Genomic DNA, 144,179 nt, shown 5'->3' with positions numbered 1-144,179 from the left:
CCAACCCCTAGTTACGCTACTGTGCTGTATAGCATGATTTAGAAAAAAAAAAAATTCAATGAAAGCATGCCTATGATCGGATCTTTAAACGCGTTTTACTCCAAACTTAAAATAGTCCACTTGCATCCCTTTGCTTCTCACTGTCTCAATCGTATGTGGTATTTTATCAGATGTTAAAATAAATTCTGACGTAGAATAAAATATTTTTAGTTAAAATGCTATTTGATGATAAGTTAGATAAGACTCAAACAACTTAAATGTATTTGAATGAGCAAAATTCATTTATATCGCTAGAAAACTATTTCTGTAGTTATTGCATGCGTGAAAATTCTCGCCTTAGCTAATCAAAAGAGAAGTAATTTCGAATTTGTACCCTTCCGCGCAAACACCGAAATTTTGTCCCACAGGTTATACCCTAAAAACTCTATTTCTTTTTGAAAGAATTTACTTTTTCTTTGTTAATTTTCAACCCATGAGCGCGGCATCTTCCCCATCACTCACTGATGCAAAAATATCTTCCATTCTAGGACGTGGGTGTTGTTGCACTTTTAAATTCTTAATTAATGTTACGGAGTAATCTGCACACAACCCAACTTTACAATTTGATTTCATCACCGGTACGATCGGTGTTGCCAATTCGAAATATATTTACATTTTCTATTATATTTTCGCATTCTAAGCGATCTATTTTCTCGCCAACCCTATTTTTCAGCGCAAAGGGCATAGGTCTAGGTCTGCAGAATACCGGACTAGCGTCAGGTTTTACCTCTAATTTGCACTCGTAATTTTTAATTTCTCCCAAATCATCACTAAATAACTCTTTATATTCGTCTAACAATTTCGAAAGACTACTTTTTGTTTCAGTTTTGCGATTTTTTATTAAATTCCAATCTAACTTAATTTTATACAACCATTCGCGACCAAAAATTGTATCTAAATTTTCCTTAACGATATACAAATTTAATGCGTATGTAACCTCATTATAGATAACATTAACTGTTACGTAACCCAATGGAATAATTTTATTATCTTTTGTACGTTTTAAAAATCTATTTCGTAGGCTGAATTTTCTTATTGGAAATTTTTCGGAAATTCCTTAGCGACATTATTGAAACTGCTCCACCTGTATCGGCTTCAAAGTTTACCCAATGGCCTTCTATTTGAACTTTTACCATTATAGGTTTCCTTGCGGTTCTTGTTCAGGCAGTGTACACTTTTGAGACTGAATTGTGTAAATAGGCACGGAATCAGTACCTTAATCTTCAGAAAAAGCTTCTGCATCCACCTGTTTTTGCTTAACAGGTTTATTAACTTTATTTGCTTTGGCAGAAAAGCATGCTTTTCCTAAATGGCCAATTTTGCCGCATAATTTGCATTTGTTAGTCTTGAACCTACATTCATCTTTAGAATGATTTGTTCCATTACATCGCGAGCATTTTCTTTTATTTTCATCTTGAGAGTACTGTTTCTTCCGATATTGGCTCTTTTCCCTTTCAGCATTATAGTTATGAATTTCCGTTTGCCTACCAATTAATTCTGCAGTGGATTTATGAGATTTTTCCATCGCTAAAACAATCTGTAAGGTTTGATTTAATTCAAGGTCATTTTCCTCAAACAATCTATCTAGTATTGCACGATCTCTTAATCAGGGCTGTGGAGTCGGAGTCGGAGTCGGAGTCGAAGAGTCGGAGTCGGACTGATTTTGGAATAAAGGAGTCGGAGTCGGAGTCGTTGGAAAACATGCCGACTCCGACTCCGACTCCGGGCTTCTTTTTTTCTTTCCTTTTCACTGACTCTCCTTGCATTTTTTAAAAATTGATTACCAATTGGTTCGATTACATGTATAAAAAGATACTAATGAGAAAATAACTGCCATTATGGCAATCAGCTAGCTTGAATGCTTACCGAACTTTCTGTAGCCGTCCCCTAGTTTGCTTGCTTTTTAACTTAACTAATAGCAACTGTCAGCAAACGGTTTTGTTGAATAACATTTTCAAGTAATCACTTTCAAATAAAAATAGAAATATAGTGTTTTGTTCTATCTCAGTTTAAAATAGTAAAAGAAACGTAACAAATTAGTAAGTCGACGCCTGTAGCTAAGGTTGAAACGTTTAAGTGTGATCGGCAAATTCAAAGAAGTTCTGGCTCGAAAGCACGAACCCAAAAGATTCGATGAAATAATCTAATGTTTTTTTCTTTATTAAGACTATTTCTGTAAGCTTGGTTCTCACTAAAAAGTATGTAACAAAATAAGTGTAAAAAATTTCTTGATTACAACACTCAAGAAATGCAGTTAATCTTAAAATCTTCATATTTAGGTTAATTCTAAAGCAGCCAATAAAATTTAAATTAAAAATTTAGCGAAGAAGAAATATAGGTATAGTAAAAGCTATTCGTACAAATTTGTATACCGCCGCGTTTTGTGTAAAATTAGCTCCTGACGCATATGTGCCCTATTTTCGTTGGAATTTTATTGATGAAATATAATTTAAAATATATTCGTGAAAATTTTCAGAATTAAAGTATTTATATTTTTTGTAAACTCTGAAATTAACTTTGGGTGTCATCTACTAGATGGATGTCACCAGGGGCAAACCACTCCCTCTCAAGAACTTGGATTTAGAAAAAAAGTTTTTTTTCTCTCAAGTTACAGCTTTCAAAAATTGAAAGCACACGATTTGATCAATACATATTTGTTAAACATTAAAGGGGGGCAAATTACAGATAATCATTTTCAAAATTTTTAAAAGGGATTTTTAAGTCATCTCACTTTTTAACTCGTAACTATTGGAAAATTTGATTTTTAAATTGAATTTCTAACGTTGTATGACGTCTTGGGTTTACAATAAAAAACAAAATGCTAAATTTTCATAAAAAGGAATTAATATTTCAATCTCTGTTAAGAGGTTTTCCCCCTTCCCTTGAATGGAGAGAGGGAGTTTAAAAAATACAATTAAAAAAATAAAAAAAAATCCGGAGTCGGAGTCGGAGTTGGAGTCGGAGTCGGGCGTTTCAAAATCCAGGAGTCGGAGTCGGGGTCGGAGTCGGCCATTTTCCTTCCGACTCCGCAGCCCTGCTCTTAATCCGCTAACAAAAACATCTCGAAGCATCATATTTAAGCAGTGGCGTAGCTAGACCCGACTTTCGGGGGGGGTTACTTCTTTTATATATATATATATATATATATATATATATATATATATATATATATATATATATATATATATATATATATATATATGTATGTATATATATATATGTGTATATATATATGTATAATCGCTTGGAATTTTTTCCTTTTCTTCTTTTTTTTTTCTTTCTCTTCTCTCTTCTTTTTCTCTTTTTTTTTTTGAGACTAACTTTTCGGGGGGGGTTTTGTCCCCAAAACCCCCCCCTTAGCTACGCCCCTGTATTTAAGACATCTGGTTTATACATAGCAGGGAATTGCTAATGAGCGAAGTTCTGCGATGTAGGCGTTGATCGGCTCATTCTCGTTCTGCTTGCGGTTTAAAAATATGTGACTGCTAGGAATAATTAATGGCTTTGGATTGAGATGATCTCGTAGTATGTCCTTGAGCGTTTCGAAATCCTTTTCCCCAGGGTTGTCGGGTGACAAAAGATTCTTCAGTAAATTGTATAATTTTGCTAGCAAACTTGATATAAGCGTTTTCGCCCTTTTTTCTTTCGGGACATTTTAAATATCTAAGAATGCCTCAAAACTTCTATGAAGGAATCAAAATTTTCGGACATTTCATCATATTTTTCAAAATTGAGCCCTGTCACTTTTGACTCACTTAGGGTGTTCGTTTTAAGCTTGAGAGCTTGTACAAGGGCTTCGTTTTGTTTTATGAGTTCCTGAACCAGGGCCTCCATTATTTTTCAATCCAAAATACTAAAATATATAAATTTCCTACCTTGAGCCGTCTTCGGGTAATTACCCTATCCTTTTTGAAACGAGAACTTTTATAGCACTACATTAGTGGTTTCGTAACACACACTCGTCGCCAATGTTATGGTTCCTTTTATGGAGCCTATGCTCGCTGGGACATGTAATGGGTTATTGATCATTCAGACATTATAACACTAGACTTTACTATTCTAATTATGTACTACATTAGCTATATACATAATAAATAGAGTTGACCCAATTAAGGAGCCGGCTCAATGATAGCAACCTTACCCTACAAATGAAATTAGTAAACGTCCAATAGCGAGTTTTTAAACTAAATTTTTATTTAAACGAAGACATATCTATTGAGTATAGCATGTAAAATAAAATAAACTGCATGATGATTGTAGAAAAATAATCTTAATCGCTTGATTTCTTCCTGTAATCAAGTTATTACAAACTGATACGCGATTAATTCAAATCGATACAATAAATTATCTTGCACGAATGAGCAAAATGTAACATTCGTCTGAATCTATAAGTGTGTCTGAATTAGATAGCAACACGTCACGTCCGTTGTAGAACTAATAAAACCACCCTTTTTCCATTCCTCAATTCACTCACGTTCTTCATCCCTTTGGGAGGAGAAGAGAGGGGGGAGGGGGGGTCTTAAAAGGAGCTGTTTTTAATACAATAAGAAAAAAAATGCCCATTATTATTGTGTTTGTTTAATACAGACGCTCAGTGTTGCTAAATTTTCGGCACTTAGTGCGACTATTAAACATTAGTATTCCGTTCCATTACCATCAAGAGCGAAATATAAAGTTGGGGGACACTCGCTTGTAATAGGGGATTTGCGTGCAGTGGTTGAACTAATGGAACTGCAGAAAAAGATTTTTTTTTTCTTTTTCAAAAATTATAATGATAACACATGACTGAAAACCCTTATTAAAATGTAGTGTAGAAACAACTTAAGGGAGAGTGTATAATCTGTTTTATCTATGCTATTGATTAGATCGTTAGAAGGAGTGAGAGAACTAATGATTTTACTTTCTTTTTAAAGAGATTAGATTTTCCTTTTATTATTTCTTTTCTTATTTTTTTTTCCTGCAAGTTTTCAGATTTCATGAAGTGCTCCGAAGATTTTTGTTATTGCTGTTAATCAGGGGCGCATCGAAGGGGCGGAGGGGGGGGGTGAAAACACCACCCATATCCATTGGTTTTAACATAAATGCAAATTCTAATACAGTAGTTTATGCATATGAAAGGGCTGTTTTGATCAAGAAACACTTTTCAGAATATATTTTTGATCTGAAAATCCCCTTCAGAAGGTACTTTTGATCAAAGAAAACCCTCCTGGAGGTATTTTTGGATCAAAAAATCCCTCCTGGAGGTATTTCTGGCGGTGCCAGTGCAATAAAGCAGTCGTTTGGGACACTTAAGGTACAATATATGATTAAATGGTTAGTTTACATTACATCTTTGGGTCAGCATAAAATGAATACTTTTAGGGTATATTGAAATCCAGTACCTAAACACCTTACTAATAATATTTGTTCAAAATCGAAACGCACAATCGTATGCAGGACAACAATCTTCAACAAGGAAACGTATTCCAAGATATAAAGAAAATTAGCATAAAGTGAATTCTCTGGGTAAATTGCATAGAGAGGTAAGAGCGAGCAGTATAAGGAATCATTTGGATTTACGAAAAACTTCAGGACAGATTACGAAAAGCTACAGATCCGAGTGTGGAAACATTGCATTTAAAAGAATTAAGAGGGTTGATGAGACTATCAATATTTTCAGGGACAAGTATACATTCTGGACTCTGGGAAAGCTGAAAAACTATTATTTCTATCTAGATCTATTTTTTCTTTATTTAGTTGTAAAATAAAAATCTATTCAATGACAATAGTTGTCCCAAACTATCATCTATTGCTGCACATATATAAAAAAAATCAAAATGTTAAGTGTCCCAAGTTAGGGAGGAGGAACTTGGAACAGTGAATATTTTTTTGTTTTATTTTTAAATGGGAATATTTGCACAACTATACCTTGTCCTGACCTGAAGTACTAAGGCTCTTCCTAAAACTACAATACTTCGTTGAAATGGAAAACATATGATTAATTTGCTACTTAAGGTAAAAGTTCAAACCTGTCACAATGGGGTTGTTTCCTTCAGTTAAAAGTTCTACTTTTAGTCACTGAAATCGATAGAACAAGCAAAAAAAAAAAAAAAATGAATAGATAAATAAATAAATATAAATAAAAAATAACATGGAGTGAGAAAAAACTTTCATTTTGGCCAACGCTTAATTTTTAATTAATTTTTTTAAATGTCTTGTTTTGAAAATAAGGCGTGGTCTTTATGACGTCACAAATGATGTACTTTGGCGCATCTGTCTACCGCGTTTTCACGTTATGATAATCATGAAGCGAATTAAATATTGCGCTCTACGTTTGCTATCAACCATATCATTGCCAGTACATGTGAGTAAAGATGCGAATTAAATATTGCGTATGTGAATGCCAACAGTAAATGGCATTTCATCCTTTGTGATGTCATCAGCAGGAGCGTAAACAATGAACGCACACTGATTAAAATATTTTTTGAAAATATTAAATTTTGTCAAATTATTTTAAGAAATGGTCAGATCCTATGTTTTTAAGCATGCTCTTTCAGAAAAAAATACTTTTAAAATTTCGGAAACGACCCCATATGGGGATTTGAATGTAAGTAAAATTTTATTTACACATTCTAACGTCTCATGACTAAACATTAAAAAAAAAAAAAACTTTTTCCTCCTGCTCCTTCCTTTCAGAAAATTCAAACTAACTGGATCTGACTTTATTGAAACCTGAAATTACCTAGTTGTTTAGACAAACTATCAAACTAAAAAAAGCTAATTTGCATCACTGAGTTCTTTATTCTAAGTACCATGAGATAATGATTTAGTTGACAGAATGTTGAACCCTACTGAGGACGTTTATTTTACTAACAGTGGCAAAGTTGCTGTCGAAATAATAGTTTTTCAGAAAAAAATCGTTAAAGCCACGATTTCTAGGAATTGTTATACAAAGACTTAAAAAGGAATTCGTTCTGTGCTATTATTATTTCATTGGAAGACTTTTATTCGAAAATAATGATAGGTATTGGAACTTTCGGAGACTAATAACTCGGTATCATAACAGGATGCCTATGTTTATTTGGTACTTTATGACAAAAGAGTGAGCATAATAATTACGTTTTCATTTTGAATTCGGCGAAATTGTTTAGTTTAAAGAAAAGAAAAACTTTTTGCTGTAAAAAAACATTTATATTTTCGGTCGATTCATTGCGTTGGATTTTTTTTCTTTTTTTTCAGATTTTACAATGTTGACCAGTATAACTGCATCAAAAAAAAAAAAAAAAATGTTTGTAAGTGTTATGAATTAATATTTCAGAAAAGGCAACAACGAAGATGAACGACAGAGTTGACTGCAAAGAATGAAATTTTTCAGTCAGATGACTGAACTGCAATTGCCCCGTTCAAATGTTTTCGGGGAGAGCATTTGTTTCAATGAAATGATAGATTTAATTTATTATTTTAGCAATTCTTTCATAAAAAGAAAAAGAATTTTTTTTATCTATTTATTTGTATATTCATGGTGTTTGGTGTTTCATACTGAATAGGACAAAAAAAAAAAAAAAAAAAAGCCCCTGCGAACGCTGTAATGATTTTACTTAAATGCATCAAACTTACAGTGAGTTATAATAAAAGTTTCTGTAGATGCTAGCCGCCAAGGCGGCTCGCACTACCCGCCTGCTGTGGATTGGTGTACACCGCCTTCAACGGTTTACTTTAGAGGCTTTACATTTTCTCGCCAAATGCGGCGGTACATTAATTAGTGAGCAGTATATTAATTTTCAATGCGGGTGAACCTCTAGATTTCCATTCCCAATCTGTAGCGCTCCCCCACTTCACCATTAACTCGAATCATTCAATCGTTTCCGCTTTAAACAGAAAAGAGAGAGAAAATATAAGCCACACAAAAAGCGGCTCTTGTAGGTATTGGCAAAGTGCGAGGTTTCATGCCAGTGTGCTTTCTTTTCTGCGGTAGAAACGTCTTTGAGAATTTACGTTTCAATAAATTTCTTCGCCAAATATAGTCGTAGAAAAACGAAAACTGCCTGAACATGATGCCTGAAAAATTACAAACCTATCGATGCCTGGTTCGATTGTTAATTCTCTGGCGTTCGGAAGAAGTTAGAGTGACATAGATAGATAAATGCATACAAAGATTTATACACTAGCTTTTTAATATATACAGGGTGTGTATTTTAAGTAATGAGAATAAATCCACAAAAAATAATTTATTAGAGATATCGCTACAAAACTCTAATAGTCTTCAAAATATGCTTCTTGAACATCAACACACTTCTGTATGCGACGCTCCGACGTTCTGTGCGCTCCCTGGAAGTCACCAACCGAAACATCCAGAAAAGGGAAAAGTCTGCTGGGGCAAGGTCGGGGCTGTAGAGAGGCTGTGGAATTGTTACAATGCCATTTTTTGAAAAATTCTCGGCAACCACGAAGCACGAGTTAGGCGCAAATCTTCCTCATTCCAAGATGCTCACTGATGCTTTTGTGTGCACAACCATTTTATCCACTCATAGCTCTTCTGCGATCAAGCGAACACTTAAACGCCGGTTCGTGTTCAGCAAATGTCGCACACGTTGTTCGTTTTCTGCGGAACTTGATGTTGACGGGCGATTTGCACGGGGCTCTTCCTCTTCGCTTCCCCGGCCTCTAAGTACTTGCGCTTGCGATAAGCTTTCCCTGCTGTACGCTTGCTGAATCATTTCCAGCGTTGATGCACAGCCGATTTTCCAAGGCGAACTCAATTTGATTGCGTAACGCTGTTCAATGCTTTGTTGCATTTTGAACTTGCACACACTTTTTTGAAGATGTCTACGCCACGCGTGATCCTGCCTCAAACAAAGCCAACAGGCGACTGCCGAGTGGAGCGTTATCAAGGTCGAAGGCCCCACGCCCCACTACCGACTCCAACCGGTCGGAGCGCCATCTGGCGTACAGCCACGTCAGAACAAAAATATTCTCATTACTTAAAATACACACCCTGTAAGACTTACTGCCAGGGTGGCTAGATTAGCTGCCTTCGGCCGCCAGCTATACCTCGCCGTTTATGGCGGCTCGTGCAACCCGCCTGCAGCAAATCAGTTTACACCGCCCTGGGCGGTGCACTAAGGTGTACTGCAGTGGTCTTTTTAGCCTCGCTGGTCACGGCGGCTTGTCCAGCCCACCTGCTGTATACTGGTGTATACCGCCCTCGGCGGTGTGCTTTAGGGACTTCATCCTTTCCTGTCAAATACGGCGGTACATTAATTTTTTGAGCAGTACACTAATTATCGGCACGTCGCACTTCTTAATCCATTCCATTCCCAATTTGCAGCCCTCTTCCACTTTACCATTAACTCGAATCATTCAATCACTTCCACTTTGAATAGAAATAGAGTGAAAATAGTACACACACACACACACACACACAAAGTACCGTACAAAAAGAGGCCCTTGTTTTGCAGAGGCGAGAAAAACATAACCTTGAAAAAAGAAGAACCAAGGGTTTTAGTTAAAGTGCCAGCTTTCGTGCTAGTGTGCTTTCCTTCGGGTGTTAAAAACCTCCTTGAGAATTTACGTTTGAATTAATATCATCGCCAATTATAGTAGTAGAAAAACGAGAATTGCCTAAACATGATGTCTGAATAATTAAGCGTCTATCGATACCTCGTTCGATGCACAGTTTTCTAGCGTTCACCAAGAGTAGCGATGACATAGATAGATACATATATAATATATTACCACAACTTTCAGTAAAATCGGATTTTATTTGTAGCCCTCCGGTCACATGACAAATATTTATGAGGTAGTTCAAGCCATACTCGAAATAAAGTATGCGTTGTTTATGATTCAGGAACTTATACTTTGCAGGAACAATTAATTGATTTTGAGCTTCAAACTAGGGATCCGGACCTGAACACCATCTCCTTTCTTACGCCACTGATAAAATGTAATAAAAGCATTTTTCAATTTCACCGAATAGCCTCAAAAACTTACAATATTTAATAATTGAATTTTGTTACGTTAATATATCAACACTCAATCAGTAAAAAAATAAAAAATAAAAAAATGGGGAAAAATATCCCAAACTGTTCTAGTATTTATAACCAAATATTAATAAATATCCAAATCACTGAGCAATGTTAAACTACAGTTCACTCGCGTTACAACGCGATTCGATTTACGTGAAATGCCTATATACTACGAGTTTTTCTCGCGTAACGAATTTTGAAGGTAACGCGAATTCCTTACCACGCAACACGACAATTTTCGGAAGGGTATCGCGGTTGTTAAGTATCACTTTCATTGCAAGCCCTTCCCCTAAAATCAAGGGCGCAGCCCCCTAAATATCATGAAGACTCCACCCCCCCCCCAAAGCAAGAGTCCCCCCTAAAAATGAGAAAAATACCCCTCAAAACACCCTTCCCCTAAAACTTTCAGTGGCACAGTCCGTGCCATGACCCCCCCCCCCAGGTGGGCATCCCTGTTTATTGGGTACTAAATATTAATTTCGTGAATAATCTTTCCCTTTAGCATCACTGAAGGTGGAAGTTCCCCACATCGTACTAGTCGAAACATCGCTTTGTTAATGCCCAAATCGCCACTCCACGTTTTTTTTTTTCATTCTAAATATGAAGTTCTCTTTCAACATCATTCTCTTCCATAACATTTGCAGTAGCTTCTATATTAGGTAGATATAGCACAGTAATCTCATTGAAATCTAAAATGTTCATTCACGGGACATTCTCTGTTGCCTGAAAACACAAATGTGGTACTACATTGGCAGTTATCGCTTATTTTTTTTTTTTAAAGCCATGCCCTATTCAAGGCAAATATTGGGGAAATGTGAAAATTTCGATGCCAAACAAACTAATGGCGTCAAACAGATAGAACGTATGGCGTCAATTTGAAGTCAGCTCGTATTTTTCAGAGTCTTCCGAAAAGTCTAAATTTCTGAAGTTTATTTTCGGGTTAAATTTAAAACAGTTAGTAATATCAAAAAAATAACATTTATCTGAAGATATTAATGAAAAAAAATTGTATTTTCAGGATTTTTATCAGAAGTTAGTCCAAAGATGTCAAAAGTTGTATGGGAATTAAATAAATCATTTGATCATTCTAATGAATAACGATAAAATATACTCACATACTGCACTAAATAACTTAAAATTGAAGAAAAACAGATTTTCTTGAAGAAATTCCTCAACTAACCTGAAATATTTTCGACTTGAAAACATCGGCAACCATCTTATAAAGAAAGATCATTCCATCTGATGCAACGAAGAGTAGTGTGTGAGCTTATATTTGATTTCGACAGCTTGTTGCCTTTTGTGGTCTTATTGGATTCATTCCCACGCGTCTCCTTTTCGGAGCGATTTACTAAATGAAAGTAAAAGCTATTTGAAGAAGAAAATATAGGAATGCTATTTATCTTTAAGATTACTTTCTTAACGATTTTTTTCCAGTCCATTTGGCTGTAGCCATCTGACAACAGCTTGTTATTGAAACATGAATCAACTGATGATTCCAGCGTTAAATATATTGGAATTTCGGTTCAAGATCAAGATCAATAATAGTGTAAATGTACTCGTATTCTTGACTGAATCTTTGATATTTTCATTTGTTTTCTTAAAAAGTATGTAAACATGAATGAATGAATTGTGCTATTAACAATTACTGCAGAACAGAAATTTAAATGCGAGATGTTCATTTTCATTTATTTTTTAAAGAGAAAAATGGCTTTGAAAGTTTTTGTAGTTATGCTGTGAATTTGTAAATGGTTTTTTTTTTAACTTGAGAATAAGAAACTGCTTCGATTTGAAGAAACAAGGGTTTGTTGGAAGAAAAAAAATCTGGATGGCAATTTAAAGGAAATGATATTCCGTAAGTGTAGTGTTGTAATTGTAGCTTTATGTGAGAATATAAAACACCCAATTATTTTAATCTGAGTTTATAAATGAAATTTAACTTTTCTGGTACTTTAAAGCTTCAGTGGCATATCCAATTTTCAAGGGAGGAAGGGGTGGAGTGAGATAAACCATCCTTATACAGTAAAACCCCTCCTAACGGACACCCCTCTTATGCGAACAAGGTTTAATTCCCCAGTTCCAATACAAATAACATTATTAAACTCCTGTCCTGCGGACACCACTCTATTGCGGACAAAAAAATTTGTCCCGTTAGTGTCTGTATTAGAGGGATTTTACTGTATGTGCATATAAGGATTGTAATATTATCCTACATATACTTAGCTTACGCAGCCTGTTCCCGTTTAACCTGCAAAAAAACCTCTATTTTCGCAACCGTTGATCCTAGATGCGTACTTTCCATTGCAAAAATGATTACAATAAGGGGCATAGTTAAAGCAATGAAAGTTTGAAGCGAAAGAGAAAAATCAGTGAAAAAATACGAAATCTGACTTTTTATACGGACTTTAGGTCTCTTAACTTAAAACATAAAAAAAGTCCAACGCAAAAAAATTTGAAACATTTGCGACAAAAACTCAAGGAGATATTCGAGTTCAAAGTTCAAAGGGACTATGCAAAAGATGGCGTTGGAGATTATCGCTCTTCCAGAGGAATAACAGGTTGTCGAAGGGGAAAAAAAAATGTTTATATTTTTCATTGCTGTTGAAAAATAAATACAAATGCTATGCTACGATGCGTAGAAAACGCCACAAAAGCTTGTACACAATTTGAAAAAAGAAATATTATATGCACACATATAATTTTAAACCTTTGTTAGCGGCTATGTTATCCCCCAAAATGTGTTGTTGACTGCGAGTGTAAACTTAACACTATAAAGTGATGTAAGACAAACAAACAAACAAGAAAAAAAAAAAAAAAAACCGCTGCGTTTCATACCTCGATAAATATTTGTCGTACTAATGTCAAACTTTTTGTGTTGAATTATTTTTCAGTAGAGATTATTTCCCTAAATATTAGTTGGGGACCTTGGGTCCATATAAAAAGTTAGATTTCGCACTTTTTTCCAAAGTTACTTTTTCGCTTCAAACTTTCAGTATCTGAAAGCTCTGCTCGTTATTTTGATCATTTTTGCAATTAGAAGTATGAATTTATTATCAATGATTGCTAAAATAAAGGTCTTGCAGATTAATTGGTAACACACTGTTATACAAAGATTTGGTAATAAAACCTCGAGGCTTCTTTTTCATAATTACGCATCCCAGAATGAAAAACCTTTTTAACTCATATGGTTATCACAATGACTATTAATCCCCCCCCCCCCCAGTAACTTTGACGGACTATCCATATTACTCATCTATCTTTTTTCAAGAACTTACAAGTTAGATGCAAAATAATATAGTATGTATGAGGAAACTAGTGTGCTGCAGCCATATTTTTAAGCTCAATAACATTTACACTTCAGTTTTTAGAACATAATTCTGGTTGATTGAATACATTTGAAAAAAAAAATGAATCTTAAAATATTATCAGTTGAGAACCTATGGTAGACCGGAGGATTGCCGCCACCTGGGGAAATGCCGCCCCCCCTGATATTTGAGTCAAGGAAACCGGATAACTGGCCTGACTGCTCCTGACCTGTAGCGAACGATACTACAACCAATGCCCCAAGTCGATTGCAGCCATTGCGCGCGTTGTTTTGTTCTTATAGTGACGACCGTTGTGTTGAAGAAGTTTGATCTTATTTTTCCACTTTGAATAAGCTGAGGTACGTACCTTTAGATACTACAGTGGCTGCATTTGCTATAAACAACCTTTAACTACGTATTTTGGCATGCATTTTAATCATTAATATTGATCACTTCCGTTTGTTTTGATGTCTTAAAATCTACATTTCTTCCATCTTGTCGGATCGGGGTTAAGACGCCACCTCTCCGGAGGCAATGCCGCCATGGGAGCGGCATTACCCCCGGAAGCAAACGTTTTCACCAATTCCAAAACTGGCAGCAGAAAGAGTCGAGGAAAGTTCTAAAAGAAAAGGCCACTCGTCAATTCTAACGGGAACCCCAATGAAGGCAGTTTTGGAAGAAACAGTAGCTAAAAGAAAGGAAAAGACATTGAAAAAGAAGTAAGCCGAAAGAAAATCCGCAGGAAAGTTTTGGGAATGTCCATCAAAACTGAATCCAAGGGAAAGAAAGAGAAAGCAGTGACAACACAGCAAAGAAAATGAATAAATCTAATAAGAAAAGAGGCAAGCGACTTTTTAGTGTAGAAATCTCTTCAGATGAGGAGGACATCGACGTCAAAAAGTTTTGTGACGACGACGAAAATAATGACCTTTTTGATCCAAGCGATCCAAACGGTTAACTTTGCTCTATGCAATAAATATGGAACGAACGAACTGTGATACAGATGCACTTGCTATGGTAAGTGGGTGCATTCAGAATGTAGCGATGCTGAAACAGCTAAAAACTACAGTTGTGATTTTTGTAAATTTTAAGAAAAGCAGATGAATTCAAAATACTGTTTTTTCACTTAACAATAACTATTGTTGATTAAATTTGTTGCATAAAAAGCGATCGGGCGTCAGGCACTTCTTTGTTAATTTTCATTGTACTGGCTTTCATTATACTGAACCCAGCGCCGCAGACTAACTGTCTCAAGAAAAGCTATTTTACTGTCTACATATTTTAAATACATATGCTATAAATAGAAAAGTGACAGTTAATACTCCCACCCCATCAAAAAAAAAAGAATTCGAGAACTATTTACTGTTTTTTATTATGGTTTCGGTCTGACTTTTCATTCTTTTTTTTTCAAGCAATTATTTCCACTACGCAAATGCAATGAACCTTAAAACTGATTATAAAGTATTGTCGCAGATTTTGATGGGGGGGGGGTCATGATCCCCATGACCCCCCTCCTTGTATCCACTTCTTATGGTTTCGACCATGTTTTTTATTTTTTTTTGAACAAACATTCAAATACTGTTACGGGGGGGGGGGGGTCATGACCCACATGACCCCCCCCCCCTTGTATCCGCCACTGTTGCAGCAATGTAATATTTTTCTTAAGACAAGATTACTAAAATTGGACAGCATGCTACACTGAACAAGAACTCGATTTATGAACAGAATGAGTGAGATAGACAGACCAATGAGTGAACACCTTACCCTCGTGAATGAAAAGCTTGTTTTTTTTTTTTTTTTTAAAGTTTCAAAAGATGTTTTTTTAGAGGATTTGGCAGTAGTAACTTTTTTCAATACATAGAAAACGCTGAGTCTGTCGGTTGGTTCGGAGTGCTCATTCACTGAGTTCACTGCCAGTGGTACAAAGAGAAATTTTCCATGGGGGAGGGGGTCCTATGAAATTTTTCGAAAAAAAAAATCTGAAAAGCGCAATAATGGGCCCTTGCATGTGTGTTCTTGCACATAGTTTTGAGTTCCATGAGCTGGGTATGGCCCTCCTATCTCCTAGGGTGGTTAAAAAATGCATGTAAAAAAAGTTTCTTCTTGATACCAGGACAGCCCTCAATATTTTTACCCTTGTGGATAGTAATATACTGGAAGAATTTTAGATTCCAATTTCAACTGAAAGAGGGTTCTCAACCAACTCCCCTAAACTTCAAACGTATGGGGAGGGGGGTTAAAATACATTGAACTAAAAAACAATGCTACATAATATAATGTAAAATAATAATATACATATATATTGCAATAAAACAATTATTTACACAAAAAAAAAAAAAAACAGCTCAGGAAATTAAATGTTTCTAGATTTTTGGCATTTTTTATGCTACGGCTAATGTTAAATGAAGGGGTCATTGAGCACCCTCTTAAAATTTGAGTAAAAAGCTAAAACTTTTACAGCATAATACTCTTAGTGAGTGTAAAAAAAGGGGGGGGGGATGTTCTGGACTCTAGCTGAAAAAACGTTTTTTTCAACCACATTACTCCTCTTGACTACGTTGGTGCACTTTTTTTCATTTAAAATCCCCCAGAAAAAATCTGATGCAGAACCGGAAAATGTCTCCCAATTTTTTAAAAATAATAACATATGTTTAATATCTTGAGCGAAATGCTGTCTCTACCGATGTTGCGAATTTTTAAAAATGAAAGTGCGCTCAAGGTCTTCATTCACTGGTGGGTCTGACCTAACTTATAATATGCTTTCCAAATTTATTCTTATTTTTGTAACTCTCGTTCAAATGCACCTTAAAATTAAATATGAAATCTTCAGGCGAAAGTTAAAATAAAACATTTTCTCTTTAACTTAGCATTGAAAATTCCGCAATTCAAATTTGCATGCAACTATATAGTTACCGCAACTCTCATCTAACGGTCTCCAAACAAACTTAAACATAAAATTCGTGTCATTTCAGCAACTAAAACGCGGCATGAAACATAATTTTCGAGCGAGTCAGTTAATAAGCAGGCTCGAACACTTTTCTGACTTCATTTGCATCTAAATGCAAACCAAATGACCAACGCATTAAGCATTCCAAAAGTCCTTAGGAAAATTTGCATCCGTACTTACCCCCCCCCCCCCCCCCCCCCAGCCTCCACATTTCGCCTTTTGTAATTACATTCCCCGCTTTCAACTTGGGCTTTCAGTTTCCTCTTATTAGCCACAAAGCAAGCATCCGTTAATGTTGTAGCTGAAGTTTTTTCCCCCTTTAATTTTTGAAACTTTCGGGATCGTTCATTTTCTGTTCGACTGTTGTAGTTGCTTGGACTTTTAATTACCGTTCTTAAATTCTCTTATGTGTTTTTCGGATTGGCTGAGCAAGGTCGTTGAAGTTGTTTCTTGACATTTTCGTTTTACATGTGAAATGCTATTTCCCTTTTTTACTTGTAAAATATGATTTCACTTTTTTACATGTAAAATACGCTTTCACTTTTTTTACATAAAAATATAATTTCACTTTATTGCATATAGAATATGATTTCTCTTTAATCAGTCGATACATAAACTATAAATTATAATATTTCTTATTATCTTTATTTTTATTTATTTATTTATTCATTTATTTATTGTAGTACAGCAAAAATGCTAGAGCAAAACATTTTTGAAGTAAGGTAAGAGCCAGGAGGAATGGGACAGCTCCGTATATGCAAACAAAATGAAATGTTTAAAAAATATTTCTCGCTTGTCCAGTAGATGTAGCAGCTTTCGAGTCTAGCTTGATTCGAATCTGCTACCGCTACCAGGAATGCCCCAATGGGAGGTCACTGTGACTTCCCAAAACCTTCCTTATTCGGCAAATAGTGTCTGACGATTTGACAGACTTTGATTCGGTATTGCAATATTACTTAGTTTAGTGATTATAAATCTCTTTAAAATTATATGTATGCATGTATGGATACTCTATGTTATCATTCTATAATATTTGGAGTATCAGTAGGTAAATCGAGAATTTTCTCCTCCCAAACATATAAGTTCGGAACGCCCCTGTCTGCTTCACCTACTGAACAAGCTAAAAATTATTTTTCACAATATATTTTGGTATGAATGCAGATGTCCTATTACTTCTGGTTTTCCCCAATACTAACTTCTTTTAGCGCAAAGAGAGAAGTTCGTCGCGCCAAAGCAACATGCTATGGAAGTGATGCAGATGAAGTGGGTCATTCTTCAAAAAGTGTAACTTTTCTGTCATATGCCTTTTACAGTAAAAACTTTAAGGAACAATTCATTTAACAATAATTTTTAATTTCATCAAAAATATATCTATTTAAACCTGCCAAAAATTTTTTAATAATAATTTTTATTTTGGTATATTTTTAGTTCACAACATATGAATTATCACTTCCGTGGCATGTCACACACCTTGTGTGATTGTTTATGTTGCTTAATAACTTGTTTAATTAAAAGTATATACTTATTTATTGATTATTCTTTCCACAAGTGTCTCAAATACTAATTGTTTAAGTAAATTTATTTTTTTAATATTGTGTTTTATTTCGTTTTAGTAGGACAGGAAGTCATGTCACACAATAAATTCTCACCTCCGTTACTTAAACACAAAATGACATTAATGACATCAAATTTTATTTTCCATGATACAAGCGAGTCCCCATGTTTATTTTCAGCCATTGCTGAATTTGTGAGATTTTTGTAAAAAAAAAAAAAAAAGAGATTTTGCTTCAAAAACTTAGTATGGTTATTCTGACTTCTCACCTTCGTGAACTTCAATTTCAAGGATATAAATTAATATAAAGAAAATGTGAACATGTTTTCATATGCTTAACATGTGCAGATTGTAGCAATTAAGAAAAACAAATTCCCTGAAAAATGTATCTATTAGGCCTATATTAATGGAAAATTCCTCACCTCCGTGACAGAGCTTATCAATGTCATTATTTCTGAGGCGAAAATAAATGATGGAGGAGAAATACATCAATAATAGGATTTCTACCAAAATTATAAATTGCCAGTATATCCTCAAATTTACTAAATACTATTTTTTAACATGCATTTGAAACTATTAACTAAGACGTACTTTAATTCAGAGAGCGTAATATTATATTCCCACTAATAATTAAAATAGCTGATTGTTTACACAATTAACAAAATTACTACATTAATATTAAATTGGCCTCAATTTAAAAAAAAAATAAAAGTTTTTTTTTTCTTTTTTTATTTCTATGAACAAGGCATTTTTTTATTTCTTTTATTTATGAGTAAAATAATTGTTACTAAGCTGGGCCATTGTTTATGGTTACTTCTATTAGGTAACACTTTCATGTAAGAACGAAAAAAAAAGAAAACAAAAGGTTTCAAAATTGAAAATTATTTGCGTTCAAAAGTTACGTTTTCTGAGGAATGACCCAAGTGTTGGTTGGAGTAACGTTATAAATATAACGAGTTGTCGGAGCGGTTCTTTAATCCGTTTAACCAAAAACTATTAGAGCTTGATCGCTGAAATATAGGCCCTGGTTAATCTCCGAGTGGGATTTTGTTACATAGTCGCTTCAGCGTGCTGCGTTCATTGTGCGTACATGAAATATCGGGCTCTAATCAAAGACAAATTACAATACTTTTAGACAACTTTGACTTTTAAATAATTAATTGACTAGATGAAAACAGTTATTTTAATCCCTGTTAATAAACTGAATTTTATTTTAAAATTATAGAATAACATTTTCTAGAATGTCCCTCAAATTAAAATAAACTCGGTGCAAGGAGGCAGTACCATTTGAAAACTTTCAAGAATCCCTAAAAAGGAAAAAAAAGAAAAAAAAAGACAGAACCTTTTAAAAATTCATTTTTATACATTATATTACGCGAAATACACCGCCAACTCAGTCAATTCCTGCCGAGGACTGCAGTTTCGTGCTTATTAGCACTCATCGACCCGGCATAGGAGTGACTGAGCTGGAAGTGGAAAACCTCTTAAGGACGCCAAGAGTGCCAAACAAACTGGTAGCAATACAGAATTAGCACTGACCAGACGAGTGACCGAAACAATGGTTCGGTTCAACTCGAATTTTGAAGGCAAAGGCAGGAGCTACCAGTTTGTTTGGCACTCTTGGCTTTCCTTAAGAGGTTTTCCACTTTCAGCTCAGTCACTCCTATGCCGGGCTGATGAGTGCTAATAAGCACGAAACTGCAGTCCTCGGCTGGAATTGACTGAGCTGGCGGTGTATTTCATGTATTTCTGCCTTAGCCCTGGCTATAGGGCGTGTAATTTACTGAATTATGATACGCGTTTAACACAGTTAATTCGCGATAACTCGAAGTCCGATAACTCAAATGGTACTATAACTCGAAGTTTCTATCAAGTCCCGACCCTTCTGTCTTTAATTCCATGCTAATTATTCTTAATATCTCGAAGTTAACTTCCTTTAACTCGAAGTTTTTTTAAAGACGACTCGAGATTTATTTCGAAAGAACGAAAAGGAAAAAAAGAAAGAAATTTGTTGTACTGTACTGTTTATATTTTGACATGTTACTGGAATACGAATTTGCTTTTAAGCTGTCGAGTTGTCAAGTCAACTGATTGTACTTTTATTCAAAGACGGATCTAAGTTAAGATACGTTCCCCTTCATTCTTTAGTTCGATCTTTTGCTGTTAAGTTCCTGAGAAACAGAGTGAGTTTTCTTTGCTATTAAAGATGTCTAAGCAAATACCCTCTGTCAATGATATTAAAAGAAAAAGAGAAAACTCAAAAGCGGTAGAATCCAAAATCCATGAATCCGAATTTGAACAGAATGAAGATGTGCACCTTTTCTGAAGTAGAATCAGCTCTATTCAAATGGTTCCAGCAGTATCGAAATCAAAACCATGCTTTTGATTTTTTTTTCTCTCAATATTTTTTATTAAACAGTGCAGATTTTGCTTAAAAACTTTTAAGTTCTGTAATTTTGTCTGTTATATGTACATATTAATTAAAATATTCGATGGTTTTTAATATTAAAATGTCGAAAACCGAAAATAGCAGTAAGTTTAACTTCGAATAAGTCGGTTTTCGTCGCTCCCTTTTGATTCAAGCTATCGCGAATTGACTGTATTTTCTTAGAATAGGTCTCTATGAAATCATTATCAATGGCATTTCATTTCAAAAAAATACAATGTTATTTATGTATAATCAATTATTATGTATTGGAGCTCTCCCGTCGACAAATCGTGGAGCTGTCCCTTTCTTGTACCGAAATCTTCAATTATTATTTTTCTATTTAGGAATTAAGATTTCTCCTTAGTCAGCACGGGTTTGCTGTCGAGATTTATTCCTTTTCAGATAAAGGGCAATTCCACTGGTACCTGACTGACATTTTAAAAGAAAAACAGTAAGTATATTGCAATATTCAACTTAAAATATACATTACGCAGAAGATCTTTTCTCCTGACTTGCTGTATTTTCAAGCTGAATTTAATGGTATAATTGAATTCCCAAGCTGCATTTTGGATGATTTAAAACATATTGTCCAAGCATGGTAACTGACTGACCTGCTACTCTCATCATCATCAGTCGGTTACCATGTTTTTAAAAAATCGTCCGATTAAAATGTTAAAGATTTTTTTTAATGATAAAAACATGGTAACTGACTGATGATAATTAGAATAGTATGTCAGTCAGTTACCATTTTTTGACAATATTTTTTAAATCATTCAAAATGGACTTTGGAAATTCAGTTATACTATCAAATTTATCATAATAAATACAATTATTTAAAGAAAACGATCTTTTGTACAGTGCATATTTTTCGCTGAATATTACAAAATACTTTTTGTTTTACTTTTACAATATCAGTCACAGTTACCCCTTGAATTGTCCCAAAATAAATTCAATCCATTTCCTTACACGCTAAAATCATATTGCTACTCGGTTGTTCTACATTTTAAATGTAACCCAATATAAAAATTAACAGCATTAAAATATATTATTTTAAAGAGATTTAAATGTGACATACTTAAGTAAATACAAATTAATTTTGACGGAGAATCCATATGTCAAGACAAGGCAGCAAGAATGCAACGCAGTGGAGCACGAATCGTCCATTACAAGGATTTATTTTCTTTCTCTAACATTTCCGAGAAGAAAATAAAAGTAAACGATTATGATCACTCGTAGAATTAAGTATGTTTACGCATGTATCTAGAAAAACTCACAGAATGGATACTGATAAATCTAGATTAAGAGTTAATCCTTACATAATAATGTTCGTATTACTTCATATTACAAAAATAATTCATTACATCACGAACTTGGAAAAATTTCTTTTTCTTTTCTTCTTTTTTAGCAGACGAGCAAACAGAAGAAAAAAGGCCAAACATATTTTTTCTGCTATTTTTTTAGTCGTGAAAGAGTTTAGAACTGTTGAGGCGTGAAACTGGGAGACGAAGCGTATACTAAATTTTACTTTTGCTGTGATGTATTGATTTATGTCGGAAACCGCGAAGATTTTGTAAACAGAGGATGAGAAAAAATTACTCGCTGGAGCAGGACAAAAAATGTTCAGCTCAAGTTCTCAGAAAAAATGTTTCGCCACTTGACTCAATAAGAACTTAGCAACGAAGAAATTATTGTTCTTCATGTACTTTTTATTTCCATCAAGTTATTATTTTTCAAAAAGTTAACTCAAAAAAGTTAAAGTAAAAAAAAGTTAATTTTTCTACAGAAGATATGGTTTTTAAACGGACGATAATATAATGCGTGTTTTCTCCGATAAAGTAGTGTAATATGTAGCTCTAAAACAACTGCTAAACCAGAATAAGTACCAATGATAACATAAATAAGAGTAAAAATAGTATTAACGAATAAAAAGAGAGAAAGAAAGAGAAAGAGCGAGTAGAAAAGAGAAAGAAAACGAAATGGAAAGGGAGAAATGTTAAAACTTGTATTAAGAGAAGTTGCTGTTAGCTACTTAGTTTTAAACAAGTTTTAAACTGTGGAATAGAAAGGAAGAAAAAATTTCGATTTATTCTGCCACACTTGACTGACACATTACTTAGAAATGTAAAATTGTTTCAGTTAAATTAAATTATTAAAATGTGCTTTTTTTATTAGTAGATTTCAGTTTCGCTACAGCTATGGAAATGAGAGGTTATAAAATGATGAAAGTTCTATGCATTATTAGTTCTGGAGATATGCTTAAAGAAATCCATCACTAGAATATTTCATGACAGGTTTAAACAAATTCAGATGTTTACCTTCCATTGTCCTGTCATATACATACACTGCAAAAGTTCAGTATTAGCGTTCATTCTGTCACATCATTTTTCTTTCTTTCTTCTTTTTTTCTTCCTTGTTTTTGCATTTTTTTTTCTTTCTTCTATTACAAACGATTTTTATCCTTTTCTTCTCTTTCTTTTTTCTTTCCTTTCTTTTTTTCTTTCTTTCTTTCTTTTTTTCTTTCTTTCTTTCTTTTTTCATGAATTATTCTCCTGCTAAATATAGAAACTGGAGTTTTTACCACATAAATTTGAATTTGACTCAAAATAAGAGAAAATGAAAACAACATGATATTTTCAGGAGTATGTTTCAGAAATTGATGATGATTAAAATTGTTATTTAAAAAAATGTAATTGAAATTACTTTAAATACTTAGTAATAGTAATTTTTCACTGCTGTTCTCAAAATGTGAAGAAAAAATTCATTTGGAACAGTTATTCCTTTCAATGTTTTCAATAGAAGTGCAATAAAATCCTATTGAAATAGAGCACATGAAAAAAAAAAAAACAATCTGTGGGAAAAGGTTAGCTAGCAGTAGCGCTAAATTAACTTTTAAAACGAAAATTCCGTTGTTATAAACAGTGGCGGATCCAGCCGATTGTTTTGGGAGGGGCCATCCGAAATTTTTGAACTAACTCCCCAGGGTCGAATTGAGTTTCATGCCGCCCCTAGGCAAATTTGAAATCTGCCGCCCCCTCCTCCCTAAAAGAAGCAAAATATCCTTGACTCAAAAAAACGTAAAAAAGTGTTCCCCAGGTTTCAACTGTCAAACTTATGAAGAAATGATCGCGTTTCACATTCTGAGGTGCCCCGATGAAATGATCACAGTGATCTCCCAAAAAAATTTTTATTCGACAAATTTTGTTGACGATTCGGCAAATACCATGATTGAAAAACATTTGACTTTCATAAGATGTGTGAAAGTAATCACTATTAAATGACAAGAAAAGATTGTCTCTGTGGAAAATGAAAGAATGCTAATATTTTACTTTCAAGAATAACAATTTAATTCAAATGTGTATTATAATAGCAAATTTGCCGCCCCTGAGAAGTTTGCCGCCCTAGGTAACTGTCTACTCTGCCTATTGGGAAATTGGACACTGATAACTCCCCAGAAATTTTATTAATATGAAGTTTTAAAAACTCAATTTTCGGGGTAACGAGCATTAGGTGAGGGGGTGGATTTATTAATCTCCCTCGTAACTGTTTCAAAATTTAAATTTCCGAGTAATTTTTGAAAATTAGGAAACTAAAAACGCATTTTGTCTATTTTTGATGATGTACGGAGAAAGGTCAGGTTTCGAGCGCTGGTCCCAAAATACTTTTTGAAAATAAAGCTTAGAAACCAAAATATTCTGTTATTATACATTGAGAAGTTAGAAGAGGAGGGGTGCCCTTCTAACTCTTCAGCTGTCCAGCCTAAAAATGTACCTTTAGGTAATGTTTGCTTACGTTTAAGGAAGTGTGAAGGTGCTTAGAATCCTTCCTTCCTGGAAATATTTTGTCTTTGAGGCTCTAAAAATTCGATTTTTAACTATATTTATACATATTTTAGAAAGGGACAGAATATTCATACAAGAAAATTCCTACAATCACAAGGCTTTGGGAGGGGCCATGGCCCCCATGGCCCCCCTCTAGATCCGCCCCTGGTTATAAATGAAATCTAAACTGTAAACGGCATCTCCATTTTTTTTTTTTTTTTTTGCTGCACTTCTCCCCATTTCTCCCAGAAGCCGATCTTTAATGGTGAGCGAGCGCCCTCTCGTGACAAAAAAGAAAACCTCGCCTTAGGCGAGGATTAAAAAAAGTGTCAGTATAATATTAAGCTTTTCATGTTTCCAGATTACGTTCCATCAGCGTTCTGGAAAGCTTTGGGGGGGGGGGGGGGGGGGGTAGTTAGTCTATGTTTCCGGCCATACATCTGGCCTATCAAATAAGCAGCTGCCACGACGCAATTATGAAAAAGCAAGAACTAAACGTAAAAAGACATTTCTGCCTTAATAATTACTCAAACGCGATTTACTAATTACGAGAATTACTTGCAATCAAAAGAGAGATTTGAAAAAGGGATTGCTCGTGTGGCTTTAATTTTTTTTTTAGCCTTTACTTTCGCTCATTTATTTACTTATTTATTTATTTTTTTTCTTCTCCTTACGTTTTTATTACGAGGTGATTTTCGTGAGTAGCCGTTACATATGCTGATTAGAGATTCCCAACTAGAAATATTTTGATTACTATTATAGTTTTCGACAAAGTGACGAATGCTTTGATTCTTGCGTGTTTAGTGTGGAAGGATAAAAAAAAAATAGGAAAATGATATTCAAAGTCTATATAGCGTGTATAGTGTTGAATGAAGAAATAATGTATTTCTATTTTAAGCAGCTTCCAAATTAGCATTCCGAAATGTTCAATTAGAGGATGGTTTAAGAGAAGTAGAGCAACCCAGAGAGACAGGCATTTTGACCCGGGAGTCTTTCAGGGTCTCCTATGGAGTGTAAAATGTATTTAATTTTCTGTTTCTTAAAAAGTTATTTCTCTCTCTCTCTCTCTACCTCTCTTTTCGAAAGAGATTTTGCCTCAGTCCCCAAACACATGTGGTTGATGCTAGGGAAAATACTACTGATTTTTTTTTACATATATACAAGTTACCCCCCCCCCCCTTTTTTTTTTTCAAAAAAAATTTTTTTTTCGAAAATAGTAGGATTAAAAGTAATTAATGGATTGCTTTCTGCTTATAATTTAAAACAGATTCTTAAAAATAAAATTCAGTTTGCATTGCCGTTATTTTAAATTTCAAAAATAAATAAATAAATAAATACAAGTTTTAAACATTTTTATGAAATATGTAATTTATTTATTTTTTTTTTCTTTCAAATTTCAAAAGATTTATTTTTTGAGCGTTCGGAATCAAAAAGTTTGAATGGAATTAAAACTCTGACTTAAATTTTTAAAATTATTCTCGTACAAATTGTAAGGAAATTCTACAACTTTTGATTTTTTTTTCAAAAAACCGTATACAATTAAACCTCCTAAGTTCATACTAAATTTCGTCGTACACAGATGTGGAAACAGCTACGAAAAATTTCAAGACAGTCTTGAGGAGAAAAAAAGCCTGTGGAATTAAAAGACACTTGGATCGACAAAAACCGAAGTTTGACGAAAACGTATTTAAAGATTCTGATGGTATGAAAATAAACTAATAATGCTTTTACGCTTTTAAAAATGGGAACTTAAAAATAAGGCATGAGCATTTCCTAAACTCAGAATACCTGGAGTGAAAAAGTCTCAGTTTCGAAAAACACAAGTGCTCATTATTTTCAGTACATTCTTGGTATCAAATGCTAGTATGTACTGATCTGAAATTTAAGCAGCACGTTCATCGTTTAAAAATAAGTATTTTTTTAAATTTCAGTTTTTTTTTTCTATATTATGGTATTATTTGCATATAATTCTGCTTATGATTATCAATGTAAATTATGAGTAAAAGATATAAGTATATCAAAACTTTCTGCTTACAAGTACAGTAGGACCTCCCTTAAAGGACACCTCCGAATAAGGGACATCTCTATTTAAGGGACATTTTTTCTGGCCCCAGTCCCTTTGAATAGGGACTTGTATTTGCCTCTAAATAAGGGACACTCTATTTAAGGGACAGTCATAGAGAAAACAAAATTACAAAAAATGACGTACAAGTGCATAAGAAAGAGTGAATTTACTGGAATTCAAGTTTCACTTTTTCTTTAAAAATTAATTGAAGCACGTTTTACATTAACATATGTTGAAGAAACAAGTATTATACATTGTAAAAATCTCGCTGAAAGTAACATGCATGATTTGCCCACCCAGATATTTATTCAAGTAGGCTCAGGGTCAAAGGAGAGGGCACAGAAACCGACTAGAAGTTCCGTCTAGAACTAAACGAGCCTACTTTCCCGTATACCCATATTACTTTCTAGTACCTGATCAATATTCTCAAAAATAGCTAAAATTAAAAAAAAAAAAAAAAAAACGAACAAATAAAAATAGCAACACTTTTTAAACAAAGCAGCTAATACACTTTTTTCCATTAAATTTTTTTTTATCAGCTTTCAAAACGGAAGAATAATAATTAAAGTTAATAAGCTCATTAAAAAATATACATCATATAAAAAAAAATCGTTTTTTTCCCCTGCTGCCAAAAATATTTTTTAAAGGAATTAATGCACTTAATAAAATAAATAAATAAATAAATAAAAAGAAAATTAATTTGAATTCTGAAATTTTGAATTCAAATTATGTTTTTCGCAATCACGAACTGAGACAGGACCCTACTCACTGGAGTTATTGTTTCTAGAAACGGCTCCTGTCCCCCCCCCCAAGTCTGCCTCTCCTCCTGGGCGGTTACTTGTGCATAGTTTTGTGTGTGCGTAGACCTGTGTGTATGCACGTAGGCATGTGTGAGTGTATGTGTGTGAAGTCGTGTGTGTGTATGTGTGTAAAAATGCGTGTGTGTAGGACATGGACGCCTCCGACCAGGAGAAGCGGATAGCTCAAAACCGGAGCAGCCGCGACGCGCCGCCGCCAGCAGAGGACGGTGGGCGGTGGTGCTGCAGATTCTTCTGGTTCAAGTTGAGAAAGGCACGGACACCAAAAACGGATCAAATGAGAACAATAAGCAATCGTGATTGCTCAATAATAAAACGTCAACTTAAAGAAATAATTTTCATTGTCAAAAAAAAAAAAAAAAAAAATCGTCTGCGCATATCTTTATGTAGAAACATAAATGACTTCGAGTTTATCCGCCAAAAACTGAATACCTGAATTAAAACTTTAGCGTGAAAATAAAAAGAAGTCACATCAACAATAATTATTTCACAGTTAAAACCATAGCTGTGGAGTCGGAGTCGGAGTCAATCTCATTTTGGGATAAAGGAGTTGGAGTCGAATATCCAAGAATCGGAGTCAATCATTTGTCCTCCGTGTATAAATTTTTTCCAAAACTACGAAAGCAGAGTCGAAGTCGGGGAGTCGGAGTCCGATTAATTATCGGGCACAGGAGTCAGAGTCGGAGTCAGGTGTCCCTAAAGTCTAGGAGTCGATGTCTGGAATTTGGTGTCAAGAGTTATTTCCAACAAAATTTGTTTGACGTAAATCGCGCCTTCAAGTATGGAATCTACATTAACTTTCAGTTTCCCCGTAGGCGCTAATGTTAAGGGATTTGAACTGTTCAAAATTGAACGGAAAATTGTTCAAATCAAAAAGATATTTATATACAAGTTTTTCATCAAAAGCTTTTCCCTACAAAGTTTGTTTGATGCAAATTTGCTCACAGTTCGGAATTGCCTTCAATTTCCCCGTAGGCGCTAATGTTAAGTTTTTTGAACTGTTTAAAATTGAACAAAAACTAGTTCAAATCAAAAAATGAAATATAGGAATGCGGTGTCTTCGCCGAGATCTTTCGAACAAAAAATTTTTTTTCGAATCGGACTATTCGCTCAAAAGTTATTGGGGGGGGGGGGGGCGGGGATAGACCGACAGACATTTTTCCCCATCTCAATACCCTACTTTCCATTTTTTAATTTTTCGATATTATTTTAATTATTTTAATCATTTTTGACTTTTGTTTTTTGTTTTTTGTTTTTCGCGATATTTTTAAGATGCATTAAGACTTCTTTCATGCTCTTTTCTTCTTTTTCTGAATTTTACTCGGAAAGTAGGCTAATAAAAATTGAAACATGAACGCTAATTGTAATTCACAATGTCTTGCATTGTAAATTACATACTAACATGAAGCAAAGTCATGCAATCAATTATTTCAAAATAACTGCTTTATGGGGAAAAAACTTTGGACTTACCAAAGTTTTAACTCAATTATAATTAATAAAAATAATAAAAAAAAAAATCATTAAGTATGAATTTCATTTAGTTGTGTTTGAAAAATGAAAAGTATTTAATCTTAAGTGTTAATAGGGTTTGTAAGTTCATAAAAAAAATTATACTGAATAAAGTTCATTGCATGTATAAACTAAAATACCTCCGAAGAAGGGACACCTCTAATTAAGGGACATAATGACGGGTCCCATTAGTGTCCCCTTACTGAGAGGTTCTACTGTACTACAAAGGTAATATTCATTCTCACGTAACGTTTTTCATCCAGGGTTTTCTTAAAATTTTTATAAATAAAAGTATTTTTCCTGTTTATGCTCATATTACACTCTAAAAAACAACAAGTTCAAAAATGACGAAAAAGTACTCAAATTTGAACATATCGCAGAGTCAAAATGGCTCCGACTATGTGGTATTCAAATTTGAAACAGTCAAATACTCATTAAATACTCAAATCAACATGTGCTCATTTTTAAGTTATTTGTGCTTCTTTTTTGAACATGTAATAATTTCAATATTGAATATTAACCGAAGTTATGTACTCTTTTTTGAGTATGAAATAATTCAGCACCCTATTTGAAAACATGGGTACTCATATTTGAAACAAAAGGTTTCAAGAAAATTTGAAAGCATGAATGTACTCATTTTTGAAAACTTCATTTTTCTCATTTCACCAGAAAAATCATTCTTATGACAGAATAAAATCTGTCTATAAAAATAACTTTTCTAGTTTAGAAATTCAGTTTTCAAAGCTCTCCTTACATAATATATTTTCATTTGAAAGAAAGAAAAAAAAAAGTTATGAGTCAGAAAAAAAGGCAAGGATATAATTTCAGCCTATGTTTTCAGCATGCATTACGGATCCAAGTATGTATCACTATTCTGATCAACCACTCAAGATCCACGACTTTGTCAAATCTCAAACATTTTAGCTATATATCGATCTAGAAATAGCAAACGTCTTCTCCAACAATGATGATAGGCAAACCTAATAAAATATTAAAACCAAATTACAATATATACCAAAAGAAAAAATACTAATACACTCTGTTCGAACGAAGGAAGTTTTCTGTTACTACGAATTGAAGATGTAACTGAGTTAAATGTCTTTGGTGATGCTTTTGTAAACCGTGCTTCTGTTTCTTTTTGTTAGATAGTCTCTTTGAAGAAAAATATAAATAACTCTAAAGTTTTTTTTAAACACAAAAATGACAATATTTTTTTTCTGAAAAGTACTGCCAAAGCCCTGTAGTTTTTTGTTAAGGTTTTCTTTAAATATTACATCTGAAACTGTTTATCCGTGTGAATAAATTCCTAAAAAGATTTTATTAAAATGAAAAAACTATAGGCACTTTCGCTTCTTATAAAAATAGTGGAATTGTTTCATGATTTGACAAGTAAAATAAGAAAATATCTTGAAAATTATTTTTTAAATTTGTATTTCTTAACTACTAAAGTAAGTGTTACATGGATTGGTACTCTAAATTTTCAATATCTGATTTAGATAATGGACTGAAAAATTAAATAGAAGGTAAAACAACATTAATAAAATAAAAAAAGCCTATGAGCTCTGGAGCAAAAAAAAATCGTTGCGCTAAAGAGGTTCCCCTGTCTCGCACAGAACTTGAGATCACATTTGAAAAACAATGCTTTTAAAGAGGATTGCTTAAAATCATGTAATTCTCCTCCTTTTCCCTATCAAAATTTTGAATTCAGAAAAAAAAAATAATGAGCGAAAGAACTGAGTAGGACAACTTAATAGTTTGCTGAAAAAAGAGTCCCCGTTGCTCATCTTTAATGATAAATCTGCTTGATGAGTAAAATGTAATGTTAAGTGTAGTGAGGAAGATTTCTATCATATAAGCAGAGAGAACCAATTGCTATAGAAGAAATTTGTATCAATTCATCAAATGGCGTACAAAGCGAACAATCATTAGAAATACAAAAATTGATGCTATCGCTTGACTATTATTTAGTACTTACTGAACCAGGAGAAATATTTATAGTCAAATGATTGATAGTTAATTATCTTTATTTTTCAGTTATTTAATTTTTAAGCATAACCCTTCACAACGCTCTTTTTCAAATTTATTTATTTTTTGTTCAATCCCCCCCCCCTTTATGTTTTATTTAGTTTTCGGTTTAATTTTGAGTTTTATTTTTAGCATTGATTAATGTAATTATTAAAATATAAAATTGAAATATGCCTGTAAGGGACAAAGGGCTGGTGGCGAAAATTTGCTTTTTCGTCCCAAGTCCATCAGCAAAAAAGACCGAGAAAGAATTAACAGAAAATTGTTTAATTGTTGCTGTATAGCTGTTTGATACTAACTTAATGTTCCAGTTCAGGGTCAACAACTTCAAGGCTTGCTACACATTTAAGTATTTTTGTATTACATGCATTACAAAAAATCAGATCAAAATTCATCAGATTTCTTAACTGAAAACAAATGCTTATCCATATTTGAAGCACCAACTACTGATAATATAGTTGAAAAAGTGGTTCATTCAGTACTACATCTTAAAATATTTTTTTTTTCGAAATATAAATTTTATCATTGACATAATATATTGTCTAATAAAGTATTTTTAGGGGAATTTATTGAACCGTTTTAAATGTATCAACAGTTACTCGGATGTAGCATCTTAGGCTTAAGAATTTCCAGAGCCATTGCGACATCCGAAAAGATATTATTTTTTAAATATTCAGATGCATATCAGCTTAATACGCGTGATTTTTATTTTTTTTTTTTTACATTTTTCTTCTTGAAAGCTTTTGCTTGAAATTACGTCAAAAGTCAAAAAGAGCAAATACAATTTTAATAAAGAAAAGCTAAGAAATTACTATTACCATTACCAACAACATTTTCCTATAGTTTTAACTTTCTGGATCATTATCGTAAAGTTTTTTGATGACTAATTGTAAGTGTAGAATTATTGGTGTTTTTTATTTGGTCCAGTCTCTAAATATTGTTATTCGTTATATTGAAATCAATAGGAGTTCGAATTGCCTGTAAATTGAACTCTTACAGAACAAGTGGTCAAAAATGCCTTTTAGAGATGTTGGAAAAACCTAACACCTAATTCCGAAACGTAATGGCTTATTCCCAACATCATTCCGGGTTTTTACAAAATGGTATGAGTTTCCTGTACAAAAAAAAATGTCTTTACGAAAATTTTCCTGAATTAGGTGATAAAGGTTTTTTTTTCTTTTCTTTTCTTTCTTTCTTTCTTTTTTTTTCAGATCTGCGTTTTGCTTTGGCTCGCACCTTTTCAACTTCTTAGAAGTTGAGTCGAATACTATTTGGTGATAACAAACCAGAATTTTCGGGGTGAGAATTTCGGTCAAAACTCCCCTTGAATGTATACATATATTATTGTACTAGGTTTGGCATAATAAATTTTTTATACAAGTTTAAAATTGATCAAAATATTAAATTAAAAAATTATGTTAAAATTATAAAATAGTGAATAAAAAATTACGTTAAAAATTATAAAATATTAAATAAAAAAAATTATGATAAAAAATATAAAATTAAGTAAACAAATTATGTTAAAAATTATAAAAAATTATTTAATTAATGAAACATTGCTACTGAAGTACATGAAATATTCAAAAGTAACTTTGCCAAACTTTTAAGCTAATTACGTTTCGAATTATGTCATCAAAAATCATATTGATGCTACAACAACCCTAGACAAGCATTCCGCTCTTGTTTTGCCCAAATAGTCTGTTTTTATCTCTAATTACACTGAAAGAGTGCATGCAAATTTGCGAACGACCTCTTACGATCCATCGTCTAGCCGAAAATGATTGAAATTCGGCTCATTTGGGCCGACATCTTGTTTTTATGATATTCAACTGATTTTTTTTTTTTTTTTACAAGTAACCAAATCTATTTGGCTACGAAATTTTGAAAGCTGTAAATTGCTATTTTTCGCATCTGCAGAAGTTAACTGCTTTAAACGTTCATATTTCAGCAATTTTTTCGATATTTTAGTTAAAAATTTAAGTATAATGATCCTCTTGTATGCTGTCAAATATTCTAAAAGTTTTAAGGTTAGGTCAAAAACTCTGCGTGGTATGAACCGAAAAACATACGGAAACAATTGATATTTTTGAAAGAAATGCTTATATCCTCATGAATATTAGTGATACTTTCATGAAAATCCTTATAGTTATTGTACATAATAAGTAAAACTGATTTCTGAAATATACAGCCTTAAAAGACTTTTTCGGTTTCTTCAATTTGTTGCTGGTCCCCTAAATGCATGAGTATTTAATTTTCATTTAAAATGTAAGCAAAAACATACCTTTTATGTGGCAAAAATTATGTATCCATTTAGAAAATAATATAATGTCTTCTGCCCCCCCCCCCCCCCCCATTTTTTTTTTGGCATTGCTAGTTATCAGCAGTGAGTTTTTTTTTTTTTTTTTTTTGAATTGCGGATCAAAAAGGTCGACAGTTTTTTTGAAGAAGCCAAGCAGTATGACACTGTATTTATGACATGGTAGAAGATTCAAAAATATGTTAAGAGTGGGAATGTGTACTCCCAAATCCTCTCATGGATGTGTACCTGATACGAATTTTGCTATTATAATAATATGAAATTCACAAAAAACATTTAAATGTATTTTATGATTACAACTTTCGTTGTGTGGTAAAAAGTAACTTTTGTAGATACGTTGAGGTATTAAAATTGAGTAAATGCATTGTGTGACCTTTTTCCATAACTCAAGCAATGTAAAAGTATTTTTTTTTATAAATAAATTACAAAAATCTTTTTTATTTTTCAAATAAGTTCCTTTTTATTATTATTATTATTATTATTATTATTATTATTATTATCACTTACGTTTCAAAAAATTTGGATATGAGTTCATAATCTCAATTTACAAATTTACCACTCCTAAAGAAATAAAAAGTCCACATTTTTGAGCAAGAAAGTTTATTTTAAAAAATTTCCGTACAGACATACATTCAAGTATTCAGCTATTATGCATATCACGTCTCTCCAACTGCTGTATCTTTGCTTCCAGTTTTTTTACAGCTCAATACAATTCATATTCCTGAAAAAGAAAAGTAATTTAAACTTCAATCATTAAAAAAAAGGAAGAAGAAAAAAAGTGGTTTATACATAAAAGCTAATACATATGAGGCAGTGAGAAGCAAAGGAATGCAAGCGGACTATTTCAAGTTTTGAGTAAAACGCGTTTAAAGATAAGCTCCTAGGTAGGCTTATATTCAATTTTTTTTCTAAATCATGCTGTATAGCAGCAACTACCAGGGCTACTAGTACCATCTCTTGCCCCAAGACAGAGGAGAGGTTCACCTATCATGTGTACTGGTTATCTCCAAATTTTTAATTTTGCCACTTACACCCCTTTGCTTCTCACTGCCTCATATGAGACATTGAGAAGCAATAGGGATGTAAATGGACATTTTCAAGTTTTGAGTAAAACGCGTTTAAATATAACGTCATAGGTAGGCTTTCATTGATTTTTTTTTTCTAAATCATGCTCTACAGCAGCACCTACCAGGGCTGCTAATTACTATCTCTTGCCCCAAGGCAGAGGAGAGGAGAGGTTCCCCTGCTATTTGTACTGGTTACCTCCAAATTTTTAATTTTGCCACTTACATCCCTTTGCTTCTCACTGCCTCATATATGTATCGTTTAAAAGCCTTTTACGTAATTAATGTAAATTGCTATTGCAAGCTATTAATTACACTGCGCAAGAAAATACGGGAGCACATAGTGTCATTGAAATAACGTTATTACTTACAATGAAAGTTAATGTCAAATGAAACATCCATAATTTAACTTTAAACAGTGGCAGAAAAAAAAAAAATGTGTGTTGTACATACACATAATAGAAATGACACTTCTGTATTACAGGGGAGAACCAAATTGGGGGAAGGGTTGCATTGCCAATAAATTTGACGAGGCCGACCTATTCTCCATTTTGGTTCCAGTCTTCTTTCGGAAAAAATAACTGATGAAAAGTAACGCGCTTGGGTAAAACGCACTTTCAGCAAATCTTACAAGGTAACGAATTTCTCAATATAAATAATAGCTCCTCGGGAAATATTTCCCTTTAAGCACCCCGTTTTCATACCTAAGTCATTTTAAATGTGAGCGAATGAAATCTTCTTTTATTAACAGAAATAATCAAACATCAATCAAACTACGCGTCTGAAGTTTAGACACCAGTTTTCTTCGACGTGGTTTGCGTACTTTGAGGGTGAGACTGAACTTTTGAACAAAACTTTAAGGTGTGTTAGAAGAGACGATAAGAAACAAAAATTATATAGAAACATGAGTAGCCTACCCAATGCTGACGCGCTACGTACACACAAAGCCAGAAGTTGGTAGATGCAAAACAAGTCACCAATTTATTACAAAAAGACGATTTTACACAACATTTTAGTTTTAAAGGAATGTGTGGAGCAGGTTTTAAATGTTATGCCTTGTAGTATATCTAGTACAAGCGTCAGAACAAAGACGCAGCGATCGATGAAAGTATGGCTCGTTATTGCGACAGTGAGGGCTTTGTCATTACGACGCATTACAGATGCAGGCCGAAATTTTCAACAGCCGCTTGAAACCTTTCTTAAAAACTAAAATAATGTGTAAAATTGTCTTTGTGTAATAAATTTGTGCCATGTTTTGCATTCAACAGTTTCTGACTTCGCGTGCATGTATCGTGTCAGCATTGCATTTGCGACTATGTTTTCCAAAATCATTCTTGCTTCTTATCCTCCCCTCTAACACCCCTTACAGTTTTTCCCAAGAGTTTAGACCCCTGTATACTTATTTTATCCTGTATATTAATTTGTTACACTGTCATGTGATGGTGCTGTGAATCAATATTAGGGGTGACCATGTTTCTATACTATAGCACATCAACATAACATCACCCCAGCTTATCTAGCGTTTCGCCTCTGAAAAGAAAAGGCTTTAGAGCATTCACACTGTTGCCCCCCTCCCCTGGAGTAGTATACAGTTCAATGGGATTAGACTGCAACCGTATGGATCCAGATGGTCTTTAGCGATGACTCCAGATCAAATTAGGGCAATGATGAAAGTTTTGTATGCTTATGGAGAACCCGTTGGGAACTTCCAAATAATGTCTTTGCTTTTCAGCGGCACACCGTGATGTTATGGGATGCTATCATATGCGAAACATTGTCCCCCCAAATATTGATCCACAGCACCATGCGCATAACGGTATGTTAACGTCATGATTCAGTCACATGTGTTGGCACTCGTGAGCCGGGAGCCATATGATAAGACAACGCTCGGTCACACACAGCAAAGGAATCAAAGGACTTCCTCTTAAACATTACCACCTTCTCTGACCTGTAGGATGTCCTGATTTATCACAAATTGAGAACAATCTGGGATCACTTGAGACGGTAAGTTAGACAGCCAATGAGTTTGATCGAGTTATTGGCGCGTTTACAATAATTGTGGTCCAAGATGACACAGGACATCATGTGAGGCTGCTATGCCTCAATGCTTTACTGTATCGCCTCATACATTCACGCTCGTGACTCAACAGGGTACTAAAACCTCCATTCATTTGGAATTTTTCCAGTGATAACTAATCATTTTGTTTTCATTTGTAATCACTTTCTTAAATCAATGTGCCCTCACTTATGTAAAATGTTGTTTCATTCTGACAACTCCTTCCTCGAGCGGTATTTTTTAAAAAAAATATTATATAGATTATTATTATATAGATTATTAAATGTAATTTTAAGTAAAACACGTGCGAAGGCCAAGCGTTGAATGGGTTTCATTGAAAAGTGTTTCTGAATTATGCTGTACAACAGCAGCTGCCAGGACTACTAGTACCATCTCTTGCCCCAAAACAGAGGAGAGTTTCTTCTATCATTTGTACTAGTTACCTCCAGGTTTTTAAGTTGGCTCTTATTCCCTCCAATTCGATTTGAAAACAGAATTAATCCCAACGGCACCGCACGCTAAACAGTTCTTATTTTCAAGAAGAGAGAGAAAGAGAGAGTGGGAAAAAAAGAGAGAGAATATTTTGTAGTAAAAATACGTGCTGCCCTTGTAAATAATTCATACTAACGGAAAAGCACTTTTAGCGGAAACTCAAGCAATAATTTTCTGAACACTTTGGCCGAAAGAGAGGGGAAAATATAAAGTAGCGGTAAAATAGATAAATAAAAGTGCATAAAGGGTAGCCTTATAGTTAAGACATGATTAATATATCAGTGATCAATAATCATCTGCTTCTGTGCCCACAATCTGCAATTTTTTAAATCCGCGGTTAATTATGTTTCTTCCTGTGTTTCTTCTTTCAGTGTTTTCTGCAACCGGTAGTACTAAATTCCTTTGACAAAGTGATGTTTTTTTTTCGTTGAATTGTGTAATTCAGCACCGAAAATTTGAATGCTGCAGCTAATAAAAGGTGCTTTCAGAGGAAATATCACAAGTTTGTGTTTTAGAATAGAAAGGTATAAAGTATTGCAAATGTTGTGCATTCATTTTATGTGAAATGTTTCATAAATTTATTTTCATAAAAGAGGGATTAAGAAATATGACAGCATCTTGCTTCAATTCATAATTTATTATCTCGTAAAAGTTAAAACCTTTCGTTCGTGAAAAACTTCCCTCGAAAAATCGAGAAACTAAGAATATGAGAGCTGTAATTCTGCTGGTTTCAGTCGGATTTTAGACGAGGAAAAGAGATGAATATTTATCTATTTTTCAGACTCTAACTTTAAACAACATATTTTGCTTCAGTGGACTCCATTTTACCTCTATTTTAAACTGTGACAATGATGACAAATAAATTTTTCACAGCCACATAATGAAAAAATACGAAGTAGAAAAACTTTCACACTCAAAAATACTAGATCGCACTAATTATTATTTATATAAGACTACACAAAGACTGCAAGTCTCTCTAAGCATACATTTATACACATCACAATCAACTTAACATATTTTGATTTTTATTTGGGATAAGTGAGGCAAAGTGAAATGGTAAAATATTTATTATGCTTGTGACTCAACCTATCTCATCTAGTGATATTTTGACTTACGTATTCACACATATTTTTAATGCTGTAGTCAGAAAATAGCTAAATCGGAAAATTAAAGTGATAATACAAGCCATTTTCTAGTTTGCATATTGATAATGTAGTTTTTTGTGGTACATCAAAAAGTAGTTTTTGTTACTATGAAATGATATAATTCTTGATACTAACATTTCAAATATTAACTAAGACCTACTGATGAATAAGAACAAGCATTTATTTATTTAAAAATAGGTGTGTAAATTTAATGTGTTGAAGAATGTATATAGTACAAAAAGTGAAGTAGTTTTACAATTTAAAATCCACGGATTTATTATTTATTATTTTATTAATTCTTATTTATTAATTTAGTAATTCTTACTTATTAATTTATTAATCCATACAAATTCATTCAGTTATTCATTCACTTATTTATAATTAAACTATACTTCCTTAACTATAATTTGCTCGCATATTTATTTATTTATTAACTCATTCACTATTTTCTGTCTTTATTCATTTATTCGTTCACAGTCGTTCACACTCATTCATGTTTTATCCATTCAAAGAAAACATTCTACATAATCCAAAAGAAAATATTTTACTATAAAAAAATTTTAACAAGCAGTTTTTTTTTCTTTTTTGAAGGTTCAAATTTACTATAAAAAAGGAAGAGTAAAATGTTAATACCAATTCTATAATAAATGCTTTTTTTCTTTAGGGACTTTTCATATATCATGTTGCACATTTTCAACATATTTCCTCCGTCCCCCCCCCCCCCCCCATCTCTCCTTTGTCACAAAGTTAATCTTCACCTCACCCTCCCCTCGTCTTGTTACACGTCACGCTATATTGTATAAACATTTTGTTAAAAAATGTTTTTACTTCAACCAAAATGTCTGATGATAAATTTCTTGACACCCTCTCCTTACCCCTTGTCTCAAACTGTCGCAATCCGATAAATTTTCCTCTCCCTCAAAGCGTCACATCAATTGTGGACGATTTACAAATGTGTTGTAATTTTCACAATAACTTTCTAATTTGTTCATGTTAAAATATGTCATTTATCTTAACTTTTTCACTTTTCCCCAAGCACTGTAAGAAAATTCTGAAACATCAGAAGTTATTTCCAGCAAAGTTCCGAGTTTCATGGGTTTCCTTCAGTTTCCTGCCAAAAGCAAGTATCTTAGCGAAAATTTACGGAATTCGGTGATTTCACACTTCTTCTTCTCCTTTTTTTTTCAATCAAAACCTCTGCCCTTCGCTTTGGTACCCTTCGTTTTGACTTCTTTCCGTATGGATAGGGCACTGAATACCAGTTAATCAGAAACAAACCCGAATTTTCTTCAGAGTATTAATATTGTGTTGCAGCATCCAGACACAGACGTGTCGCCTTTGTTTTGGTATTGTTGAACAGTTGGCAAAAACCATATAAATTCTGAAGGCAAAATACTTTCTTAAGAAGATAAGTATATCTTCACACTGGTAGCTGAAAATTATTTCAGCACTCAGCGAAAACTAATCATAAAAATAGTCCTACTGCACCGCCACGAAGGATGATGAACAATTCGTCAAAACAAGGTTTTTAAAGTTTTCTTCGATAAATTGCCAAAAGTAACTTTCTCCTACACAAATTCAGAAAGAAGAAACCAGAAAATGTTGTGTTTGTCCTCTGGTTTGACGTGTTCATTAACTGGATTACTGCACTTTTTTTTCATTTCAACCTCCAAAAAAAACTTGAGCTATCCCTATCAAAGTTTGTCATTGGTTTTTCTTAATGATTAGACATGTCATTTAAAACAATTTTAATAGAAAATACTAAATACCAGCAATTAACAATTTCTAAAAATGAAATTGTGCTCAGTGTTCATTCATTCATGGGTCAAACTGCACAATAAAGCAACTACGACCCCGTAGCTTTTATCTACACTTTTCGATTGGAGCCATAACATTTTTGGGGACCTCTTGCTGGTACGCTAAAATATTTGTTGCTACCAGTGTGAAGATATACGCTGCTCTTGTAAGAAATATTTAACCTTCAGCTCTGTTATGGTTATTCAAGAGGGATATTGTAATATCTGGCTGCTGTAGCTAATAAGCTGTTCGGCAGTAGCTTGCAATTCTACCTTAGCTTGGATATGTTTTCTATATGCTTCATGAACCCTCCTAGTATAACAAAAAGATGCCAAACTATTATTATAATCATCCGATCCATTCCTAAAGCATGACTGCCATTTATTGGTAAGGTTCTTGGAAGATTACGGGTTTATTTGAAGACTTATAAAACTTTCTTATTTGCAACGAGATATGTTACTGGCAGATTACATTAACTGCCCATTATTTTTCAGAAATATTGCTGATTTTTTAAATTAAAAAAAAAAAACTTATTAGTTACACAGGGTGTTCCGTTTTAACATGCAAGACATTTATTTTCGCAACCGTTGGTCCTAGATGAATGCTTCCAATTGCAAAAATGTTCAAAATCAGATGCGGAGTTCAGACACTGAAAGTTTGAAGCAAAAATAAAAATAAATCAGGAAATAAAAATATTAACATTTTATACGGGCCCCAGGTCCCCTAACTCATGTTTAGGGAAATATTTTGCATTGAAAAATAATTCCAACACAAAACGTTTGAAATTAGTACGACCAATATTCAGCGAGATATGAAACGCAGCGTTTTGTGACTTACACCACTTTTCACTCGCCATCAATAACAACTTTTTGGGGAAAATGTAGCAGCTAACTAGTGTTTAAAATTATATGTGTGCATAGTGTGTGGTTTTTCAGATTGTTCGAGGTTTTTTAGTGTGTTTTTGCGTATCACGGCATAACATTTGCGTTTATTGTTGAAAAATATTAATACTTTGTGTTTTTTACTTTGACAACCTGTCATTCTTCTGAAAGGGTGATGAGTTCCAATCTCTTCTTCTGTATGGTCCCTTAAAAATTTAAACTGAAATTTCTCCTTGAATTTTGGCCGCACAAATGTCAAGTTTTTTATGTCAGTAATAGTTTTTAATGGAGATTATTTCTCGAACTATTAGTTAGGGAATCGTTAAGTTAGAGCCCGTATAAAAAGTTAAATTTTTTATTTTTTGACTCATTTTTTTTTTTCTTCAAGCTTTCAATACCTGCATCTGATTTTGAATATTTTTGCAATTGAAAGTATGCATCTAGGATTAACGGTTGCGAAAATAGAGGCCTTGCAGGTTAAAACGGAACACCCTGTATATTATGATCTTTAGGAAAATGAAAGTTAAAGTCGATAAACTTTCAAAAATTGAAGAACTTTCAACATTTCTCCTCGATTTCTTGGCAATTCCCTAATTGCCAAGTGTTATCAAGTCTACATAACTTTGTTAATATACACCATATGGGTTGACTAATGATCTTAAATTGCGTGTTGAGCACTTTTGAGCTGATGAAGAGATGCATTATCAGTATTGAACTTCCTATTTCCTGCATTTACTTGATAATTTGTGTTTTATTCGCGTTGTTTTTAAATTGTAATAATATTTTATAAGAGCAAAGCATTTTCATCCTTTTTTGTTTAAACATACAACTTATTATAAAAAACTTTATTTTGAATCCTAATTTTTATTATTTTTTTAATCCCCCCCCCCCCCATTTATTAAATTACACTTGCCTAAGTTGAAATTGTTGCAGCCGAAGTTTGAATACTTTTGAGGTATTTTTAACACGCTGAAATCAAATTTAAAAATTCCCATCATGTGCCATTTTTTTAAAGGTGGAGTATGGTTAATTCGATCAAAAAAAAAAAAAAAAAATATTTTCGAGACTGCTCAAAAAAATAAACAAATAAATAAATAAATAAATAAATAATAATAATAATAATAATAATAATTTCATTGCGATGCCCCTCATAATTCATCCCTGAATCATTTAAAATCAAAAAATCAAATCTATTTTATTAATTAATACATTTCTGCAGGTGATGCCGTCGAGTTTATTATTATTATTTTTATTTTTTAATTGTTTTTTCAGAGTTTTATAGCACTAAGAAGTCAAAATCTCAATTTTTCATTAAAAAAATTTAAAAAAAACGTAATTTTAAAATTACATTAGGATTAAAAGAAAATCGACCAGCGTAATTTCTTCAGGGAGGGGAGATTTTTTATTATGTTGTTTAATTTGTAATGCGTATTCTAATTAGTAATTATTTTTCTCGGCTGGTGATTTTCATTTTGCTCTAAATGTAATAATTATTTTCATTAATAATTTTTTAATTAATAATATTTTTTTTTCTTCTTTTTTTCGGATTTCATTTTTTCCTAACTAATGCTTATTTTAGTTAATTAAACTCTTCTTTCTTTAGGGAATTAGGATTTTTAATTTGTTCGAACTGTAATTTGCATTTTAATTCTTCTTTTTCTTGGGAGGGGGAGGGTGTTTAAAATATTATACTCGAATTGTGATGCGTTTTATAATTAATTGCATTTATTTTTCTATACAGTGGAGGAGGATTTTCATTTTTCTCAAACCGTAATGACCATTTTATTTAAATTACTTATTGCTTCGGGGAACGATTAGAATTTTTCTCGGGTTGTAATGTGAGTATTTTAATAAATTATTTTTTCTTCCCAAGTAACAGGGAAGGTTAACTAAATTATTTTTTTTCGGATCGGGGATGAATCTTATTTTGTTTGAGCTGTAGTGTGTATCGTAATTAAGTTCTACTTTCTTCTGCGAGTGGGTTGAGCAGTATTTTTACCTTTTCAAATTGTAATGCTTTTTCTAATCCAATCTTTTTTCTGCGGGGAAAGTAGGGGAAATTTCATTTTGTTCTTATTTTGATGCGTATTTTAATCACATTCTTATTTCTTCTGGTTTGAGCAAGATTTTTTATGTTTTTCTAATTTTATGAGTGCTTTAATTAAATTATGTTTTTTTTTATGTGAGGAGGAGCGAGATTTTCATTTTATTCTAATCGTAACATTTACTTTTGTCAAATTCTTCGTAGAAAACGATTCAACCTATTGACTTATTGTGAACCAAATAAGACTGCGGGGCAATTTTTGGGGGTTTCGAGCAATAGTGAGAAGGGGTTTTTGCCTTCGTAGTTGTATAAAAATTACTTTTGCTTTTATTATTATTATTATTTACCTATTTAGCTGTGAAATTTTTATTATGATTTAGATCTACATTTTCTACAGATTAAAAAATGATTTTGATTTAAACAGATTTGATTTAAAAATGTTCCTATTAAAAACGTTGTTAGATAAAAATTTACTGAAACATAATGCTTATTATTCCGAAAGAAAGGGTTTACTATCGATTACTTAATTTTTCTTTTCTGCTTCTTTTTATTATTGCTATTATTATTCGAGAGATTAATTAATTTAGAGACAATGATTTAAATTTCCAGAAATATATTGCTGAAATTCAAAGAAGAACAGAGGGCGCTGGTGTGGTATGTAAGTGTGTTTATAGCAAACTGGAATTGTTTATCTAAGAATGTAGAAGAGTATTTTGTACATTTTTGTAAATATTTTGTTATAGAGCTTTTATTTCACTGGTAATTTCGTATGTTAGTATTAAAACAGCATTGGATGTTTGAAAGAGTTCAAAACGCAAGTTAAACGAGTGCTGTAAATTAGATGTTGCGACGTTGTGTATGAAAGGCAAAGTGTGCTGTTTTCGTTCTGGAAGAACTCCTTTTCGATCAGGCGAAGTTTTCGGTTGTGGCTATATTTTTGCTGGCACACAAAAATGCTGCGTTTTCGATTAATTTAGTTTAAATTTTCATACTTTACAGGGACTAAGTAAAATATGTATTGATACAGTAGTATATATAGATGATAAAATTTGCTAGTTGCCTTCAGTCAAATTCTTGAAAATTATACTTTAACACGGCAAGCAGAACGTTTCCTTCAGCTACGAAATTCTTTCCAGATCATTAAACTCGTTTTTATTACTCATAAGTGGCCAAAAAAGGATCCCCTCCCTTCTCCCCCATTTCATTTTCAAGGAGCGTGAAAATACTCCGAAAAACAAATTATGTTCTCGAATTTTCAATTCTGAAAGTAATGGTACCGAACCCGATAGAAAGCTTACTGCATTCCAAAGATATTGGGTTCTATGGCACGCCTACGCACGAGATCGATAGGTTGATTACCCATCTTGTGGGCGGGTGATTGACTGGTGAAATTCGCGGTCACCATGACGACTAGATTTTGAGTGACAGATTTCGCACGCAGCCACGCCTACAGCACGTGGTCGATATTTTCGCGTGCTGTTGACTACTGTGGGAGCTTCAAGTCGATATGCTTTTCTGGAAAATGGGAAGAAAAAAAAGGGGAAGATTAAAAAGAATGGAAAAGCATGAAGTTGGTAGGTCGTTTTTTATTTTGTTTCTTTGCATGAACTCGGAGAAAATGCCATTGTATATTATTGATAATATAAATGTGTGTTTGCTGAAAGGAAGGGAAAAATTGTTTTGCTATTTAGTTTCCACAATTTCATTAGCTAAAACTTTCAGCGATAATGTAAAAATTGATTCTCGTTTGCAGAGAGTTAATCTAAATATTTACCGGAATGTTCACTCATTGATGTATCAATTTTTCATCAATGTCTAATGTGAATAAGAATCGATATAACAGAAGTTACTTTTAAAGAGGCAAATTCAGCACTCATTCAATTGCTGCGAATTTTAATGGATAATCTTCATTTTTTTTAAAACCCGTACATCAAAGCGTATGTTATGGATATAAAATGCATGAGGAATAATAATCGTTTAACTATAGATCTTTTTTATTTATTTTTGTTTCAATTGTAAATAAATATAAATAAATCAGAAGAAAAAGGCTAAAAAGAATTTTCAAAACATATTTTCCACATGAGTCATATTAAAAAAAGTGTTTTCTTAAACTTTGTTTTAGGTTAAAAATCAATTCAGAAACTTCAAAGCAGTTTTGGGAACTAAATTTGCAGTACTGTTAATTTTGCTATCAATAACATTCGCGTAGACACGTCAGTCAGGGGGAGCCAGGTTTTGAAAAAATAATGTCTTAATGAAATTTGAGTGGTTTTTGTAGTAGCTTATTGAAATATGGAATCGTTAAGGTATATTCTGGAACGGATCATCTGAAAAACACAACTCAGTGTCAATTGTATAAATTCAAATTTTCTCTCAACTTGGGGGGAAAACATTTTGAAGTTATGTTTCACCGCTTCTTTATAAAGCTGAATTGCTACAAAATTTCTCTCAATCCAATCTGATTTCCAATCTGATTTGGTAAAAATAAAGTTATTAATTAATAAGTAAACCAATAAAGTAAGAACAAATTGTGTACATTATCGTACAAAGACTTCTAATTTTCAGAAATTTCATGAACAGATTTTTCACTTTTTAATAGTTAAGATGTTTTTAAACAAGAAATAATGATAAATAATAATAATTATTCAATGTATGAGATTACACCTTACAAGATTTGCTCAAAAATTTCCCTCAGATCAAATTTTTGAATCTGAATTCGCAAAAAGAAAGTTATAAATAAAAGAACAAACAAATAAAGTCACAACAAATTTTGAATATTACTCTACCAAGGCATCTAATTTTCAATTATTTCCTAATAAAAGAGTGTTTAACCATCACTTTATATTTTTTTCAAGTAATAATAATATTTGCTTCAATATATGATCTTACAGCTCCCAAGATTTGCCTTCTGAGTACCACAAGACTGAAATTTACATTAGATATGTGATAATAATGTTACGTTTGTTTCTGTTCGATATGTACGTTCCCTGTTGTGATGATGTGAGGATGAAAATTAAGACTCTTTCTACGCTTAAAATTGCAGAAAATGATTCCTGACCAAGCTCTAAACGGCTTATAACTAATAACTAACCCTTTTATTAGCATAAAAGAAGTCAAAATAACAATAACAATAAGTCAAAATAACAATGTGGCAGCCAAATATGGCATTTCACAGCACCCACGATCGTACAAATGAAGTGCAGCATTCTCCAAAGTGGAATGCAAAAATCTAGGTTTAACAGCAAATCAGTGAAACCCCGATTTTATGTCCCCCGAATCTACGTGTTTCCCACAGTTAACGTTTTTCGTCAGATCCCATCATCAGTTTTGCTGCTATGCATTTCCTGCATTTTACGTTTTCTCGTATTTAACGTTTTTTTAATCCAGTTATTTGAGAAACGTAAAATTGGAGTTCCACTATTGTTTGCCTATAGGAGTACAATATTAGGTAAAAACTTTTGAGTACCTTGAATCACTCTCTTTCTATCCCATTTTTTAATCAGGAAAAGGCATTTTAAAATAGGATTTCCGTTCTTTCGTTTAGCATCAGGAAGAACATTGTGATTTATGCTGAAATAGCTCAAATTGGTTTTCAATAGCCGAGCAGTCTGAACGATTACTTGACTCCCTTGAGGCGGTGGGTTTGACTATCATCCTCGCTTTGGATGTACATTTCCTTCTTTACGCTGCAAGTTCTTTCATGTATTGTTTGTATGTGCTTTGTACTATGTGGAATAAAAAATATATGGGGTGAAATACAAGGGAGGTGTAGTCCTCATTAAATAAACTTGTGCAGTAAGCTCCTAGAAAAACGAGTATTCAAATTGGAATCTCTTCTTTGGACTCGGAGATTCCAGATGAAAACACACGGGCAAAAAATAAATAAACAAAAAATATCAAAAACGTTACTCTTCATATCCTTTAAAGAACTCCGAAATACGTAAAATTTTGACAACTTTTGATTCGATCGATTTAACATCATTAAATTTAAACATTTCTCAACAACTATCTGCATCCTGTTTTTCACTCAGTGCAAAACATATCTTTCTGGAACTATTCCCGCAGCAGATATTTATTTCTGCATTTCGGTAGTGACCCGTATGCGAGATGTAACGCCAGATCGATTATGCATGGCTCTATGCATCAACTGAAGCATGGTGCTTGCTCTTTAGTTCGTGTCTTTCTATTTCTCATCTTTTACGGAGAGCTGGTTGTTGTTTTGTTATTGAAATGGTCTGATGATTCAATGTTTCTAACTATGGCTCGTAAAAAATGCTTACAAAACAAAAACAGCAATTTTTGAAACTGAATGTGCACGTTTCTTGAGATTAAGTTGAGTGACTTACAAAATGTAGACAATAAGATTTCTTTTTCTTTTTGTCTTTTGTTTAAAAGAACTCTTTTGATTCTTTTACTTTCTCAAAAGTTACTTATGTATGCATAAGAACCTTTTATTTGCATTATAGTGGGAAAGGGCTCCGATAGTGACTGCTCCGATATTGTAAATTCAGTCCAGCTTGCTGTCCCAAATGGGACACTTGGGAGTCATTCATGTTTTAAAAATATTTTAAACAAATTTAAGTATGTTGATACTTTTTGTCTTTTTAAATTTTACAAACTTTTTATCATTCATTGTCGCAATTTAGATATTTTCAACACGTCATTTTATAATTTTAAGTCTTGATGTTTTAATTTTTTAAATGTATGATTTGTTTTAATTGCTATTTTTATGTTATTAGCCACTGTAATTGGATTTTCTCGGTAGTGTGCAATACTTTTTAAATAAATAAATGAATAAATAAAATAAGGTATTAGCATTTGGGCTCTTAGTTAATTGCAAAACTAGCGATAAAATAATAAGAGCAGAGATTTAAACATATGTGCAGAGATAGTTGCAGGCCAATCTCTAGAGGTAGGCGACCAAGGCAGCCGCCTAGGGCGGCAAATTTTAGGGGCGGCAAATTTCGAAATTGAAATGTTTTTAAGAGTATGAATATCTATTTCAGCGTTATAAGATTCACAGCTTCAATGCTTAAAAAAATACTAATAATAATAGTAGTAATTTAGAATGTATACCAGTGCTTGGATATGCAATCCTTAGTTCGGAATTGAACTAAAAATTCAATTTACTTTTAGAGGTTTCAAAATTGAGCGATTTAAAAATCATTTGAAAATATTAATATCTGTTTCAGTGCTCTACTTTAATATTAATAAAAATACTAATTTAAAGTGTATGCCAGTGCTTGGATATGCAAAACCCAGTTTGGAAGTTAACTAGAAACTCCCTAATTGCGAACACTTTACTATAGTTTTTATTTTATTAAAATATCATTATTATTATTATTATTATTATTATTATTATTTTGTTATTATTATTATACAATTGGAAGGGAGGGGTGGCACTTGTCAATATCACCTGGGCGGCAGAACTACTAATGTCGGCCATGGATAGTTGTGAATATTTTAAGCAGTTTTAATTTAGTAGTTTGTTGAACTCCAATAACGAATCAAATTTGCGGAAAATGTACGCTCTAACTCAAAAAATAAGCAACAAACAGAAAAAAAGGTGATGGAATAAAAATACTTTGTTAATTTTCAGTGCATACTGGAAACACGTTTCGAACACCTAAATTCAGGCAAAGTGGACCAGTTCCCTGAATGTGCACTAAAATGTGTTCCAAATGTGCTCCGTTATAAAGAAAGTGTACTGAATTGTGTTCCGAATCTTTTCTTAATGTGTCACGCTCAGGATATTTGTTAAATTTAGACTTTTGAACACATTTGAGAACATATTGGTGAGACATTTGAGAACAAATTGGTGGCACATATGAGAACAGATTGATGGCACATTTGAGAACAGATTGGATGGAAACACTTTTGGGCGCACTTGTAAAATCACTGCTTTCTTTTGTACAGATGTGATTTCAACAGCTTTCTTTAACTACCAAAGTCTCTCAATATAATGCTACAAGAAATTTTGTTCCAATGACTCTCTGTCGGTTGATGTCACAAATGCCATCAAAAGTGATGGACTTCCCTATCGAAGTCCGTTTATTGCTCGACGGTGGTGGCAGATGTTCCACAGCGAGATTGCTGCAAAATTAACGGTAAAAAGTACTGGCATAATCAAAGGAGTATTTTTAATAAGTTCTGTAATAAATGTCTCAAAAAGAATGCTACGAAGTGTTCTAAGAGAAGGGACTTGTGTCAGTGTGCTCTAAAAATGTTCACAAATGCATCCCCAAAAGTGTGTGGAACCAAATAAGTGTTTCGAAAAGTGCTCACAGAAGAGTTTTGAAAGCTGTTCCAAAACATATGCTTCAAAGTATTGTAAAAAAGAAGACAAGTGTTTGTGCTCAAAAAGTGTTCAAAACGGGTTCAAAAAGTCTCTGAAGATTTGCAGTGTAGTTGAAGAAATTGTAATTAAGCTGTTGATTGAGCTCCAATAATAAATCCGATTTCAAGTTGAAGTAACTTCAAAGTTTAGTTACTAATATGTAACAAAACTGCGCATCATAGTAGATGTAAATAAAATAATTATGTCAAAGTGAATCTTTTGGATGCAAAGTAAAACTTATATCTTGTACTTTGCATCCGTAGCAAACTTTAAAAAAGCTTGAGTTGCAGATTCAAGAGCGATTAACTTAAAATACTAAAGAAAGTTCAATTAATGTCTTGTCCACGAGAGGAAATGTCAATTAAAATTTCAATGACTTAAAACTTTTTTTTTGCACCAACTAAAAGATTGATTTTTTTTTTTTTTTTTTTTTTGAAATTTTAAATTTTAAGGGGATAAATTATTGTCCATACAAACACAAATACACCAAAAAAAATTCAATCAAATTAAAATGTGTTAAGCTCTCCCGAATAAAGCCTGAAGTTTATAATTTTCTACAAAGAGATTCTTCTGTAATTTATTTTTGTATTAAAAGATTTTTTTTTTTCGTCTTTTTTTTTCTTTTTTTCTTAATTCTTTCAAATTGACTGTTGTAAACAACGAAGTAGAATATTATTCAAAAAAAGTTTTTCTTTTATGTTATATTTTGGTCTGCCGCATAGCATTCAAAAATGAGGATTATTTATTTATTTTTTATAATTAAAGTTAAATTTTTCGTTATGAAAAAATTAATTACACTGCGTAACATGAGAAATGCATCTGACACTATTCCTGCTAGATCTTATATAAAATGACCTCCTGAATTTAAATATGATACCCATTTGCTCCCATCAACCTCCCCCCCCCCGGCACGCTTTGGAAATAACTCCCTCCCTCCCTATTTTTTCAATTTTCGACAATTCTATGGAAATTATTTTAATTTAGAGATGAAGGAAGAATTATATTTAATGTTACCGTTCTTCAGAAAGGCTATAGAGGTGAAAAGTTAAAAAAGAAAAACATTTGTAGCAAAGAGGGAGACTTATAGGGGGTAGATCTGCGATGCGATTTCTATACAACGTGCGACTCTTCCAAGTTTTTTTTTTTTTTTTTTTTTCGCAACCTAAACCCTTTTTTGTATACGGAGCTAAAACGAGTCATACTCTTTCCCCCCCCCCCCCCCAAAAAAAAGGGAGTGGGACATTTTTTGAAAAAGGGAAAAAAAAGATTGTTTTTGATGATCATTTGAATATTTTTTGGGAGTACCACCTAAGCCTCTATGTGTACTTTTATGTGCAATTTAATGGGTTGTTTCAAGTTTGTGCTTTATAATTTTTTATTTACTTTAGATTCCGCATTTAAATGTATCATTTGAAATTCTTACCCGTCTGTCATAAGTTACCACACAGTGAAATATACCATGTGTTTCAAGTAAACTCATTGCTGGTAAATTTTTTGGGGAAGTATTTAATGGCACAACCTTTTCACCAAAATATGGTGCTGATTATCTGCAAACATCATTTAGTACTAAGAAAAATCCTTTTGATGGTGTTACTATTCACCACTTCATCATAATAGTTCAACTTAGTACCATATGATAGTTTCAGCTTAATCGGCACCATTTCTTGGTGAAAAGTTGAACCGGAATTTTTAAGAGAACAAGTATTTGAAAAGATCGTAGCAACGCAGTATCCATACTAATAACATAAAGCTGTAGAGTTTGTTTGCTTGAACGCGCTAATCTCAGGAACTACTGGTTCAAATTGAAAAATTATTTTTGTATTGAATAGCCCATTCATTGAGGAAGGTTATAGGCAATATAACATCACGCTATGACTAATAAGAGTGGAGCAGCAATAAAAAATATTATAAAAACGGGAAAATTTATATTGTAATATAAAATGCTTGGAACACTGAATATGCGTAGTCGCTGTGGCCCGACCTGAAAATGCGGGCTTCGCGATCCAGTGGGCGTAGGTTCGAGTCAGCAAGGAGGCACATCTCGAGGGTACTTCTCAGAGAAAATATTAAACGATGCTAAAAATGATTTGTAACACGTAATATGTATACACGTATCATTGTCTCATTTTCCTTATTAACTAATTATATAAAGATGAAAAGTTTGTTTGTTTGAACGCGCTAATCTCAGGAACTACTGGTTCGAACTGAAAAATTCTTTTTGTGTTGAATAATAGCATTTATTGAGGAAGGCTATAGGCAATTTTTTTTAATGAGATTGACCTAAATATTTGTAATTCCAAATTAAATGTTTAATTAATTGTTTAATTCTATGAATTCCTAATAGATGGCGAGATAAGTTCACTCTTTGAGAGGGTGCTGGCCGACAGTGTCGATAGCTGCGAGGAACCATGCCCATGCTACGCTGTTGTGATCAGCGAACATATTTTTGAATGCGTTTTTTCCGATGTTCAAGTACATAATATGATTTTGTAGGACTTTTCTATTGGGTTTGTTTTCCTTATTGCTTCAGCGTTTGTTTTTGTGCTTAATAGTTGAAGAAAATTACTTATCTAAGTAAATAATTGGATTTGACGTATTGTTCAACAGTGATAGTTCTTTATAACGTTTTTATTATAGCATTGTTTATATGGCAAAACACTTTAAATTGCGGGGGGGAAAAACCCGCTTCACTCGCTAAAGAGCAGGGTTACGGTAGCGTGGTTGCTTCGCGCGTTAAGCGATGAACTATGTAGTTAAAGGAATATTTTGAGTTTTAAAGCTACTGTTGATATTTATATGTATTTTGGCGAATAGTTTTAAATTCCAAAGAGACTTAAATAGGTCTTTTGAAAAGGTGTGTACTCATTTTAGTTGAACAAAAATGATCATTTCACATCAGAAGGGGAGCAGAGGGCGAGGATAATTTTTGTTCAACGGGCTTCTTTTAACTTCTTAGCAAGGGCATCGCCGTGCGGGTACTGCTAGTTCATTATAAACCGATTCAACGCAAGGAGAGAAAAAAAAATAAGCAAACGAAAACGTAAGGAGGAAATAAAATCACGTACAATAGCAAAAGTGGTGTAAATTGTTTATAAAGACTTTTGATTTAAGATTTAAAAAAGTGAGAGAGAGTTTTTTCTGCCATTCAAAATCATATTTTATTTCACAAAAACAAGCGTTTAAAAAAGTAATAAATAATAATAATTAAAAAAATATTTTTAAAAAACCATCAAAAAACTGCAAAAGCATGCATCCCAATAAAAATATTTCTGTACTTTTTCAGGCTGCGATATTATATGAAGCGTGTCAAGATCTACTTTGGTACGGTTTTTATCTCATCATAATTCTACTAGCATCCGTTTTCGTTATTTATGAGACAATATCCTATACTTAAGTAGCTTGTTTAGGAAGGCATCATAACGTAACTGCATTTTTTTCATACTTTTCTCGGCTCTGGAATATGACGAGCGATTAATTATGTAAATAAGGCACTTAAAACGAATATATTTTCTCTCGCTTTTCAGTTCTTGATCGTTAATTTTGTCAGGAAATGCAGATTTGAAAAGCGTTAAATTTCTAAAATTACCTAACAGCCACGGCACCTTTTCCTAACCTCAGGTTTAATTTTGAAGTTTGTAGAAAAATAAACTTAAGTGACCGGCAATACCTTCTACTGATGTCGTAATTAATGGGCTCTAGTCCTTCCTTTTTTCCATAAATCTGATGATTCATGAAATGTGTAATTGTTTTTCTTTTTTATGTTTTCTTAGCTGAGTCTCCTGGCGTTGCATGGTCTACCTCGAAAATAAAAGTGACGCATGTTTAACAATAAGGCTTAAATAAAAGAAAAATATATATATATGTATCAAGATTTTCCATCAAGGTGTAGAAAAGAGCAATTTTATAACTCAAAATTTAAAATTTGATTTTTTTTGTATTATTATTATTTTTTTAATTCCACCTCAACCCCTCCCACACCCATGGGAATTCTGAAGCATCTTAGGACCTCAGTGAAAATATTATTATTGTTTATTTATTTATTTATTTATTTCTCACTTTTAACAGTGATTCAACATACGGTTCAATTTAGAACATTGTGCTCCAAAAATGGCCCACTAGCTACAATTTTGACATTGTGTTACAAAACAGTTAACATTTATCTTACAAAGAAAATTGCACTTGATATGCGTTACATATTAGTGTAACAATCAACATAACAAATTTAGTTAACGACACTTAACCAGAAAGTTATGAAAAATCATCAAAGCTTAGCTATGGCTAACTTTGACTCATCAATATATATACAGAGAAAGACACTACACTAAAAAATCTCGGTGAGCTTTTTGTTTATTACGAAAAGCTTTTTTGCATATTCAGAAAGCTGTCGCAATCAGAAATTTTCTGCTCTTATCAAATACCTTTCCCGTTTGCACCAAATCCAAACTGAAACTTGAAGTTGAATGTACGCTATGAAAGCGAAGAACGTTACTTGAGGCAATGAGAAGCAAATGGATATAAGTAGACATTTTCAAGTTTTGACTAAAAATCGTTTAAAAATAACGTCCTATGTAGGCTTTCATTGAATTATTACTCCAAATCATGCTGTACAGTAGCACCTACTATGTAAAGTGAAATTCAATCCTGAAGGCACGCTATGAAACGAAGAATCTTAGTTGTTGCGTCGCATGGCTAGTGTAATGGTCTTTACCAAATGGATCATTTTTAGGGACAGAATTTTATTCTGTCATAAAAGTGGTCTTTTTGGTTGCTAATATCGACGAATTAAATGAGTACAAGAGTAAGTGTTTCAGACTGAGTAAGTGTTTGCAATTCTTTATTATTTTAAAGTGATCAAGTTCGTATAACCATGTTAAACCTATTTTCACTTGTATTATTTTTCTGATATTAACTCATCAGATTCAAAATATATTTACATTATATACACACATATTTTAATTGCAAGTGTGTTCGATTTTATTTTTTTCGAAATAATCTAAAATTTTTTTTCTGTAATTGAAATTTCAAGTAACAAAAAAATTTTGGAAAAAAATAGAACCGACTTCAAAATTGCTCTAAAAAGGGAAAAATAATTTTATTCTTTAAACACCATCGATAATACTTTTAAACATAATTTTTGAAGTTGGCGCAAAAACAAAAAGTAAAATCTAGTGTAACCATGCTTCGTTCATATTTTTTTCAGAAAATCATCCAAAGTTAGAAACGAAACATTTATATCGTTACTCAAAGATGCTGTTATCAATGCATAATGTATGTGGTAGTAAAGGAACTAGGCCTGGTAAAATTTATTGTTGTAGTTGAATTATGGCGGTGAATGATCTGTTCTATCGTTTTTGCGCCAACTTCAAAAATTATGTTTAAAAGTATTATCGATGGTGTTTAAAGAATAAAATTATTTTTCCCTTTTTAGAGCAATTTTGAAGTCGGTTCTATTTTTTTCCAAAATTTTTTTTTCATCCTTTTTAGTGTAAATGTATATATTTCTGTAAAAGTAAGAAGTTACCATCATGAAACTTTACCCTTTTTTTTCCTAAGAATGCTACATACTAAAAAAAAAAAAAAAAAACTATAAGCACATCTTAAACTTTAAGCGATTGACATTAAAAATGTATCTTTACCACTTGAGAAAATGCCGGAATTTTCCAGAATCGGAAAGATACAGAAATCAATAGAACATTCGAGAAAATACGAAAAGCAGAAACGAAATCTTAGTAAGATTCACTTTGTCCTAGTACCATAACTTTTTTTCTAAAGGACAAATATGGTCAAACAAAGTAATGGGACCTAAGTTGAGCCATCCCCTATCCATTAAAGAAAGAATCATCAAAATCGGTTCACTAGGTGAGACGCTTTGAGTGGACAAACAAAAAAAAAAACATACATACGGTATGAACTGATAACCGCCTCCTTTTTGAAGTCGGTTAAAAATATACTGTACCCTTTAGTTTCCCAACTATCCAATATATAGGGGTAAATTTCACCCGTTAAAAATGTTTATTGACGATAAAAAAAAAAAAAAAAAAAAAAAAAAAAAAAAAAAAAAAACTAGGCAGTCATGGGACTGCGACAGAAATGAAAACTTAATAATACAAAAGAAATTTAGTATGTTTGTACGGGCGAGCGCGTGTGCGTGGTGTGTGTTTAATTTTCATTTAAAAGTAATTGTAGTTACATAAATTAAAGTTTTATAATTTGTAGATTCAAAATTTCAGCTACAGTTTTTTTATACAGTTATTTTAAACTACTGATGTTAATACCTTTCTCCCCAAAACATGTTTAGTTTTATTATATCCTGACTTTATATTTCTGTATAAATTTTAAACTAAAAAATCGTTTGGCGCAGTATGTCCCTCAAGGGCTCTTGCGCCCTTGAGTTTATCAGTAATGCGAGCATCAATTATACACATTTTGCTTGATCTATTTCAGTTCGCTTATAGAGTAAATATTGATGCAAATATAGGAAATATTAGAAAATAAAGTATTAGCTTAGGTTATTCAGTTTTTCATGCATAAAAATAATAAACAGTACACACACATATTGAACCATCCACGCAATCAATTTACTGCATTAACCCTCTTTAGCTGACTTGCTGAAAAGAGCCGATATGCCGTGAGATTGACCAGCATATCGGAACATTCGAATTTTGAGGCATGTCAGATAATTCGGGGTTCATTTCCAAAAAAAAAAATTAAATTTTTTAAAAATGCGAATTAAATAAAAAAATTCCATTTTTTTTTATTTTTTCAAATTTATATATGTCATTCATATTCAATATCATGATTTTTTGCGCCACGACACTAGCGCATTCAGGTATACCTTCTGGAGGAGTTTTTTGCTCAAAAATACCCTCTGATTTTTTGATTAAAAAAAAAACTTTCTGAAAGGGTTTTTTGATCAAAACAGCCCTTTAATATGCATAAACTATTGTATTCGACTTTGCATTTATGTTAAAACCAATGGCTCTGGGAGGTTTTTCACCCCCCCCCCTTCGCTGCGCCACTGCGCCATGATCATCATCATTATTATTATTATGTTCCATAACTGATACTATAGGTTTATGGTAACCAAAATAGGAAGTAAAAAACTTTTATTCGAATCAGTTTAAAAATCGTAAAAAGACTACATTAACTGCACTTTTATTACTCGTTGTGCTAAGATTGCAATCATTGGACATCGTTAAATTAAATTCTCTATTTAAAAATTCAATTAATGGTAGATTTTTATTATCTGCAAAGTTGATGTTGAAATCATTGGCAAATTATCAATGCTCTTCGCAATTCTATCTTGAAGTAATGCAAAAACGTCTTTAGAATAAATAAATAAATTTTCATACAGAAATTCTCGTATTGCGCTTGGAGACTTATGCGGTGAAATATAAACCACAACCATAACAATTAACTGTCCATTTTCAGAGTGGCAACGGCAAACAATGTCTCACCAATATCAGAGACATTGTTTTTTCTCTCTCATCTCAAAAAATACCCAGCGCCTAAAGAATTTTTCACTTCAGAAATAATTTATGAGGGTGAGGACCGAATTCACGATGGGCAGCTTGTTCGTTTCTTGAGACTGCTGCGCTGCCGATCGTGCCACTGCTGAGCCTCGTAATCTTAACGAAAAAGACGTACGTAAACGAGCAAAGAGAAGCCGCGCATGCGTTGTATTCCAAATGTTGGTGAGGTGATGGTTTTTTGGTGTCGTGAAATGGATGGTTTTTCCCCACCTCAAACGTGCTCAACGTGTCTAAAGAAGTTTTCACTTCAAAAAAAAATACGTGTTCAGTATTTTAAAGCGTTCTATCGATATGCAAAGCTTTATTCCAATCAGCGAGTGACACTTGTTTAGGTTTACTTGTTAGCGACTTGACGGATAAAGAAATGTCCTGTTTGTTAGAATAAATCTTTCTGTGACCAGATTTCCTTATAGTTCCTCATGTAAAAATACGAGGGGGGACCCAAAAGTAACCGGATTTTTGTTCTAAAAGATTTATATATTAGTTTATTCACAAAATTTCTTTTGTCTCTTTCAAAGTGTTCACCCTTAGATGAAATATACTTGTTAATTCTTTTTTCCACTGTTAGAAGCTCCCCTGGACCTCTTTAGCTTTGACCATGTTCAGTGCCCGTTGCGAAGCAGTTTTTACAGCCTCTACATCATCAAAACGCTTCGATTTCAGAATTTTTTTCATCCTCGGGAACGGAAAAAGATCACAGGGGGATAGGTCTGGCGAATACGGGGATCAAGGAACGACTGTCCACCCCTGAGAGGCAAAGTAGCGGTTAATTGTGAAGGCTAAGTGTACGGGAGCGTTATGATGGTGAAGGAACCATTCTTCTGATCGCCCGGGCGAGTTCCGACTCACTCTTGTTTCTTCTACACTGTTAAAACTACAGGTTGCGTTTGGCACCTTTCAGTGGTGAAACGCTTGTTCACCAGTGACACCCGACAGAGAGCCGAAATTGCACCCTTAGCAAGGGTGAAAAACTGGCTCCCTTCACCCAACGTGCACCGTAGGTGAAAGATGGTACTCTAGGGGAGAAAAATGGCACCTTTATTGCTTCCTAGAGAGATTCCCCCCCCCCCCCCGTGTTGTTTGCGTTTTTTAATACAATTGTGTTTTATTTATTTTGATTTATATATACGAAGGCATTTGATCACATTTCAACTTTCGAACATAGTTTAGAAGTGTTCATGACTTTAATTTGTCTGTTCGTGCACTAACTTTATTCACACTTGAATTGCTCAGTAATGAATATGTTGTTGACAACTTTTACTGCATGATCCGTACTGAAAATGAATAGAGAAGGTAGTTATCAATAATTTGTCGGAACAACCAGAAATATTAGGTAACATTAGATTAGAATCAAGGGAAAATAAAAGCGTTCATAAACGTTTAAAATTTTAATCGAGCGTAACATATCAATACTTAGTATAAGATTCGATATTTGAGTATCCTTATGCGTACAAGATAAATACTGATTTAAAAGCCCTTCTTTCCAATGTCAAGTTTTCCGTTAGATTAAAAATAAAAACGAGTAGATAACTACATTCGCTTCATGCAATAACACCTAAGAAAGATACGTTAACCAAAACACGATGTGAAACTCATGAGTCAAACGCTGAGTGAGAAAGATTTTTTTTCAGGCGGTTTTTCCCCCCCACCTTTGCTGCTTTGTTCGTTTCCACTACATAGTTATTTCATTTGAGAAGAAATAGATATTGGTATATTGGCTACTCACGTCGATGCATTTTTATTCCGGAATTAGCAATTCAATTATCAGCTGATTTAAACGTTTTTATTTTTAATGTTGTTGTTGTTCAAGATAGTGCTGATAGATAGTTTTAGGTAACAGTTTTGCAGGACATAAATAGCAAGATATTAAATATTTAATAAGGTAAACGGAACAATAAGCAGTTGTCAACATACTTTAAACACTTTAAATATGTTCGAAAGCTCTAAGTGCTACAATATGATCAAATGCCTTTACTTACGCGATATTTCGAAGATTAATCCACGAAATTTTCAGTTTTGTACTTCATTCAATGTGAAAGCAAATTTCGTTGCAACTTCCTTCGTTCGCCATTCAAACTGAAGTTGTCGTTGGACGATTAGTCAGAGCGCATGCGCAATGAGTCGCTCTCCTATTGAATCACTTTTGTTAACGTCGTTCACCCACTGAGTAACCAAAAGCACCTTGACGACACTTCCTAGCCTCCGTTTCACCCCGCGGCACTGTTTTTTCACCCTAGGGTGCAATTCTTTACCCCTGTGGCACTCCTGGTTTTAGCAGTGTAAAGTTTCATCAATCGGTTGATTTTTTGGCGGATTTTTTCAACGTTTTCATCATTTCGAGACGTTGAAGGGCGCTCAGAGCGAGCATGATCTTCAACATTCATTACCACTTTTGAAGCACCCAAACTCCCCGAAAACTTGTGTACGGCTCATAGCATCGTTGTTGAAAGCTTGTTGAAGCATTTGGTAAGCTATTCCATTGCCGACTTTTAGAGCAGGAAGCAAAATTTCAAGCTTACAGTTTGTTCTTTTAAATCTGCCATAATGATTTCGCAGGCGGAAAGCAACAACACCTGAGAAAACCAACACTGCGATCCGACGTTATCAACTAAAATGATGCCACTTGCACAGCTATTCTGTGAAAGTCTCTACTTGAGCCATCTAGCTGGAGAACACTCTACTACATCTAGAATTGGCATTGCACCATTAGTCCGGTTTCTTTTGGGTTCCCCCCCGTAGATTTATGAATGTTATGCTAGAAATATGGCAAAGTATCATAATTGCATAGCCATCCCCCTCATGGAGAGAACTTCGACTCATAATAACCCATACCTCAGGCGAAAATACTGACTCATTAAAGCACCCCCATCCCCCTCTTCCCAGGAGAAGATTTTGTGTGTCTACGCTGGTATATTTCACTTCATCTTGAATTAGATTGACGTTTGTTATGCTAGAAATTTGGCAAGGTACATTTATGTATGGATACAAAAATACTCATGAATTTAGATACATACGCTGTTAAAATTTAAACAAAAAAAATCACATTTCATTATACTTAGGCTTCCTTTTATGTATAAAATTTGGGTGGGGATTGAACCAAAGAGCGTGAGAGGAAAAAAAATCAATGTTGCCTAGAACAGACAATTGTTCACAAATATAATAGTTTTAGTTTTCTACTGTAGTATTGAGCAGACAGAGTAGTGTAGTGGCTAGACGCTGGTCTCTTACACTGCGATGCAAAAGTTTAGACAATGACGTTCTTCAGCTGTAGAATTTAGAATTGCGATAGTAGAAATACAAAAGTCTGCAAACAAATTCAAAAACTCTTTTGAAATACTATAACCAAAATACAATTGTTTGATATGCTTTAACAATACTGTTTCGGATAAAAATAGACATTTGTTTGTCGCAAAAGTTTAGACACTATTACGAGTATCTGTGAATTTTTTTTCGTATATGCAAATTTAAAAGAGATGACATCACAGACCTCTTGTACTTAAGGTCTGCCAACGATAACACTTGGTAGTCGAGATGCAGCGAGCTGAGCAGATTAAAGCGGATGAGGTAACTAAGATTTGGCAGTTGAAAGCTGAAGGTAAGCTTAATCCTGAAATTTCGGCTATTATTAATAGATCAAAGAAATATATTTATCGAGTTTTATCAAGTCACTGCAATTACATAAAGCAAAACGCAGATCTGGGAGGCCGCGTGTCACGAATAAACGGGATGATCGTCAGATCCAAGACTAGCAATTACCCAGCAAATGACTGTTCGTGAAGTTCAAAGCTCCTTGGGGCTTTCGGTATCAAAGGATACGATTCATAGACGAATTTTGGAAACAGGGACAATGGTTCACTGCAAAATAGAAAAGAAACCAGCTCTAAAACCACATCATAAATCACAACGAATGCTGTGGGCTCGAAATCATGTGTCATATGGATCGAAATGGATATCAGTACTATTTAGCGACGAAAAAAGTGGAATCTGGATGGTCCAGATGGCTGGACATCGTACTGACATGACTTACGGAAGAAATCCAGATGTTTTTTTAGTCGCCGACAAAGTGGTGACTCTGTGATGGTTTGGGCAGCGTTTTGCTACAATGGACAAGTGTCTTTGACCTTTACCAGTGGTCGCCAAACATCACAGCATTACACTAAGACACTAGAGGATAATCTCCTACCATTTGCTAAGCTTATGGGGGGCCCTCAATGGGAATTTCAGCAAGACAATGTTTCGATTCACACTGCAGGAAACACAAAATCTTGGTTAAATTCAAATAATATAAAAGTTCTCAATTGGCCAGCGTTTAGCCCAGACCTCAACCCTATAGAGAATCTTTGGAGCATCATGTGTCGCAAAGTTTGCAGCAATGGTAGACAATACACTTCTGTATCGGAACTTAAGAGATCTATTGAGGAAGTATGGTACGAAATTGAGCCCCAAACCATGCAAGATTTAGTTTCTTCGATGGAAACTCGTATTTATGAACTAATAAAGAAGAATGGATACACAAGCAGGTTTTAAAACCGTTTTATTTAATTTTGATTTCGTTTGTGTCTAAACTTTTGAGACAATGTTAATTTTTTGTTACGATGTAAAAACTTGTAAAATGCACAAGTCAACTTTTCATTTCTATAAATATTATATAGTATGCATAGCACCTAAGACTAAAGTAGTCTTAGGAAAACTGAATAAATAGATTTCGAAATCCATGTGAATTTGCTCATTGTCTAAACTTTTGCGTCGCACTGTACGCTCAAACGCGCTAGTCATGGCTAAAGTCGGCGGATTTTCAAGATGCAGAAAATCTACTGCGTCCATGTCGTATGATTATGTGGAATGTAAAAGATCCCTCGAGTACTTGTCTGACATGGAATTTCTCTTGGCAAAATTAAATTCCTAGTGCTGTTTCGCATCAAATAGAGCCCATGTGCCTCCATCTAGTGAAGAAACTGGACATCACAATTCTCGTAGCAATGGCATCCCACCGATAGAAGTGCCATATGAAAGAGTGGTTGCTATGCCTTGGGTTCGTACTAGGCCTGTAAAAAGCAGTGCCACTACCGCAACCCCATCAGAAAGAACAAAAAACAAAAAAACTTTCGCATTGAAGTTCCAAGTATTTCGTTATTACATTGTGGGCAAGCATTAATGTATTTTATCGTATAGTTAAACCAGTATGAAATTAAGCAAAATATAACTGTTTTAAATGCTACCCAAATTCTTAATCAAGTTTACTCCCCCGTCCCCGCTATCGTGTGAAAGTATCTTCCAACAGAGGAACACACTCCTCGTAACAATACTTTACTTTTTTGCTTATTAAGCGCCTAAATCTCCAATCTAACTTCAAATTTAAGAGGTATATCTTCTCTTAATGTTTATGCATAAACCTACTCAAAAACTTTAGTGCTAAAGCACGAATACATATACAAGTAATATGAGCCATTTCCGGTCGCTATGAATTCATTAGCCGGTTGAATAACAATACTTCTTCGCATCTTTCCCTGGCTTAGACAAGATTTTCCACATTAAAATACAGAACGGTTATTAGCTATAAAAACTACACAAAGCTTTCTTTTAGTTCTGGTTTTATAGAACCAAACGATAGTAATACTGGCCAGCCACGCAAATCGTGCATACCCGGGGCTATCTCTTATAACTAGGTTTGCTCTTTACGCGGGAAGAAATAATGTACAATTTTCTTCTTACTCTTAGCTCGTGTCTTTGCCCGCAGACAATCTATCAAAGGGTTATTGTCAGTGAATAAATGTTCTTTGGTATCGGTAGTTGGGAAACGGAAGTTTTAACTGGCTTACTAATAAGCAGATAAAAAGCTTTAATTTAAAAGTCTAGCGGCTGGATTTGCGTTAAAAAAAATCTGAATTACACGGACGATTTAGTGTCAGTAGGATAACGAAATTTGTTTAAGATCTTTAATTCTATAAGTGGTTAACGTTGTAGTTTGACCGTGCTGTCGCGCCTGCAACACTTACATATCGTTATTTTTTTAAATACCAAAAAAAAAAAAAGTTTTAGAAAGTTAATACTTCATGGTATGACACAAAATGGTTCCTTATATTCGAATATAAGTATTAAAGTTCCAGGAATAAAGTGCAAATATACGTGTAAAAACATTTTGCAGTTTTGCAAATGGATTAAGCACTTTATTGATACTTCATATTATTACACAAAATGGTTCCTTATATTCGAATATACGTTGACTAAAAGTCCGAGTTTAAAGTTCCAGGAATAAAGTGCAAATATGAGTGTAAAAAATGTCGCAGTTTTGCAAATGCATTAAGCACTTCATTGATAGTTCATGTTATTACACAAAATGGCTCCTTATATTCGAATGTACTTTGATTAAAATTCAGAGTTCCAGGAATAAAGTGCAAATGTATGTGTAAAAAATATCGCAGTTTTGCAAATGGATCGATCACTTCCTTGATACTTCATATTATTACACAAAATGGTTCCTTATATTCGAATATACGTTGACTAGAAGTCAAAGTTTAAAGTTCTAGGAATAAAGTGGAAATATATGTGCAAAAAATATAGGAGTTTTGCAAATGGATTAAGCACTTCATTGATACCCCATATTATGACACAAAATGGTTCCTTATCTTCGATATACGTTGACTAGAAGTCAAAGTTGAAAGTTCCAAGAATAAGGTGTAAATATATGTGTAAAAAATATTGTATTCGTGCAAAAAGGATGGAGCACTTCATTAATACTTCATAATAAGATGCAAAATGGTTCCTTACATTCAAAGTCATCATTTAGATTAAAAGTCAAAGTTTAAAGTTCCAGGAATAAAGTGCAAATATACATATAAAAATATCGCATTTGTGCAAATGAATTGAGAAATTCATTGATACTTCTTATAATGATACAAATGGTTCCTCATATTCGAATATACGTTGACTAAAACTCAAAGTTCCAAGAATAAAGTGCAAATATATACGTGTAAAAATATATCATTTGTACAAGTGGATTGTGAGATATTTATATTCAATCGATCGGAAATTTTTCTTTTATGCGTATAATTTGCACCAAAATCGGGCGTAAAGCATTTTCGTTTCCAGAAGCTATGATTTTTTCAAGTCCTAATCATACACCAAATTACATTTAGCAAAATAATTTATTAATCCGATATCAGCCTGAAGCAAAGCGAATTTTCGATTAACCTGAAGAGCACATAAACTTAACCCCTGAAAACTAACTAGCTCGCTTGAGGTCGATGGAATTGGAAAAGGGTGTCATAAATAGAGATTAAACAGTTTTGTGAGGACCCTGCGGGGTAAATCTTTTCCAACTCAAACGCACGCAATACACATAAGAATTGAAGTTAAAGCAGGGGAAAAAAATGTTTGAGCAGCTCTTTTACAGTAATTCTGAAAGTCATTATTACAGGAAGAAAAACTGTCATCATTATAGAAAAGCAAACTAAGATGCATGGGACTGAAACCAGTAATTTTGATGACTGTTTGAAAAGGATAAACTTGTTTTCGGAAGAGTTTTTTTTTTTTTTTTTTTGAATGGGCGTATGACATGACGTACTTCCACTTTACTTCTGCCCATTGTGAAGAATTTAATTGCGTTATAAATATATGGTAAGAGTGCTATGTATCCAAGATTTAAAATGACGGTTATATCATGATGTACTTAATAGAATGATAACTGTTATAAAACTTGCCTGCAGTTGATTTTTTTTCTTCTATTGACTATCTCTTTAGAGATAATTAACAGCAGATGTGCATGAATTAAAAATGAGAAAAATAAGAAAACTAAAAATTTTGATTTAAAGAAAAAAATTAAAACAACACTTTAACATTGTGTTCAATGATAGTTTTTTTCAGCAGTCCGCGCCACAGATTAAAAAAAAAAAGTCTGCTAGTTAAACCGACATTCGATTACTCGTAAATTCAAAATCGGCCCCTATAACTGCTTTGAAAGAAAAAGCTAATACAGTGGCCGCCTCTTATATTTATCACGTTTGCTCTAAACAGTTTTGATTCCATAAAGCGGCTAGTTCAAAAAAGCTGGATTTTGTCCGGTTTTTGGCAATTTGATTCATTAAAGCGGTTGATTCAATTAACCGGTGTCCACTGTAGGGCATGCTGCTGATGGATTATATTGCAGAAAATTCCGCACAAATCTTCGTTAGCTGAAATTTATTATTTTTTTTTCCTTTCAATATTAATTTTTGATTATTTTCACCCCCCTACGGAGAAATAGTCTCCACTTTCTCATGAATCTTGAATCTGCGACGCACGCTACTGCGTTTCTGCTACCGAGACTTTTTGTATGTTTTCATTATTACGAAAATAATAAATAATAAAAAAGCGGTAAAATAATTATTTAAAAAATCAACAATAATTTATATTAAAAAAAAGGTGCACCAAAGAAAATTGGAAAAAATGCGAACCTGAATATGTATTTTTAGTTAAAGAAAATATTAATGCTATTTCTCGTAGACTTAACAATAACGAAAATTTGAAATTGATTCACCGGACCAAAATGAAATTAATTCAAAGCGGGAGAAAGTTGCAAACGATTTCTCTCTTATTTATTTATTTATTTTGTGTTCTTTTGGTTTTTTGATTAGTTGAAATAAATGATTAATGCTACGTAACTTTATTTTCACAGTATATTTTAAAATTATTTTTTTTTAGATTCTTGTTATTGTTTTTTTTTTAAATTATTATTAATATAAAGCAAATGCAAAATCTTTCTGGAATAAGTTCATTTTATTTATCTATTTATTTATTTATGTTTGACAAGGATTAAAAATTAAACTAAGCTTTCGGGAAAAGATATCATTTTTGCTATTATCTGGTTGAAATTCTACTCCTTTGCAAAGCATTGTATAGAAAATTTTCTTATTTTATTTGATTATTTTTTTTACTCATTCAACTAGGAGATTTAATCTTTAAAACAATTTTTGCCAGAGTTATTTTTTTAATGGTCTGTTTCCTTCTATTTCTGCCAAATTACATATCCAGAGAGAGAAAAAGTGCTTAGTTTTAAACAATTTGATTAAAAAAAAATAATAATAATAACCCCTGGAATTTACTGAAACGTGATTACTAACAGTTTTGGAGAAATGAATTAGCTATCGCTTTATCTTAACTTAATTAGTTTATGTTTATTTAAATCCTGCATTATTTTTGATACTTTCAATTCGAAAGAAAAAAAAAATTAATCAACTTGTGCCTAAGAAATTCCAAAGAGAGATAGCTGCCGTTAGAAACTGAATTTTTATCTATCAGAAAGTACCCTCAGTTAGTTCTGGACGAACTTTTTTTTTATATCTCGATACAGTGTTATTTATCACAATAAAATCCTACGCAATTTAAAATCTGTGTGTGTGTGTGTGTGGTAAAGGCAATGCAGTCAACAAAATACGAGTACTTGACTACTCATCTATTAGGCCACACATTATAAAAGCTGGGACGGCAGGCATACGTGTAAATGAGTGACTATCTACACTGCAATTTTCATTATAATTTTTATCATATTACTGTTTAGTTGTTAAAAAGTGGAAGTTCAACATTAAAAGTTTAAACAAAGCTTAAATTAAGATAAGTCGAAAGAGCTGACTTCGTTTACAAAAAAACATGGAGAACACAGCAGAGAAAATAAAACACAAAAATAACGCAAATAAAACTCAAGCGGTCACGAAACACACGAAGGGAAACTCAGAGTCTCGCCGTTTTAATACAACCTCTGGTGATAAATTAGACGCACTATAACACATGCCATCTATGTCGGCCACAGACAACATATTAGGAAAACCGTCATAAATCCAAAGGTTGTTGAATCATCAGTAAACGATCTTTGTCTGTGTCTTAATAAAAACTTGAGTTGAATCAACCCTTGTGATTAGATCCCGATGCATGAAGAGATATCAGTAATCGTGGAAATTCGAATGCAGAATAATCGGATTATATTTTAATGAACCGTAAGAAAAATGGTAGTCTCTTCTGCTTATGAATATAAAATGAATTAGTGCAATAAAATTAGACATTTTGTAGCATTTTCCAGACGAAGTTTTAGAAATATATGGGATAAAATTTTATTTTTCGTCATGCAATTTTATTAAATTTATATTTTTGCATACTTGATTGCATGTCGATAACTGTTATGATGGACTGTGATCAAAAGCTGTTTACTTGGTAGAAGCATTGGTCCTTGGAAAACTTCGCAGCTTTTTTAAAATGCACCAGAGGCATATACAGATAGATCCTTAGGAAATTTCACGGTTTTCCTAATATGCACATGGAACAGTGGCGTAACTAGAAACGCATTTTCTAAAGGAGAAAGTTCTTACCTCCTAATTCTTACATAAGATCAGATATAAGAAATCAGTTCTTACATGTACATTTATTCAATTTAACTTTGAACCACGTAGGTTAATTTTGCACTATTAAATATTTTTAATACAGTGAAACCTCGTTTATCCAGACTAACTGGTATTAAAAGCATCCGGATAAACGACAATCCGGATAATCGGGGTAATATGGGTAATAGCACATTTGCAAATAAGCAATCTTTTGTTACAGCAAAAAACGATGCTTTTCAGCTACATAGGATTGTTACTCGCAAACTTGATCATTTTAGTTTAGCTGCGGCAGTGTCAGATTGACTGACACTCCAAACACGCCTTGTTATTTATTAGATTCACATCCCGACGTATGCAGGAACTGCACATTTAATTAAAATAAACAGCGAATATTTTGCCGCATTTATAGTTCCGTTCTTGATATCATAATTTAGTTATTATTTAAGGGAATATAAAATTTTAAAACTCTGCAAATTTGATCCGGATAAACCAGAGATCTGGATAGACGGGAGCTGAATAAACAGTATTCTACTCTAGTAACTTCAAAAGAATCTGTCAAGGCTCAATGCAGAATTCTACTGATAGTCTTAAAATATGTTTTCTACCTATTTTATTAGGTGAGTTCGAGCAATATTGTATACAGCTACATTAGCGGCTTTTAGGGGAGGGGGGGGGGCAGCCACTCAAAAAAAAAAAGATGATGGCTTAGTTTAACTATTTTATTTATTACTAGTGGCACCCGCACGGCTTTGCCCGTAGTAGAAAATTAAAAGGTCTTTTGGTTCCCCTGCATATTTACAACTAATGCATGATGAATTTCTCGCCAAATTGGCTTGCGCACGTTACGGTTCCATGTTATGATAGCTTGGTAATTTACTCGTCCATCTTATGATAGTTTGCTCTGGAAAATGTTCTTAAAATTGGAATAGAAAAAGAACAAAATTCAATTTTCGAAAAATCGCTTAAAGGTGCACACCCCCATGGTACGAACTAATTCTTTGCCAAATTTCATGAAAATCGGCCGAACGGTCTAGGCGCTATGCGCGTCACAGAGATCCTAACAGAGAGAGAGAGATCCAGACAGAGAGACTTTCAGCTTTATTATTAGTAAAGATAAAGAAAGATGAAGATAAAGAAGACAAAAAAAAAAAAAAAAAAAACGCGAAAATGGGAAGGAAAAAAAAGTTGGGGAATTTTATAAGAAAATTTGGATATTTGGGGGAAATTTTTTTTTTTTTCAACAGACAAAAATATTAGAGGAAGTCGATTCATTTTATGAAAATATTAGCGGAAAAATAATTTTTGAATTTGGGGAATTTTGATAGAAAACATCGCTTTTTGGGGAAAAGTTGGAAGGGAATTGGGGAAATCTGGATTTGACCATCTGGCAACACTGCGCTACACCTGCTATCTAAATTATTGTATAGCTTCTCACTTTAGAAATCATCCCAAAAAAGGGTCAACAATCACTACAAATCCTGATTCTAATAATGTCCCTTTCGAGTCAGAACATCAAACCTTTAAAATCCCCACCAGAAGGAAATAAACTGTTTCTAAATAACGTAAACGGTCCTGATTACAATACGAAAAAGTTCAGAGTAAAAATACCATTAAAATCAGAGTAAGCACAACAGTTTTTTTTTTTTTTTAAGTTTCCATTTAAATGAAGATAATAGTACAAAAAACTTCTCATTTCGCAAAGAGAAAAATTCCCAAAAGTCTCTATTAGAATGATTTCTATCAGAGTTTTCTTATAACATGTCCCTCTGATTTTCTCAGTTATGATAATTTCCAAAAATCTTCATCAGTACAGGTCTCATAGGATAAAAACCAAATAAAAAAACAAAAACAAAATAAAAGAAAAAAAAAAGAAAGAAGGAACAATATTCTCCATTGTCGCCATTAAAATAGGGACATTACTTCCCCAAAATCCTAATTAGCATCATTAACCCTTAAAAATACACACACACAAAAGAAAATGAAAAGTTTCATAAAAGTTTTAAATAATTCGCCAATGCACTAAATTATGAAACTGCGTAAAATGTTTGGTTAATCTATATTCATAAGATATGATTTTTAATCCGAACAGAAGATGTTATAAAGAAAATGTTTTGCATGTATTTGGCCGTTTCTGGCCAAAAATAAATCTTTCTTCGACGGCAACTGGGGGTAGGGGGCAGACTCTATTTCATGACTTTATTTAGTTACCAGATAATTGTACGTAGCAAAAATATTTGGCGTTGCCTGGGTCTGTAATAATTAAGAGAAACAATTGCTACTTTTATTCGTTCTCTGCTGTAACTGAAATAACTCAAAACACACCGCTTTGACGTGATTACAAAAAGAGCTTCTTCCTTACCCATAAAAGTAAAATGGCAATAAGTATGAAGAACAAAATAGTACTCTTTAAGAGACGAAAAAACGATATTTCAGCATATACAAATTTGAGGAATTTCCAAAATATAAAATTAAACGTCACTTTTTTAAAAAGATTTATCTTTTTTTTAAAATTCTTTTTTAACATAGTCTAAAACTTTTTCTATATTGCTATTGAAGTACAAACTTTTAAAAAGTGTAGCTGCCCGTAATCCTTTACTGCGATTTAAAATGTTACTAAATTTGCGTTAATCGTTTTGGGATACCTTAAATGATACTCCTCCTCCCTACTTTGTAAAACAGTGTGTTACTAATTTTCATCGAAGAAATAGAGTCGCCAAATACAAAGATACTTCTGGTGATTATAAAATGACGCTACCCGAAATGTTTCTAATAAACAGTAAAAATTTGGCAATTGTTTAAAATTGTGTGCAAAGACAAATTAATGGAAGTTTTTGTGCTGTTTATGGATTCGCTTAATTTAGTGGGCGAATTATTTTACGTGTTAACAAATTTAAAGAAAGAAATATTAAAGAAATAGCGATATTTGGTTACATGTTGAAAACCGAGAAACAGTATTGCGTAGTCTTTAGCTTCAAAAAGAGCGACAGTTGAAAAAAATGCCAAATGCATTAGCTATTGAAATGATTCCACAAAAAAAGTTTGGCTAGATTCCTGCTGATCAATTAAATACCCAGTCAACACAAATAAATTAAAAAAAAAAAAACATTAAGTGCCTCAAAGTTGCATCAAAATGGAAAATAATCAACCAAATCCATGTATTATTTGCCAATCTTGTGCAAAAATCTTACTTCAAGATTTGACTTGAGAAAAGCCTTGAACAGTCAACGAAAAGCAAAGATAGTCAACAATACAACAATTGTCGCTATCGACAGGGAGTTGAGATGATACCCTAAATACTATATTGTGTTGAGGAAAGCCTTCGAACATGGAACTAAAAAGCTCATAACTCGTTTTTTATTCTACTTAGAAATTTGGAACAGGTGCCATCTTCAGCAGAAAAATCAGAGCTTTCGATGGGCATATAATGTTAATATGTGCACGTATTTTTTCATCCTCATATTAGAGAATTTATACGAAAATTGGGTTTTATCGCCCCCCTAGAGGGGTTTTGCCCCCCATAACGGGGTGAAAACTATCCTATGTGTTATTCTGATGCATAAACTATATTATTGTAAAGTTTCATCAAAATCCATTCAGTAGTTTTTGCGTGAAAGAGTAACAAACATCCATACATCCATACAGACAAACTTTCGCATATATAATAGTAGTAAGATTAATTAACTGATTTCTCTAAAGCATTTTTTTAGTTAGTTAAAAAGAACACATAATACAAAGCATATTTTGAATTAAAACATTTTTGTTTGCTAAAGAAGTAATGCTGGAGTCAAAAGCCAGAGTGGCAGAATACATTTAACTCACTGGTTTCCAATTCAAGGGAACGTAATATCGCAGCTTGTCCATTAATTCTTCTTTGGTAGAACCAATAGTTAACATTTTAAAGAAATGTATATACATATGATGATGATACATGAAAATAACATAACAGTTATCGACATGTAATCAAGTATGCAAAAATATTAATTTAATAAAATTGCATGACGAAAAATAAAATTTTATCCCATATATTTCTAAAACTTCGTCTGGAAAATGCTACAAAATGTCTAATTTTATTGCACCAATTCATTTTATATTCATAAGCAGAAGATACTACCATTTTTCTTATGGTTCATTAAAATATAATCCGGTGAATAAAAGAGTTATTTCGATCCAGGAAACGATTTGCAAAAAAAATAAATTTCTTTCTCAGCTTACAAAAAACGCAAAATGAAAGAAATATGGTAGTTTCTTGGTAAAACTATGATATTAATGGAAACGGCATGTGGTATCGGTATCAATATGTTATTTCAACTGTATCATAGCTTTAAAAACAAATCAGCAACTGCTTTGAAACTCACACAGAAATAGTTTCTGAATTCTTCAATGAAACTTAAATGTTGTGAAGCTATGATTTTCTTATTCTTTTTATATTTTGAAGGTATAAAATAAATTAGCTTATAAAATCTCAAATAAGGTATGTGTTTTTTAAAGAATCTTACCCTCGTGTTATAAGCCTTATGACAATGTTTCTAATTAAAATGCTCATTGTATAGCCTCAGCATATCGGTGATACTATGTTGGGTTCAGTATTTAATTGGCTTGAAACGTTAAAGATATTTTACGTCTGCATTCAAAGTATATTACTCCATAATATAATGTATTTAAAGTAGATTCATTGGCCTAAAGGGATCTTTACAATATATATATATATATATATATATATATATATATATATATATATATATATATATATATATATATATATATATATATATATATATATATATATATATATACTAGCAAAAATACCCGGCGTTGCCTGGGTCAGTAATAATTATAAGAAAAAATCGTTACTTGCTTTTTTTTTCTGGTTTAAGTGAAAGAATTTAAAACACATCTTTTTGACATGATTAAAAGTAGAGTTTCTTCCTTACCCATAAAAGTAAAATAGCAATAAGTATAAAGAACAAAATAGTATTGATTTAGAAATGAAAGCACTATATTTCAGCATATACAAATTTCCAAAGCATGAAATTATTCTTCTCATGTTTAAAAAGATTAATCTGTTGATACTTTTTTTTTAACATGGAGTCTAAAACCTTCTCTGTATTGCTATTGACGTTGCTCGTAATCCCCTTATACTTGCTTTAGTTATTTTGGGAAATAGGGAAGTTTTCGATTTTTCAATTTTATTTTTATATGATAGAGTAACATGTATGAACATCATAGGTGAAAAAATTTTTGCGATACGATAAGTAGTTTTTTTAAAATTAATTTTTAAAGTTCAAGCGCCTGTGACGTCAGATGGCATAGGAAGTGACGTCCGATAGGAGAGAAATGCTAGCGAACCGGTTCCCATGTCATGGGAGAAATCGAAGAACGTGCATTCGACTTCGAAGATGAAGCGTAAAAGGCTTATCTCTTCGCGTTTCTGGAACATTAAACCTCTCATCCTCTCGGAAATATTCGAATATCACCATTGATATTATTTGAGGAAGATTATTTAGATTGTGCTTTAACGAATCCGGCCTCCGTAGTGTGTTCAAAAAGATTATTGAATTTCTAAAAAATAAAAATATCAGCGCGCTCAAAATGTCCCTAGCGAAAACAAGGGATCTTCGGCGGAAGGCTGCCTATTCGCGCCCTGTGACGTAGGCTCGTGACGTTTCAGAAGAGCGCACTTTTGCGCGTGGATTTTTAAAAATTCATTAAAAATCAACCACGGTGTTTTAAAATTCGGCGATGGTGAATTTTTTAGTTTTGAGGGTCAATTAACAATATGCAATAGCCAAAATATGAACATTTAATAGGTTGCAACTTCCCTATTTCAATCATTGTGGGCTCTTGGTGCGATTTTACCGAATTTGCGGGAATCGTTTTGGGAAACCTTCGATGATGCTCCCTCCTTCTTTCCTTACTTTGTAAAACGATATATTAATTTTCGTTACAAAGATATTATCGCCAGGTGCTGAGATACTTTTGGTCACCATAAAATGGCGCTAAAGAGTTTCATCCGAAATATTTCCAAAATAAGTAGTAAAATTTGGCGATTGTTTGAAATTGTGCAAAAAGGAAAAATTAATGGAAGTTTTTGTGCTGTTTATGGATTTGCCCAATTTAGTTGCTGGATTATTTAACACAGTAAAAAAAGTTTTTTCACGATTCTTTGATTCTCGATATTTTATTTATATGGTGAAAACTGAGAAACATTATGACGTAGTCTTCGGCTTCAAAAGCAGCAACATTGAAAAAAACTGCCAAATGCATCAGCTACGGAAATATTTCTGCAAAAATTTTGGCGATCTGCTGGTTGATTGGATAATGAGTAAGTGTTCAATCAGCATAAATAATAATAAAAACCATTAATTACATTAAAGTTCCGTTTAAATGGAAAATGATCAGCCAAATCATGTATTATTTGCCAATCTTGTGCAAAAATCTTACTTCAAGATTTGACTTGAGAAAAGCCTTGAACAGTCACGAAAAGCAAAGATAGTCAACAATACAACAATAGTCGCTATCGACAGGGAGTTGAGATGATACACTAAATACTATATTGAGTTTAGGAAAGCCTTCGAACATGGAACTAAAAAGCTCATAACTCGTTTTTTATTCTACTTAGAAATTTCGAATAAGTGCCATCTTCAGCAGAAAAATCAGAGCTTTCGATGGACATATAATGTAAATATGTGCAAGTATTTTTTCATCCCTATATTAGAGAATTTATACGAAAATTGTATTTTATTGCTCCCCTAAGGGGGGTTTTGCCCCCCATAACGGGACGAAAACTACCCTATGTGTTATTCTGATGCATAAGCTATATTATTGTAAAGTTTCATCAAAATCCGTTCAGTAGTTTTTGCGTGAAAGAGTAACAAACATCCATACATCCATACAGACAAACTTTCGCATATATAATAGTAGTAAGATATATGTATATATATATATATATATATATATATATATATATATATATATATATATATATATATATATATATATATATATTTAAAAATTAAGTCATGAATGCTTTGTTACAAAACAACGTATGGGAGAGGGGTTCAATTTCCCAGGTTCTCTCCAAAAGATTTTTCCGTATCTGCCCCTGCATAGCTAATCCAAAAATTCTGAACTTTCTTTTCGGAAGCTAGTCTTAAATGCTGATTTGAGATTGTTGAATTTTTCCGCCGTATATCGTAATATTCTATGCAATACAAAAATTAGACACCTTGTAAAGCTACTAAATGAAAATGAGGAGTGTTTATACACTTACAACTTATTTTCCCGGTTAAAAATTGCTTGAAACTTCTTAAAATAATGTGTTCTACCTCACATTTTTCAAAGAGTTCAAATTTACGCTAAATGTCCTGAATAAAAAAACCTGGTAAATAATACATTTTAAATGGTTTTTACAATTATTATCCTTACTAAGGAGTCCGTTTTATGATCATAGATGCAACAACAGAATTGAAATATGAACGGGGTAGCTAAAAATACATAAATTCAGGAAAAAGTATCTTGGACGAATATACAAATACATACACTCTCATCTACATTATATATATATATATATATATATATATATATATATATATATATATATATATATATATATATATATATATATATATTATATATATATATATATATTATATATATATATATATATATATATATGATGTATGTATGATTTAAAGCCTTATTCCCTTAGTAATGCTGTAGAACTTTTATTGGTCGACATAATTGGCACTCGTGAACAGTTTGCCGAGACAGAATTCAGTTAAAGAAAATCATTTGAACTATTTGTACTTAGAATACAGAAACACAAAAAATGCAAATTGGATTATTCGAATCCAACAACGAGGATTCAACACTTTTCACTGAAATTCTCCATTCTGTGGGAAGTAAACTGGCTTTTAATTTTATTTTAATTTTATTCCGTAACCAAAAGCAAGAAGAATAATTTAATTGATTAATTAAGAAGAAATACAAGCCATATCCAAGACACATACGGGAGCACAAAACTAAATGAGAACTAACCAAGTTTTAAAAAAAATATTTTAGCCTGCAGAATTGAATTTCAAAAACATAGTATTAATGTCAATCAAATATAATCAAACTTGCTTAATTAGAGGCGAACTTTAAGTTGGAATAAAACATGGGAAAATGCTTTTCATATCTATGAAATAGGCTTTATTTGACACATAATTTTACGGCATTGATGTCTGAATCTGGTTTCGGTCATGTGGCTATCTGTACTCTGGGTTGCGCGCACGTCACGTAATCTGGAGATCCAATTTTAATTCTTCGCAGTACATCAGGCTGTATGTCAGCAATATCGAATCGAATGTTGGCTTATAAATACTCAAATGCTTATGATTTTTTGGCGTAGACATGTCACTGGAAGGCAGTAATGCTGAAGACATGTGGTTTCATCATGGTGAGCCACATGCCACATTTTATGCCACACAATTAATTCACTGAAAGAAGCGTTTGACGTATGTGAAAGTTGAACTTCCAGATTACTCCATATACGCGCCAGCCAGAACGGACCACATGCTCGATAATCATGTGTGTGTTAGTTCCTCCATGTAAGTTTTACCTCTATTTGTTGCTTATAGAATGGCAACAGTAGTTGTTGAAAAATAAATATTGAGTTCGTTCTTTTGGGCTGTGGTAGCCCGATCGGTAGAGTGTCGGATTCGGGGTCGGAGGGTCCTGAGTTCGAACCTCGATGGTCGAAGATCCACCGTCGACATTAAAGGGGACTGGGCGACGTTAAATATGCTCGTGGTCTCAATGTCCTCCAAGTGAAACGATACCTCTGGGGGTGGTAGCACCAGGTAGCTTTTAGCTCCTGGTCTAGTTCTAAATTCTCATTAACTGTTCGATCCGGTGATGGTGCTGCCATCTATCGGTATAAAAAAATAATGGAGGCAAGGCACTTAGTATGCAGTCCTCGACATAAATACAGTTGTAGTCAGTTGTGAATCGGAATCGGAGTTTGTTCTTTTCTTCTTGCCGAAGTGAAATGGCAAAAGAAGCAGTGGCTTTTAAATATTGTTTGATTTATAAAAAACAGTGCCTTTAGTATTTGTTCATAAATTTCATTTAATTAGAACTTTTACAATCCACTACATTTTTTGTAGATGTGATAGTGTAAATATTTTTTTCAAACCAGAACGCTGCATAATGTTCTTGCAGCTGCTGGAGACTTTATTTCAGGAGTGAAAAGTGAATATAAGGTAAGTTATTTATTTTTTTCATTTCCTATATTTCATCAATGATTGTGACATAAACTCGTCACAGTGAGAAAGTAATGAGTACCATTGATAAAGTGTTGATCAATTTAAAGTGTTCGAAGCTGTGAGGCAAATCAAATATCAGTAGAGGCAAATTCTATTTTTGGTTTGATTTATGCGATATGTAAGGAAATTGATACAGAAAAAGGTATGAAAATTACTTAGTGCAGATATAATTTATGACCTTTTTTAAAAAAATACATTGCGCTAAAGATAGGAAGAAATCTGAAAAGCTTGTTCTAATAGAAAATGGCTATGCCAATATCATGCAAGTACAATTATTTGATCTTTTGCTTCCAACTTTTTCGGGAAAATTGTAATAGAGGGATAACATTTAAAGATTTATTCACAATTAGCATTCGTGAAAATAAATGGATTTTAGAAGCAATAAAATTGCAATATTTGAAAGTAAGTTGTAAAAATGAATCTTCGGAATTACAAATAATGATTTAATTTCGAAAGGTAAGTGTTTAATTGGTTAGAAACTGCTTGATTCTAATTATAAAATGTGTGATTTACAAAAAATAAATAAATCATCTCAAGCAACTCTAACTTGGATTGAATCAGCTAACGAATTCGTTAACTCTTTAGCTGTTCAAAGTCATAAAACAGAAGGATTTGCTGGTGTTATGATTGTTATTACACTAGTTGAAAAGTGAACTGAACTATGCTTTTTTTTTTGGGGGGGGGGTATTATCCTTTCTTTGTGCACAAGCTTTGTACTTACAGATCATTAAAAAATCTTTTAACGAAGTAAACAAAAATTGTAATTTCGAAAAAACATCCTTTGGTTTGAAAAAAAAAGTGGAATGTTTATTTTGTAGAAGTAACCATGCATTGGTAAAATATTAAGCTGTGTCAGAACCTTCTATATGAACAATGTTAAAATCAGTAACACTTTCTGTGGAAAATCTTCTCAAAATTTTTCATTGTGAGTCAAGCATATCTTTAGAAAAATACGACTCCGGCAACTTGTGAGGTAAGTGACAGCAGTATTTTTTTTAGAAGGAAGTGTTTGCTGATTCAATTTTTTCAAGTTTTTTGTTTTTAAATATTTTTTTTAATTTGTTTTGGCAGTGAGAAATTACCTTCTGGGTGGGTTCGAAGGCAATTTCTCGCTGCGTAATCGGAAGGTAGAACTTGGTCGAGTCGAGCACGATTGATTGTGTGAAATTAAATTGGTGCAGCATTTATAAATTGATAAGCTTATTTGTATTTTAAATGCTTTGTACAGTTAGTCAAGGTGCATGCGAGGAAAAACGGCGGGTGGGGAAAAGTGAGTTATAATTTATTTCATTTACTTATTCAATCGTTTATTAAATCACTTACGTCTTCATTTAGCAATTGTTTCATTTACGTTCCTTCATTTAATTATTCTTTTATTCATTCATTCATTCATTCATTCATTTATTTTTTAATCAAATCACTATTTTATTCATTCATTTACTTTTTTCATGCATTAACTTTTATATTTATTCGTTTACTGTTTCATTTTCTTTTCATTTATTCATTCTTTCATTTACGCATTTATTTGAAAAAAAAAAAAACTTTAACAATCGAATAGAAAATATTTCATAAGAAAATTTTTTTCACTTTGCTCATGTAAAAAAGAAGTGAACATTTTCCACTTTTTTTTGAAGGTACAAATTTGATGCCAAAAATAGTGTTTCAATGCAAGTTTTATTAAAAACATATTATTCTTTCTTTATGTACCGTAATTTTCAGAATAAATTTTCAATTTGTTCAGTTTGAAAAAAGTAAGCTATCTTCACTATTTCACTTTGACCCCACGTTCCCCTACTAATAGATAAGGCTAGATACTTTCTGAGAAAATGTCTATCAACTCTTTAAAAACCACATTTTACAAAAAACATATTTTTGTAATAGCTTAACAGTTACACCTGAAAACATCCTCTTTACAGGGTAAAATTTAGTGCTGCTCCTACGCACTGCAAAGGTTTCCCAGCATAAGAAAACAATGTAGCTAAAATATTTAAATTTATAATGCATTTTTATGTATAGTTTTCTTCACTTGTGCATGAGCTTCTGGAATCACCAATGACCAATCTTTTTTCAGAAGCCAAACACAGTATAAGAAGTATAAACATCATTGGTAGGCAATCATATTTTGGTTTTTGAGTCACATTTCCAGCTTTGATTGCAAAATCCTTTACGTTTTCTAAAAACCTTTCCGTAGACCTAATAATTCATTACTAATAAGTCTCAGTAATAGTAATTTCATAATAGTCGACTTGACGCAGCTATAAAATAAGAACTATCTTTAAGCACATTTATTTTCAAAACCATATATAAAGACAGTCACAGTGGCAGTTAACTGTACATAGAGTGGTTTGAAAAATTGCTGAGGCTTGTCAGTTAGCACAATGAAAGATAGCTTAGAAACGATGTCAAACTTTTGACGAGCGAGAGGGAAACGCAATGTTTACATTTCGTCTGTCCCTTTAAATTGGTGGCGCACGTGTTGATGATTCATTTAATAAAAAGTTTGTTCACGTCTAGTTATGTTAGGGATTAAAGTTAGGCATACTTGAAAAGGGCATTAAAAATGTTCAAAGGTAATCATAGTTAACCAATATTTTACGGTGATTTTTGGCTTGCAAGCTATCATTCGGTGTTTCTAATTGAAAATGACTATTTCAGAAGTAAACAAAATTTACAACATTTTATGAACAGGCAAAAACTAAACGTTAGTACCAAACGATAGAAACAATAATGGACACTCGATAACGATACAGATTTTCTTTTAAACAAATTGCGAACAATTACTTCTAAGGTAACACGTGTTTCAATACACTTATTAAGAAATTTTCGAGAACACCAATATTACGGAGTTTTTATTTTTAGTGGCACTGTTGAAAATGTAAACTTATGTCGAATACTAGCAGTAATAACTGTTAAGAGGTACTTAAACTTTAATTCTGGTATCTTCTGAACGAAATCGTTGAAATTAATGAAAGAAACGCCATAAACTGAATTTCAAAAACGAGAGAAAAATATCGGAGTTGCATATGTAATGCAAGCAGTTTCTTATCGAAAGAAGGGAAAAAAACTGCTGTCGCTTACCAAGAGAGTTGCTCAACTCGTGCCAATTAAATCACCGAAAATACGAAAAAACAAGCGTATCTTTGAAAATTGCATTAGTATCAACTGAGAAATAAACTAAACTTTAATTTTGTGACATCATTAAAAAAAAAAAAAGAATTAAAATTGATAAGAGAAACGCAATAAAATATTCATAATAGAGGGGGGAAAACATGAGTTGTAATTTATAAGAAATCTCTACATTATCAAAGAAATAACTGCGGTCATTTGTCGCACTTTGACGAAGCTGCACCGATTTAATCACATCATTAAGACGCTAAAGCTAACATATCTTAAAAATGTCTATAATATCTACTAAAAAACGTAGACTTGAATCAATCACTTCCTTATCAAAAAAAAAAAAAACCTACGTACCTCACAAGCCGAGCTGATTTAATATGAAATCATGTTATAAAAGCGCAGAAGCAAACATGTCTTAAAAATTGACAACGATATCAACTGATGAGAAGAAACTAAATTTGGATTTTGAGTCCTAGTAAACAAAACATTGAAATTAAGAAAAACGCAATCGTTCAAGCTTTCCAAAACGAGGGATTTTTTTTAAATGTATTTATAATCAATCACTTCCTTATGAAAGAAAAACCCACCGGCGGTCACTTACCTTCCAAGTTGCCGAAGTCGCACCGATTCACAAGCCGTATCAAAAGCGCGGAAGTTCGGAACCCATGTGATCCGTGGCGTGGCCGGGAGAAGAACTCGTCACTCGTCGGGGATCACACTATCGCTTACGCCGTTACTCGATTATCAACTGTTCGTAAAAAGATCACGTACAAAGTATCAGTCACAAGCAAGTACCATGCATTGATCACGGCACTACATAAGCGAATGGTTCGTTCGTGATTTGATTTGGTAAAACGGAATTTTTTCTTTCTTTTTGAGCATCGCATTCACGCATATTTTTTTTTCTTCTTCGTTTTCATGTTCAAAAAATTTTCTTTTTCTTTCGTGGATCGTGTCAAAAGTGCTATCTGAGAGATAGACGGCACGCCAAGCACGTTCGACGGTCATGTTACACGCCTTTGAGTGGGTGGCGTGCGATTCCGATTTTCGGAAACACGCTGACGGATTTGCAAAAATTCCGAAGCTTTTAGCAAAATTTTTCTCGAAATAGCGATGCTAATTTTGGACTACATGAAACACTCAATAACGTATTGGTGTAACTTTTTTGCGCTATGTTCTACTCCGTTCCTAAATATTAGCATTTTTACAAATATCGCATCACAATAATAATTTGCTCTTTGTATAGTTGGTATATAGACAAATATTGTTTTTGATTGATAAACAGCTATACGTATATTCTACCGTGGGAAGGTAAAGGGCAGTATCTGCAGGAATGGTTTTTTTAGTTATTTAAAGAAACGCATTTTGGATTTCATGCTGGCAATAGCGGAATGTTAGAATTGAGTGAAGTGTATTGAAAGTTCCAGAGTTAAACATAAGTTCATTCCACTGTGTAACTTTTGAACGAAATTATTTTTCAATTTCAAAACATTTTTTTTTTTAAATTCTTACATGAAAGTGTTACCTACTAGAAATAACCATAAACAATGGTTTAGCTAAGTTCCAATTATTTTACTCAATTAAAAAAAATAAAAAATACATTATTCACGGACATTAAAAAAAAAGAAAAACTTTCAATAATTGAAAATAGAGGCCATATTATTTTCAAGGACGTAATTTTGTTAATTGTGCAACGAATTAGCTATTTTAATGATTAGTGCGAATCTAATATTAAGCTTTCTTAATTAAAGTACGGCAGAAATTTTAGTTGCCTTTTTATTTCAAATTTGTGTTAAGAAATATTATAGTATTAATATATTTCCAAATTAGTAAATTTGAGAATACACTGGTAATTTATAATTTTGGTGGGCAGTCTAAAATTGATGTATTTCCCCTCTATAATTCTCACGGAGGTGAAAATTCTCAATAATCACGCTTGGTTTTTAAAACAAAATCTAACGTCTTGTTTTTCAACAAAAATCTCACAACTTCTTTATGACTGAAAACAAACGGGGGGGGGGGGGGGGGGGGGTAACTTGTATCGTGGGAAATAAAATGTGATGTCATTACTGCCATCTGTTAATGAGAAATGGCATTTTGTGTATGGGTAACGGAGGAGAGAATTTATTGTGCGACGTAATTCCTTATCCTACAAAACTGAATTAAAACACAATATTTAAAATATATATATATATATATATATATATATATATATATATATATATATATATATATATATATATATATATATATATATATATATATATATATATATACTTTAACAAGTATTTGAGACACTTGTGAAAGGAATTATAAATAAGTATATACTTTTAATTAAACAAGTTATTAAGCAACATAAACAGTCACACCAGTTGTGTGACACGGCTAAGGAGGTGAGAATTACCATGCTGTGAACTAAATATATATTAAAATATAAATTATTATTAAAAAAATTGTTGACAGGTTTTAAATAAATATATATCTGATGAAATTAAAATACATTATTAAATGAATTGTTCCTTAAAGTTTTTACTCTAAAAGGCGTGAAACAGAAAAGTTACACTTTTTGATAAATGACCCATATGACCATTGAATGACAGAGAAAACATTGAATTAAAATGTTCCGGATAATTGAAGCTTCAATTTATTGCACAAACCTCTTTCAATAAATAGCATAATGCTAAAAATTTAAACAACTTGGAAAAAGCAAAAATTTGCGGGGGAAAAAATGCATGCTTTTGATTACAGGAATGTCTTTTCAATGCATAAAGATGCGAGCTTATGTAAAGAAACTCAACAAAAGCTTTTGTCCTGAGTTCTATACTGTGCATCCATAAGCTTATTACGCCTGTTCAAGTATCGATGCGTTGAAAAAAGTGTTCTTTAGAATCACAAAACACACATGTATGTAATCTATTTATATTTTGAAAATTCGTCATTTTTAAGTTGTTTATAGTTTTGCATTTTAACTTAAAAATTTATTGGTTGTAGTTAATACACGACGGTACAAGACGGCTATGTAAAGTCCAAGTGCTGTAAGACGAAGTAAATTCGTACAAAATGTCTTCTTCTGAAAAACCTACCTGAAGAAAGCATTTACTTAACATAAAATTTGGTACAAACCATTGCTAACAAAATTATGTGTACAGATTTCGGAAAAAAAAAAAGAAGCATTCAGCTTTCTTTTGTACTTTCTTAAAAAAGGTCTTGCAACATTTTACTTCATTCCACACATATAAGCTCAAAACTTGCCTTAAACCTTTGCCTTGGCACATATGAAGTTAGAGATATACCTCCCCCCCCCCCCGCACGGCAACAATTTATGTAATGAGTTGAGCTAGGAATTGAATGCTGAGCGAACAAGAAAACTCGATGGAACGTCACCATCATCCCGTTTACCCAATTGTTGCTCTCGTTATAATGATTCTGTCACGCTCAATTTGAATAGTTGTTGATGGTAATTGGTCAATGGCAATTCCAGCAATTACAACTTCTTTCGCATTAAACAGTGAAATTTTCCAAATTTATCAAAAACAGCTTTTATCTCAAGGCTGATGGGAAACTCTCTAAATACACACAGGTAAAAAATCCTAATTTTAAATGTTTCATTACCATACACTGAAAAAGGATCTTAGGCGTCTGGTATAGTCTTTATGCAAGTTTTGCTTTGGTTTTGAACGCATTATTCTGCATGAATTGCATACATTTCTCCTTTTAACAATGATTTGTGTTACAAGTCATTGTTAAAAGGAGTTAAGTAAATTTAATGGACTCAAATGAGTTTGTTGGAATTTTATTCAATAATAAAAATTACATGATATTAATTTTTGGTTCTGACCAATATTTCTTTAATTTAAACATGCCTGAATTCATTTAAGTTGCGCAATGGAGTTTATTTTTTCAAAAATACAAGTTTTTCAATTTATGTTCAAAAGCATTGAAACCCTTATCCACAAAGAGTATTTCAAAATTTATTTGGGAAGGCACAGGACCCCCTCGGCTTCCCCCTTAAATACGCAATTGAAATCCACATATCTTCAAGTAATAGAAACAGTGAATGATTGCTGTAATATGATAAACATTATCTAGACTTTTTTAATAGAGTAGTCAAGCAGTTATCTACTTTTGACATAAAAATATAAAACTACTAGAAAATCAACCGTCAAGGTTTTAACGGTGAAAATTGCTTTTTCATTTGATTGAAGCCTGTTTATGGATAGATCGTTGAAATTTCGGGTCGCATAACTTTAGGCAAAAAGTTATTGCTCCTTTCTGGCAAAATCAGCGAGGTCGAAGTACATTAACTCTTTTTGGTGCCAAAAAATTGGCAACAGGGGAAAAATATATATATACGTATCAAACATTTCAGCATAAAAATACATACAAAACTCAAAACACATTCTCAATTATAAAGTAATTCATTTTAAAAATAACTAAATTGCTGGTGACGTCAGAGCGTTTTTCGATCAGTGATTTTGGCTATTATATATTTGAGGATTTTGTAAATAAGGAATCTTGTTAGAAGGCAAAAATTTCCCCTTTGCAAATAAAAATCCGTAGAACTGCATGGGGATCATTTATTTAAAGAAGTATAACAAACTAGTGTTAATATGTGTTTAATGATAGTGATTATCTCCTTTTCTCTAAAAAATGCATTTGTTATCATATCTCGGACAATGCCTTAATCCTTTATACTATTAATCCAGAACCCTATTTTGAAAATGACACTCCATAGTCAATTATGCCATTGTTCAGGGTAATCAATGCAAATAGTGCCACTCATCTTTTACGGTTGATTAATGTCGCCTTTTGCTGCAGATGCTGTGTGTCCTCTCATCCCAACTTCCTATTACAAGCACGCGATCGCTAGGGAAGAAAAAAAAATTGGTGACACGAAAGCAGCACAGCCTTGAGATTGGAAATGTGATAATCCAGCAGAATCTGCAATCGACAGGAAGACAGTCATTGGTTCCTATAATGATCTATTAGAATCTTCTGTTTTGGGTCTACATCATATGTTTTGCTCGACGGGGGCTTTGGTTGTAACGGTTTTGTAATTTGGTCTTTGTGTTTCGTAACGAGCTTTGTCGGAAGTTGGAAGAGGTATCATTAAACTGGCGAGAGTAAGTTTTCCCAAGTTGGTCGAGAAATTCGCCTGGGTAATTAAGTGCCTGGTCATTGCTAGTAAGGATGTGATTTTCGGCGCAAAAATCTTCAAATATCTTGCCGAGAAGGGAAACTAATGACTCGTGAAAAGAATGAAATCTGTTTTAAAGATCTGTTCTTTGATGATAGAACATCAGTTGCCTGTCATTAACACTTACACGAATTATTTCCTAACTCCCTCCTCCGAAATCGTGGTCCTTTGTTCATAAAATATATACTGTCGAAAGTCTAATAATACTACGAATATGCCTGGAAAAAGTTATTTCCACAATTTGGGGCACACATTTCTTATGTGCCGCAAAGTGTGACGATAAGCTGTGTTTGAAGAACATGATCTCAGATTCATGTTCCCGTAATATACGACAAATGCCAAATCTCGACAGTAACAGAAAATTAAATTTTGATGATTTCATTCTATGTAAGAAGATTTTTTTAAATCTCGCCAAACTTCTCCCTCAAACACATCAGAGCCTTAAAATTGATATAAAAATTATTTTTCTATTGAATAACACAATTTACATCAAATGATTTGTATAATCGTATAGACTGAAAAAAATGCAAGCTCTGTTATTTTTGCAAGATCTTTCGCTGGAAGAAAAGAAAAATCTCACCATATACTGGACCATATATTCAATTGGATAAGTAATTATTTCTGTAATAACTTCACTATTTACGTCAATATCACGTTCAATGTAGGATGATTCCACCGTTACGTGTGACACAATTGGTTTAAATGTTTCCTTACATTTTGAAATAAGTGTAAACTCGATTTTACGTCCCTCAAATCTACGTTTTCCCAGCATTAAACATTTTTTCATTGGGTCCCATCATCAATTTTGCAGCTATGGTTTTCCCGTTTTTTACGTTTTCCCGTATTATACGTTTTTTAACTCAGTCTCTTGAGAAACGTAAAAAAAGGAATTTCACTGTGTATACAAACCATTTAGGTCCAAAAAGTAAAAAAATGTTGACCTGGTGAAAGAAAATACTTTGCATGCGTGTTTTGTTAAGCAAAATTTGTATCCAATATCTTTTTGAATTATTCTTTTCTAAATATAGTTTCTTATTACGCGTAGGACACACTTTTTGGCATCAGTTGTGGACTTCTCAATTCTAGCAAAATATTCTCCGAAACGATAATAGTTAATTTTTTAAACATATACTTTGCTTTACTACAAATTATTTTTTAGTGTGAGTTTCAGAAAGAAACAAATAGCAAGCCAATCTGCAGAAGACCAGACATTTTGTACTGTACGTGACATCTCGTACTTCAAAAGTGATATTTGAAAGTTTAATTTTAAAAAAAATGCGTAAAAAATTCGCATTTACATGTGTATTTAGTCAAAACCTTTTGTTTGTTTCACTTTTTGAAATAAAATATAGAGCTGTCTTATGCAGGGCAAAATGACTGATTTTCCGTAAAATGACTATGTACGACATCAAAATTTTTATTCCCTCCGTAATAAATTACGAAATTTTCCTTGAAACCGACCGAAGTCCAAACTAAACATTCCACCTTGTTTTTCCCAAGTCAAATTCTCAGTTACGAAGTTGAAAAACAGCAAAAGAGAAAATGAAAAAATCAAAGCGTTATTTTTCTGGAGCAATTCTACAAAGTTTTCATTGAATTATGTTTAGCATTAGTGTTTAATATCATGCTTTTACTGGATTAATGTATTTTACGTTTTTGGGGCTGTTGCGTCATTATATTAAGCGTAAGTTAGTGTGAATGTCTTCATCACAAATTACCAAAAAAAAAAAAAAACCTAATGCTTCCGTATGCCCTAGCAGGCTTTATTTTAAATAAAATATTTATTTTACTCAAGTAGATGAACTGATTACAGGTTAGATTGGGGAAGAATAAGCCCATGAACTTCCTCACCCAACAGTTTAACCTCTGGCCTCGTGGTTAGGGAATGAATCGCAAACCTCAAATTAGCTTGGAGAGCAGAGAAAATTTATAATCTGTAATTGAACAAAGTAACTACCAAGTTTGTGGGAGACCAAAAAAAAAAAAAAAAAAGGTTAACACCTTAGTTGGACCCAGGCATGGCCTCAGACTTCCTGTCTTAAAAAAAGGGGATTTAGCTTCTGGTGAGCCGGTTTCTGAGGGTAAGGTAAAGCCTAATTGCAGTAATTTTGGATCACACTTCGGGCAAATTGCCTTCCTTGGAAGTTAGGAGAAAACACAGGGTGGCAGGACTGTTAGGGGGAATCAGAAAACACACAAGGAAACATAGCGGCTAGTAAAGCAGAAAATTGATATGAGTCTATATTATGTATTTTCACGGTTATTATGAAAACTTAAAGATTTAGCATTTCAAGGGTATTGCATGAAACTTCTATATTTTTGTGGGCTTTTTGAACGCTCAAAAAGATTCATTTAAACTCGATACTAATTAAGTGATTACATCTGGAATATTTTAGTGTAAACACTATATTGGCTGGAGTCGACAAAAGATTAAGTTAAAAAATATTCCCATTATTGTTCAGCGAAATTCGAAGTTGTGAATTCTCATAAATGGAGTCAAATATTAAACACAGCCAATCGCATTACTGATACACGTGTCAAAGCTGCAAGAAACAAAGCGCATATGGATTTGCTCGTCCCTTCCATATAACTAACTCCTAAGCATGAACGCATAGTCTTCATTGCAATTAGCGCTTTATTATGTTTTTTTTTTTTTTTATATCATGTTTATCCTTCGTAACTACGCAAAGTTTGGCATATGGAATAAATTAAAAAGCAAACGTGTTTCATCAAAAATACTTTGAAATAAATAATTCCGTTCAGGGGTTCAGGAAAGAAAATTCCACAAAATTTCAATTTAATCTCCTAAAATGTCTTCACTGTTTAAAAAAAAATCACTTGCAATAGTTTTATTTGCAATGACAAACTCGATATGTAGGAAAATTTGTAAGGAAACTCTCATAAAAGAAAATACTAAGCAGTTATACTTGTGTTGAATTTTCAATGCTCAATGAATCAAATGCTCTTATGAAAAATTTGCTTTATTAAAAATTGATAGAAAGCAATAAATCGTCAACTTTATCTGACTTTCACTACATGCTGAAATGAAGAGCTTTTACTTGCAAAAAGAATGATTGATTGAAAGTGAACTTACGTAATACTTTCATTTTTTTATCACGTCAGACGACTGTAAATAATCTCTAAATATATTTCAGGCGTTGGATGAAACATCCGTCGTGAAATCAATGAAACGAACTACATTTCATTTTGCTACTCTAATACATTTTTTTACATAACTCCGAAATTTGATTGTTTACTACGTTCAGCTCTTTTTCTTAAATAAAAATATGTTTTTATAATTCCTTCAGAATTTTACATATAGCTTTAAGTAAATTATTTCAGTCATTTTAAGGCTGTTTCCTAAAATTCAAATAATTCTCAAAATTTACTCTTAAGTGAAATGTTATAATCATTATTATTTAATAATTCAGATCATTATTTATAAGAAAAGTTCAGACTTCATTCAAACGGGAAAGATTCGATTTGTTTTTAAATAAATGATTTGGGCTTGAGAAAGGGATTTTAAAACGAAAAAGTAACTAGTAAGGATAAGAAAAACGTAAGTAGTGATTTTCAAACACATCTCGATTTAATTTTGCTCCTTAAATTCAACCCCAACTTACCAACTAAGTCACGACATTCTTCTATTAATTACGTCATACTAAGGAAGGCTTAGCTTCTAAATGTTTTAAATTGGCTGATTATAATTGCAAATATAATTGAGCTAAATTGACTGGCGATATGCATCAGTAGAAACCTAAGAGAAGCCATTCTCTTAGGAGTTTGAAGTTTCTTTTGGAGACCAGTTTCAGAATAATCGTTCTGTTTTTTTCAAAAAGATTTCCCGCTTGCGTGATGCACGTTTTGTATTTATTGAGTATACAAGGTTATACGCGAAAGAACAAATGCACAAACAAATCAATGAAAAAGTGTAATAGTTCTAATGCGATTTAAAGACCCTTCCTCAATTTACTTGGCAAATTTGACTCAAATAGCAATTCGGAGGTATTTGTCTTTTGCAAAAGGGAGGAACAAGTGCGTACTCACTGGTAATAAATTATTTTTGGTTGCATACACTCAAATAGTAAGGGGTCTTTTCTAATAGCTGTAGAGGAGCACTGGGGTAGAGCAAAATACGAGCTTATTATGATGTCTAATTGCAAAAAATTTCGATGAAGACCCACTTTTTTGTATGAACGGAAGTTCATTTTGCATAGAATACGATTGCGAAGTTTCAAATGCTTAACTTTTTCCACTATGCAATACACCTTTTGGTATGCATAATTATGTATCTGTATTATTCGATATCTTTACCATAATTCCCAGTAAATATCTCGCTGAGTAGTGGGTACCATATTATAGTGCTCTTCTGGAAGACTGCTAGTTTGTGTTTCAGTAGTGTTGATAAATAAAATAACTTAACACTTTGTTTTCTAAAATATTTGTTTGATAATGCTGTTAAAGCTTTTGATTAAGTTGTTAGTTTCGTTTCACTGCATTTTTTGTTTAGTAGCAATCCACATTATTCCTGGAGACAAAAGCTACATGCTCCACAAAAAAGACCAGTTCAAAAGATTATGCCATTTTTAATTTGAAAAGCACATTTATTTTTTCTTAAAGGTGCTTTGAAGTCGGTTCACATTAAATTTGCGCTGTGTTTACAATAATAAATCAAACATTTTGGGGAAAGACGAACTCCCCCCCCATTCCCCAACTACACCACTGTTATAGAACGGTAAAAATCCGAACTGATCAGGACAAGAGGTAGTTCAGATTTTCAGTTTTTTTTTGGATTTTCGAAAATAACCTACCGTTTAGAAAAATAGTCTGTCATTTATGAAATAAAGTTGTTAAACAACATGTAAGTACATATCATACAATACATGCAAAACGTGCGTAACTCTAAAATATGAAATTACATTATTTAACGAAACTTAACGCTCATTGTCTTTCAAACACAAAGGAAAATTTATTAAGTTCAAGGGAGAACGTTCGGATTTTCGATGTTTCGGATTTTTGTCACTCGGATGTTTGACGTTCTGTATATAGTTAATTTTATATTCCTGTGACAGTGGACGCCGGTTTATTGAATCAGTGGTTAATTGAATCAACCACTTTAATGAATCAAATCATCAAAAACAGAACAAAATCCAGCTTTGTTGAATTAGCCGCTTTATGGAGTCAAAACTGTTTAGAAGAAACGCTATTCAAATAAGCGGCGGCCACTGCAGTTTACCTTTTTCCATTTTAAACAAATCTTGAAGCAAAATAAAAAAAAGTCAATTTTTGCGAGAATTAATTAAATTTATCCGTACGCATTACATGTTTGACATAACCAGTAAGGAACGGTGACCGCATACGCGTGTCTGCCGGCGTGGTGGCAGTGTTAAGCATCGTAATACGTGCTAATGTGTCTTGCTCGTGACCCAGACATTTAAGCATCCAAGTCACGTCCGAAACACTGTTTGATACATTTTGCTCTTTCTCATCACGAAATAACCTCGGATCCCTTTTTCCTTTTGGGGTGGAACTGCTTGAGTTAAAACACACACACGCACACATTCTCCAGAGGAGAAAAGTGATAAATGAGTAAACAATGGGTCGTGATTGGAATGTCCTGCATTTTTCGGATTCTTCTGGGAAGTTGATAGATTTCGGAAAATGATGGACTTCCGTAAGAGGAAGTGATTGAAAGTGGTGGAACAGTAAAATCGAGTTATATAGAGCAGTTACTTTGATGACCATTGTTTTTTTTTTTTTGATAGGACAGCCGTCTTGATTTGATAAGAAATATTCTATATAAACTCAATGCTTGCAATAGATTTTTCTGGTGCTCTTTAAGGGGGGAGAGGGTCATGGGGGGTCATGCCACCCCCTAAACCATCAAGACTGTTATGCATCCACATTGGGTTCAAGCAATTTATGAATAAAATGTTAACAATTGCAGCAATCTTTTTGATTCATTAAAAAAATTTTAAAGTGAACATTTGAAATATTACTTTTTTCATTTGACACCTAAGCAGTTTCAGAAAAATTTCGCACCCAAATTTGTAGGCTCGTTTGCAGCAGAGGAGAGGGGGGTTGAGGGGGGGGGCTCATTCTTCAGCATGACACCCCCCTTAAATGGTAATCTGTATTCGCCCCTCGATCTTTATGCACATTATGCTCATCTTTTGTACGTTTTATAGAAATAGTTTTATTCCCTCAAAAGTCGTTTTCGCAAAAAAATTTCAAAAATCAGAAAAAATGCACCGTTAAAAGATTTCTGAAAATGTACAGGTAAAAGCACTGCTATCCATCTTGCCGGTAGGTTTTACTGTGAAATCATTTTTCACAGAAAAATTTTACGGTAAAAAAGACTTAAAAATAGTACTAAATTGGGGCTGCGATTTTTGATATTTCCGGTATAATTTGCTACAAAATTATTTCCATTCTCAGTAAGTTTTCATTTTACTGAAACAGATGTACCTTAAAATTTTCTGTATTTTCAACCATGTGATGTGTTTGAGGTTTTTGAGGTTAACACATCACACTTTTTTACTGTACATTTATTCAATAAGCTACAAAATTAATCATAGACTTATAAACAATGCTCAACAGATCACCACTCATTTGATAAATGGCTTGTACACTAATGAAATTCGAAGTGATTATATTCATGGAGCTAGAAAAGTACAGTTAAAAAATTTAACTTCTCCGGAATTGAACGCATCCAAATATCGCATGTTTAGGGCAATGTCATTACACAAATTGAAGAGCGAATTATTCAACATTCCATAAAAAAAAACTGAAATATCGATATTGAATAGAATACATGTTGTTAAATTGAATATTGGAACTGATTTGCTGCCCATAAAATTTAAAGAAAAGTTAAACATAAAATTTTGCAAATTAATGTTTTGCTGTTACATAATTAACTTTTGCAGTCCAAGAGAAGACATACTAGAGAACGAACAGCTCGTTTTTTTTCTTTTTATTTAATATATGTAATAAGGTTTTAAAAGTTTTTTCAAAGACGAATTGACAATGGTAACTTCTATGCGTTTCCCGACAGAAAGCTTCTGGAAAATGCTGTTCCACACTTGGCTTAAAGGGCAGCGATTCAAATGTCGAATTTAAAATTGATTTTCTCTTTCATAAAATGCTTATAATCCCCTCGTTAATTAATCCCCTCCACTTCTTTAGAATGTTGGTAGAAAATACTCTATGGGGATTTTTCCCGTACTTTGCAAGGAGCGAAAATCAAGACGATACGATTTGTGTCTTAAAATTAATTTTCGAATTAAAAAAAAAAAGAACTATTCTTCGTTTTTTTTTTTTTTTTTCGAAACGATCCATAAACCTTCTCAGCACTAAACAACAAAAACTGAAAATTTTAACGAAATTGGTCCGGTAGTTTAAGAATTTATCCCGGACTGACACATTTGGAGTTTATGTTTTATTTGTTTTATTTATAGAGAGATAATCTACAAACATAACATTATACTTGTTTATTAGTTACTTGGCGCCACAGTAAAATCGTTTTCTGAGAAAGATGTCGGAAACTTTATTCTTCATACATGTAAATTTATTTTAGAAGAGGTTGAGCGTAATAAAAATTTTACTATTATTTTACATTCATATACACACATCTTTAATTACATTTTCATTCAGGAGATTTTTTATCACATAAAACTCCCTTTCCTTTGAAACAATTTGTCAAAAATCATTTTTTCATGAACATCTATCTTAATTAACCGGTCTTAAAACTTTATCAATAACTTTGTTTCTCATTTTTAATGAAGCAAAAACAAATGTTTGACTACGGAACAAAAGACTAATGTTCACTTTGGGAAAGAAGAAAGTCATTACTGAAGATTTTGCAGTGTTTTAATTAAAAGATGGAACATCTCAATCAACTTCGTCTCAAGTAATTAACTTAAAAAAAGACAATTCATTTCGTTTCAAATGAAAATGAATTTGTTTTTTACCTTTTCCTCATGGCGCCTGCTGTTCTCAAGAAGAAACAAAAAGAGTTATTTCTTAATTAACAATTTTTCGCCAGTGTTATGAGTTTTTAATACCATTGACAAAAAAAAAAAAAAAAAAAAAAAATCGGAAAGTATTATTGGAAAGTATTTTACTATAATGTTCTTTATTACTAAGTTTCATATTGTGCTGTATGGTTCAGGTACGTGAAATTTGGCTCAACTGTGTTTAGAAATTTTTCGTACTAATTTTATTAAACTTTGTTTTAGTTCAGTTTCTCTTACTTTGCTTTAAAAATAATAAAAAGGTTTTGTATTTTTGTTTCAATTTAATTTTGTACAGGCTGTAGTTTAACCAGTTTTATTGCTTATTTCTTCTGCGCTATCAACCTACTCTAAGCTTGGCCATTCATAAAGTTATGCTATTGTTGTTTCGTATTACTATTTTGTTAGAAAAACTCTCATATAGATTCAATACATAAAAGAATTGCATTTCCAAAATTCAGTTTGTCTTTCGTAAACAATTTTGATCTCACTGAAAATGTTTCAAGGCGAGAAACAATGAATGCTAACACCGTACATTTTGAACAATTCAATTCTCATTGAAACAAATGTAGCGTAAACTAACATTTTTAAAATGAATATATTATATTGGTAACTCTCAGCTTTGTGAATAAATAAAAGACTATTAATATCAATGAAGGTATATATCAAAGCTAATTATAGACGTTTTAGAAAATTATTGGTTTTTGCTCTAAAAAGAGCGAAAGCGTTTTAATCCATTTGGATAACTTGTATGCGGGAGAAAATCGGAAATATTGTTTTTTGAGCAATCACGATTGCTTATTGTTCTCACTTGACAGTCTTTGATGTTGTGGTTCCTTTTTCAGCTTGGACCAGGGGCCTCTGCAGCACCACCGGCGGCGGCGCTGCTCCTCTGGTCCTGAGCACTGTCCCCCGAAATCCACTTCTGCTGGACGGTGGCGTCCATGTCGCCTACGTGCACACACGTAAGCCTACATACACACAACTATACAAACGTAAACACCTAGGAGGAGAGACATGCTTGGGGGGGGAGCCATTTCTAGAAACAATAACTCTAATGAGTAGGGTCTTGTCGCAATTCGTGATTGCGAAAAACATAATTTGAATTCAAAGTTTCAGAATTCAAATTAGAGTTAATTGGGGGAAGTGAGTCACAGGTCTTTTTTTTTCGGCTTGTGCCATGTCTAGCCCAAACAAAATTCTGTGACCGTTTAAATTTTGAGTAATGTCACGCGTGTTTTGACGCTGCATCTATACATCTAAAAGAAAAAGAGATTTCTATGAGAGTGGGAGGGGGCGGGGAGCTGTTAAATGAAAGAATAGTTAAAAATATATGGGGGGGGGGGGGTATGATGTGATTGGTGTAATAGTAGTAGAAGTTTTGTTTCGTTCTCTTTATTCTGAAATGAACTTGCATACTTAGAACTACAATACTGCAAATCATAATAAATGATATATTCTTGAAGGCAACTGTGTTCTAAATCAGCAAGTAATCCTTTAGACCAAAAATCTTAAAGAGCCAAGTTTACTTTTTTTCGGAAATAATTAGTAAAATTTATATACTAATTGCGCAAACTACAGGTAAAAATGCGTGCACTTGTTTCCTAATTACAATTACCCCTTTATTGCTCATTAAAAATTTCTACAACGACGTCAAGTCTTTACTTCTGTTTGTGTCCGTTTTCAGAAATTTTTTTTCGATAAAGAAAAAAGAAACAACAAAATAAACTTTATTATACATATTTTTTTAAAAAGCCACACATCGTAAAACATTAAAAATAAATAAATAAATAAATAAAAATAAGTAATAAAAAAAAAAATCCCACAAAGTTTCAAAAACAAGAAAAAAATTGCAAGCATAAATTTCTTCGGGGAGAGGGGCGGAATCTTAAATAAAGATAAAAGTATGAAAAAAAAAATACAACAAATTTATCGGAAAAACGATCCAAGTGGGAAATTTAAGAAAAAAAAAAGAAATCTTTGCATTTTTAAACCCCACGCATTCATTTCAAACCCTTCGTAAGAAACACTGAAGCAACATCACATTAATGAACCAAGTTTTATTATGACATAAATTTTCTGCTTCCTTTCTTCGATCTTCAATAAGAATTCATCAATCATTTTGGCAGGCGTACCTCATATCACCCCGATCAAAACCTGCAACCCACCCGGCGTAGAATCCCCTAAATAACGAAATCGTGCCCCTAAATGACAGGGTGAAAGCGCATGGAGCAGATGTGTCACTGCGAATATAGCTGTGTATAAATATACACGACAAGCATTTATATAATGTATCCCTCTCTCTCTCAAACCGGTTTCGGGATCCAGCTTTACACCTGGGATAAATAATTTGTGATTACATTTTCCCATGGTTGCCGTTTTGCGGTTATAAGAGTAGAGATCGGGATCTCGTTTTTTTTTTTTATTCCTCCCCTGATTTTTTTTTTTTTTCTTTTGCTTTCATTTTACGATGTGTGAAAACGGAAATGGGAATTACAAACATTAAAAGTACCATTCTAAGCACGACGTAAATGACTTAAGTTAGGTCCTTTTTCTTGTTTTCCATTTTAGGAAAATTAGATGAAACGTGTTCGTGCAGATTTTTTAGGTAAAGTATGCCTAAGCTGAAAACCAAAAAACAGTTCCTTAAGTTGACTTCTTTCAGTAAAACAAATGTTTAAAGCATCACCAATTTTCTAAAATAATCTAGAATTATTTTTTCTTTCTTATCAAACAAATATTTAAAGTATACCACCATTTTTTAATAGTAATCTATAATAATCTTTTCTTTCTTATAAAACAAATATTTAAAGTCATACCAATTTTGTAAAATAATTTCGATTGCGTTTTTCCTTCTAAAAGGAAGAGAGAAACTCATTCTAAATTATTTTAGAAAATTGTCAATGTTTTAAATATTTGTTTAAAGACGTCAACTTTTGAGCTTTTTTAGGTGTTAGCTTTATGGTACTTTAACGTAGTTAAACCAATTTTTCCCAGACATATAATATTCAAATAAATGATAGCAATTGATTAAGATGTATACTACCACCTAATAAGTGAAGCAGAGGGGGAAAATATTTAGCCTTTTGTGATAGCATTTCAGTTTTTTTTTTACATACGCAAGCAGTCCCCCATACGCAGTACATTTTCAAACGCAAGAATTTTTCTTAGTCAATTTTTGAAAGGGAATGGGCGACCCATTCAATTTCTGGGGATATTGGCTAATGAAGTCTTGAATTTTATTTCAAAGTTAGAATCAATAGTCTATTCATACTAGGGACACTTAAGGATTTATTTTTAAATCTCTTAAATTTACAGGTTAATAGAGTTTGACGGGATCTTATTAAATTCAAAATATATAGTAATATTTTCCTCATAAACAAACATATATGGTGCGTTACAATGAAATTTCTAAATAGTATGTAGATTGAAACAAATTCATATTTACTCAAGCATCTATTTTTAAAAAACAAAAGAAAATAGCCTGGATTGTTGTATTTTAGGTATTTTTTTATTTTACTTCATGGTCAAACAATATTTCTGCAAAGCGATTTCATGTTCATAGTTTAAGTTGGACTATAAATTGGGATCAAATCTTCCGATTTATTCATATGAGCTAGCTCTGCAGTAAGGTCTTAAATGCCAATTTAAAGGCTGTGCAATGAATAAGTCCCGACAGGCTTCATTCAATTACATATGCTTACCAGCGAGTTTAATGTCTCAGAGTTTAAAATTTAAAAACATCAAAGCGGGCATAACAGTACCTTTATTTCTATCTAACCATCACTAGTTCTTTTATTATTTTTACTATTTTTTCACACCAGAAATTATTTTAAGAATACTTTTTAACTGTGAGATTTCTAGATTTTATTTTCTGAACATTCGGCCGGAAAATGTTTTGCTGCTTTTCTAAGATAATGTTGTTCAATTTAAAATTAAAAAAGAAAAATAAATACGATAGTTTAATACGAAAATTTGAAGTTGCATTTTATTTCGGGTTCAAACAAACAAAAGCTAAGCCATGATTCAGAAATCCGTATTACAGCGTTTAAAATTAGATAGTAAATAAATTCATTCTGTGTCGTTTTGATCTGATTGCCATAAAACCGTTATTAATTTTTCATACAGTGCGCGCTCATGTGAATCTAAACTTAAATTTATATTTTAACTGTATATTTAAATATATACACGAAAATAAATACGCACCTTAACGGAGACATAGAACTATTTAACAGTATAACATGTGACTTTTCATGTTAAGTTTTTATTACGTCTAATATATTTATCAAGTTTTGATCGTGGTCTTTGAAATAAACTCTGTGGAATTCGAAAACATACGGGATTTAGCAGTAAGTTACCGCCCCCTAAGCCAGGGCTAAGGCAGAGCTACATGCGAGAAAACCAGATTGCATACATAAGGAATATTTGTAACACATAAAGTACTTAAAAATCGAAGAGAAAATTTTCTTTTCGATCTCCATTAAGGCTATTTTATTTATTTATTTATTTATTTACTTAGAAAATTCACGGAATGCAGCTGAAGCACAAACGTATTTCGAAAAAGTGGTTCAACTTAAGTCGAATTCTCGAGATTTTTTTCAGGGCTCACCCTAATCCTACAATTACTAGAACAGTACAAAAAACAAAACTAAACCTAAAAGAAGTTGAACAACCTACTAACAATTTCTATTAATAACACTTTTTTTTTAATTTTTGCATCGTTAATTTAATATAAATGTGAAGTAATTCTTTAACACACACACATTGTACGCTGCCATCGTAGGGAAAAACAAATGTTACAACATTCTATATCTTCTTAACTGGAACTAAGACCGTATCCTAATGTATGCGTGTAAAATAGTAGCTTATAAAATAATTCATGTCAAAATCTGGCCTCTTAAAACTATAAATTTATGTTTTGCAAATGGAATTTTGAACTTTTGCAGCATGCATCCGAATGCCCCCCCCCCCTACAACTGTTGAGGAACTACTGATTTAAACTATTTATTATTCTGTCTGTAAAACTTTTCCATCAAACCAAGTAAATAAAAATGTTAAATTGACCATTTGGTAGAAGACATTTCATTGGGAGACCCATAAAACCCCAGATATATTTTGCTAAAAAGAATGGAATCTAAAAGCAAACAAAAGGATTGTTTCTTTTTCCGTGAGCTCCCGTAAAAAATTGTTCCGCGATATTACTGGAAAGTACCTTAAAGACTCCGGAAAACTTGGACATAAACTTTTAAGATTCCTCCAGGTGCGCATTTTACCAAAGCTAGAAATGCCCAAAGTTGAAGACATAGCTATCTCTCATGAAGTTTTAATACAAAACCCAGAAAGAAAATGCTCTTCCTTTTTCCTCTAATATACCGGTTGCCGAGAAAATACTGGCTATCAATAAAAAATAAATAAATAGATCTCATGAATCGAGAACTTTTAAACACGCTAGCTCCTCATCTATATTGCTCTTAAGACAGTTTAGACAATTGCGAGGGAATATTTTTTTGTTATATTTTGGAGAAGTGTGCGATCCTTACCAGGTGGTACCAGTGACCATTCAGTGGTGCGTCTTCGCTTTGTAGTAGCCGACTCCATTGAGTAAGGGGAAAGATTCCCCACAGCCAGGAAACAAAAAACTTCCTTGGCGTTTTTTTCAGGGGTACAATAACACAAAAAGAGGTCAGCGTTGTCTAATTGGTTTCGGCGGATCACTTTTTGAGTGGAAAATAAAGCTTTTAACCTTTGAAAGAAAATATATGAATATCAATTTAATAAAAACATATTACGGTTATAAATGTTAAGCCAGTTTATCCTCAGTCATAAAAGTCATGAAATTTTTTAGCTATATAAGATTGAATGTTAGGCAGTGGCATAGCAAAGGGGAATATAGGGCTTATAACCCCTCTCATGAAGAAACATTTGAAAAGATTTGAAAAGATGTTTAAGAGTATAGTGCCAAGCAATATACTTCTTTAAATACAGTGAAACCCCGATTTTACGTTTCTTAAGTTATTTTGTTTAAAAAACGTAAAGTACGGGAAAACTTTAAATACGGGTAATGCATAGAAAGCAGAAATCAAATAGAGAAAAAAACTAAAGTTAGTAAAGATGATTATTTTAGAAGGTAGGGGAAAAGTGGAATAAGAGTGAGACAAGTACATTCAATTGCATGTTTTATTATTAAAAGCCGCAGAAATCTTTTTTTTTTTCAACTGTTACAATATTTGTCACTGTAATAGGCCTTATAAAAGGGGATCTAGAAAAATCTACGAATTCATACAAACGAGAAAAAAATATAAACGAAATGCAATTTTGTCTCGCTATTCCCACTTACTGGGGGACACATATGTTTTGAATTATCGAACTTTGAAAGAATCTAAATTTAAATGGAAACAGATGAATGATTGTTTTGGTTTTGGTATGAGCTATTGTCTTTTGAAAGGTAAATTTCATGTCGTCTTGAGACGCAGTATGAAAATTTATTGCGTATTTGTTTTGAGAGTGAGATAGAATGATTTAGAGGATTCTGGATTAGTAATTATGCTTAAAGTTTCATCTTGTGATGTAGCATTTGATAAGGATGGCATGCTTTTACTCTAGCCTTTGAGTATTACTAGTTCAACAGCTTCTTTCCTGTCTGTTTCAGAAAATCTCCAAAATGCTTCATCTGACTTCTTTTTTTTTCCAGGCATGTTGAAATTTTGAAACACAAATATTATTTAACATATTGTAATTAAACAATAAAAAAATAATTTAAATAGAATAAGTAATGAAGGAAATATTTATCTGATATTACATAGCTATAAAAGTCATTTCATTCAAGCATCCTTTATTTGTTGGTGCTTTGCTTTGTAAGTTATTGCATTATTATTTGCAACAGCAGGCTAGTTGTAAGTAATTTTTACTCATTGTATAATTTCTTCACTTTTAATATAAAAGCGTCATGGGAACAGTAAGCAACGTTTTGATGGCGTCTCACTGTTCCTGTCCCATTGTTCCCTCATTCCGAAATATAAACTCAATAGCCGTCATTCTCAGACAAGGAGAATTAATAACATGATTATACTGCTAAAACGAACGTTAGTCAATAGGCTAATATAAGATTAGTAGCACCTGTCTGTAAAGTTTATCTAACAGTTTAGAAACGGAACGCAACAGTGGAAATATTTTACTTCGATCGGTTCAAGTTATAATGGCATAGTTATTTTTCTTTCATGATATTTGAAAGCAGCTTTTTTTTCTACAATATTGTTCACAGTATGTCGACTTGACTTTTTAAAAGTTTTACTAGGCTGGAATTATCCAAACAGAATATATATTGCTGTTGTCTCACTGTTTTCCCAGTCTCACTGGACCCACTCCTATGATCAATAAATTACAAAAGAAGATTATTATACATATGATTTTAGATCTTTTTAACTCATTTAGTTGCGAATTCGGACGTTTAGGTTGAAAATAGCCCATAAAAATGGGTTGTTTTTTAGTTATTGAGTTCAAAGTAAATGCAGTATCTTCCAGAATTGAAATGCTTTGCAAGTTTCTTTACTTGTTTTTATGAGAAGGAAAATAGTGCTACTATTAGTAAGCTCTCGTCTTCGACCAGATTAGTAGTATTTCTGTTTTCATAAATTAATTTTCAACGACTTGAATTAGGTTTATAAAGCACAAAAGGAAACATATTGCTCATTTTAGAACATTTGTTTCTTCTTTTTTACTTCCCAAGGGAAATGTAAAATGCAGAAAACACATAAATAGCAAACTTTCCACCCGGGACCTGATGGAAAAAAACGTGAAATGCGGGAAAACGTGGATTCGGGGGACGTAAAATCGGGGTTTCACTGAATATAGTTTATACAGGGTGTTCCATTTTAACATGCAGGACCTTTGTTTTCGCAACCGTTAATCCCAGATGTATACTTCCAACTGCAAAAATGTTCAAAATCAGAAGCGGGGTTAAGATATTGAAAGTTTGAAGTGGAAATAAAAATGAGTCAAAAAATACAAAATTTAACTTTTCATACGGGCCCCAGGTCCCCTAACTTATATTTAGGGAAATGATCTCCATTGAAAAACAGTTCCAACACAAAAAGTTTTAAATTAGTGCGACCAATATTCTCTGATATATAAAACGCAGTGTTTTGTGATTTACACCCACTTTTCACTTGCCATCAATAACACCTTTTGGGGGAGAATATAGTGTTTAAAATTACATGTGTGCATAGTGTTATTTTCAAATTATTCGAGGTTTTGTAGCGTGTTTTTGCGTATCACGGCATAACATTTGCATTTATTTATGAATAGCAGTGAAAAATATAAATACCTTGTTTTTCTTTGACGACCTGTCATTCTTCTGAAAGAGCGATAAGTGTCAATCTCATCTTCTGTATAATTCCTTAAAACGTTAAACTGGAATATCTCCTTGAGTTTTGGTCGCACAAATGTCAAGTTTTTTTTTGTTAGTAATAGTTTTCAATGGAGATAATTTCTCTAAAGATTAGTTAGGGGACCTAGGGCCCTATACAAAGTTAAAATTCGTATTTTTTGACTTATTTTTAGTTTTGCTTCAAACTTCCAATATCTTATCCCTGCATCTGATTTTGAACATTTTTGCAATTGGAAGTATACATCTAGGACTAACGGTTGCGAAAATAAAGGTCTTGCAGTTTAAAAGAAACACTCTGTATAATTTCTATATGTGTGTTTCGTATACCTATATATCTGTCATTGTTCTTTCTTTTTATGCTTACACATTTATATCTATCTGTGTCGATTTATATCTTATTCATCGATATTTATCTATTTTCTATCTATCCACCTGAAATTGTCCGCTTGCGTGGGTGTAAAAGTAAGTGAAAACTCGACGCCACAGATATTAGGAGTTCGTGCACAGTCAGAAACTTTAAACATCTTGACTAGGGTGCTTTAGGGGTTGTATCACCCCTTTTATTGACATTAAAAACATAAAAGAGCATTAATTTCAATAAAAAAACACATACGTTTGGAGTTACTGCATTTCTGCTTTAAATTTATTCCTCGTTTAAACAATGGATGAAACAAACAAAAATGCGACGAAACAAAGGGCCAAGTTTCTAAAATACGGAATAAGCTGATTATCTATTCTTTGGGATATATAAGCCAGTTTTTCTGGATATATGAGCCAATTTAAGTCGAAATACACAAATCAATTTTGTTCGGGACAAATGTATCAATTTTTTTTGGCTAATTTTAACCCTAAGTTTACACGTGTTCAATTTTATTTTACAGAATAAGATTGAAAAGTTAGTTTCAATTAAATTAAGACGACAAAAAATATAAAAGATTAGTAAAGGTGTATACGCTTGATTCAAAAACGAAAAAGGTGAAATGAAGACGAGTGTTATTGTGGAATCGAAAATGATGCACCTTAATTCTTTAAAATAAATGGAAAAAATAGGAGGGGGGGGGGTGACGAAAACGGCAGTCGCTAATATACTTACAGAATACAAATCAATTTTATAGCTCTATTTGCGTATTTTTTCTTAGATTATACTTCTATTAAAACGTATCGGCAAAATTACATCAAATTAAAACAGCAGTGTCATAAACTTATGCCTCTCCTTTTACAAATATAATCAACTATCCAATTTTCACAAAATCAGTAACTGAAAATAATTTGATACTTTCCAACAAAATATTCAAATATACATATTATCTATCGTTAAATTAGTTAAACGAAATATTCGAGATGATTTGTGTAAAGCTCATTGTGTTCAAGAACAGTTAAAACGGTTTTTCGTTTTCGTGCAGACACCATAATCTAGTAGATCGTTATTCAGTTGAATCACTTGGGCAGCGTGTTATTGCCCTTGCGCTAATGGTAAACAAATCAGTTGCCCTATACATTATTCATTAAGTTTCTCTACGCAGAAGCGCCTATACTTTTTTGAGGGTTTGGGTATAAACTGATAAGGTTTTTCAACCATTTCTCTGAGAATGTTTGCGTGGTTTGTGGCTTTTAAAAAATTGAAGACATGGGAAACGTTAATGGTGCTTTACCTTTCAACGATTAACGTATCAAGTTAATCTTGTACGCTGAAGTCATCTAGTTAATCACATAAGAAGAAATAATGTATGGTTACTTTATGTATCTGTACTGATCAAGAAAGTCATTGGTAATTTTTATGATTGGCCATGAGATATCGTCACCAGTGATGTTCCCATCTGTTTTTCTGAGGGTATACTCCCAGTAATCCATTACGCACAACATGTGTATGCGATCATATACTTAATATGTCATTATATAAAAAATTTTGAAGCTCGAGGGTATACGCTATATGTCTAAAACATATCTGAGAGTATACGGCGAATGTGGAGAACAGTGGTGTTCCCTATGGGAACACCACTGATCGTCACTGATAAATACTGCCTTCTCCCGATGCATGACCGACTAGATATCTCGTCACTAATCATGTATCATTCATAAGTCCGAAGTGTTACGTGGTCACTAACCAAATAAGTTGTTCACTGAATATGTATTACTCAATAGATATCTCGTAGCTAATCATATATCATGTGGTCTATATGCCCGACGTGTTATCTGGTCACTAATAAAATAATTAAAATAATTTATTCTCGGAAAATGTGACTGATTATATCGTCACTAATCATTGATACTCTATCCTCCTTGATAATGTGCCCAAGATCGAACCAAGCCCAGATTGTATGTTGACAGCAGGGCAACACAGTCGTGGAGCCGGAGTCGAAATGATTTTGGGATAAAGGAGTCGGAGTTGGAGGCTTTAAAATACTAAGAGGTCGGAGTTGAATTTTCCCTCCGAGTCCGCTGCTCTGCCAGAATCGGACTGATTTGGGGTAACAAAGTTGAGTCAACTTTAAAGTTCCAGTTAAAAATAACATTGCTGACACATATTTTGGGGTTACATTAAACCCCTTTGTCAGCGCATAAAATTGTGACATCTGAGTTGTGAGTAAAAACGCACTATATCAGCATTACTACAGGGGCTCTATTTAATCAAGCAACACGTCCTGCAATTGGGATGATCTTAATGTTTTTAGTTAAGTTAGTTACTTTTCAGTAACGTTTAGTTACTTTTTAATTCATTATTCCTACACAGAGTTAAATATTTTATTTCATATTAATTACTTTTTCACTTCAGAAAATTTAACACTCGCGAAACAAGAGAGCAAAGAATTAAATCGCATACAGAAATTAACGTTTACTAATATCTCATTTTAAAAACGCGACATTGAAATACATATCTTAAAAACGTAACAAAGATATTATTGTTGGGCTATAAAATATTAGCAAACAATTTCGACAAGAAGCTCTGTACCTGTTCTAGTACAATCTATAATGTTCTATATCTTTATGGAATATCGAAAATAAATTGCTTGTTTTTTCCACGGCAACTTATCTATATAGTTTTGCCGTGAAAACTTATTGGTTTTGCAGTATTTGGCTTACACTCTCGTCTAAACAACATTTATTTAAAAAAAAAAAAATATTTTTCTTGTGGATAAGAAATTTTGTTTGAATAGTTAATATATTCTGCTTTGTACATTGCGATACTGGCCAATCTGAGTTGTTGCCTGCAAACCGCCCACGCTATGCCCATTAATTTAAAGACGATGTAGTAATTTTAATAAAGGCTGCACTCTAACTTGATGATCAAACCTGAGACGTCTTACATAGCTTAAGCTGAAAGTCTTAATGAAACGAAAATTTTTTTAACAAAATTATCCCTACACCAAGTGTTAGAACAGCACTTCACACCAAAGTAAACTTATAAAAGACTCATCACTGCTTCTTATGATGCTTTTTTTTTTCTTCTTTCAAATCCAGATTTAACATAAAGAATAATCTATATCCTTTTGCAGATTTACTAAGTTAGCAAGGTATTGGACATAGAACGAACACGATAATCCGAGCAATTAGTTTTGATACAATTTACTATTTCATGAGATATTTTACACTGCACGAACTCATTGTAAATACGCTTGTTTGGATTAATAATCTTCCTATCAAACTGAATATCAATGTAGTTAAAGAATAAATCCGAAAAATGAAAATTCCATAGCGAAAAATATTCTGCATTAAACTTTAAATGATGAAAAATCAAGTCTCGTTCTCTCTCATTTTAATAAATATTATGAATATTAGTCATGATAGAATATTTTTGGTATCTGAATAATTCAAAGTGTTAGTTTAATAAACTGAACCAGGGTTTTTTTTTTTTTACATTTATGTGTAATATCTGTTTTTACTGGTGATTTAAATTAAAATGCCAAAAAATGATAAAAATTTTATTATTTTCATACCCTACATAATTTCTCAGGTAAGAAACTGTACACAAATTGAAGTCTATTACACGTTCAGTAAAAATTTCGCGTAAAAATATCTCTTAGCTTTTAAACTATCATGCGCGTAATATCAAAAAAAAAAAAAAAAAAAAACGCACATTTCGAGAAAAACAGCTTTTAAATTATTTTTTGCGGTAAATTACTTTAATGAGCTGACACGTTTTATTTCATAGTTTCTTTAATTGCAAGAACTTTTCAAAGTGGTTTGTTTTAAATTATTCAGGCAAGACTGGAAAACAATATATTTTTTTTTTCCAAAAATTGACAATTTTTGAGATTAATAGTCGTATGTCCTCTTAACAATCATTTCGAACCATCTTCTGCGGTGATAATAGACAAACTATAATTCCATATATTTTTTACAACCATTTAATATATAAATAACATATATTTTACGAGCATATATTCTTCCATCAATCTAATTTTTTTGCAATGTATTTTTCGTATTACAAAACTACATATAAAACTTCACCAAAACTCACTCTTTCCATCAAAAAAATAAAGCCCTACTTAACAATCACTTCGAATTATCTTCCCCAGTGCTATTCGCATTACCATGACCCCAAAAGCAGAATTCATACTCAGCCTTTTAAGCATTCGAAGCCGAATAGAAAGTCAGAATATTCATGAGGACATTGAAGCAACCCCCCCCCCCCCGCCCCTTTTGGAACAGCGTGCGTGACACTAGCTTGATGAAGTCCGTGAGAAAGGCAGGCTGTTTTCCATGAAGTGACCAAGGCTTTCTTTTTAAATGCTCGGGAATTTAAATTTGCCATCGTTGCTAGTTTGAGAAGTTTTGTTCTCCCCCTTAATGGCTTATAGCTTGGAGAAACGTAACTCACATTGAATTTAGTTCCTTATAGAAGGAGGGAACTTTGAGTTGTGATTGTAGTTGAATTGCACTCGAAAAGGGCATTTAAAGATGAGGTAGCATCTCTTTTTATCAAGTAGAATAGGAATTCAGAAAAGTTAAATATATATCAATTTATAAGGCCCACTTTTAACCGAGGAGATTTAATTTGAAAAGGGAAAACATTAATTCAAAAATTGTAATTCAAAAATATAATCGTAGAACATTTTATGGTGGTTTAACTGGCATATAAGAGCCAGTATCTAGAAAAGTGCGATTTCTTCTCCCAGGCTCATTGCAACCTTAGAAAAGCGTTTTCCATTTCTTTTGTTATTTTATTTGTTTGTCACCTTCTAAAGAACAACATAACAGTGCTAAATAATACTTATTTATGTAGAGGCTTAATAGTATTATTAGTGAAAAGTCATTACCATTCGCTGTCCTTAGCCACAATTTCTGCATTTAATGATTTGCCAAGACAACAAAAGAACTAAATTGTATTTTTAAAATAGATTTTAAAATGCTTGAAGCATTATAGTTTTAAATCAAGTTTCTTTTTTGCGTGATTACGTATGTTAATATGTTTCTTGCAAAATTAAAACTTGTCCCCAGCATTTTGCTCCATTACCATCCAAGACAGGCTTTCATTACAGCTTAGTGCAACTGGCAGCTCAAATAACTGTTAGTTTAATTTGTAGTGATAATAGCTTCGTTAATAAAATAAGAATTTTGTATGTAGACATTTCTGTACTTCCCGATTAGTTGCATTTAATTTCAAAATAAATAGAGAGAAATTTTCTGCTGTCATTACCACCCTTTCTCATAATGAGTTACTTTTTTTAATAGTATTGTGCAATTTTTATGCTTATATTAAGCGAACCTTTGTTCAAAGTACGTAACTTTTTAACGAAGGTTGTCATATTTAAAGTCTTGTCAAGTGAAATGCGTTAAAATATCATTACCATCTACGTCATTACTATCCAGTGCAAAAGTTATAAATATGTGGTTGGTAATGATAGACAGACGATAAAATGATTATTCCTAACATTTATTATGTGCATTATTTATAATAACTTAGATGCTTTTTTTCTTTTTTTGAAAATTATTTTTTTTTTTTTATTTGGATACTTTATTCCATATGCTTAATCTCTTTAGAAAAATGAGTAAATGAGATACTTAAAATTAAGTAATAAGTAGTTTTCAATACTTTAGCATTTTTAGCATACTTATTTTGATTTTGGATGGTAGTTAGCAATGATTTATTAATTGAACAGAGTTATGCAAAAATGGGTCAACCCATCAAGCAGTACTTTTGAGTAAATTGAGTTTAGAGTTGAACATCAATGCCCAGTTTCATAGTAGTGGGTTGGCATTATATTCATTGGATGGCATAGTAATGCAGAATCTGGGCTTAAACCTTTTTTGCATTCTACAGGGTGTTCCGTTTTAACCTGCGAGACCTTTGTTTTCACAACCGTTAGTCCTAGATGCATACTTCCGATTGCAAAAATGTTTAAAATCAGATACAGAATAAAGATATTGAAAGGTTGAAGTAAAAATAAAAATTAGTCAAAAAATACAAAATTTAACTATTTATACCGGCCCCAGGTCCCCTAACTTATATTTAGGGAAATATACTCCATTGAAAAATAATTCCAACACAAAAAATTGGAAATTAGTACGACCAAAATTCACCGAGATATGAAATGCAGTGTTTTGTGACTTACACCACTTTTCATTCGACTTCAATACACCTTTTGAGGGAAAATATAGTGGTTAACAAGTGTTTAAAATTATATATGTGCCTAGAGTGTAGTTTTTCAAATTCTTAGAGGTTCTGTATCGTGTTTTTGCGTATGACGGCATAACATTTGCATTTATTTTTGAATAGTAATTAAAAATATAACTACCTAATTTTTCTTTGACAACCTGTTATTCTTCTGAAAGGCGATAAGTTCCAATCTCATCTTCTGTATGCTCCCTTAAAACTTTGATCTGGAATATCTCCTTGAGCTTTGGCCGCACAAATGTCAAGGTTTTTGTGTCAGTAATAGTTTTCAATGGAGAATATTTCTCTAAATATTAGTTAGGGGGCCTAGGGCCCGTATAAAAAGTTAAATTTTGTATTTTTTGTCTCAATTTTATATTTGCTTCACACTTTCAGTATCTTAACTCTGCATCTGATTTTGAACATTTTCGAAATTGGAAGTATACATCTAGAACGAACGGTTGCGAAAATAAAGGTCTTGCAGGTTAAAACGGAATACCCAATAATATGTCAGTTTATCTACCAACCTATGCGAATGACTCTTTTTTCTGTTTGCATGTTTGGTTTAACTCGTTTTTGCATAACACCGTCCAATTAATCAATTGAGTCATGAATAAAAATTGAAGAAAACTAAGGAAAAAAATAACATGACATTTTGTCAAATTTTCAAATTTAAACCTTGATATGCCTAAAATAAAGAATATGTTTTATGAATTTCTGTAGTTTAACGAAAATACGTAGCTTGTCTTTCTTTTAAAAAATGTCAAACTGCCTCCCTTGTGCAAAGCTGAATAAGTTTCAGATCAATATAGAACTTTTCTGGAAATTTACCCATATGTCGAATTCCAAGACTGAGGAATAATAAGCACATGCATCGGTTTTAGATTTCCTAACGTTTCAATGAAAATGTTCGGAGAAAGTTGTAGATATGTATTCCTCGACGAATTTTGAGTGGAATATAAGAAGTAACCTCCCTTCCCCACTTTCTTTGTCTTTTTTAATTTTCCACACATTAATGGGAGGTCAAATTTCGAAGCACCCGTTTACATATGCTTGCTCTATTGCAGGGGTTCCCAACCTTTTTCGATTCGTGTCATCAATTGAATATTAGAATTTTCTTTCACCGCGGTACTCTAGGCTATACCTATTACTTATGTAATATTGGTAGCATGGATACTTCACGCGTCCCCCGCCCAACCTCTCCCTGCGACCCCAGAGTGCCGTGGCTCCCATTTTGGGAACCCTTGCTCTATTAATTTAGAGTTAACGAATTCCAGACATTGTAGTCATGAGAATTTAGTATATATATATATATATATATATATATTACAACCTCAATCACGCATCTACAATTTTCATTGCTAGTTTACCTCTGTTCATTCCAGAATCCCCCGAAACATTGCGTTTCGTAAGAATTTGTTTTGCGCTACATTTTTTTTTTCAGATAGTTTTCTGTTAAACGCACAACTAACACTAAAGAAGTTCTGTAATATGTGTAATCAGCTATAAAAAAAATGCTATATGTGTGTTTTCATTATTGAATGAAAACAAGCTTATAGCATACACTATTGAAAAGACTTTTTTTTTTTTTGGCGGAATGTGAACGACATAGTTTGAAATATTAACGATGAAAAAAGACAAATCATAACGACAAAGTTTAAAATTTTCATAGTTATATATCTTTATGTTCCGCTGCTGAAGTCGTTTTATAAGTTAAGTCGATTCAAAACAGATATAAATTATCTTTGAAAATTAGTTGCCTTTCTCCATCATAATCTGTTCAAACCATGCCATCTAGAAATTAGAATAATCTTAACTGTCCAAGTTAAATGAGATTCGAAGTCTTTTTCTCTTTGATCATTTGCCCAAACTTGCGCCAGGGCCGATCCTAGCAGGTGTGCAGAGTGTGCACCGCACAAGGGCGGCCAAAGCAAGGGGCGGCCGCGGGTCTCATCAAAAAGTTATTTTAATCAAACAAAATTCCTCAAGAATTTCTCAAAAGATAACTTATAATAAGTCAAATAAATGTGCTAAATTTTAAATGTTCAATTATCAAAGTAAGTGCCGATTTCCCAACAGCATAGCATAGTTTAAGAAAAATAGATTGTTAGGGAACATTGTGCTGGTTTATTGTCCATTAATATGCACATGCTTCATTTGGTTGCAAAATTTATGACAGAACCGGTAATCAGGCATGGATACAGGGGAGGGGAGATGAGGGAAATGCCCTCTCCTGAAGCATGAAAGGGTGCCTTCCAAAAGGAGCACTCAGGGCCACTAATGTTTACCCTCCAAGCTTTTATAGACCTAAACAATGAAGACATATTTCTTATATTATATTTAAAAAAAGCTATACTGATTAGATATTCTCGCAAGCATTTCAAACAACAAATTCTGTTTTCAACAATCGCGGCTGCGTGGAGAGACAGTGAAAAATTGCGACTCCCCTGAGAGTCAAATATATATGAATGAACTAAAATTTTGTATTTTTCCCCCTTTACAGCATTTTTGTAGAATTAAAATCACGAATGAACTGCCCGGATTCAGATCAGGGCTCTTGCCCCGGGTAGTAAATTTAAACGTGGCTTCAAAATGAAGATCCAAAAGGATGCCATGACCTTCTTGACGAGACTAAAAAAGGCTTAAAATGGCGTTTTTAGGACTTTAATTTCGGAAAATTTTGCTGATTGAACCATCGATCTTAAGGACCCAATTAAATCTCTGATTCACCCCTTCGAACTTAACTTAATCAAACATAGCCTGAAAATGTTGGTTTTAAAATCCAAGATGTGTTTTCAGAGGAGAGCCCTTCTTAATGTCATCAAAAAATTGCTTAATGACATTTTTCCTATTTCTTTTCGAAATTTTTGCGATGGAGGGCCCCGAAATCCATTCCCAAACATTACTACCAAAGATAGTCTCAATTAGCGTCTTTAGAGAGACCCCTAATCCCACCCCCTCAGTTTGAAATTGACTTCGGTTTCAAAAAACAGTTCGTGAGGGCACACTGAACCCCCGCTCGCTCTTTGTCCCATCGTAATCAAACAATGCCTAAAATACGATTTTGGGACTTCAATTTCTAAAAAACTCTAGAAGAGAACTTCCTGGCTTATGTAACTTTTTACGGCGCTAGGGCGATCCCCATCAATCGTCGAAGTGAGGTGGACAAAAGTCTATAGTTGTGTTTTTCAGATATAATATTAATATCGAAAAATATCCGAAAGATCCGCCGAAGCTTCCCACTTTTGTAAACGTCACCAAAGATAGCATAAAATTGCGCTTTTAGAAATATCCGCTTAGGAGCCCCAAAGCCCTTCCTTCCCAAAAATTGCCTAAAATGAATTTTAGTTCCGAAAAAAATTTCGGTTCGGAATTTTTTCACGTTTTCCCTATCGTTTTCAAATATAGCCAAAGATGGGTTTTTGAAACAATAGTGCCAAGAAATTACCGGATCAGAGCCGCCAGATCCCTTACCGTCACCAAAGACAGCCTAAATTTGCGTTTTAAACTTCAATTTCGAAAACTTTCAATGGGAGATGATTGAATCTCCCTCCCTCTAGCAACGTCAACAAAGATAAGCCAAAACTGCTTGTTTAAAACTTCAGTTTCGGTAAATTTTCTGGAAGAGCGCCGATTTTTCCTAAGCTATGGTCACAAAAAATAGCTTCATTTGATTTCAATTTTGAAAGATTTTTAGGAGAGAACTCCAACATTACTTTTCCCCTGAAGTCTCGAAAAGTTCCTAAAATAGCGATATTTAACGTCAATTTCGAAAATTTCTCCATGCACCTTGAATATACCCGACTCTTTTCTCCTTGCAACCAAACACAACCAAAGATTACTAAAACTATTTTTCATACGCCAATTTCGATAATTTTCTGGGAGCAATCCCCCCTCCCCTGATCTCCCTCCTCCATCCTTTCACTGATGTCACCGAAGACAGGCTATAAAAAGCGTTTTTACGACTAGTAAATTTTGGCATCTATTACTTTCTTCAAAGATATAAATTGTACCTAAGAAGTTTCTTACTAGAAAATTTTTCTTCATTTTTATAAGTTTAACCTTCTGTTTTTTTTTTTTTCTTTTTAAAATTAGAACTTGATTTTGAAATGTGAAGAAATATTTATATGGACGTCAAAGATTAGTCCAAATATGCAAATTACTCTTGAAGGGCGGCACATTAGGTCTTTGCACACGGGCGGCCGACACCCTAGGATCGGCCCTGAAATCTTAAAATTACATAATTTGCTCAAATTAAATAATTTTGCAATGGCATAATTCACCAAAATACCGCTGAAGAGTCTCACAAAAATCCAGTTCATCACTTTACGAAATAATCAGAGTTCACAATTTTTGGAGGCACTTTCAACAGCAAAGTTCATTTCCACTTTGCACACTTATACATTATCATCCTCAGGCCTCCACTAAAACTAAATTATTTCCCAAAATGAATCTACAAACCATTACGCATTCATAAACTGCCTAACAAACAGGCTGTGATATAAAATATGCAAATTAACAAATACTCCGACAAAACATGTTTTGTTTTTCGTCCTTAAACAGCTGCATCTTAACAAAAAAAAAAAAAAAAAAGCCCACAGGAAAACTTCTACACCTTCCACTAGAAATAAGCAGTATTTTCTATTCCTTTATATGTTTTGCGTGTTGCTTCATCTATTCATGTCTCGCTTCATAACAAATGTCCGAAAATGGCATTCAAGTTTGAATCTTTTGTGAAATGTTCTCAAAGCACCATCTTATGAATCCTGTTTTTCAGAATATCAGGAAAAAAGATAATTATTCACAATCTAAAAGTGACAAGATAGCGTGTCCAATCCCACCCTCCAAATCTCATTACTAGCAAACACTTGTTAACCTCCCTTTTTTCTTGATTTCGGCTAATCCACCGTGGCTGGAGCGCATATCGACTATAGCGTGCTTTGCAAGCTATAAATATTAAAAGTGCCACTTATATGACTCTCGCTGGCTTCCGCACACAGTGTTGATTGTTGAAGAACGCAGACACTCACGAAATTTTCCGTGTCTTAAGCATTTGGGAAAGAAGGGTTTCAAGAAAAGCCTGAGCCAGTTCATCATCAGCGCCTGATTTAAACGCTAATTCAGGCAGGTGGTTGATCCCTTGTGATCTTTTGAAAAGCATGTATTAGTGCTAATATATTTTTTTTTGAGAAAAAGGAATAGTTTCGGACAAAGAATTTCGTTTCTTTTTTTTTCTCTCTAGTGTATATTTTTTATTTTCCTAAAAACGATGCTAATGCGTGTCTCGCAAGATTTATTGATTCCTTCTATAGATCTAAGAAGAAATTGACATGCTTATGAAACAATAAAACTTGACGTGTAAACTGCTTTTTATCACACAAATGCCTTTTTAACCCGCGAGAACTCGTGCTCAAGTTAAGATAACTTTTAAATCTTGCTGATTTTCAGAGGTTTTACTTTAGAGCAATTAAGGTAAACACACCAGTAGTTGCCAGTGCTTCAGTAGTGGCCACATCATATAGGTAAGCATTTAGAAACTAGGAATACGACATTGATGCCGATGTTTTCTTTCAGTTTTTCAATAGTCCATGCGCTTGGAGATGAAATATAGTTTTCAATGAATTAGTACATTTTTTCCATACATCTCAAAACATTAAACATTTTATGTGTATGAGACATAAAACATCTCCCTCACTGATAGTTACACCACAGGAGAACAAAATCGTGACCAAACATGACAAATTGTTTGCGATTCTTCTCCCTTTACTCAGCATGAGCTCATCATAGCACTGCGATAGCAATCACTAGAAAGACATCGATGGTAAAAAAGCTTTGATCATAATGAGACACCAGAGTCCGAAAGGAAGTAACAGAAATGAAAATTTACAGTTAGCAAGCACATGCAGGCTCTGTAGGTAAATATAGATTGCCCTTTGTAAAACGGCGCAGTGTGGAAGACTCATAAATGTGACTATCACATTCCGACTCTAGGAGGGCATAAGTAAGATTTAAATACCGGATAGAGGTTAGGATTTAAAAAAAAAAAAAAAAATGCAGTTAAGGGAGTTTAAGAGGGATCTCACGAAAATGGAATGGTAGTCTCGTCGATGCGTAATGCTGTTAGCCAGGTCGATCATTTGGACTGTGAAGTCGGAACATGTGGAGAGAAATCAACCCCCCCCCCCCCTTCCTGCAGCATACCGGACTGATTTGGAACGACCAGGAGGAGGATGGCAAGATGGCGGATTAAAGCGTGTGCTACAAGCACTCGTGGATCCCTTACTGATTCGTTCTACTGCACAATCAATATTAAAGGTATCACTTGTATTGCAAGCCAGTTATAGACGCCTTGAGAAATCCAATCTGTTACCCAAGCACCCTTTTCTTGTACTTCCATTTACAACGGAAAATAGGCCCCTTCGTCTACAGTGGTTCCGAATTACAGTGTAAAGCCACTGAATGTAGGAGTGTGAGTACTAGTAGGCGTCTTGATGAAAGGAACAGCTGCACTTACGCTGTCGCGTGGCACACAGCCTGAGGACATCAGGCGTAAGCGTAATGATCTTTGAGATCAATCCTGATTATTGCCAATCTACTCTTATTACGGTGCAAGGAACCTGAATAAGTCAGGGTTATGCTGAGAACCTTCTTCGCACCGCGTGAGACCTTTCCTGAAAGATCTTCCCCTTTCAATTTTCCAGCAAGATAATGCTTGGTCGCATACATCCAGAGTTGCTAGACTTCTTACGGCATGTCTATGCTCTTATACGTTGTCGGATCACTTCCTGAACTTGTACTCTGAAGAGTTTGTGTAGGACCACCTGAAATGTCATAACACCGAGTCACTTCATATGAGATTTGATGGTGACTGACTGTTAAAGATTCATAGTTTTATCTGCTATAGGATAATACCAAACGTCTAATCAAGTCATTACTGGACCCTGTTACGGCTTGTATTGCAGCAGGTTCCGGGTCGACACGTTATTGAAGTTTCACGGTCTTTATTCTAACTGTATTTTATTGCCTAGCATTTTGAAGAAATTGAATCTCTCATTTCTATCAACATGAAAATTAAAACTCATTTCAATTCAATGTTCCTTTCTTGTTGAAGCATTTTTAATGATCTTATTCATTTATTTACCTATACACAGATACTTGCACTGTCAATATTTTTCACGGATCAAGCTTTAACAGCTAGTATATAAAGTCGGTGATTCGATATGTTCTCTATGGATTCCCCCTCCCTACTTATATGAGTATCCAATTCCAATATGATCTTTGATTTTGGGTGTACTCCTGTCAGTCACTGAAGTAACTTCACTTCGCAGATGAAACTTATCCATGAAGAAACAGCTGCCTCACTCTACTGAGGTGTCATTAGGGAGGGTGTGGATAGCTTGTCAGTGTTCGTTTAGCATCCCCACCCTCCGTTAAACGCCGTAGATGTCATTGAAATCCGTGAGTCATTGAAATACCACCCCATCAAATCGTGATTAGAGCTCATGCAAATGAGCATAAATTGCCGAAATTTAGATGTTTTCAAGATTACGATGAAATTTTTGAAGAGTATAATGGTGATATGTTACTGAATTTACGCAATTATAACATGTTCAAAATGCTTAAAAAGACAGTCGTTAAAAATGAGAGATGAATACGCAACAACTCCAAGTCTCATGCTGAAATAATTTTAGTCATGAACTTAAATTTATGCATTAAACTTTCTTCACAGCGAAAAATTGTTAGTGATGAAAAATTATTATTTTTTATTTAATCCTTGTAGTAATTTTTCTTTGAATTCCCAGCTTCAAAAAACAAGATTTATGCAAACTAAATGCTCAAAATAAGCAACAAAAGTCACGTAAAGTATATTTTGGATAATCATACAACATATTGGACACTAGCAAGTTACATCAAGAGAAATTGGTTCAGTGGTGCTCAAAGTATTTACTGTTATAAAGCTGATATGATACAAATGCTCCAAGTACATATTTTCATTTTTCATTGAAAATACGTAGTTAAAATTGATAAATCAGTTTGAAATATGTGAAACAGATCTTAAAAAACCTATTGGTCGGTAATTTTCAAAGAATAATGAAGAAGACCATCCGAACATTCAAATGTTGTGTACAATGAATACACTGCAAAATTGCTTTTGTGTCAAAATGGAGTCGTTCAGTTCAAAGAATTAAGGAATCATACAAAAATGCCTTTTGAGCAACTACAACCCTTCAAATAATGAAATCAACAGAGAAATCAAAATGTGATGAAATGTTTAAAACACACAGAAGAAGAGCAACCCTGAAAAATCAGATTTCACGTTGCTTCAGAAGAAAAGTTTGCAGACCCTTGCTTCACGCGGGGGTTACGTTCCACGAAATTGCAGTGTAAATCAAAATAGCGTAACTTAAGACTTAACATTATCGTTAAAATAGAGGTTAGGTTATATAGACAAAAATCTAGTTTATTCTTGTGATAGATAAATATACAATGTGTCTCCGTTTTCTTGCAATACATCTATTTTCGCAACCGTTAGCCCTGGATGCATCATACTTCCCATTGTAAAAATGATCAAAATGAGACGCAGAGTCAAGATATTAAAAGTTATAGATATAAGATAGCAAAAAAAAAAAAAAAAAAACATTGAAAAAATACGAAATTCAACTTTTTATATTGTCACCAAGTTCCCTGCATCAACACAAAAGAATTGAAACATATGCTACCAATGACCCCCCATTTAGTCTCTCTCTCTCTCTCTCTCTCTCTCTCTCTCTATATATATATATATATATATATATATATATATATATATATATATATATATATATATATATATATATATAGCTCAATTCGTATTCACGGGTGTGGCTTTTCATGTATATATATAAGGGCTGTTATAAAAGTATCCGACCTTATTTTTTTGTCTGAATATCTGATGGATATGAAACAAACGCGCTTACGCGCCTTTTTGTGCATACGTGATTCCCCCTCCCCCCCGTCTGACAATAACCTCAGTCACTGATAAACAGAGTTTGATTGTCGAAAATTATAGTGCCCCCTTATATTTCAAGTAAAATCAGGAAACGATTGAAACAGCATTAACCTTTCAATCACCTCTTGAGTTTGGAGAGCAGCGGAAGTCACAAGGAGCCATATCAGGAGAGTAAAGAGCCTGTTGAACTACGAGACAGTCACAATCGCAATACGTACTAGTAATTATTTTTTAAGCATAAAAAAATTAAGAAAATTAATAGTTTATGTTATGATGAATAATGGATCCCTTTTTCAAATATATGGATATGAAAGGCCAGAGTTTGAAATTCTGGAAATAAAGTGCAAATATGTGCGTAAAAATGTCTGACCCGTGCAAATGGACTAAGCAATTTACTTATTTGAGTGTTCGTGTAGTTAGGGTGTACCAAAAAATATCCTGAATAATTATGATAGTGTTGAATAAACCGTTCAGATGAACTGTTGAATTGGTTTTCAATTTTATATAGCACAATTTTTTACATTTTGGTTAAAGTCTTCTGACGTTAAATGAAGAGATTGGATTGATGACAATTTTTTGCATTGTTTTTCCGGTAGGAAAATTGGTAAGGGAAAAAGGGGCCATATGAAGACGGGACACATGTGAACGTGGTATGTTGGAATAGAATTATGTAATACTAATTTAGTGTTACATAATATTTACAAGGGAAAAAAATAAAATATTTTCCTTTAACCAAAAACTTTTTAAAAATAGTGTATTAAAATTCATCATATATGTATGAAGCTTAAATACATCCAGGCACGTAGCTAGAACTTTGTTAAGGAGGGGGTCCAAGGTTGCACGAACTTCAAAAGAGGAAGCATGCTAAAGCAGAATTAGTAGCTGATAATTACACAAGACTAAGATAAATCCAATTAAAACTGATCATTAAAATATCATAATTAACTAAAATTAATTAAATAATTGAAATTAATAGAGTCATAAGTAAAAATTAGTTAACAAAAAGTGTATATTAAGTGGTAAATTAATTATTGACAGTTTGTAAATTAACATTAAACTGAAAGTTATCACATACAAAGTTTCCAAATATGGGTGAACCTCTGTCCTCCTGAAAATAAGTGATATATTTTCTATTAATAAAAAGGGCACAATAAAAGAAAAACGGAAAACGAAAACTGTTCTAGAAATTACTTGGAAAATGCATGAGATAATTTAATAAAATATTAGAGCTTTGTAATATATTTCAACAAAAATATGTACATTTGTACTTAGGCCATTTTATTTGAAAACTAGAAAGTCACCGTCAAGGCATGACAGGTGAAAATTGCTTCAACTCTTCTTCATTTGAACGAAGCAATTGCCTGTTTGGTGATATTTTGATGATTGAAATTTTAACTCTAACACCAGTGCATTAACCCTAAACTCCAGTAGATAGCGTTCATTGTTTTCGTTTCTTCATTCCTCTGATATGACACAGTCTTACCAGTAAAACTGTTCAAGTCACCGGATCGAGTTCAGCCTTGTCACAATAAAGCCTTTCCTTGCATGTTAAACATTCCCAAAACATATTATTGAATTACATATCATGCCGTGGTGCGAATTCATTGTTGAAACACGCGGGTTACTCGATCATCGGCATTATTTATATGAGGATAAATAAATCTATATCTATGGAGTCGAATGTATAACTATATGAATGTTACATAACGTAACCCTGTCCGATTTGAACAACATTTCAGGCAAAATCCCACAACTCCCTCAACGAAAATATTAACAAGGTTTCATTTAAAAAGCTTGAATTAGTTTTTATTTATTTACATTTATAATATTCTTTTGATAACACGAAATAGAATGATATTTCCAATCTTATCCGTTTTCTAATTATCATTCCTAATCATCAATGAAAAGCTTGAAAAAACTATTAACTCTTTGAGGGACGGAGGCTTACTTTGTTGCAACCATTTTATATATATATATTTTTTCTTTCTTCAGCCAACTGACACAGTGCCTTTTTAAATCATCTCTCAATTTTTGATGATGTATAGGTGCTTTTCGATGCTTACTACAAAAAGTATTCCAGCTTTTGTTAGTAATCAAATTGATCCACGAATCTGCAATTAATTTCATGGAAGCTAACAATGTGCGGCAAAGTATTTAACTTCGATTATTTTGAAATTATTTTTTAATTTTCAGTAAGTCTAGTAGTTCTTAATTTTTTTTACAGAGAAAAAAAATCAGCGTTGTTAAGAGAATAATCAATGCTAAGAAACTGCAATTCATTTCAATGCAATTTTAAATTCCTATTTCCCAACCATGGAACTATTCCTCCTGGTGAATTTCGCCTTCATTGGTGGCAGAGTCCTTTACTGTTGCTATAGTAACAATGGTAGGCGTAACTTCATTAACATATTCTCTTTAAAAAAAGAGAGCCCTAGATTCGATTTTCTCATTCAAGGGGATAGAGCTTTGGAATGACGTAGCTCCACAGCAATGAGGATCTTGCTTCATTTTCCATTTCAAATGGTTTCGTATCGATCGAAGATGTCAGTTCTTCCCTCATTTCTGGTTTTAGTATACCTGGTTATGGTATGAAAATACCTTTACTCAGAAATAGCATGAATCAAATTCTTAATTCAAATGAGTAACACTTCTCATAATGCAACGATTTTCAATTTGCAAAGACTGAGAATTGAATCTTCGAGCATTTAATTTTCACTTCAATATGACGTGTTATTGCGCACAAACCTATGGTTGCTGCTCATACTGTGGCCATCCACTGCATTTTGCTGTGTCAATTTTATTATCAATTCGAGCACAGAACGATCTACGAAAAGCATTTTCTGCACATATAGAATTGGGAAACGTTATTTATCCTCAGAGAGCTCTAGGTTCGATTGGAACTATTTACAGGTGTTTCACCAATAAACTTTTTTTCTGACCAAAAATATGTAAAGGGGGGCGCCGAGTCAGATTTATTGCACAATCAAGTTTGCTTATTATTTTCTCTATAAAGTAACTGGAATTCTCTCCTTAAAAGAAAACATCTTTTGGCAAACTTATATATATATCTTATATATATATATTATATATATATATATTATATATATATATATATATATATAATATATATATTATATATATATATATATATAATATATATATTATATATATATATATATATATATATATATATAACCCCATTCAGCAGTTACGGGTCAAGCAAGGCATAAAAAAGCAGATTTTCTCAAATAACTCATTTTCCCGTTCTCATCTTGATAAGACGGCACGAGTAAACGGAAATATCAGTTGAAAAGGCAATCGATAATCTTTTACAAATTTGGTAGCGTGTACATAGTCGTAAACGTAATTTTTATACCAATGGAAAAAGCGGTATTTTTGCCAAAATCAAACTTTTTTTGAGCTTCTAAAATAATTGGATCTGGAGCTACAAATGTTTTAGTTCGATTTCGAAAGTTTCCTTCAATACAAAGCATTAACCAGTTCTTTTCTCTTGTAACTGTAAAACGATTTTCCCATCATTCGCTTGTAGCTGTTTTTTTTTTTTTTTTCAAATAAATCTTTTCGCATCTTATTGATTTTAATTTTTTATGGGCGTTCTGTTGGAGTTTACACTTGATAAAAGTGTGCTATTTTAAGCTACATGTTAACGAATTTACTATTTTATGCATATATATTTTGTCTTTTTTAATTGAGGCAGTGAGAAGAAAAGGGATGTAAGTGGCAAAATTAAAAATTTGGAGATAACCAGTACACATGGTTGGTGAACCTCTCCTCTGTCTTGGGGCAAGAGATGGTACCATTAGCCCTGGTAGTTGCTGCTATACATCATGATTTAGAAAAAAGTTTCAATGAAAGCCTACCTAGGATGTTATCTTTAAACGCGTTTTACTCAAAACTTGAAAATGTCCACTTACATTCCTTTGCTTCTCACTGCCTCAATTGTATGCTTCATTGAATATGTCAGAAAAAAAAATTACAAATGTATGGGGTTTTTTTTTTACTGAAATAGTTTTTTGCTTCTAGACGACAGATACTTGACTCCTCTTTTCATAATCAGACCAGTAACAAGTTAACTGAATGTCAACTTATAATGTTAGCAAAAATAGAGCCACCCATCGGTGATCTCTCGAAGAAGCTAGAAACAGATCCTTTATTAATTTTTCCCCGTTTAACAAATTTTATTATATTTCATTTTTTTCCTCACTTAACTTTGTCAAAAATAGCCATTTGCAAGTTAATATATAATTCAAAATGTTGGAAACGATGTTTGGTGCTGGTACCGTGAAAAATATTTATTCTGAATGCAAAACCTGAAGAGTAATCATTATTCAAATTATCAAGCTTTCCAACTATCCTCATGATGACAAGATTGTACTATAGCTACCTGTATCTAGGGGGAAATATATTTCTTGCTCAAAATGTGAGTGAATATATTTGCGAATACTGTATTATTTAATAGTAATGAGAGATTACATTTACTCCTAATATTTTCCGAAATTGTGATACTTTTTTTTTTTTTTTTAGTTTTGCGTATGATCTATTCTGGTTTCTCTCGGTTCATATCAAATTAATATTTTCCGATCCAGTTAGATTAAAATTCACAAAATATTCTCAATCATCCTCAATTTTAATTAAATTTTAAGAAATATTTAAACTGGAATGAGTTTATATGATTTATTAGAAAGTCTTCTCTTTTTTCTACGTTAAAAAAAAAAAGTTTGAATTCAAAATTCCTCCCCCAAAATCGTTAAATATTTTGGAAGTATATACTTCGATCGTAAGAACCCAATATCTAAATAAAAAGAGTAACATATTGTTATTCGAAAAAAGTTTCATTGTTGCTAGCAAACATAAATATTACACTATTTGTTACAAATAGTTAGCCAAAGAAAATGCATAGTAGATTTGCAAAAAACTATTATGACCTGCTTCTGAATCTGTGAAAGGTTCAGAAATTTATCTAAACGTTTCTGAAATTGTAAACAGAAGATTTTACGATTTACAGCAAATAAATTCCATACTAGATCGTTGCTTGAGCCACTAGCTTTATATAAATAATTCTCTATCAGTTGCTCACAGAATGTTAATCTTTAGAAGGGTACGAAAGTTCACCTTCTCTTTTTTTTATTAGACAACTATAACAAGAAGCATTAGCTCAGCCAGAATTATCATCTGGAGGGTTTTTTTAATGAAAACAGTCCTTACATTTGTATAAAATTAGGATTGGCTGCTGTTGCACTCTCCCGCTGAGCCACTGATAAGAAGACAAGTATTTGAGAATAAAGATTTTGAAGGACTAAATTACTTTCAAGTAAAAATCCATTTTTTAATTATAACTTCAGTTTTGTTAAGAAGAAAACCAATTTCAAATATTAAAATGCAAGAACCATACAATTGGCATAAACATTTAAAATTATTCTATAATATATGCTCCACTTTTTAAACGGTATAAACATAGATTTAAAAAAAAAGTTCTCATTCTTAAATTATACATTATTAAACGTGCAATTTTATGTTATGCGAAATTTTACTTTAATTTAAAAAGTTGCTGGAAAATTTCACTTGGTCCATCGCATTCATTGTGAATTACAGTGGAAAGTTACAGTGTAGATTACCAAAATTGTTATGATCGCAAAAAATTGAGTTGCAGATTTAAAACGTTACTGAATATTTGAAAAAACCTTAATCATTGATAACAAAACACTACATAGTTGACCGCAAAAAGTAACTTCAAGATCAACAATGAGACTTTTAGCACAGTGATCAATGGCATGCTAATAATCTAAAATCACGTATTATTATTATTTTTCCTTTAGTAGTATATTCAATTTAAACCGTAATTTAAGCTTTGCTGATTGATTTTTAACACCTTCAATCTAAAGTTAACTTCAGCTAAATTTAAAGTGCAATGAAGATTTCAGTGCAAAAGTATATGGCCATTTGATTCATCTTTAAGGACAATTTGCACTACATGGTTGACTGCAAAAAGTAACTTCGAGATCAACAATGTGACTTTAGCACAGTGATCAATAGCATGCTAATAATCTAAAATCACGAATTATTATAATTTTTCTTAAGTATATTCAATTTAAACCGTAATTTAAGCTTCGCTGATTGACTTTTAACACCTTTATTCTAATGTTTATCCAACTTCAGCTAAATCTAATGTGCAATGAAGATTTCAGCGCAAAAGTATATGGCCATTTGAATCATCTTTAAGCACAATTGCAATCTCAGTTCCCAATGCTTAAGTTGGCGCAATCACCATCCATGTATCTTCCAATCGCTGACATGTTTGCTTACCACTTGGAGAAGATTTCAACAAGTGTGACGCTCGAGCACCATGCGTGCGTGCTATGAACAGCTGCAGAGTCCACTGAGCAAACACGGAAAGATGATACAGCAACTGCAGATCTATGTTTACAAAGTGGGATGCTTGTTTCAAAACATCAAAAGCACGGAAATTTTGGTGTGTACATGTGTCTGGGACAACAAGAAAATTAAAATAAAAGAGAAAAACAAAGGGGGAAAGAGGATTTTTTTTTTTTCAAGCTCTGAAGAATACAAAAGGAAAGAAAAATCTTTAAAATCGCAAAGCACTAAATTTGATCAGTTGTTTTGTGTTCCATAAGGATGCCCCGCTCAAGTTTTTTTTTTTTTTTTTTTCATTTTTGCGTGATCGATAAAAACTCTTTAAAAATTTATAGTAGGAAAATGTTTTCAAAATAATACAATTTGGTTCAATTTCCATATAGAAAATAAAGTAATCGCAAATAATCAAAAGAATAAAGACAGCAATTGGTGAATATTATGACGACTACTGATTTGGGAACTTTCGCTAGAAATTCTATTCAACTTCTCGTGTAAATGTAGTATATTAGGATAATATTTTTAGGAACGACCATCAGTGGGACGCCGATAAATCTATTCATAGCAAATTCCACGAAAAGTGTGCGTTTTAAATGTGTTGCAAAGCTTGAATACAAATATTTCAAACGGATGATTACAATATTGCTTTGCATATATATATATATATATATATATATATATATATCATTGTCATTTTTTACTGAACAGGGTGTTTCTAAACTGTTTTTACGAATTAAGAAGGGTGATATTACCCCTCCAGACCCCCAATAATTGCGTAGAAGCATAGGGTTGCATTCTACTCTGAGAGGCAGAAAAGGGGAAAAAAGAAATGGATCCTGCAAGATGAAGCAATATCAAATAATCGCCTCGGCCATCATTTTTTAACTTTTTCTTCTGAGGGCATATAAAATCTTTGGCATACAAAAAGCTTGTAGGCTCAGTTGAAGATCTCTTGGTGAAAAATATTGTTGTCGTGTTTTCGTTTAGAAGGGTGCACCAATCGTTCCTTCGCCGGTGTCACCTGTGCAACAACACGCGTGGTCAGCATTTTGAGCACTTGCAATGAGTTATCACTGAACAATAAGTTTGATTGAGCAACTTTTGGCATGGTTCATTCGCTTTCCCAAATCTGCTGTAAGTTCAGGTTGGATTTCTAATGTTCCTCTTTTTTTGATTCTCGGAGTACAATGCGAAACAATGTTCCTGTGTAACTATTGGTCAGCTGGTTGTGTACTATCACACCTCTTCTTAATTTGTAAAAACAATTTAGGATCAACCTGTATGATATGCAGAAAGGATTCAGCATCGTCTTTACAGCTTAAATTCATCTTCTTCGGTATTATATGTTTGGGGGGAAATATTTTCTTATTGACACAGTACTGAACAATTTGAATTGACACTGTATAGGTTACAAAAACCCTTCAACGTAATAAGTATGTTTCATATTAGGGAGATTTTTTCCTTGAAATTTGATTCTTTGTCCTCTATTTTTAATCTTGTTCATATGTGCCCTAGCGCGGTCCAAAAAATATTTTTTTCAGCTACAGCCCAGGACACCCCCTATTTTTTTAGACTTACTAATAATATTATGCTGTAAAAGTTTTAGCTTCATACTCAAATTTTAAGAGGGTGCTCAATGATCCCTTAATTTAACATTAGCCGTAGCATAGAAAATGCCACAAATTTAGAAACATTTAATTTGCCCCGCTGTTTTTTTGTAAAGACTTATTTTATTGCAATGTATATGCATATTACTGGTGCAAATTATGATATGTAGCATTAAACTTTGTACTGTGTTATGGCTTGTCCGAATATAATTTTCCGATGAACAACTAAACTATTTGAATTATACTTAAAACAAGAAAAAATAATGAAATACACCGCCAGCTCAGTCATTCCAGCCGAGGACTGCAGTTTCGTGCTAATAAGCACTCATCAGCCCGGCATAGGAAGTGACTGAGCTGGAGGTGGAAAACCTCTTAAGGAAGCCAAGAGTGCCAAACAAACTGGTAGCTAACATATTACTGAAAACACCATGCCTTGCCTTCGAGTTGAACAGAACCATTGCTTCGGTCACTCGTCTGGGTCAGTGCTAATTCTATATTAGCTACCAGTTTGTTTGGCACTCTTGGCTTCCTTAAGAGGTTTTCCACCTCCAGCTCAGGCACTCCCTATGCCGGGCTAATGACTGCTAATAAGCACGAAACTGCAGTCCTCGGCTGGAATGACTGAGCTGGCAGTGTATTTCATGTATTTCTGCCTTAACCCTGGCTATAGGGCGGTAACTTACTGAAAAAAGAAAAAATAACAATGAAACTTAAAAACATAAAAATCAAAGCAGGAGAAAAGATGTTCTTAGTTTAAAATATTCGATAGATTCATTCCTTCTCAAACCTCTAATAATGAAAAAATATTTATTATTTATTTTAAAAGTTCAAAGAAAAATTTCCCGTTCTGTTTAGAAGGCTTTAAGAGATATACTCGTAGATATACAACAGCTGTATACAGGTAGACATCAGTGTGCTTTCTTAAAAAAACGACGACCTTCTACAATTTCTAACAAATTACTAAATTTTTCAATTCTAAAATAACTAAAAATTTTACCTTATTTATTTTTTTTCTCATCAGTTCATTCACACGTCAGAGATTAATATGTTGTTAAAAAGAAAATTAAAAAGTGTTGCTGATTGGAAAAAACCTAAATTTTTACGAACTTATTACTAAAAATCAGTCAATAAAAGTAACTGGTAAAATGAAGTAAAGCAAAGCCTCTAATTTCTTTGGACAGCTATTAAGCGCTCCTTAATAAAGGATAGTTTCTCAATTTTTTTTCTTTTTTTGCTTTTAGTTCAATAAAAGCGAAACTTATTTTTTGAAAATTTGACCATGTTTTTGAGTTTCAGAGAATATTTAGAGCGGTGGGGTTATATTTTCGATTTTCATGAACTATTTCAGACGTCAGAAACGTGTAATTTTAAATCTCATAAAATGTGACCAGAGCATATGGATATTTTTGAAATTTATGGGATAATGTCAAAAGCGTTGAAAAATGATTTTGAATGCCGGATTATATTTTCAGACGTCAATCAACGTAGACTGACGTGGCCTAAAATGAAGGATTTTTGAAAAGAGGTGAAATACTTTTTTGTCACAAAAATCGTTGAAAAATGTCTTTCTTCCATGGAAAAAAGGAACTTAAGTCCGTGAAATGATCCATAAAATACTAGAAAAACGATACCTAAAAACATATAAGCCCTCATTCAATGAAGAAAATTGTTGCATCGGTACGCCCACTCTTTTTAAATCAAAACTAAACGTTTCATAATTATTTAATGATTTATAAACTAAGTCTAAATCCTAGAGGGTCTAGAATACTTTGTTATGGTATAGACAGCATTTGAAATTTGGTTTATAAATTTTTAAAAAAATCAAAATGTAATATAAAGCTTTACTGTACTTTCTCTTTCCCCTTTTCACAACTCCATTACAGATTTGCATCGATCTTTAAACATTGATTCTCACATAAATTAATGCAAAAGGAATGAAAAATGGCTTTAATTACAATTATAATATAATAAAAAAAATTACTGCGCTTTCCCTTTCCATACAATACAATCCCATCACAGATTTACATCGATTAATATCATTAAACATTGATTCTCAGCACATAAATTAATGCACGATAAGAAAAGGAAAATGGCTTTAATTACAGCGCAGAATCAGTTATTCGATAATATCTATCGTTTTTACGACCTGGCAACAAGTAATTCTACCTAAAGCCTTCGACTCCGACTTGCAAAAAGAGAAATGCATTGTCAATTGTATAATAGCAGACTGTATAATAGAAGTCCATTTATGGTATTTTTTTATTCAATTACTAGTGGCACCCGCACGGCTTCGCCCGTAATAGAAAAATTAAAGGTCTTTTGGTTCGCTTGTATATTTACAAATAATGTATGGTGAATTACAGTTCCACGTTATGATAATTTCGTATCTCGCCAATTGGCTTGTGCCCATGTTACGGTTCCACGTTATGATAATTTCGTAATTTATGAGAGTTTTTTTCTTAAAATTGGAATAAAAAAAGAACCACATCGAATTTTCGAAAAATCGCTTCGAGGTGCACACCCCCATGCTACATACTAACTTTGTGCCAAATTTCATGAAAATCGGCCGAACGGTTTAGGCGCTATGCGCGTCACAGACATCCTACAGACATCCTCCAGACATCCTCCAGACATCCAGACATCCACCGGACAGAGAGACTTTCTGCTTTATTATTAGTAAAGATAATTGTATTGCTTATTGTTGTGTAAAATTGCAGTGATTTTTTTTTTACTGCTGTAAAGAACAAGTGTATTGTTTTTAACATTTACATTTGAATTTGTATGATGAAACGCTTTTTTAATGAAGCAAAAATTCTTTTCATTCCAAATAATGAAAATTTAAAAGATAATTAACATTTAGCGTTGTATCAAATCATTATTTTTGTAAAATTTGGGCGATTTTGTTTCAAAAGATTAGTAAAGAGAAAAGGATAATAATTTTCATATTAATTTTAAACATTTCAGTCAAAAATAAGCTGTTGTCTGACGTTCGGTAACATTTCGGTAACAAGTTTAACATAAACAAAAAAACATCGCCAGGATATGATATTTCCATGATCTCGGAGTGACTCAAATGCATTGCTCTCTAGGGGTAGAGTAAAGCTCCTATCAGAAATCAAATGATTCAATTCTTATTAGAAGTTAACTCTTTGCCCCCAAACTTCTCAAATGAAACAACTAGTTTAAATATAAATTTGTTTATGTTGCTTCTTTTATGTACCTGAATTTTTCTTAGTCTTCGTATTAGTAAATGAATATTTTTCTATTCTTCTTTGCGAGAGCAATAATACAAAACTTTTGTACGTGGGTTTCTTTCGTACATGGGCAGTTTTTGTATGGGGAGGGGAGGATATAACATCTCCCTTTTTGCATTTGTACCACCTTTGCATAAATTTCATTCATTTCATTATTTTTTTAAGTAGTATTTCAATTTATTCAGCATGCTTCATTTCTAAAAAATTATACTTGTTGAAAATATTAGAAAAATATAAATCTAAATTTAAAAAAATCCTCATCTTATTTTTGAGTAGTACTAAATTTTTGCCCTTTCATATGATTGTTTATTATTTTTACCCACTAATCGGTCCTTTCTCTAGATCGTTAACATGGAATCTTCAACTATCCATCCGGAACCATTTCGCACTTTTTTTTTAAAAGCACTCACTACAACAAATGATGTAGTGACCCCTGATATAACTGAGGGAAAGCGAGTTAATGAGAGACAGTACGTCAGAGCTTAATTTCTGATAAAGGAAAAGTAGGTGTCCAATAGTCTTCAAAACGTATTTTAATGCTAAAATAGCTTAAATTTAGTCTGAAATGTAAAAGAAGTACAGGAGCCATCAGGCTCCTGCTAGTTTCCATGCAAATTAAGCCCTGAAGCACGTTTTGACAAAAGAGAGAGACAGTAGCAGATAAACTCTCCTGATTTCATACTTTATTGCTCAATTATGAGTTTTTTAGATTGGAACCCTCTTTTTGAACCTTTGCCCGGAAGCCACTTGTTAATAAACTCAGGGTCAAATTCAAACTGTCTTTAAACTTGAAGGATTTCCTAAATTTTTGTTTGCATTTCAAATTCAGGTAAGTCATATTTATTTACATTATATGTGGTTGAAAATTATTGATCTTCAACTGGGTAATAATAAGCTACGTTGCTGAGGACGAAACTATCTCTTACATTACATGAATGTGATGGAAAGGATCTTAACGCCAACGTTATTGAAAACTTACTGAGTTTGAAAAATGCTTCATTGATTAAAATATTCTTGATCATTCTTTTACTTTCAGTTATATAAGTCTCAAATTTGAAAGCAAATGTAATAGGTACAAAAAAAGAGAATGCTTTGTTGTGTAGAAAAAATAGAATTTGGAATAATAAAAAAAGTTTCTTTTCTTTCGCGATACCAAAGTTAGTAACTTTACTCAGTTAAAATTGTAGGGTGAAATCATATCAGATATTATTGGAGTGTTTAAGTCAGCGTCTCTATACAATTCTTTGGTCAGCGGACCGGTACAGTTAATGAAAAAAATTCGTGGACCGGTGCAATTTATGAAAAAATTTCGTGGATCGGCGGCCTTTTTTTCTTTTTCTTTTTTTTTGTAAAAAAAATCAGTCTTCTGATTTGGTGTGCATTTCTGCTTATAGGGCACAAAACAAAAGGCAATTTAAAATAGTTATCTATATTAAACTTATACCAGTTCACAAGGAGATATAATATGAGCAATACGGTTATTCAAAGCAATGGTTTTATTTTCTCATGAGATCAAACTGCTTGTATAATAATACACTTTAAAGTAGCAATTTAAGGAAAAAGATAAATGGGTTCGCGTAATGTCATTAATTCTAATAACAAAGAGAAAGAACTCGTAATACCACGGTTCAAAGTGACAATTCTGAACGAGAGAGAGAGAGAGAGAGAGAGATTTTATTGCAATAACCACAAATGAAAACTCCAATTTTAAAGGACAGAGTGATGTATTTAACTAGTACTGCAAATTAAAATGACAATTTTAAGCAAGACAACAGTATAGTCGTATAATGATCGAGTTTCAGTGATAAAGAACTCCGTAGTTAACTCCATTATTAAAAATAAAAAAAAATCTTTTGTGAAGAAAAATGTATGCTTACAGTCATTCAAGGCAACATTGACTCATTATTTTCAACTGCCTCACTCATACTTTAGTAGTGCATCTACTGACATGCATGCACTATTAAAATACATCTATTGGCATAAAACTGAAAGTTACGCCTAATCACTCCTCATCAATATGACTCCTAAAATTTCTGCATAGCTCTCCAAAATTGAGAAATAATAGTTATAAGAACCATTTAAAATGTATGCTTTGCCTGGTGTAAAGTTATCTTATCACTTAGGCTAACTTTGAAACATGAGCGAAATATGATGTAAATAAAATATTTTGGTAAAAGTAGTGCAACTTTTACGCAAAAAAAAAGTCATAAAATTTCCGAAAATGTTTTCGAAATCCCCATTTGTATTTCATAGCATTACAAGATTGCTATATTTTATTATATTGCATATAATAAAATAAATATGCTATAATGTAGGACAAGAGTTTTTAACAACTTCCAGATCAGCTTTAAAAGTAGCTTCTGACCAGTAACTTCAGAATTATTGGATTTTTCAAGTAGCTATGTACAGTATTGCCAACTTATTTTGTAAATCAAGAAGCAAAGATCTGATGTCATAACCTTTCCAACAGAGTTTAGCACAGGGACTTCTTCAGTTTATTTTTTATTTTTATTTATTATTGAACCTTGATAAATCGAAACTCTTTTGACCGAAACCTCGTTTAACTGAAATCAGTTTCTTGAATGTTATTTTTCGGTAAATAAAGAATATCTCTTCAAGGTCATCGGACACAACCATTTCTATTGTAGAAGTCAAATTATTTGAGCATTTCAATCACTTCTCTCCCCCCCCCCTCAAAAGCCCATCAGTAACTATTTTAGTTTTTAATTGCCGTTAATTTCGAAAGCGTTTGAACATGAAAGTAAAAAAAAATATTCGGTTATCATTTCGTCATTACGTATTTATGTTTAAAATCAAAAAACAAAAGATAAAGTTAACTGCATTTTTGATACCGCGATAACGATTAATGTTTACTATATTATGTCTTGTTATATTTACATTGTATTTTCTGATTTATTTGATATTCATTTAACAAATGTATTGCTTATCTATACTATTAAAACCTGTGCGCGTCTGTCTGTGCGTGTGTCCGTGTGTCTGTTACCCCATCTCCTTCGGACTAGAAAGGTTTACTACGTCAATATTGGTACTGGTACCGTTGGATACAGAACATCCAGGGAAAGCCATTCCGCCCTGGCTCATCCCTCTAAACAGAAGTAAAAATGTGCTCATTTAAATGCAGAGTTACGGGCTTAACCTTAGAGCAGGAATTAGTAAATGGAGAGAGCAAGTCCAATCATTTGCTTAGCAAAGTTGAGGCAAAGACCTCAAGTCACGAGACTCAACAACTATAAATGGTTGATACGTTTTACGTGAAACTAGTGAAAAAAACCCGATTTCTTCCACTGCTTTGCTTTAAAATATATTACGTGACTTGGGATCTTTGCTTTTCGAATGAAAGTCTTCACTCCTTTCATTTTATATCTTCTCAGTGTTCTTAATAGACATTTTAAGCATCCTTCTTTTATCCAAAGATTTCGATTTACTGAAGTGTGGTCTGGTCCCGATCACTTCGGTTAATCGAATCTCTTCCGTAAAATATAAAGTGAAGCTAAATCAACCAAAATGGCTCAAAGTTACTGCAGGAAAAAGTGAAATGGTAAAATGTGGTTCGTAGTTTGCGTCGCCACCTATCTGGAATTATTTTAATTTTGTTGTTAAACTTATGGCTGATTCCTGTCCGAAAAATTGCCTCCGAAGTTTACGATCCATAATAATAGGAGCCGTTTTCAAAAACTGATACTGATAATGTGAGTTTGCACAATAATTTTTGTCTTTATAACATGGCAAATATTGAACTTTCAAATATTGACATCTACTGGGGTTCAGTACAGTATTTATTTATTTATTCAATATTAGGCATGGTGTTGATTTTAAATCTGTAGTACAATTTGTCAAGTGCATGCGGAGCTAAGTAAAACTATATTTCATGTAAGGTAGGTGCGGGTATTAAAGCCTTTCGGCTAATAAGGACAAAACAACAAAAATGCAACTTTAAATGTTCGTATCCACTCAAGAATACATTCGTAGGTAGCTAACACTCACAGATGGCACTTCATACTAGTCGCGACACGTTGCTTGCTCACTTGCTGCGACCAGTGCGACGCGATTCGTTTGCGCGGAGCGGTTGTGCAGCACAAATAATAAAAAATCGTCCAACTGAATGTTAAATAAATTTTGTAATATTACACTTTTAGATATAGTTTTGCCCTCCAGTTTTCTGTTGTCAATGCTTCTTCGATCTTTGATGTCTGAATTATATAAATATACCAATTATTGTACTTTTGTGTACTTCTTCGTACACGATGTCAGCGGCTATTAAGACCTACCAAATTTTATCGTAGGCTTTATTATACTCCTTTGTTTTTGCAGCAATGTCTGTCAGTTTTACATCTTATTTCAAATATTTCTCACTATATTATGGATGTTTATAAGTAGTTACGACTATTTACTAATTGGTTCAGTGTTATAATAGTACCCCAAGCAGACATTCTGAAAAGTTTTTCCACATGGTTTACGGTTCTAGTTCGGACGATGAAAAACACAATGTGCGGCTCGCTCCATTAAAAAGTACAGTAGTTCAGGAGCTTATGCCTACACCAGAGAAAATTATGAAAAAAAAAAAAAAAACACCAAAGAAAAGTAATTAATTATCAGAGAACCCTGTCATCAAAGACTTGTTTGACAGAAAAAAGAAAGAGAAGTAAATAACAAAAATGTAAACCCTCAATGAAGGAAATGATACTAAAGAAAACTGTGCCTCTCACAAGTGTCACACACTTGTGAGAGGATGAGATGAATGACATGAGACTATATCAAAAATGCGACAAGTGGTATCATAAGGAATGCGTCGGTGTGACAGTCGATGATAATGATAATTTTGAGTGCCTTGACTGTTGTTAAACAAATAATTTTTTTGTCATTTTGAAGACTTTAAGCATGATTAATGCATATATGTTACAATTGATCTCAATTATTAATGCAATTTATTTTTACTATTTTACTTTGCCTTACATTCCCTCCCTATTATTTAAAGCAACAATAAAAGCAAAAAGACTTATGTGCTAGTTTAGTGCCACAACTTAAACTGTTCAATAACTAAAATTCAAAAAAAAAAAAAAAACATAAATTAAAACAAAATCAATAGCGTACTCACCACTAAAATCCGTAACAGTTTTTAAAAGCCAAACCGAGAATCACCGGCAAACACCGATCGCCGGCAGAGAACTTGTGAGGTCTGCGGAAACTCTCCAACTCTTAGCGGCATGCACGCCTGAGGCGCCGATAAAACGAAGCACGTGCAACGAATTCATAAAACTCACCGTATACGTTGTGTAAGTTAACTAAAAAAAACTTTAACAACGCTTATGCATCTATACACGGATACCTATTTCTAACCCCAAGAGCGGAGGGGAAAATTAATTCTAACAATGTTTCAAGGAGATATGCTTAAGTATACTTCAAGAAGTACCTCAATTTAAATGCATTATGAGGAACAGATGGTTGGGGCGTGATAGGAGGTAATTTTTGCTTGTTGGACATGAAGCATATGGCTGATGTGCATTAGGGGCTTAATCTGATGCATTAAGGTGACCTGGAAATGTTATTAGTTAATTATATTAAGCATTAGCATCGGGATCACGTACGGGCAAAAATTGCTCTTCGGCGATCGGAAATGATTCGATTTTGATAATCGAATCGGCTCGTTGATATTGTTTCTCGCATTAGAATGAATGATAATTCCCGCTTTCTTTCTACTTTCTATTTCCGTTGCGTATGTTTTAGGTGATGTAGATAAAATTTTCAAGACCAGGCCAACGGGTGCAAAGGAAATTTAAAACGAAGAGACTAGTACTTTACACATTATGAGTTGATTGACAAAACATTGTCGTGAGTTTTATGTTTTTGTTATTATCGTTTCCTGGTTAAAAAAATAGAAACTCAAATAAGTTGCAAGACAATACATCAATATTAAAACTAATTGTATCAATAGAAAAAATGCAATCCAACCAATAGGCATGTATTACAATTTGAGAAGCAAAGATGTATACAAAAGAAGCATTCACGGACCTGTAGATGGTTCTCATAACAAGCCGTTTGACATTGACGGGTTTCTTGATGTTGCTCGGGGAGAAAAGGGTTAAATTCAAGAGAGGGACCAATCCAGAGCAATCATTAAAAAATTGCTTCGCTTTTTCTGTCTTCAAAAATCAATAACAATTAATTTAAATCTAAAGAAAAAGAAATTTCTGTTAAGTGACGTATCGCGAGGGGACGTAAAAGCTCTCATTTCAGGATCAATATTTTAAAGATTTTTTCCTAGCAGTATATTTTAAAATTTGAGACTTATTAAAGTATTATTTTTTCAAAACATGTTTTTCTCTTTTATTTCTTTAGTTTTTTCATGCTCACCAGCATTGAGCAGAAACATACTATGAAGTCAAAAAGTTAAACCGAAATATCACTTGAAATTTCTAAGGGTATTTATCTTTGCTTGGTGTACAGTAAAGCTTGGTGTAATTTCACGAAAAATAGATTAAAGAAACGAGTAGGGGAGGGAAAACCTTTTCAAACAAAACTGGTCTGGTCATTTGTATACACGCCTAAAGAGTTGTGGATTTAAAAATCAGGGTTGTCAGGTTTTTGTGACCTAGAAAGGTATGAATGTCATAGGAAGGGACGGGGAAAGATAGAAATAGGAATGTTTAAAAATAGATTTTGCACTTGATCTAAACTGGGTGTCACTTGAAGTTAAATGGGTTGATCTTTCTACATTCAGTAAATTATCAGAGCAAAAAAAGAAAAGAAAAGAAAGTGTAAAAGACTGCGGATAAACGACAAAACGGATAACCTACTCGCGTATATAGAGAGTTTACTGTACTCTTTATATGATGAATGCTTCAAAACTGCAGGGGAAGATACAGAAAACCATTTGGGGGGGGGGAGTTCATGCTGAAGGATGTCCCCCCCCCCCCCATGAACGAACCTACGGTTTTGGGTAAGAAAAATTTCTGAAACTGCTTGGGGTCAATAAAAAACACCAAATTGGCCAGAAATAAGGCACCTAATTGATGATAAACGTTGCAAATTAATTTCATAAGCAATGAAACGAATCTAGTTCAAACATTTATTTTCAAAAATAATTAATAAATTGAAAAGGTACTGTAATCGTTTATATTTTATACATAAGTGCTTTAACACAATGAGGACGGATACTGTTGTCGACGGTTTAGGGGGGGGGGGGTCATGACCCCCATGGTCCTCTCCTTGTTTCTGCCACTGCAAAAATGGACAATATATTTCATTCCTCAGATACAGTCAAAAGTTATAAGCAAATTATCTGTTGTATGTCAATATTGAATAACGAACCGTATTCTTTGAATGTTAAATTGAAGCATTTGTAATTTGTATGTAAAAAGAGAGAGAGAGAATAAGGACCTTTGCACGAAAAAGTCAACCCTTTGTCCCGCACGTGACGGTTCATACATTTCATCAAAAAGTAATAATTTAAAAGGGTAATGACTAAATTGTTTGCTTAAGAAATCACACATAAGTTTGTAATTTGTTAAGCAGAAACAAATTGTTTATTAATTTTTTTAAGTATTATTTTTCTGAAATATATGAGGCGTCGCGTGTGGGACAAAATGGCCGTTTTCCGTAGAATGGCCCATGACTGAAAATTTTCGTATTTAATTTTTAAAAAATTCTATTTCAGCCTCCTATTTGTCAAACCCGCTTTAGTTTTTGAACTCATCAATTCGAGCAGTTGCATATGTAGAACACACTTTATAATAAGCCCGAAAATTCAAGGTCATTTCTCACTGACTTCATGTCTATGACAGTTGTTTTTAATGTTGACAATACACCTCGGTGTCGTCTGAACAAATAACTATAACTTAAGGGACAAACTTTTATTAAAATGTATAGAATACCAACAGCTGTTCATCTAACAAATGGAAGTACGAAAATAATGCAAATAGCATACATCAGTTCTGTTCACGCAGTAAGCATAATGGCGATCTATAATTAGATCCGTTGGAGCCAAGTAAATGCGCCAATTTCTCACAGTTCACTGACATTATGTATCCATATCGTACAGCTGTTCATTTTATTAACACCTACACAAATAAAAACGACGCCTTCGAGTTAACAAGGGGATTTAATTACATTAGCTGTGTATCACAAATACAATAGCTTTAACGCGTGCCAGTCTTTTATAGTTACAACAACAAAAAATAAAAAAAATCCTAAGGATTACATGCTTATTAGGAAACAAATAATCAACATCATATAAGGGATAAGTGAGGGAAAATATTGCTGATTAGAATGAAAAAGAATAAAAAAATGCCAAACATCATCGTAAATGAGGACGAATTAATTTAAAAAATCCCCATGTAACTATACTATCCTAAAAGGTGATATATAAATTTTTTTCATGTGTTTCATGTTTAGCAAACCTTATGAATTTCACGTTGACAATAATTTAGTATGCATGTTGTGGCAACATCAAGTTTTCAAAATGGCTGTTTTATTTAGAATGCTTGGTATAGTGTTGTTTAGCTCATCATTTGGAAGGAAATTTTGAAAGGTAGATGATTAGAATTTTTCATTTCAATTGTGCATTATTTTTTCGCAATATATGTACTTTAGAATAATTACCTTATTAGTATTTTAAAACTTTTGTAACTTGGTTTATGTTTCAGTTAAAATTGCTTCATTGTGTCAAAGGACAAGCAATAAATTTTTCATAGTTTCAATTTCTAAAATGTTTTGAAATTTTGAGTTTTATTTCTTACTTAGGACTTAAAAACATTTGTTTTTGCACTTAAAGTGGAAGTTTTAAGCAATATTATGGATTTTTGAAATAATTTCGAACGTTGTGACTTTCACAACGTGTGTAAATCCCATAGGTAGCACAAGACACACATGCGTTTTAAGTCAAGGTCGAACAAATAAATGGTACAATATATATAATATTTTTGGTTTAAATAAAAAATTACTTTAACCTATTCTATATTAATATTGAATATGTATATATACAGTTGACGCTCCATTTTATGAACTATTTGAGACTTCGTATCACGATACTTCACAAAATCGAAACGCAGAAAACTATGTACCATGTGTGGTACGCATATTACCATTGAAAGTTCTACTAATTGATATATTTTTTTTTGGCACCAAATTAAATAATCGTCTAAACATGGACATCAACCAGAAATTCAGGTTGAAAGATCACGGTCTCTTGAAAACTTTTAAATTATTTTTTTTACAGAAATTAAAGCAAGTATATACAGATGAAATTACAATTTGAATAATAGGGAATATCTTCTTCCTTGAAATGTCATATCACTGGTGCTGTAATTTTTAGAAAAGAACTTTGTACTTTTGTAGAGTTCTTAAAAAAGGGGTTTTTGCCATTCAATTTCGCATAAAAAATTTAATGAAAAATTAAATTGTTTCAATGGCAGATTTTTCGGGACTAGTGAGCAGCTCGTAAAATTGTAATTGTTCGTAAATTAGAGGTTTGGAAAATCAAGCGTCAACTGCGTATACGTATGTGTGTGCGTATATGCACGCACCTTTGGCGTGCAGAAATGATATGAAAATAATTAATGAAACATTGAACCAGTTATTCAAAGGCTGATTAAAAATGCGACATTTTAGAATTTCATCACATTTAATGAAGTTAAACTTGACAAAAGGTAGTGGGAAGAGTCAGTCAATGCTTGAAATTCTTGTGGCTTGAAAACTTTTCTTGTTTTAAACGGACGTAGTTCTTGTTTTCTGATCAAAAATTTCTCTAAAAAGGGTTTCCTTTGCTTTCTGACGAGTATAATCATCATTAGGGTTATAAGAATGAAGTTTTGGAAGAAAACGTCGTGGCACAAAATAAATTAAGACCAGGTTTTTTGCGAGATTCTGCTCCTCAAGTATGTATCAGCTTCAAGCGTGAAACCTTTTCTATTCAATAAAAACAAAGCCATTGACTTTTTTAGGGCGGATCTTGTAAACATGCATTATTATACTGATCATTATTTCATTGAAATCAGAATTAGTAAATAATAAATACTAAAGTAATAACAGAATTAGTAAGCAATAAATTCTATTAAACAGAATTAAAAAAAAAAAAAAATAGGTGCAAGAAGTCACTATGCAGAGGCGTAACTTGGCCACATGAAGTGGGGAGGCAAACTTTTTTTTCAAGGGATACATATTTGATTCATATTCTGCCATCCAACTAAAATAATGCAAAACAGTTGTGCTTATGTTTTGTAGTCCTTAAGTACAGATTTCTTTTTCCAAGTTGCGTTGGTTTTTATTTGCGAATAACTTCATGAACTAATTAGAAAGTTCAGGGAGTTCTAAGTACTTTGGAAATGAAGTTTTTTTTTTCTTCCGAAATTGTTTTCAAGGATCCCAGGAATGAAGAATCTGAACAGTATACATACCCTGTTATTTGTGACCTATGCCCTGAACCAAAGTAATGTTCTTTTTCAGAGGCACAAAGTTTTTAGGGAAGGGGGAGAGGAGTACATCGAAATCTAAAAGAAAAATGTAGATCTGATTGGAAAGAGGGGTCCGGGGGTTCTCCCCCGGGAAGAATTTTTGAAATTTAAGCTCTAAAAACGCAATTTTAGACTTCCTTCGCTGAGGCTAGTGGGACAAAAGGTACAGGGTTCTCAACGGAATTCCTAGAAATTGAAGCTTTAAAAACGCGATTATAGGCCATATTTATCGACGTTAGGGTAACGGATGGAGCTCAAGGGCTGTCCCCGATCGAATTTTTTTTATAGGTCGAAATCAATTCCTCTTCCTCCCCCCCTGCGTTCGACATTGAAGTTTCAAAAACTCAATTTTAGACAAACGTTAAAGATCTTACTGGAAGGATGTTCTAAAGCTCTTACCTGATAAAATTTTCAAAATGATGGTGCTAAAAGCTAACGCGATTGTAAGGCCCTATTATGTAATATTAGGGCCAGGAAATTTTCGAAATTAAAGCTCTAAAACGCAGTTTTGAGCGATTTTCGATGTTCGGTAATTTTGGGTTTTCCCCTGGAAAATTCTCAAAATTGAAGATCTGAAAATGAAATTTCAGATGCTTCATAATGCTTCTGGTGTGCGCACGTGTGTGTGTGAGCTTGGCGGGGGCTTCGGAGGAGCAGCATTTTGAACACGTTCTTATTTACAGATGAACTAGGAAAAAAAGAGAAGAAATGCTGTGGTGCAGTTTAAAAACAGATAAACTATAGGTTGAAATTACTGATTGGTGGTGGTTGAAGACAAAGATACAAATTTTGCATATAATTTATAACAATTGCATTGGTAATACATTTTGTTATCGTTTGAAAATAAGGTCAATTTTACAAGCAAATGGAAAACAAACCCTTGCTTAAAAACTAGGGGGTCAAAATAATAACTCTGCCCATTGCTGAAAAAAGTAGGGAGGCACTTGCCCCCCTATGCCTCTCCCTAGTTTACGCCAATGGTATAAAGTCAATGATTATTTTATTATTAAATATTGTCTTTGAGTGGCGACACTCGGTTATTTACGAGTTAATAAGAATGTTTGCAACTATGTCGCTACGTTAGGGTTTCGTAATTGTTATTTAAATGTCGCTATGTTCATACTTCGTAATTGTTCATTGTTAATTAAAAGTTTTTATTAAATAAAAATTTGCCTTCATCATGATAAACTTGATCACCTTCTAAAAGGCTGTTATCCGAAAGTTAGGTTTCAAACTATAATGATTTTGAAACAATGACTTATCTGTTCAAAAAAAAAAAAAAAAAAAGTAGCAATGTCAAAAAATAACTGTTTTATCATGTAGATGCTATTTGAAGATCAGAAGTTTTTCATTGCTATCAGTTAGGAACTAATTCTAAAAATCAGCCGTGTATATTATCCTAATATCTCGATGATGCTCTTCAGCACCTCATGTGCAATTTATAACTTAAACTCTTGGACAAAAATACGAAATCTAACTTTTTATACGGACCTTAGGTTCTCTAACTTATTTTTAGAGATATAATCTGCATTGAAAAATTATTATATTAAAAAAAAATTCATACATTTTAGACAAAACTCAAAGAGATATTACATTTCAAGTTGAAAGGACCATGCAAAAGATGAGATAGGAACTTAGCGCCCTTTCAGAAGGATGGCAGGTAGTTGAAGTAAAAAAAAAAAAAGTATTTATATTTCTTCATTGCTATTGAAAAATAAATGCAAATTTCAAGCTATAATACGTAATAACACACTACTACAAAAAGCTCGTACAATTTGAAAAGCACACTCTATGCACACATATAATAGGGATGTTGCAACCTATTAGATATTCATATTTTGACTATTGGATATTGTTAATTGACCCTCAAAACTGAAAAATTCACCATCGCCGAATTTTAAAACACCGTGATTGAGTTTTAATAAATTTTTAAAAATCCACGCACAAAAGTACGCTTTTCTGCGACGTCACGAGCTTACGTCACAGGGCACTAATGGGCAGCCTTCCACCGAAGATCCCTTGTTTTCGCTACGAACATTTTGAGCGCGCTGATATTTTTATTTTTTAGATTTTCAATAATCCTTGTGAACACACTATGGAGGCTGGATTCGTTAAAGCACAATCTAAATAATCTTTCTCAAGTAACATCAATGATGATATTCGAATATTTTCGAGAGGATGAGAGGTTTAATGTTCCAGAAAGGCGAGGAGATAAGCCTTACGTTTCGTCTTCGAAGCCAACTGCGTGTCCTTCGACTTCTCCCGCGGCGGAAGAGAGCATGACTTCACTTCCTGTGCCATTTGACGTCACAAGCGCTTTAACTTAAAAAATTAATTAAAATAAAACTACTTATCGTATCGTAAATTTTTCACCTATGATGTTCATACATGTTACTCTATCATATAAAAATAAAATTGAAAAATCAAAAACTTCCCTATTTTAAACCCTTACTTGCCGCTATATTTTCCCCTAAAAGGAGGTATTGGCTGTGAGTGTATAGTGGTGTAAATCATTAAAAAAAAGCGTTTCATATCTCGGTGAATATTGGTCGTACTAATGGTAAACCTTTTGTGTTCTAATTGTTTTTTCATGCTTTTGATTTCCCTATGCAATGTAAGGGATTTGAAAGCCATATAAAAAGTTAGAATAGTTTAGTAAAAAAATACGAAATCTATCTCCTCAAACTTTTCATATCCCAACTTACATCTAACTAACATGTATCTTATTTTGACCATTTTTGCAGTTGGAAGTAGATGTATCTAGGATTATCGGTTTTGAAAATAGATATCTTGGAGGTTAAACGGAGAGACGTTGTATATAATTGTATGGATAAAGTTTTAAAAGAAAGAGCGAAACACCTAGCCCAAGTCCTCAAATCTGATTTTGCTTAAAACTCTCCAACAAACTTATAGTTCTTGTTCTTAAAAAAACCCAGAACACAAAGAGGACTCAGACAATGCTTTGGCTTTGAAGTTGCTTCCTAAGGAGCTATACTTCAAGTGTATTCGGCCGTAAGAGAATTTTTTTTGTGAAATAATATATGTTTTGTTATGAGAAAAAGGTCCGGGGAGTGTATGTTTTCAAATTCAATTTTCATTATATTATAGCAAAATAGTATTAAGACTAGAGTTTTCTTTTATCATACGAGTACAAAAGTGTGAAAAAATGAACATTTTCATTTTTGTACTTTTTTACTCATTTCGGAGAGGATCAAGACTCCATGGACCCTTTCCTCGGCTACGCCACTGACCTAGAAAAATTCTCCGAGTTATTTTTGCATAAGTTGTAAAACTAAAAAATTGAACTTTTTTTTTTGGTAGGGGGGATGGATCTGCTATTAAGAGGCACTTGGATAAGATGCTTCATCAATCCAATTTTGTCACAGTTGTAATGAGTGAAATAGAATTATGTCAGTACAGCCTGCGTTCTAAAGTTGGTGTCATACAACATCCACAATATCTGCATCCGAAAATGTGAGTGTACTTCCTTCAACAGTCTCTACAATAGAGTGTACAATACTCCACATAGATCCAGATCCAGTTCTTCCTAACTCTACATAACATATCAGCGTTCTCCTACGCCTTACCATTTGTTTTGCGAGCAGAATTAATTGGTAAATTAATCAGTGTTTCTCAACATAAGCAGTAACGGCCTCAAGATTTATGAATACAAAAAAGAGCGCTTGAGTTTAGTAAATAACTTTTGCTTTTATTGAAAGGAAGGATACGGTTTCAAGTGGCCAGGGGCGGCCCGATGGGAAGTCATGGGAGGTCACTGTGACCATTCAAAAATTTCCTTATTCTGCAAATTTTGTCTGACGGTTCGGTAAAATTAAGAGTTCTATTCGGTAAAATTATCATCATTCGGCGAAACTTGGAGTTTCATTCTGCAAAATTTGGATTGGCATTCCCCAAATTGATAATTTCTACTCTTCCAAAAAAATGTTTGTTCGGCGAGCCTCTGCAGGTGGCACAGGTGGAAATTGGGTGTATTGCATACATTGTAAAAGATGCGCCCCCCAGCTCACGAATATTGCGCAGGTTGTGGTAGTGAGGAGTTAAAAGAATTGCCACTGCGAGCTTAGTATGGTATAGGTACACGGTTTTGTTTATACCTAGAGGAAAAATCGGTAAAGTTATTGGTTATACTTTCGTTCTATGTTTCGTTTTGTAATATAATTTTTGGTTATATTTGCAATTTTCATTGCAAAAAACAATGTATTAATACATATCATAAATTAGAGCCATTTTTTAACGTGAGAAATGCGTGAATTTTAAACAGGTTTCCCCAAACTAGAACACGAATAGCGATCGAAAGGGATGTTTAATTCCTTGGAAGAAAAGGATCTTCTGCCCCCCCCCCTTCCCTCCTCACAAAACTAATGAATTGAATATTTAATGCTATCAAATTTCCAACAACAACAAAAAAATTGTTTTTAAAATGAAAACTGATACAAGCACTTACAATTGACGAAAGATATAAAATTGAATGCTACAAAAACCTGTGCAAAATTAAAATCTTTTAAAGCGTAGTAAATTAGAAGATTACTCACATTAAAAAGAACTGCTGAAGGAAATTATTAATGTCCTATCTTACTGTAATGTTCTTTAATGTAACACCATTTCCTTTATGCAAGAAAAATCAGTTCCTTATAACCCGGAAAAATTCAGATTCGTAATAAGGAAGTATGATTTGGCAACACTCTGCACTTAAAGGTAAGTTCTGCACTTAAGAGCTTTTTCACTGAAACAATTCCCAAGGAAACGGCTCAATACCAAAATATTAATGAAAAAAGGTTTAGTTCCCATTTTAAGAACACTTATAACAAACAAAATTTGAAAGCATTCTCGTAGAAACATTCGTTACTATACGATAAGAATGCACGAGCTAATTACACCTCTTTAAATATCATGGAAAGTTGGTATTATGTATTGACGAAAAGTTTTGACCTTATTTTTGAAGGAATTGTCTTTAAATTCTTTCTTTGAAAACAAACTTTAAGAGGCAATAAAAGCATTTTTTCGATACCAAAGTAAAAAAGGTAACAGCACGTGCAAGAAACTTATTCGTTACTTGATGCACATCAGAAAAAAAGCGACCTATAAATCACAGCATGACAGAATTAACAAATGTTGGTACATGCTTACAGAAAACCGCACTTTCTATACATATATGCGAAACGTAAACATAGGGGTGCAATTGGATTAGAAAGAGGCTTACCCACAGAACCCTCAATTTTGAACCATATTACCAATCTTAGTACCCTAATATATTCAGATGTAAAGAATGTGGTGATCATGTCCTCCTCCTCCACACCACGAAAACAAGAGCATTTGGACACCGCATGTAAGCATGAGGTAAGGTGTAATCTGCTAATATAAAATTAATCAGAATTTCAATTAAAATACTTATTTTAACAAGATTTTACTACTGTCATCCCAAAAAATAAAAGTGTGCTTTTTTTAGGCGATAGTCTATGTATTTTTACACAACTTTCGTATTTTAGGCTAGCAGTAATACATTTCTTAAAAGTATTGTTTGAATCTAGGTTTCAACTATCCACAATACATGCATGCATAGTATAGCACCCACATTTGTTACACTTACATATAATATTCTGTTGCTTTTTAAGTATCATCACTAAATTCTGCGTGAATTCACGCATGATATCCAGCACAGAAAATTTTTAACTATTAATAATCAATTGACAATCCTTTCAAGAATTTATTCCAATTACGGAATTAATTATTGTATAAAGTAAAAGTTTTAAAAGACGCGGATTATACAAAATAGCGTTTAGTTACGAAATAATGATATGTCGCTCTTTGAGGCTCAAGAGATTAATACAATAAAATCTAAAATTTAACGTTGCACACAGTCGTAGATAATGAAATTCATGCTGTTATATCATGAAGGTAATCAGCATAGCATGTGGTCATGCTGGACCTCAAATATTCCAAATAATTGTCGAAGAAAGACATCGTAACATACATACACATATAAAGCCATACATTTAAACATTGCAAAACTTTTGAATTCAAAAGTACAGTACTTCTGGGATGTGTGAAAGACACATTTCACCAGTTAAGAATTAAAAACTGGTCTGATACAATAATACAGCATGCCTATGAAAATGGAACTGAATAAGATTTGAGAAAGATAATTCTATAGAAGTATGATTTAGACCTATCTATTAGAGTAAGCGCTGTAAGTAACGTACAAGTGTATCTAAAATTTTACGCAAGAGAAATTATATACATATTTTCACTCACTTATTCCTAATTATACAGGGAATCAGCAAAAAACCCCAAAAAGTCAACCACACACCACCATATG

The sequence above is a fragment of the Uloborus diversus genome, chromosome 10 (assembly GCF_026930045.1).
Source record: "Uloborus diversus isolate 005 chromosome 10, Udiv.v.3.1, whole genome shotgun sequence".
Classification (NCBI taxonomy): domain Eukaryota; kingdom Metazoa; phylum Arthropoda; class Arachnida; order Araneae; family Uloboridae; genus Uloborus; species Uloborus diversus.
This window is presented reverse-complemented; position numbering follows the sequence as displayed.